Raw genomic sequence first — 121,896 nt, forward strand, 5'->3', positions numbered from 1 at the left:
GGATTTGTAAAAGGTAGGTCGTGCCTGACAAACCTGATTGAATTTTTTGAAGAGATGACTAAAGTAGTGGACAGGGGAATGTCAAGGATGTTATTTATATGGACTTCCAGAAGGCATTTGATAAGGTCCCACAGAAGAGACTGTTAGCTAAGATAGAAGCCCATGGAATCGAGGGAAAAGTACGGACTTGGTTAGGAAGTTGGCTGAGCGAAAGGCGACAGAGAGTAGGGATAATGGGTAGGTACTCATATTGGCAGGATGTGACAAGTGGAGTCCCGCAGGGATCTGTCTTGGGGCCTCAATTATTCACAATATTTATTAATGACTTAGATATGAGACTTTCTATGCCTTCATCTAAGTTTGCCGATGACACAAAGATTGGTGGCATTGTAAGCAGTGTAAATGAAAACATAAAATTACAAAGCGATATTGATAGATTAGGTGAATGGGCAAAACTGTGGCAAATGGAATTCAATGTAGACAAATGTGAGGTCATCCACTTTGGATCAAAAAAGGATAGAACAGGGTACTTTCTAAATGGTAAAAAGTTAAAAACAGTGGATGTCCAAAGGGACTTAGGGGTTCAGGTACATAGATCATTGAAGTATCATGAACAGGTGCAGAAAATAATCAAGAAGTCTAATGGAATGCTGACCTTTATATCTAGAGGACTAGAGTACAAGGGGGCAGAAGTTATGCTGCAGCTATACAAAACCCTGGTTAGACCGCACCTGGAGTACTGTGAGCATTTCTGGGCACCGCACCTTTGGAAGGACATATTGGCCTTGGAGGGAGTGCAGCATAGGTTTACTAGAATGATACCCGGATTTCAAGGGTTAAGTTACGAGGAGAGATTACACAAATTGGGGTTGTATTCTCTAGAGTTTTGAAGGTTAAGGGGTGATCTGATCGATGTTTATAAGATATTAAGGGGAACAGATAGGGTGGATAGAGAGAAACTATTTCCGCTGGTCGGGAATTTTAGGAGTAGGGGGCACAGTTTAAAAATTAGAGCCAGACCTTTCAGGAGCGAGATTAGAAAACATTTCTACACACAAAGGGTGGTAGAAGTTTGGAACTCTCTTCCGCAAACGACAATTGATACTAGCTCAATTGCTAAATTTAAATGTGAGATAGATAGCTTTTTGGCAACCAAAGGTATTAAGGGATATGGGCCAAAGGCAGGTATATGGAGTTAGATCACGGATCAGCCATGATCTTATCAAATGGCGGAGCAGGCATGAGGGGCTGAATGGCCTACTCCTGTTCATATTTTCCTATGTTCCTATAAGTCATTCTCTTATTCTACAAGTTTTTCCATTCTACTGGCTAGGTTGCAGTAAATTTACACAAAATTCTCTTTTCAGCTGTAAGGAAATATAGTTTTCACACAAATGTATGAGGAATTCAAAAGGTTAGACTTAACGGGATTATGGGTGAGAAACAACAGAAAGCAGCCTTAGTGCAGTAATACTCATGGTTAAAAACACACAACCATGCTATCTGAGGCAAAAACAGTGCAACAAAGGATGGGCCTGTATGTCCGAACGTGTCGCTAAGCAACTACATTCCAGAATCAAGGAAGAACGATTGATGGGCCCCTAAAAGTGCTGATAAGGGAACCATCTATAAATGGCTTAAATTTGATACAGTGAAAAGGGGGGCTAAAGGTTAACTCGGTGTGTAAGTAGCCAGCCCTACTCGGGCTCAGGGTAGAGGACAGAAAAGAAAGTACCAGGTGGGTAAACGAGAACAAGAGTTTGTGAATGAAGGAACGAGGAACGAGTGGCTTCTACCCAAAGGACAACGGGGTAATATAATTCTCAATTGTTCTTTGTAAACTACTGCTTAAATACTGCTAAATAAAGTCATACGGCTATTAACCATTATGGTGTCAGTCTTGAACAATTGAACAGAGTCAAATTGACTACACAGCAAACAGGTAATAGCTGAGATCTTCTACCTCTGTGCTCCCCAACCTGTGATTTCCCATCCATTCATTTTCATGGATGGTCAATTGCTGGATGGGGAATGCAGAAGTGGAAAAATTGTCCCCTATACTATAAAATGTAGGCAAATGTACTGTTTGACTCAACCTCTTTCAGACATTGTGCCACCTTGCTGGCTGAAGGTAGCAATAACTGGACTGTGCCACTAACCTGGCCGAAGGAAATGCCATGGTCAGTCTGTGCCTTCTTTTCTATTCATTCCCATTGTATAGAATCTGAATGAAGCAAGTCCATTCTATTTCTCTCCCAGTCCTTGATGGAGGTATATCAATCATTGTACTTTCGTGGTCTTGGCAGAAACATTCCCTAGTTACATATTATCAATCCAGTATATAATTATACCCAAAATGGCCACATAATGGAGAGCTAGTTGTAAAATGGCTGTAAAAAAGATCATTTCTACACAGCCTGTGGAAACATTCGTCCAAACATAACATTTCTTGGTAAATGAGGTGTGCATTAATCAGGAGCTGTCTGTGTTTTCATAGTGCAATTAGCCAGCTCTTCTGACAGCTGAAGGATTTGCCAGACAGTAAAATGTGAACTTGTGCGCAGTCTATCTCTGGAGTGACACACTTTATACAGCTGTATGTCTCCCAGCAATTGTCTGACATTGTGCAATATATGGGAGGGTGTTGTAATCGCTGTGTCTATACTGTCACATTTCTTGTCTAGCATTTTCAACAGATTTAACGGAGGTCTGTTAGAATCAAAGAATCATACAGCACGAAAGGAGACCATTCAGCCCATCATGCCTGTGCCGTCTCTTTGAAAAAGTTATCCAATTAGTTCCACTCTCCTGCTCTTTCCCCACAGCCCTGCAAATTTCTCCTTTTCAAGTATTCCGTATTGAAAGTTATTATTGAATCTGCTTCCACCACCAGTGAATTCCAGATCATAACAACTCGCTGAGTAAAAAAAATTCTCCTCATCTTGCCTCTGGTTCTTTTACTGTTCTCCACCCAGCCCTATATAAACAGTAGAATGTGCAACACTTCACATAAAACACATTAAAAGATTGCACTACAGCACATTTAAAGCATCATTTAGCAAGGCGAGGCTCCCAGCATGGAGCCTTGCTTACAGCAGGCGAGATTGGCCTATGATGCTGCAGCCCCAAGTCCCCAACTACCCCCATCAGTTTACTGTATGCAGGTAAATCTTTATCTCGCACACTATAGTGGATGAGCAGATCAGACTCCCAGATGAAGCAGTTAACGCTGTGTTGATTAACACATTTTAAAGGAGACTAGATGAATACCTGGATGCATAGGGTGGTGATGTCCAAACCTGCCCGCTTCCTGATCTCAAATGGCCCACCAAGTGACTCCTGATTAAAGGAGTCTTGCTCTAACCCTTGACCTGATCACTTCTGCTCCCATCATTGTGAGGAGAGTGCTATTAATGACCATCATCTCAGAAAAAGCCACCTGCATACCGTGAATTGTGAAGCAGATCCTAGCTAGAGAGGGAGTGCAGTGATACTGGCAGAGGGAGGTGTGTGACAGACCCTTGCAATCCTACTGAGAGAGCTGTAGCCCTCATCTGAGTATTTTATTCACCGATGGCAGATCAGTTGTTTCTGCCAACAGTTGTTTTTTGGAGGTGAGCACTTTTCATTAAAAGTACTTACCTCACCTCAACAGTGGCTCTGTGCTGGGAGAGGGATGATGGCTGCCCGATGAGCATGGCCATCACACATTGGAGCAATTGACACCCAACCCTTAAAGCTCAAACAGGGCAACACCTCCCTCAAAATTGTGCCCCTGTCTGAAGGTCACAACCTGAAGACACTGGGATCCTCCTCCCCAGTAAAATAAAAGGGCAGACAATCATGCAGAACTTTCCTAACCCTGTGGAAGGCACAGAGTACCTTTCTATTTCTTACACTATTGGTGTTTATGGTCTCTGAGTGAGGCTGACAAGTGCCAGTTTTCCATATCTGGTAGGGAGACTTTGAGTGTCCTCAGAGTTTCTTCTAAATTCTGCCAGTTTCAAATCCACGCAAATAGGGGAAGAGATTGAAACACTATAGTGGCAGTGAGTGGTTTTGCACGGTTCAAGTGAGTGTGCTGGGGAATCGAGAAGAGGAACAGAGCCCGAGCACAGTGCAGCACACTCTGAAAGTAATGTTCGCCGCGTCATTTCAGAAGCTGCTGTGTGTAAATCACCTTGATGGGAACGGAGCCATCTGGGGCCAGAGAGAGAGAGACAGAGTACAGAAAGGCTCTGAGCATGGAAACGTGTTGAAAAACAAGAGAGGCACAAGGAAAGCTGAGAGAGTTAAAGAAAACACAGAACATGGAAAAGGTAAGCGAGGGAAAAGTAGGGGCAGGAAGGATGAATAAAAGCTGCGGAAGGAGTGAGTTGGGAGGGGGCAGAACGGCAATGGAAGTTAGGGAAGTAAGTGCTGAGAAATAACTTAAGGAAGTAAAGGAGTAACTAAGAGAACACAGGAGTGAATTAGGAAAGAAGAATACAAACAAGAAACATTGACTACGAAAGCTTACTGTAAGAACCGAGTTGAGGAACCACAGAGTTATGACAAGAGGTGTAGTGTGATGATAGAGTGGGCAAGCCCCAGGACCTGCATTGGGATGTCAGCAGAGGCTAAAAGAGTGAGACAGCGAGAGTAAGTGTGCAAAAACAGTCACGGTTGAGATGCAGAACCGGATATCGACATACCTGGGAAGAGTGTCTGCAGAGAACCTTTGGTGCGGGATTGAGAGTGACTGTGGAGAACCTTGGGTGCAGGATGGAGAGTGACTGTGGAGAACCTTGGGTCCAGGATGGAGAGTGACTGTGGAGAACCTTGGGTGCAGGATTGAGAGCACAACAGAGATCCCTGAGTGTTGGAGAGCCTGACCCTTGTGCAGAGAAGCTTGGAGCTGTATGTGAGCAGAGTAGCTGAGCCCAGAGAGTTACCAAGATAGGGAAAGGCACTGAGAAAGATCCTGACAAACCAACCTGGTCACCATATCTTTTAACAGTAGAGACTGTCTCTGCATGTGAGCCTGTGGATATCAAGTGGGCTAGTTCAGATATGGAACATCATCCATAGCTTAAACATCCACTCCTCCCACCACCAGCGCATGGTGGCTGCACTGTCTACTATCTACAGGATGCAATGCAGCAAGTCACCACGGCTTCTTCGGCGGCACCTTCCAAATCCACGACCTCCACCACCTAGATGGACAAATTCCCCGCCAAGTCACACACCATCCTGACTTGGACATATATTGCTGCTTCTTCATCATCGCTGGGTCAAAATCCTGGAACTTGGATATGAAAGCAATCTGTAATATAGCATGTACTGTGCATCAGATCAATTTGTCAAATAGCATGTACTCTGTATCAAACTAATTTGTATTTTAACATATTCTGTGTATCAAATGATTGTGTAATATAGCAAATATATCAAACCAACCTGTAATATATCACATTATTTATTATAGTATGTATTCTGTTTGTAACACAATATGTACCCAATATAGAATCAGTCATAGAGAAAAGGTACTGGTTTGAAAAGTCTGTACTAGCACAGTAACAGGGAAAATGTGGCGTCCTTTGTTGTTTTATATGCTACGGGTAGCTTTGCAGAATAAGTTACATTTCAAGGTTTACGACTGTGTTCAGTCAATCTGTGAAATAAACCAACTTCTTGATGTTTTGTTGACCTTGTCTCACTGAAGTGTTAATCACTTCACCTTTCAGAAAACAGGAGAAGTGCACAAGATGGGGGCACATGCGAAATTACAGTATCCAGTTCATTTAATACTGAGCTTTATTGTTATGGCCCCGGGTCATGCTATCCTATGAGAAAAGATTGGGCAGTAAAGGTAAACTCCTGATTGCAAGTGACATGGAATTGATTTACAGGAGAGACCAGTGATGCTGAAACTGAGAATATCTATGGCAGACCTGAAATTTGTAACACTTGTATAAAAGAACTGGAACTAGTTCACAAGGGGTTAGTCTATCCTCTAGAAGGATTAGGTGTTCCATAGAGCAAGTCAAAACGGCAGATGCTGCTTTCAATCTTTCTGAGTCTTTCTTCGAGTGTAACTTTCTTTGGATTAATCAAATAGTCTCCTGTCCCATGGTAAACAGAATGCAGTTTTGAGGTGTATTTTTCCGCATGAAATGTGTGTGGAATTGATGAGCCCCAAATACCCATGGAGTTCAATGTGCCAATGCCACAACTATTGGTTTATACCATTATATATTATACCATTTAATTTATTTGAAGACTGTGCTGTCAAACAAACGGAATCAGAGGAACAATCACTGAGATACGTGCACCATCAAATCATATCATGAAGATGATCCTATGAGAAGTTAATCACACAAGCATCCAACACCTGCTATAACCCTATAGATTACAGTTCAATTCAGACCTAGATCAAAGTACTTTCATCTGAACAAATGCCTGATCAAGAGGAAGCTACCCTTTTGCTGCAGTCTAACCAATTCTGGCCTTCCACTTTGAAACTGGGTTACTTTAGCTTTTAAATTATGTTTAGATATTTAAGTGTACCGATTCAAACATTTTGTTACAGACATCCTCCATTCTAGTTTCTTTGGGGATCCCAAAGGTCTCATCCCTTTTTGTCTCAGTTCTGATTAACTTCATCTTATGCCAGATACTAACACAGCCTTAATAACCAAGTCAACATAAACTTGAATATTCTCATGAGCGTTTTTATTTGCTTTTACATCCTGGTCCACAGCTCTTGATAGTGTATCAAAGATGTACATAAATTTGAAAGAAAGAAAGACTTGCATTTATATAACACTTTTCACGACCTCCCAAAGTGCTTTACGGCCAATTAAGTACTTTTTTTGAAGTGTAATCACTATTGTAATGTAGGAATCGCGGCAGCCAATTTGGGTACAGCAAGGTTCCACAAACAGCAATGTGATAATGACCAGACATCCTGTTTTTAGATGTTGGTTGAGGGATAAATATTGGCCAGGACACTGGGGAGAACTCCCCTGCCCTTCTTCAAAATAGTGCCATGGTATCTTTACGTCCACCTTAGAGGGCAAATGGGGCCTCAGTTTAATGCCTCATCCGAAAGACTGCACCTCCAACAGTGCAGCATTCCCGTAGTACAAATTTGCCAGCATCTGACACTTTCAGGTCATACCTCAGTAGTATGATCATCATTTTTTGTAATCATTGTGATTACATACCCTGATTGCTAGTTTCCTTTTACTTATATGTTCAGTATGGGTAGTGTATTTATTTTGATGTCTTTGCTCTTATTCAGTTTACATTCCTATTTAATTCTGCATCACTCCCAAGTCAGTCTTGAACTCTTTCTATAGCCTCCCATCTAATCGACTCCATCTGTGTGTAAAGTCCAGCTCTGATAACACAATCTACACTGCCAAGGAAGGTTGCACTAGGACAGCATTGCAGTAAAGTGCTGACAGAAACAGCCAATTGGCAAATCTTTTAAAAGAAAACAGCCCAATTAATCACGCCATCACAGAAAACACAAACTATAGAAAGCACTCAAAAAACATATAATACTAGCAAAACAATTTCATTTCTGCCCTGTGCAGTCTCAGGTTAAGTGTATTTAAGCACCCAACCTTATTAACTTCGGAACTTGGGGAATGGAATTTCGTTGGAACAGAATTTTGTATTTCAGCGTTCTGCTCTCATCAAGAATTCCATTAAATCTGCTGTGAGTGGAAAACTCAGTGATGATCTTAAGACTCCAGATTTCCATAAAACGGTCCAGTTGTTAACCCTGGTGTCTGGATTGAAAAAAAACCACAAAGGGGATGAAATCCACCTTCAGCAGGGGCGCAAAATGGGCCGTAACAGATTGGCCTCCCGTTTTACACCCCGCGCGATTTTTCTTTTCATTGAAGTCAATGGACTTAGTAATGAGGGAGCAGAATGTGAATTTGCCGATGACGCTAAATTGAGGATATGATGGTAAATTGCGGTAAGCATTGTGAAAGGCTGCAGGAGGATGTAGATAGGACCAGCAGGATGGTCAGATAGGTGGCAAATGCAGCTCTGCGTAGGACAAAGTGAAGTGCAAAGTGAACATTTTGAAAAGAACAAGGGAAAGAAACACAACATGAATGGTAAGATTTTAAAGAGAATAGAGGAGCAGAGGGACCTTGGCCATTAAAGGATTTGATTTTATACCCAGAGGCACACAATACAAATGTAAGGAGGTATTGTGGAATTTGCACAAGACTTTAGTTTGGCTGAAGTCAGAGTGCTGTGCACAGTTTTGGGGACCCAATTCTAGGAAGAATATAAAAGTAATGTGAAAAGTGCAGCATAGATTTAATAGAATGTTATTAGGGATCAGGAGTTACAGTTATGAAGAGAGACTTGAGAAGTAGGAATTTTTCACTAGAGCTGAGAAGATTAGCGGTGACATGTCCCCACAAAGAAAAAGGGTGGGACTGCCAAATCAAGAGCCCCCTGGATGACTAGGAGCATACTGGGTAGGATACAACAAAAAAAGGAAGCTTATGTCAGATACCAAGAGCTCAGTACTGCAGAAAGCCTAGAGGAGTATAGAAAGTGCAGGGGTGAAATTAAAAAGGAAATTAGGAAAGCAAAGTGAGGGCATGAAAAAATACTATCAAGTGAAATCAAGGAAAACCCAAAGATATTTTATATATACATAAAGAGCAAGAGGATAACTAAGGAAAGAGTAGGATGTATTAGAAACTAAAGAGGTAACCTATATGTGGAGGCGGAAGATGTGGATACGGTTCTAAATGAATACTTTGCGTCTGTCTTCACAAAAGAGGGGGACGATGCAGACATTCTAGTTAAGGAAGAGGAGTGTGAAATATTGGATGGGATAAACATAGTGAGAGAGGAAGTATTAAGGGATTTAGCATCTTTGAAAGTAGACAAATCGCTAGGCCCAAATGAAATGTATCCCAGGCTGTTAAGAGAAGCAAGAGAGGAAATAACAGAGGCTCTGACCATCATTTTCCAATCCTCCCTGGCTAAAGGCGTGGTGCTGGAGGATTGGAGGACTGCTAATGTTGTACTGTTGTTTAAAAAAGGAGAAAGAGATGGACCGAGTAATTATAGGTCAGTCAGTCTAACCTTGGTGGTGGGCAAATTATTGGAATCGATTCTGAGGGACAGCATAAATTGTCATTTAGAAAGGCATGGGTTAATCAAGGACATTCAGCATGGATTTGTTAAGGGAAGGTCGTGTCTAACTAACTTGATTGAGTTTTTTGAGGAGGTAAAGAAGGGTCGATGAGGTTAACGCATTTGATGTAGTGTACATGGATTTTGGAGAGGCTTTTGACAAGGTCCCACATGGCAGACTGGTCAAAAAAGTAAAAGCCCATGGGATCCAAAATTGGCTCAGTCGCCGGAAGCAAAGGGTAATGGTTGACGGGTGTTTTTGCGACTGGAAGGCTGTTTCCAGTGGTGTCCCACAAGGCTCAGTACTAGGCCCCTTCATTTTTGTGGTACATATTAAAAATTTGGACTTGAATGAGGGGGGCTTGATCAAGAAGTTTGCAGATGATACAAAAATTGGCCGTGTGGTTGATAGTGAGGAGGAAAGCTGTAGACTGCAGGAAGGTATCAATGGACTGGTCAGGTGGGCAGAAAAGTGGCAAGTGGAATTCAATCCAGAGAAGTGTGAGGTAATACATTTGGGGAGTGTAAACTAAGCAAGGTAGTACACAATAAATGGGAGGATACTGAGAGGTGTGGAGGAACAAAGGGACCTTGGAGTGCATGTCCACGAATCCCTGAAGGTAGTAGAACAGGTAGATATGGAGGTTAAAAGGCATGCGGAATACTTTCCTTCATTGGCCGAGGCACAGAATACAAGATCAGGGAGGTTATGCTAGAACTGTATAAAATATTGGTTAGGCCTCAGCTTGAATATTGTGTGCAGTTCTGGTCACCACATTACAGGAAAGATGTAATTGCACTAGAGAGAGTTCAAAGGAGATTTACGAGGATGCTGCCAGGGCTGGAGAATTTTAGCTATGAGAAAAGATTGGATAGGCTGGGATTGTTTTCTTTGGAACAAAGAAGGCTGAGGAAGAATTAATTGAGGAATATAAAATTATGACTGGACTAGATAGAGTGGCTAGGGAGGACCTATTTCCCTTAGCAGAAGGGTCAGCAGAAGGGAGCATAGATTTAAAATAATTGGTAGAAGGATTAGAGGGGAGCTGAGGAGAATTATTTTCACCCAGAGGGTGGTGGAGGTCTGGAACTTACTGCCTGAAAGGGTGGACGAGGCAGAAACCCTCAACTCATTAAAAAAGTACTTGGATGGGCACTTGAAGTGCCTTAAGCTACAGGGTTACGGACCAAGTGCTGGAAAGTGGGATTAAGCTGGATAGCTCTTTTTCGGCCAGCATGGATACGATGGGCTGAATGGCCTCCTTCTGTGCAGTAACTATCTACGATTCTATAATTCTATGTGACTAACGGAAATCTTCAAGATTTTGAAGAATTATAATAAGGGAATAGTGATAGATTGTTTCCATCGGTCAGCAGATGTATCACAATAAGAATTAAAAGCAAGGTTAGAAAAAAGTCTTTGTACAGAAGGTAGTTAGAATGTGTAATTCTGTGCCACAAACTACTGTTGAAGCAGAATCCATAAATTCCTTTAAAAATTAATTAGTTGCTTTAAAAAGAGGAATATTAAAGGTTACAGGGAACAAGCAGGAGAGTGTGATTAGATTGGGTGGATCATGTGGAGTTAACAGGAACAGATTTAATAGGCAACGTGGCCTATTTCTGTGATGTAACATTCTCAGATTTGTGCAATGTGTGGTGACACTCTAAATGCGTTCTGAAGATTTCCCCTGTGTAGCACTTTCAGCAAAATTGTGAATCTGTTCTAAAACAGTGTTGTCCAAAAAAAAATTGCTGATCCGTCACAGGAGTGGCTACGGTGACACCGTTTTAGCCACATGCACTAATTTAGTAGAAAACGCCTTACACACAATACAAGTCAATGGACTTCACAAATGTATATTTATTTAACAAACATCTACCACCATTCAGTAACCAAGTAAGTAAAACACTCACAACAATCAACAAACACTCACACACTCTGCTTTTCGTAACTATTCTACCAACAAATGTACAAAAGGTTAAAGCACCCATGCGTACACCATGTGACTATGCGCATTGAGATCACATTCCCAATGACAGTGATATTACTAATTTTTTATTCACTATTCAGAAATGCAATTAGCCATATCTGGATTCCCAATTATTCACATGTGGTTAGTGACTAACGCATTGGATAAAACTATTCTAAAAGAATGTGCTTACAGTATTGAACAGAGGAAATCTTTACAAACACGTTTGCAAAAGGGCCAGATGAGGAGAAGGGTGAGATGAGGAGAACGTTTTTTATGCAGCGAGTTGTTACAATCTGGAATGCACTGCCTGAAATGGTGGTGGAAGCAGATTCAATGGTAACTTTCAAAAGGGAATTGGATAAATACTTGAAGGGGAGAAAATTGCTGGACAATGGGGTAAGGGCAGTGGAGTGGGACTAATTGGATAGCTCTTTCAAAGAGCTGGCACAGGCACGATGGGAGAATGGTCTCCTTCTGTGCTGTAAGATTCTATGATATCACTATATGTAGTGACTGGAGGAATCCTTGCCATATGGTGTCAGAAAGGCTGAATGAGAAAGGGAAAGTGAAGAATCATAGTCAATAATTGAAAAAAGAGCCTTGTGGAGTGAAGTAAAGGGAATATTAAAATGGATGTAAATGGCAATCACTACCTGTCTTCAGGTGATTGAAAAATTTGCAGATACTTGGAAAAGGTTTAAAAACTGTGCAAAGTATATTTAACAGCAGATAAAATGAGAAGCTGAAGGTATCCATTTTCCTACATCTTATAGGTGAAGAAGAATTAGATGCTACATTTCTTTGTGATGGTCTAATAGGGTTTCCAATATCAATCTGATCATTGACCTGTAGCTTTCTCTGTAACACTGCAAATCATTGAAAATGCTTTGAGTCTTCAGCAGCAGTTGCAGGCCTTCCATCACAGGTGGTGCTTTACTGCTTCCATTTCCAACAGAGTATTCTTCACCACCATCACCTTCCCACAACCACTCCCCGGGCTGCAGCCACCTTCCTGCTGCCCAAAAACCTTTGGGATCTCCCCTACCTCTTCTGTACCATTCCCGAAACTCGTGCACAGCCGCTCACTTTGCCTATAGCTTTCTCACCCCCAGCCAATTTTGGGCCTTTTCCCACCCAGTAACTTTTTGGATCTCCCTTATCCATTCTGCATTGCTCCCTGACTCGTTCTTGGCTACTCACTGCCTTCTTCCTCCAACTGACTTTGGGCTGCTTCACTGTCCATGTCTTCATCCACTGTTTGCTCACTGGCTTGCAGCTTCTCACCCCACATTGCACATTGATACATTGGCTGCATCTGCAGTAACCCCCACCACCCCCTCCACCCCGGCTCCAGGCTGCTCTGTGTCTGTGCCACCTGACAGTCTATGGGTCCTAATCCTCAGCACTATGATATCGCTGAGGGTCTCCCCCTTTCAAGAAGCCAGCAATTGTTTGCTATAGCATAATAAACACTTTAACAAACAAAGTGCTGGTTTCTCATCTCCCTCCTTCAAATGTCCGGATCAGGCTTGCAGGGGCTGCACTAGCAATGGATTTAAGGAGTGAATATTAGGGGGAGTTGGAAGGGCAGAGTGTATGACTTTAAAATGGGGATTTAATTGTATCTGTGCCCTGGTTCAATTATCTTCCCACCCTCTTACCCCGCTTCACCTGAAGACTACACTTGGTCTTCACTCCCCACAAGAACGCCACAGGAGATATTAGTTAAATTTCCGGTGGGTAGATTTTAAACCTGCTGCCCAGGTATAAAACTTGTGTTGAAACAGAGTTTATGATGGGTGTCATTCTTGACATTATAGTTTAAAAGCATAAAGAGGAGGAAGAGGAGCAACTGCCTGCTTGACAATGATAAGGAGTAGGAGTTGGGCCTCTCTTGAGATCATACGTGTGAGTGGTGGGGTGGGGGGGGGGGAGGGGGGGGGTTGAGGGCTGCCTGGCCCTCACTTTCCTGGAATAATCTGAGGAGCAATGCAGGAGGAGGCTGCGCTTGTCCAGACAGGTTGTCATGGACCAATGCAGCCTCCTCCAGCAAGGCCCATAGCCCACTGGGCAAGGTGGCCTGTTGTAGTGAAAGTCATCACTGCCCTTAACTTCTTTGCCTCGGGCTCCTTCCAGGCTGCAACAGGTGACATATCTCGCACCAGTCAGTCTGCAGTCCATAAATACATAAAACCATATGCATAAAAAAATGCATAATGCCCTCTTTGCCAGGACCCAAAGGCTACATCAGTTTCCCAATGGACCCCGGCAGCCAGAATGAAAGAGCTATGGGATTTGTTGCAGTAGCTGGCTTCCCACGGGTACAGGGTGTCACAGACTGCACACATGTAACCATCAGAGCACCCGACAATCAGCCTTCATCACCAGGAAAGGCTATCACTCAATCAATGTGCAGCTGCCACAGAATCATGTAGGTCTGTGACCAGTTTCCAAGCAGCTGTCATAATGCCTTCAGTCAACAATCCCCCCACTATTCCATCTGTCTCAGAACATCGCAGGATGGCTGTTGGGGGATAAGGGCTACCCCCTCCACACATGACTCATCACACCTTTCTGTAACCGAGCACCCCTGCAGAGATGAGCTACAAACAGAGCCATGGGACCACCAGAATGATTACTGAGCACACAGTTGAGCTCCTCAAGCAACGCCTTCAGTGCCTGGATAGTGCAGTATAGCCAATGTGGTTTTGTATAGTGCATTGAGGTTTTGTGCTGCATCTCGCACAGCCTCGCTGGGCAAAGAGGAATGCACATGGAGGAAGAACAGCAAGAGGACCTCCCTCGTCCGATGAGGATGATTCAGACACAATCAAGGAAGGAGCAGAAGAGGGCGGTGGAAGGCACCAGCTAGCAGCCAGAGATGGTCAGGATCATTGATTGCCCAGCACTTTGCTTGATCAAACTCATTCCAAGCCAATTATCAGATACATGACAATCCTGACAGTGCTGGCTCAGTATCTGCTATGAAACCACACTGCAGACAAATGTGGAAAGTTAAGTAAAGGTGACTGTCTTAATGGCTCACACAATAATAGCCTCGATATTATTTTTCACCTGTGCTTTTCTTAACTTTAAAAAAATTATCCTACCACTCCAACGAGGTCCTCTGCAATGGCTTCAGCTTGCCTGGTGGAAGGCTGACATTGCTCAGTCGAGGTTGTTCCTAATGCTAAGTCCACCTAACTTTATTACATATTTATACCTTTTTAAAACATACCTACTTGTACAGTTTCCTTGTCTGCAACTGTCACTCATACTGATTCAGCAGATGTCACATGACTTGTTTTGGCCCAAAACCGTGAGAACGAAGCGCTCCAATTCTTATCTGTATTTCTCAGTGCTGCTGATTCCTGCCTTTCTCACTGTGTCTTGCCGAGCTTATCTCTTCTCCTCAGTATCTTTCCATTTCCCTCAAACTTTGGCCCCAATTTTAACTGCCCCCACCTGGTGGAAATCAGGTGACGGGGGCAGTTAGAATGAGGGCAGCGACTTACCCCCTCTGATCTTGCTGCCTTCCCGCCGTGTCCCAATCTTAACCTACTCTTTTGACCAGGCGAGCGGGACAGCCGCAGAAAGGCAATGGGGTGCTTCTTTAAATATGCAAATTGGGTCCGATGATGTCAGCTTCCCTGTCAGGCCAGACCTGGTAGGAGGTGGATTGAGGGCCAGAAAAGACCCAGCAGATAAATAAGAACGTTTTTATTTTAGGTTTCCTCGTGAGGCCTGGAGTGGGCCTCCAATACCCCGGCCTCCCTCCCCCCCGCCAACTGACTGCCGTGGACTGTTCCCACGGAATAAAATTTACTCAAATGAGGCCCGGCCTTTAAGATCAGCCAGGCCGCCCCAGGTTTGCCACCTACTTCGGGGCTTGCACACACCATACACCCCCCTCCCTTTAAAATTGGGGCCTTTAATTATGTTAGCTTGTTATAACTATGCTCTCTTGGCTTAATTAGGTTCCTATCATTGTTTGTACTAAGTTCAGTTTATGTGATGGTCAATCATGGACTGACACATCTGTTCCTGCTCCTGCTTTCCACCTCCTCACGCTAGCTTTACCGTGACGTTCCCACACTGGGTAATTGTTGTGCCAAGTCAATAAACAGACTTGTTTATATCTTTCTAACCTTATCTCTTCACTTGGGTGAGAATGCTATTTGTTCTAAATGTTTCCCCTTCACATACAGTTGTAATAGTGTCCTATTGTTCTAATATACTTTGGTTTGGAGGTTACACTGTCATGTCAACACACAAGAGCTGAGGATTACTACACTATCGCAACTGGTTGCTACGGACTTTTCACAGACCTACCTTAATTCAGTTACAGGATCCCTCCTGCTGTTGCCCTGGTGAATGCTTTTTGTACCAGTATGTCACTTTCATCTAATTTTATTTTATTGCCCAACAATAAACAGAATCAAAGACTGTGCACCAAACCTACAATGACAGCGGCCAGGCAGGAGGATGTCCCTTTAAGCTGCTGCAGCTCTTTAAGGCCTTTCTGCAACACACCAACTTGCTCTGAAGACTGGGTGTCTGCAGGGTGTCAAATTCACAAGGCACATGCGCTACATGCAAATGAGGCAAAACAGGAAATATGTGCACTAGGGGGAGTGGCCTGATGGAGTGTAGTTCTGGGGTGTTCCACTTGCCGTGTGCTTGGGTGCAGGCCAGAAGGGAAAATTTGCCCTTGTGTCTATTTTCACTTGCTTTGCATTCCTTTTAAGTATCAGTTTTAAACTAAAGCCTGCACTGATGGGTTTTGTAACACTACCTGTTCTCGTTGTGCATGGATTAGTGATGGTGTACTCTTCAAATGCATTCCAGTCTTCATCAGCACTCACCTACTTTATCTGTGGTAATTTTATTAATTTTTCTTTTCACAATTTCCACTAATTATCACACTGCAACTTTTACTTGACATGAAGATCGTATTTATCTAGTATTTAGAAAGTGAAAATGTAAACTGCCGTTGATTTTCAAAGAAATTGTAAGAAGCAGACAAGGGTGTGCAGTGCTGATTTGCAACCAGACTTGCTACTTGTGCGAAGAGACACTAATTTCCAACAGATGCTCGACAGTGGATTGGAATACAATACTGTGAATACAATACTGTGACTACAGGATGTAATAGCTTGGCAGCAAAAGGGATAGCATGAATAATGAAACACCTCATCAAGTAGGAACCACTCCATACACAGCACCCAATCTAATAGTATTCTAATATTAACGGGAGATCAGACAAAGGAACAACTTGACCTGCACTTAGGTATGATGTGGAGATGCCGGTGATGGACTGGGGTTGACAAATGTAAGGAATCTTACAACACCAGGTTATAGTCCAACTGTTTTATTTGAAAAATTTTATTTTTCAAATAAAACAGTTGGACAATAACCTGGTGTTGTAAGATTCCTTACATTTGCACTTAGGTACACACACACACACACCCACACCCACACACACACACACAGTCTAATAGGAACATTCCCCAATACCCTCCCTAATGCGTAGACACACACACACTGTCTAATAGGAATATTTCCCCATTACCCTCTCTAATAAAAACACACACACACACACACACACACACTATCTAATAGGAAGATTCCCCAATACCCTCTCTAATACATACACACACACGCACTGTCTAACAGGAAGATTCCCCAATGCCCTCCCTAATGCATAGACACACACACACTGTCTAACAGGAAGATTCCTCAATACTCTCTCTAATACGCACGCACACACACACACTGTCTAATAGGAACATTTCCCCAACACCCTCTCTAATAAATAGACACACACATACTATTCAACAGGAAGATTCCCCAATACCCTCTCTAATTCATAGACACACACACTGTCTAACAGGAAGATTCCCCAATACCCTCTCTAGTGCATAGACACACACACACACTAACAGGAAGATCCACCAATAACCCCCTCTAATACATAGACTAACACACACTGCCTAACAGGAAGATTCCCCAATATCCCCTCTGATACAACACACACTTTCTAACAGGAACATCCCCAATACCTTCTCTAATGCGCACGCACACACACACACACTCTAACAGAAAAGTTCCCCCAATACCCTCCCCTCTGTAATTTTCTCAAGGCTCTCCCGACCTCCCACCGTAATTTCAGCAGAAACCCCACTTACGACATTTCTCTGGGGTTCCTGCCAATCTTCTGCCAAAGTTATAGCAAAACATCAGGGAACCCCCGCAGAAGTTCTACCCCACACACCACCATGTCGGGCAGGAGCACTCGCCATAACCCTCTCTCATGCACATACAGTCACAAACACATACCATCATGTCCAACAACAACAATAACAACTTGCATTTATATAGCACCTTTAACGTAGTAAAATGTCTCGAGGCACTTCATTGGAGTGTTATCAAACAAGATTTGACGCAGAGCCATATAAGGAGATATTAGGGCAGGTGACCAAAAGCTTGGTCAAAGAGGTAGGTTTTAAGGAGCATCTTAAAGGAGGAGAGAGAGGCAGAGAGGTTCAGGAAAGGAATTCCAGAATTAGGCAGCTGAAGGCACAACTGGTATTGGTGGGGTGATTAAAATCGGGGATGCGCAAGAGGCCAGAATTGGACGATCGCAGAGATTTCGGAGGGTTGTAGAGCTGGAGGAGGTTACAGAGATAGGGAGGGGCAAGCCCATGGAGGGATTTGAACACGAGGATGAGAATTTTAAAATAAATCTTTCCTTACCCTCTCCAACCTGCGCCCCCACATACACACAAACAAATACAGCAGTCTATCCAACAGGAACTTCCCCAACACGCGCACGCACACACACACACACAGAGCACATGGCCCTGTACCTAACAAACACCATACAGTTGTTGGAAACAACAAGGCAGAATTCTGGCAAAATGCAACGAGAGTTAAGAGAGGATAATGAGGAAGATTTTTAAGAAATGATATGGACTCAATTACTAGGCACCTTGTACAAGATATGTATAAGGAGGGTGGTAATGGGACAGGTTAAGAAATAAAAGATTGACCAGGAGTAGCTGTAAATGGCAGCAACAGAACCATTACCAGCACTAGCTGGGGGCAATGGTTATGGTCTGAAGTTATTGAAATCAATGTTGAGTCCAGAAGGTTGTAAAGTGCCTAAACGAAAGATGAGGTGCTGTTCCTCGAGCTTCATTGAAACAGCGTAAGAGGCCGAGGACAGAGAGGTCAGAGTAGGAGTGGGAAAGGGAATTAAAATGGCAAGCGACCGGCAGGTCAGGGTCACACATGCTGACAGAGCGGAGGTATTCAGCAAAGCGATCACCCAGCAAAGCGATCCCCTCCCCTCCCCTCCCTCCCCCCCTTTCCCTGGCTCTGTACTTGCTCAAAAATGTTAACTCTTTAACATCTTCCAGTTCTGACGAAAGGTCTTTGACCTGAAATGTTGGGGGTGATTTTAAACCCCAAGAACGGGTGGGTTGGGGGCGGGTGGGAGTTGAAAATAGTTGTTTTTTGGGTTGCGACTGCAACCCGGCTTTATTTCCGGGTTTAACGTCGGCGCGTAAAAGTACAGGCTTCCCGCTGGGAATGCAAAGTCCGAAAATGTTGCGGTTGCGACCCAAAAAAACCAACTATTTTCAACTCCGACCCACCCCCAACCCACCCATTTATGGGGTTTAAAATCACCCCTGTTAATTCTGTTTCTTTCTCCACAGGTGCTCCCTCACTTGCTGAGTTTCTCCAACATTTTCTGTTTTTATTTCAGATTTCCAGCATCCGCAGTATTTTGCTTTTGTATATTTATTCAAACTTCACAGAGCTGGGCGAGCATGCAGGCAGCGTTCTGTGTATTTGGTTTTGAGCCTTTGAAAGAAAGGGGACCTTGAATCCTGAACAACAAACAGATGTTCAAGCTAAAAAGCTGAGGGACTGGAGCCGTTCCCCTCCCATGAGTTGGGAATGGGTGCAGGCTGTGGAACTGGACGTGTCCAAATACTTCTAGGGTCTGTGCATACAAAGGCATTATAAATCACGAAGAGAGCTCAGCCTGGAACGTGCATCAATCTGCATTTCGGGGCATGTTGTTATCCTTGTACATGTGTCGTTCACATTGATCTACAAAGGTGGACATTAACAGTTGGTGGCCTAAAGTTGTATCATTACAAAAACACAAGGAAAAATAATGTTTCTAATGAATTTATCCAAACTGCAACATGAGAAGGGCTACGTAGCTGTGCTCATTGGAGTATATATGTTTGACAACATAATAAAAGTAAACAATAGCTGCTCTCTGGTTACACTCTGATTGCAGAACACTGGTTTCCTCCGGTTGTTCTGGGTGCGTTGCTCCCAGGAATGTTGGATGTGGACAGAGTAAAGAGAAATGGAAGTTTAAAGATGTTTGGAAGCATTTTCAAACAGAGTGAAAGTATCAGGCCGAACAAAAAGAAATTAGAATCATAGAAAGTTACGGCACAAAAGGAGGCCATTCGGCCCATCGTGTCCGTGCCGGCCGAGAGAGAGCTATCCAGCTTAATCCCATTTTCCAGCACTTGGTCCATAGCCCTGTAGGTTATGGCATTTCAAGTGCACATCCAAGTACTTTGTAAATGAGTTGAGGGTTTCTGCCTCTACCACCCTTTCAGGCAGTGAGTTCCAGACCCCCCACCACCCTCTGGGTGAAAACATTTCTCCTCAGCTTCCCTCTAATACTTCTACCAATTACTTTAAATCTATGCCCCCTGGTCACTGACCCTTCTGCTAATGGAAATAGGTCCTCCCTATCCACACTATCTAGTCCCATCATTATTTTATACACCTCAATTAAATCTCCCTCAGCCTCCTTTGTTCCAAAGAAAACAACTCCAGCCTATCCAATCTTTTCTCATAGCTAAAATTCTCCAATCCTGGCAACATACTCGTAAATCTCCTCTGTACCCTCTGTAGTGCAATCACATCTTTCCTGTAATGTGATGTGGAGATGCCGGTGATGGACTGGGGTTGACAAATGTAAACAATCTTACAACACCAAGTTATAGTCCAACAATTTTATTTGAAAATCACAAGCTTTCGGCTTGTGATTTTCCGAAAGCTTGTGATTTTCAAATAAAATTGTTGGACTATAACTTAGTGTTGTAAGATTGTTTACATTCCTGTAATGTGGTGGTGACCAGAACTGTACGCAGTACTCAAGCTGTGGCCTAACCAATGTTTTATACAGTTCTAGCATAACCTCCCTGATCTTATATTCTGTGCCTCAGCTAGTAAAGGAAAGTATCCCGTATACTTTTTTAACCACCTTATCTACCTGTCCTGCTACCTTCAGGATTTGTGGACATGGTCCCTTTGTTCCTCTACACCTCTCAATATCCTCCCATTTATTGTGTACTCCCTTGCTTTGTTTACCCTCCCCAAATGTATTACCTCACACTTTTCTGGATTGAATTCCATTTGCCACTTTTCTGCCCACCTGACCAGTCCATTGATATCTTCCTGCAGTCTGCAGCTTTCCTCCTCACTATCAACCCGATGGCCAATTTTTGTATCATCTGCAAACTTCTTGATCAAGCCCCCCTCATTCAAGTCCAAATCATTAATATATACCACAAAAAGCAAGGGACTTGGTACTGAGCCTTGCGGGACACCACTGGAAACAGCCTTCCAGTCGCAAAAACACCCGTCAACCATTACCCTTTGCTTCCGGCGACTGAGCCAATTTTGGATTCAACTAGCCACTTTCCCTTGGATACCCATGGGCTTTTACTTTTTTGACCAGTCTGCCATGTGGGACCTTGTCAAAAGCCTTGCTAAAATCCATGTACACTACATCAAATGCGTTACCCTCATCGACCCTTGTTAGCTCCTCAAAAAATACAATCAAGTTAGTCAGACACGACCTACCCTTAACAAATCCATGCTGACTGTCCTTGATTAACCCATGCCTTTCTAAATGATGATTTATGCTGTCCCTCAGAATTGATTCCAATAATTTGCCCACCACCGAGGTTAGACTGACTGGCCTATAATTACTCGGTCTATCTCTTTCTCCCTTTTTAGACAACGGTACAACATTAGCAGTCCTCCAATCCTCCAGCACCATGCCTAGAGCCAGACTTCTGGCTTAATATTGAGGTTCAGAAATGCAAATTCAATCCCATTGGAGATGGGATATGTAGAAATCTTGGGTATGGTCTGAGAGCTGAAATGGTATAATATTGGACTAGCAAACTAGAGATCGCCAGTTCAAATCTCACCAGTTATGAAACTGAATTCAATAAATCAGGTAATCTGTGGGCTGGCACCTGAAAAAATGATCATGAAAACTTATGGACTGAAATATCTTTAGTTGTCCAGAAGTTATTAAGTGTCAACAACATAGTGTGGGACTGGAGTCACGTGTAGGCCAGACCAGGTAGGAGTGGCAGGGTCCCTTCCATGTGGAACATTAATAAGCTTGTTGGATTTTTCTGTCAATCCAACAGTTGAAATGAATTCCTTAACTTGCCATTGTGGGATTTGAACTCACGAACTCTAGGTTGCTGGTCCAATACTATCATTCTTTTTTTTGGTGTGGATGCAAAGAATGGGTCTTGGCATTTGTATCAGATTAAGAATCAAATCGCTAGAGGATTTTCCAACACCATTTGGAAGATACAGATGGCTGCACATGCCTTTTGAAATCTCTCCAACAATTTTCAAAAAGATTTTATGAGACACTTGAAGCTCTGGAAGTAGTCGCTGTTGTGGTGGATTAAATTTTAGACTACGGTGTAGAGGAACAAGACCATAATCAGATACTGGAAGCCCTGTTGAAGCAATGCCAATGAAAAACTATTAAACTGAACAAGGATAAAATTAAGTGCAAGGAACGAGAAATGAAATACTTGGGCCATAAAATTTTTGAAGATGGACTAAAACCAGATCCTGCTAAAGTCAAAGCGGTACTTAAAATAGTTTTGTTTACAAGCAAACAAGGTATCTAAGGAACAATTTTAACCCTACCCACCCGTCAAAAATCGGGCGGGTGGGCAGTTACAATTGACTTTCTCAGAGTGTTCTCCCCCACACCCTGAGAAAGCCCTTCACTATCCAAGTTGCTGATTAAGACAGAAGTCTACACTACCCCTGCCATCATCCGAATCCCAAAAAGTTGAAAGCATACGCAAAAAATGAACTCTATGTGAACAAGCCGTGTTTACTTTATAGAACAACATTCACCCAAAAGTGCCAAGAATTCCATTCTCCCTACATCTTAACGCTGTTTCTACCCTTTGTGCTTAACTAATTTACTTGCTTGAACTCCTAATTTAGTACTCATAGAATAGAATAATAGAATCTTACGGCACAGGAGGAGGCCAATCGGCCCATTGTGCCTGTGCTGGCTCTTTGAAAGAGCAGTCCAATTTAGCCCCACACCCCAGTTTATTCCCCATAACCCTGCAAATTAATCCTCTTCAAGTACATGTCCAATTGCCTTTTGGACGTTCCTATGGAATCTGATTCCACCACTGTTTCAGGTAGTGTGTTCCAGATCTTAACAACCCACTGTGTGAAAAAAGTTCTCCCCATTTCCCTCTAGTTCGTTTGCCAATTATTTTTAATCTATGACCCCTGGTTACCGACCCACTTGCCAGAGGAAACAGTTTCTCCCTACTTGCTCTATCAAAACCCTTCATTATTTTGAATACCTCTATCAGGTCTCCCCTTAACCTTCTCTGCTCTAATGAGAACAATCCCAGCTTCTCCAATCTCTCCACATAATGAAGTCCCTCATCTCTGATGTCATCCTGGTAAACTTCCACTGTACCCTCTCCAAGGTCTTGACATCCTAAAGTGTACTGCCCAGAATTGTACACAATACTCCAGCTGAGACCTAACCAGTGATTTGTAAAGGTCTAGCATGGCTTCCTTGTTTTTGTATTCAATGCCCCTATTTACAAAGCCAAGTATCTCATACGCTTTCTTAACCGCCTTATCAACTTGCCCTGCCACCTTCAAGGATTTGTGAATATTGCACCCCCAAGTCCCTCGGCTCTCTCACCCCCTCATTTAGTTTTTACTGCCTCTCCATGTTGTTCCTCCCAAAGTTCATCACTTCACACTTACCCATATTAAATTGCATCTGCCACGTGTTTGCCCATTTCACCAGTCTGTTTATGTCCTCCTGAAATCTGCTACTATCCTGCTCACTATTTACTACATTGCCAAGTTTTGTATCATCTGCAAACTTCAAAACTCTACTCCCTATACCCAAGTCCAAGTCATTTATATATAACAAGAAAAGCAATGGTCCTAACACCGACCCCTGGGGGACTCCACTGCATACTTCTCTCCAGTCAGAAAAACATCCGTTCGCCACCACTCTCTGCCTCCTATTCCTTAGCCAATTACGCACCCAAGTTACCGCCGTCCCTTTAATACCATGTGCTTCTATTTTCTGAATAAGTCTGTTCAGTGGTACTTTATCAAATGCTTTTTTGAAAGTCCATAGATACACCATCTACTACACTGCCTTCATCAACCCTCTCTGTTACTTCATCAAAGAATTTAATCAGGCTAGTCAGACACAGGTCATACTCCTATGAGGTGCTCCCTGTGTGAGATGAGATTAAGCAGTAGGTGGCTGATTATCCTAGCACTTAAAGACCTGAAGTGACTCACCTCATGGAACCTGCTGCTACAGCCTATTTGTTACTGTGACAAGGGGTGCTGGGCCATGTCTGAAGCTCCCTAGTGTGTAGGTATTGGCGGGGGCCTTAACGAAGCAGGCTCAATGCCACTCTCCAGAGATACATCGAATATGCGCCTACTCCACACAGCCTACTGATGTTGGACACAGGCATAGAGATGTTATTGTTTAGTGTCAGACCGTATAGTCCCAACAAGGTCCTGCAACCGCTGTACAAGTGTAGCATTCAGGATAACCCTCAAGGCATCTGTTGAAGCAGTGGTAGCTGCCATTCCAGAAGCCACCAATGTCCTTAGAAGCTGTTCCTGCTGTTCCAGTGCCACAGAAATCTCCCAGACTATCACTGTCTGCAGTGTGATCTGCAGGTCATGGGAAACATCCTGCAATGAGTTGTGGAATTCTCCCAATTGTCCATCATCGGAACTATATGCATGGAAACCATTAAAATAAAAGCAAAATACTGCGGATGCTGGATATCTGAAATAAGAACAGAAAATGATGGAAATACTTATCAGGTCACGCAGCATCTGTGGAGGGAGAAACAGAGTTAACGTTTCAGGTCGATGACCTTTCGTCAGAACTATTTCCAGCATTTTCTGCTTTTATTACATGGAAACCATCTTCACTGCCTCCTGGGAATCTGCTCTGTTGACGAAAGTGTGGTGGAGTGGAGCTTCCATTTGCCCATGCCTGATATTGTTGACATCATCCAAAATTTCAGAGACGGGGCCATTTGCATGGCCAGGACCGGCACATCACATCTGGCAGGGGACTACAGTGGTTCCCACCCCAACCACCATTTGGAATGTTGGAGTGGTGCCCGACCACTCCAACATCGGAGAAGAGTTGCCCTGAAATTTTATAAGGGTGGAGTGGACAGGATTTCCTGGGGGAGCTCAGGATCTCCCCTAGACATACCACCTTGCATTGGGGGCATGAGCAGAAGATCCATCCGTAGCCTTCTTAACCTGAACAATCTCTCAGTGGTCCTAAATAACTTGAACAGACTCTCAGTGCTCCTGTACTTGTGTAACGTGAAGTGTCTCAGTGGTTCTGTATAAGCTGAATGTTCTCTCAGTACTCCTGTGCCTGTGTAACCTGAATAGTCTCTCAGTACTCCTGTACCTGTGTAACCTGAACAGTCTCTCAGTACTCCTGTACTTGTATAACCTGAACAGTCTCTCAGTACTCCTGTACCTGTGTAACCTGAAGTGTCTCGATGGTTCTGTATAACCTGAAGTCTCTCAATGCTTCTGTACTCCTGTCATTGATCAACAGACTTCACTAACCAATTATGTCAGTATATTTACATGAATTTGAATGAATGCTTCTAAATGTTTCTGGCACACAAAACGTATTTCTCTGCAGTGTGTTGTTTTCAGTTAAAGGAGACAAGTGAATCAAGCCTAGCTTTTAGTGTAAATCCAATCTTTGTAAGTATTTTGCTCATTGTATTTGATTGAAACAGTGTGGTTGTACTGTAGTTGGGGCCCAACTGACTAGAATCATTAAAAGATTTGTTTAGTTCTGTCTCTTTTGAATTTCAGATAATTAAAGCAAGCTTTGGAGTGATTTCCAAAGTAAACTTAATTTTCATCCTGTCTGGATTGCTCTTATTGCCCAGCCTCGTCACAGCCCTGATAGTGGAGTGCTGATGGCTGCTTCCACACTATTCAAATATTTCTACGTGCTTGATTAATGCAAAAGTGAACAGCTTCCCTGGAGTTATGGAATAAAGTCCATGTGTACCTCAATACTCCCTACTAGCCCCCTCAACATCTGTGCCTCCCTCATTCCCAGCATGCCCTGCGAGTTGAATCACAGCTTGGTCACAAATCTTTGTATTTTTAATTGACAAAATAAAGTTCCTTCCAGAGGAATTGATGGAGCTGCTATGTTCTCAGGTCAGGACAGAATGCATATTCTCACACAGTCACACAAATTCCCCAACACACACACACATATATACTCACAACCAGCAGAAGACATAAAACATACACTGCTAGGCAGCATGAGTATAGCTTATACATAACTGATATCATTGCAAGTCAGAACTATACAGAGATAGGCATCATTCACTGCGAAACTCCTGAGTGTGGGAAGAGGTTACTGAGCAGTTGAGTATGATCTCCGTGAACATAACTACTTGCATTTAAATAATGCCTTCAATGTAAAAAATGCCCCAGAGGAGAGGAGAAATGGATGCTGAAGAGTAGAAGAGTTAGGAGAGATGACAAAAAGCATGGATGAAGTAAGGGAAGAAAAATAGACCCTGAAAATCCGTCAGCGTAACTGCCAGGGACATCCTGTTTGTGACCACCCACTCCTGACCCGGCTGCCAGTATGCTTCATTAATCCTGGTGTACTGGACACTTGAAGGAAAACAGTCTGGGCATGAGGGAATTCCCAGAATGGGATTTTACTCCACCTGGCCCACCCCCTTTGACAGCGTATACCAAGTTTGGGACAGTCAGTGGTTCTTCCCCAAACACCCTCCTCTGGAAACTGGCAGACCAGGCTGGGGCCAATATATCTGGATCCCGGCTAATTTTCTGCCCTCTCTGTAAAGTCCTGTCAGACTTAAACTGGGAGTGTGTTGCTAGTAGGAACATAGGAACAGGAGTCGGCCATTCAGCCCCTCGTGCCTGCTCCGCCATTTGATAAGATCATGGCTGATCTGTGATCTAACTCCATATACCTGCCTTTGGCCCATATCCCTTAATACCTTTGATTGCCAAAAAGTTATCTATCTCAGATTTAAATTTAGCAATTGAGCTAGTATCAATTGTCGTTTGCGGAAGAGAGTTCCAAACTTCTACAACCCTTTGTGTGTAGAAATGTTTTCTAATATCGCTCCTGAAAGGTCTGGCTCTAATTTTTAGACTGTGCCCCTACTCCTAAAATCCCCAACCAGCGGAAATAGTTTCTCTCTATTCACCCTATCTGTTCCCCTTACTGTCTTATAACCTTCGATCAGATCACCCCTTAACCTTCGAAACTCGAGAGAATACAACCCCAATTTGTGTAATCTCTCCTCGTAACTTAATCCTTGAAGTCCGGGTATCATTCTAGTAAACCTACTTGCACTCCCTCCAAGGCCAATATGTCCTTCCGAAGGTGCGGTGCCCAGAACTGCTCACAGTACTCCAGGTGCAGTCTAACCAGGGTTTTGTATAGCTGCAGCATAACTTCTGCCCCCTTGTACTCTAGTCCTCTAGATATAAAGGCCAACATTCTATTTGCCTTCTTGATTATTTTCTGCACCTGTTCATGACACTTCAATGATCTATGTACCTGAACCCCTAAGTCCCTTTGGACATCCACTGTTTTTAACTTTTTACCATTTAGAAAGTACCCTGTTCTATCCTTTTTTGATCCAAAGTGGATGACCTCACATTTGTCTACATTGAATTCCATTTGCCACAGTTTTGCCCATTCACCTAATCTATCAATATCGCTTTGTAATTTTATGTTTTCATCTACACTGCTTACAATGCCACCAATCTTTGTGTCATCGGCAAAATTAGATATGAGACTTTCTATGCCTTCATCTAAGTCGTTAATAAATATAGCGGTGTCGAATTTTGGGGCCATAGGGATGTGGAAGGTTTTAGGGAAGAAGTTCCAGAGAGTAGGGTCAAAAAGGCTCAAGACTTTCCCATCATCAGTGGAACAAAGGGAGAAGGGGATGCACAGGAGACCAGAGTTGGAGGAGCAAATGACACAACTGGGATGTGGGGCTTGGGAGGTAGGTGGAGTAAACCATGGAAGAATTTGTAAATGAGGACAAGGATTTTGATATTGATGCTTTGAGGGACAGGGTCAGCATCAATTGGAGTGATGTGCAATTAAGACTTGGATCATGGAGTTTTGCTGAGTTGAAGCTTGTGTAGAGTGGAGCTCAGGTCCCCAGGGTGGAAGAACCCTAGAGATTCTCCTAGAGATAACAAAATTGTGATGGAAGACAAATCAGTTGGCTTCAGTCTTCAAATTGTTTACTTTGTGTAAGTTCATCTGGGAATATTAGGGGGTATTTTAACCCCCACCCCCAGCAAGATGGGTGGGATTGTTAAATTGGTAAATATGCCAAAACCAATCCCAATCTGCTGCAAACATGCCTCCTTCCGGCTTAACCGCAGCGGGATTGAGGGTGTCCGAGTAACCCGCTCTGGAGAGGCGGGTCAGTGATTATAACATGTAAATGAGGCTCCGTTCCTCAGATTTTGATTGCCATTTGAACTTAATGGCTGCAGGCCAGGTTTCCCAAAAAACCCAGCAGATGAAGAGAGTCAGAAGCTGCCAGATCCAGCAGGTAAGTGCTTTTCCAGCACTGCTTCTGGGCCAGGACGAGCAGGAGAGCTTCCCCCCGGTCCCTCAAGCAAATTTTCTGCCGCAATCTCTTCCTCCCCGCAATCTGCCAACCCCCACGCAATCAGCCTACCCCTCACCGATCTCTCCCTACCCGCGATCGGCTGACCCCCTCCCCTTGATCAGCCTCCCCGCTGCGATCTCTCCCTCTCTCCCCTCCTCCTCACTGCCGTGCTCTGACCGTCCAACCACTCCCCCCACCCCACCAACCCTTGATCTTCTCTGATAGCCAGGGACCGTCACCAGTGGTCCCCGGCTGCTGCCTTCTACCATAGCCTTTCCCACCCGGCAGCCGGGCAGCCTTTAATCTGGCCGGCTGCCAGTAAAAAAAATGCTAATGAGGTCCTGCTGTTAAATTTGGCAGGACCTCCGCCTTCCTGGGATTTCCGGATTTCCCAGTCGCTGACTATGTGCACACCTGTATATAACACACCCCAGCCCTCTCCTTGCCTCCCCGTAAGTATCGGAGTTGTCACGTCTGACAATATAGAGGTAGCCATGGAGTCGATGATAGTGGCGGAGATATTGAACCAGGTCAATTCAGCATACATATGAAAACTGATACATCTATGGATAATGTCACCACAGGAGTCACAGGTAAATAAGAAAATGGATATAAAACGAGGTGGCCAAGGATGGAATCTTGGGAAGCTCCACAGGTGACTGTGAGGAGGTGGGAAGAATCATTGCTAGAGAGGTGCAAACTAATTTGGGATTAGTTGGGGTGCAACCATGCAAGGGCAGTTCCATGGAGGTGGACCATAGAGTAGAGTAGTTTTTTATATATAATAATGGCTCTAGCATGGCCTAGTTTCCCTGAGAATGTGGTGATGATACTCTGCGTGAACCACTGCAGTCCCTGTGGTGATGGTAGGGAATTAGCACCTGCTGGGCCATTCAGAAGACATTCAGAGTCAACCACATATTAAGAGTGTGTTGGATACAGAGGCACACACTGTAAACATCTTACCTACAGGAGAGACAGACTGTGAGCATGTTACATACAGGAGCGCATACAGTCTGCGAGAGTGTTACATACAGGTGTGCACACAGACTGCAATTGTGTTACATACAGATGTGCATATGGCCTGCGAGCATGTTACATACAGGTGTGCACACAGACTGCAATTGTGTTACATACAGATGTGCATATGGCCTGCAAGCGTGTTACATACAGGTGTGCACACAGACTGTGGTCATGTTACATACAGGTGTGCACAGTCTGCGATTGTGTTACATGCAGGTGTGCACACAGACTGCGAGCATGTGACACACAGGAATGCACACAGTCTGCGATTGTGTTACATGCAGTTGTGCACACAGACTATGAGCACATTACAACAGGGATGCACACAATGTGTATTATACAGAATAGCACACAGGGAATGATGCATTGAAGAGTTGACATGAAATCATAAATTACAAAAACTGAGCTGAATTATTTTCTCAATATCATCTTGACATTACTTGAGTGGTTTATAGTGGTAAAGTTTTAATTTAGTTTATTACCTGGGCTTGTAATGAGGACTGACAATGGATGGGCATCGATGGATAGCAGGGTCCCAAAGTTGTCTCATCTGATTTATACAGAAGTGGGATTGTACTATGTAATTTGAACAGTGATGAGAACAGAATTTATTTCACTGCAAATTATAGGGGAACGTCACAGCTAGCATATGTGATAAGCTACATCAATACAAAATATTGCTAAACTATTGTAATAAATAATGTTAAAATAACATGTTAACAATGCCGTAGGAATAATAATTATAACACTAGATGATTGTAGCAATCCTGAAATAATTAATCTCCTGCTCTACAAACCTGTGTATTACAATTCGGATTTCTAACCATTCCAATGGGAAGATGAGCTGCAGTTTTTTTTTTACCTGGACTCACTGTAAGGTGACAGAGCGAAGGGAATGTGTTTACATCTGCAGTAAATGACAGAGTAATTGCCATCAGAACGACTGGCTGAGCACAGCAGGGCCAGCTTGTGCTATCATCTGGATCAGATAGGGAGACGCTGCCGGAGGAGATTAAAGGGAATCTGACAGTAATGAGTTCGGAGCTGACTGGGTCGGGCTGTTTACATCCATTACTCGTCAATTCTCCCCCGTGACAGATTCAGCCGTATCAGTACATAAGCAGACTGCAAGAGATGTTAATGCTGGAATCAGGCTTTCTGCAGCCTCCTTCTTTAAATATCTATTTGTAACCCAGTTGCATTCTCCATTCCCCTTGCCCATTTAATTATCTGTGCAAATCAATTAAAATAAAAAGTGGCAGGTCCCAGTGATAAATTGTTGCAAGCATTATCTTTGTGAGAAGCTGTATCTTTTATTTTGCCGTGAAAGGATTAAATGAAAAACTCTCAACACGGGCAACAAATTTAAAATTATAAAGTCGCCTTGCAATGACATCCCCCCTCTGTCACTACCTTCATGCTACACACTAATAGACAATCCTTAAGGTCATAGGCACACTCCCCAACACCACAGGAAATTTTCAATGTCATATCAAAACTTGTACATTCTGGTTAATTTTTGAACACTTTTCACACTGTAATCCACAAACCCCTATTTTATGTCGAATTATGTGAGGTTAATCACTGTTGTACTCAAATACATATCAAGGTTTCTAAGGGCAAAGGACATTTTTGGAAACAGACTGAAAATGGGCCTGAGAATTGTAGATACAATTGATATGAAATTTAAAAAATTATTGAAAATTTGCTTTTAGGATAAATTAGTGCAATAATGCTGGTGTTTGTGCTTGAATTCACAAAGGCAGGCTGGTTACTGAAAGTTACACGTTGATTTGCTTTATCACTGGTGCTTCTGTCATTATAAAACAGCCTGTGCTCCACTTACCATTAGCAATGCCACAGGAGGTGGGCTAGTCAGTAAAGAATTTAGATCATTCTTCTACATGTTGTTTCCAAGGGCTGTTCAACAGAACAACACTGCCTGTTGTACTTCTGAAAACAAAATCAGATAATAAATTCTAGTATTTATTGTTAGCACTCAGTTTAATAACGAGTTGCAGAAGGTAAGCCAAATGTTGAGGCAATGAACAAACAAGTCCATCACAACTCAGGCATCACTCAGGTTTCACACTTGAACTTGATCAGCTAAAATGTCATGTAGATAAAACTACAAGACATCACAACTGATACAATTAGTAAGTAGCAAGTGTGAACGAAAACCAGCAATGAAGAATTTGAAAAGCTACCAATCAAAAATTGGTAATCAGCAAACAGCAACAACAGCGACGACAAGAAAGGGCACCAATGAAATTGCTCCAAATATTTTTTGAGAAGTTGACTAGTTGTTCACAATGGTACAGTGGAGTTATGTGCTAACACTGCTACTCTTAATGATGAATAGTTGGCGGAAGTGCACCAAAGGAGGGTTGCCCTATTTGCCCAATGTCCAATGATGGCCAAGGTGCAAGCTGCATGGATGGAAGTAGCCAACCCAGCCAATGCAGTCGCCCAGCTCTGTCACACCTGGGTGAAAATGAGGAAGAAGTTTAATTGTATCAGGAAGAAGGCAAAGTTCTGTGTGCTCAATTTTGCAGATGCTTCTTCGGTGGGGGGGGGCTGGGGGTGCCCACGAAGCATGACACAAACTTAAGTTAGGAACTACCACACTCTCTGGGATGTACATTTAAAGAATTGGATACAAACTATTACCATTTTTCACACATCTTGCACTGTGCCAAAGCTGCACGGCACACTTCTTTCGCTGGTGGGGTTGGAGCTGAGAAACAGAAAAGAAGTGCCCAGCTTTCCAGCCCAAGATGCTCCTTTGCTGTTGGAAGAGTCGTCCTTTTAAATGTTGTCTGAAGATCATCGTGCACTACGGAGCATAATTCCATGACATCTCTTCTGAAGCAGCAGTGGCAAAGGCAGGTCTCCTCAGACATGTCCGGGTACATGTGGGGGGGGGGGTTCTATAGATGCGGGTCCTGGGATATTGATGGGTGTGGAAAGATTTCTCAGTGTGTCATTGTACCTGGATTTGCTGCCCCCTCATGAACTCATCTGCCTTATCTAAATCATGCAACAAGATAGAAATCTCCCAAGGAATTCCAATGCTGATCACTTTAGTAAAATGCCATTTAAATGGCAGCAACAACCAGGAATAAAGAAGGAAAATACTGGCAAGAAGAACCCCACCCCCCACAAAAATGCAAAAATGGTGGACCACCAGCAAAAACAACAATACAGCAAAACGCAACACGATCTAATTGTAATCATGAAAATAAAAGCTTTTACCGACAAGCTGAGAGGCAAATACATCTTTAAGAAGTCTACTTTGAGCAGGTCAGGATTAGGATTACCGATGCTCCCATTTTATATCAGCATCAGAGGCAGAGGCCCTTGGAAACTTATAAAACCTGACTACCCACTCATTAGAATCATTTTCAAGCTTCTAATGAGGCTTTACCGGACCAATCGTGCAATTTTCTTCACATCCATTAAATTGTTTGCCGCAAAATAGGACATGGCTTCGCTCCCAGCGCACAGGCCTCCTGCCCGATTTTACAAATTGTCCTGCCACTCAGCAAGGTTCTGCTCCCAGCCCAGAGACTCGGAAAATGGGGCTAATGTGTTGATGTGGTGAACGTGAGACAATTTCCCTCTAACCTTTTAAATGTTTTTTTATTTTTATAATCATGCATGACCTGATCTGGAATTATAACATTTTGACCATATGGGGTCCACTGAATGAAAAATAATGAATATTGTAAATGAAATGTAAATATTTAGCATTGTTTAGTTTTAGGAAGTGTTCTTAAAATAATATAATCTACACTTGAGAGAATAAAGGTTAAAAGCAAATAGTTCAGTTCCACATATTAAGTGTGCATTTATGTATTAACTTACATGGATGCCAAGTTTAATTATGCTGCTCAAAGTATCTCTTACTTCAAGTTGCATTCCTGTGACTCAGCTCCATGTGCTATTGTTTCAAATTTAGCCCTTCCCAATGTTCATGTCCAATGGAACAGCTGGCATCAGGTTACATGATTGCAGTGACCAATCAGTTCACTGCAAAAGAAAAAAAATGGCACCACAAGTAAACGTTGGTCCATCAAACCAGAACAACGACTGAATTCAAACATTCTCAACACTGAGCCCATCAAACCAAAACTAACTTCTGGATTCAAACATTCTCAACACTGAGCCCATCAAACCAAAACCAACTACTGAATTCAAACATTCTCAACACTGAGCCCATCAAACCAGAACAACTACTGAATTCAAACATTCTCAAAACTGAGCCCATCAAACCAAAACAACTACTGGACTCAAACATTCTCAACACTGAGCCCATCAAACCAAAACTAACTACTGGATTCAAACATTCTCAACACTGAGCCATCAAACCAAAACTAAGTACTGGACTCAAACATTCTCAACACTGAGCCCATCAAACCAAAACTAACGACTGGACTCAAACATTCTCAACACTGAGCCATCAAACCAGAACAACTACTGGATTCAAACATTCTCAACACTGAGCCATCAAACCAAAACCAACTACTGGACTCAAACATTCTCAACATTGAGCCATCAAACCAAAACTAACTACTGGACTCAAACATTCTCAACACTGAGCCATCAAACCAAAACTAACTACTGGACTCAAACATTCTCAACACTGAGCCCATCAAACCAAAACAACTACTGAATTCAAACATTCTCAACACTGAGCCATCAAACCAGAACAACTACTGGATTCAAACATTCTCAACACTGAGCCATCAAACCAAAACCAACTACTAGACTCAAACATTCTCAACATTGAGCCATCAAACCAAAACTAACTACTGGACTCAAACATTCTCAACACTGAGCCATCAAACCAAAACTAACTACTGGACTCAAACATTCTCAACACTGAGCCCATCAAACCAAAACAATTACTGGACTCAAACATTCTCAACATTGATCCCATCAAACCAAAACAACTACTGAATTCAAACATTCTCAACACTGAGCCATCAAACCAAAACCAACTACTGGACTCAAACATTCTCAACATTGAGCCCATCAAACCAAAACTAACTACTGGACTCAAACATTCTCAACATTGAGCCCATCAAACCAAAACAAACTACTGAATTCTAACATTCTCAACACTGAGCCCATCAAACCAAAACAACTACTGAATTCAAACATTCTCAACATTGAGCCCATCAAACCAAAACAAACTACTGAATTCTAACATTCTCAACACTGAGCCCATCAAACCAAAACAACTACTGAATTCAAACATTCTCAACATTGAGCCCATCAAACCAAAACTAACTACTGGATTCAAACATTCTCAACACTGAGCCCATCAAACCAAAACTAACTACTGGATTCAAACATTCTCAACATTGAGCCCATCAAACCAAAACAACTACTGGACTCAAACATTCTCAACACTGAGCCCATCAAACCAAAACAACTACTGAACTCAAACATTCTCAACACTGAGCCCATCAAACCAAAACAACTACTGAATTCAAACATTCTTAACACTGAGCCCATCAAACCAAAACAACGACTGACTCAAACATTCTTAACACTGAGCCCATCAAACCAAAACAATTACTGGACTCAAACATTCTCAACACTGAGCCATCAAACCAAAACCAACTACTGGACTCAAACATTCTCAACACTGAGCCATCAAACCAAAACTAACTACTGAATTCAAACATTCTCAACACTGAGCCATCAAACCAAAACTAACTACTGGACTCAAACATTCTCAACACTGAGCCCATCAAACCAGAACAACTACTGAATTCAAACATTCTCAACACTGAGCCATCAAACCAAAACAATTACTGGACTCAAACATTCTCAACATTGAGCCCATCAAACCAAAACAACTACTGAATTCAAACATTCTCAACACTGAGCCATCAAACCAAAACTAACTACTGGACTGAAACATTCTCAACACTGAGCCCATCAAACCAAAACAATTACTGGACTCAAACATTCTCAACATTGAGCCCATCAAACCAAAACAACTACTGAATTCAAACATTCTCAACACTGAGCCATCAAACCAAAACTAACTACTGGACTCAAACATTCTCAACACTGAGCCCATCAAACAAAAACAATTACTGGACTCAAACATTCTCAACATTGAGCCCATCAAACCAAAACCAACTACTGGAGTCAAACATTCTCAACACCAAGCCCATCAAACCAAAACAATTACTGGACTCAAACATTCTCAACACTGAGCCATCAAACCAAAACCAACTACTGGACTCAAACATTCTCAACACTGAGCCATCAAACCAAAACTAACTACTGAATTCAAACATTCTCAACACTGAGCCATCAAACCAAAACTAACTACTGGACTCAAACATTCTCAACACTGAGCCCATCAAACCAGAACAACTACTGAATTCAAACATTCTCAACACTGAGCCATCAAACCAAAACAATTACTGGACTCAAACGTTCTCAACATTGAGCCCATCAAACCAAAACAACTACTGAATTCAAACATTCTCAACACTGAGCCATCAAACCAAAACTAACTACTGGACTGAAACATTCTCAACACTGAGCCCATCAAACCAAAACAATTACTGGACTCAAACATTCTCAACATTGAGCCCATCAAACCAAAACAACTACTGAATTCAAACATTCTCAACACTGAGCCATCAAACCAAAACTAACTACTGGACTCAAACATTCTCAACACTGAGCCCATCAAACAAAAACAATTACTGGACTCAAACATTCTCAACATTGAGCCCATCAAACCAAAACCAACTACTGGAGTCAAACATTCTCAACACCGAGCCCATCAAACCAAAACAATTACTGGATTCAAACATTCTCAACACTGAGCCATCAAACCAAAACCAACTACTGGACTCAAACATTCTCAACATTGAGCCCATCAAACCAAAACTAACTACTGGACTCAAACATTCTCAACATTGAGCCCATCAAACCAAAACCAACTACTGAATTCAAACATTCTCAACGCTGAGCCCATCAAACCAAAACTAACTACTGGATTCAAACACTCTCAACATTGAGCCCATCAAACCAAAACAACTACTGAATTCAAACATTCTCAACACTGAGCCCATCAAACCAGAACAACTACTGGACTCAAACATTCTCAACACTGAGCCCATCAAACCAAAACAACTACTGAACTCAAACATTCTTAACACTGAGCCCATCAAACCAAAACAACTACTGAACTCAAACATTCTCAACACTGAGCCCATCAAACCAAAACAATTACTGAACTCAAACATTCTCAACATTGAGCCCATCAAACCAAAACAACTACTGAACTCAAACATTCTTAACACTGAGCCCATCATACCAAAACAACTACTGGATTCAAACATTCTCAACACTGAGCCCATCAAACCAAAACAACTGCTGGATTCAAACATTCTCAACACTGAGCAGCAGCTCCCTGAGAGTAATACACATGCACAGTACTCAGCAACAACTCCACGGGAACTGGGTGCATGCCCAGTATTCATTATCAGCATCTCCCACAGGAGATATACAGACACTTTAGTACTCATCTACACTGTGTAGATGTGTATTTAACAACACGTGGTATAGTTGCATTCCAAGTATCTGTCATGGATAAATTACATTCTGGTTTCAACTCTAATATTTCTCATCACTACATGTTACGGCTGGTACTATGTGTAGATTAGGACATGATTTGAGGTTACAATTACACATTTGAATGATTAGGATTATTTATTAAAATATGTTTGGTAATTTTTTTTGGTGCTGTGAAGATTAAAGATGTTAGCACTGAACAATGGAAAGCTTTTCTATTTTTTGCACCTGGTGTTAACATTCAACAGTCTCACATCAGATATAGCACAGTTTGATGTAGACTAAAATACTCTCTACACTCCCTCAAAACACTCCTGAGGCATGAGGCTTTGCTTAATATATTGGCATGGACCTACTGTCCAATGCATTTTTGGTGATTGTGAATGCATGACTGAATAGGTTGGAGACTAAAGAAAAAATAAGTGCGGTAAGAACATTGAGCTGGGGCTAGGCCTCCTACTTCCCAATCTCCTGTTTCCCATCAAAATCCCATGTCTGTATTTGAAGGACTAACTCCTCAAAATGAGAGAGAGGATACAGCTTAGCTGGTCCTCCTCCCAGTCTCATCCTTTCCCTCCTGTTATAGAATCATAGAATCATAGAAAGGTTACAGCACGGAAGGAGGCCATTCAGCCCATCAAGTCCATGCCGGTTCAATGTAAAAGCAATCCAGCTAGTCTCACTCCCTCACCCTAACTCCAAAGCCCTGCAATTTTTTTCCTTTCAAGTACTTATCCAATTCCCTTTTGAAGGCCATGATTGAATCTGCCTCCACCACCCCCTCTGGCAGTGCATTCCAGATCCTAACCACTCGCTGTGTAAATAAGTTTTTCCTCATGTCACCTTTGGTTCTTTTGCCAATCACCTTAAATCTTTGCCCTCTGATTCTTGACCCTTCCCCCAATGGGAACAGTTTCTCTCAATCTATTCTGTCTAGACCAATCATGATTTTGAATACCTCTATCAAATCTCCTTGCAGCCTTGTCTGTTCCAAGGAGAACAACCCCAGCTTCTCCAGTCTATCCACGTAACTAAAGTCCCTCATCCCTGGAATCATTCTAGTAAATCTCTTCTGCACTCTCTCTAAGGCCTTCACTTCTTTCCTAAAGTGCGGTGCCCAGAACTGGACACAATACTCCATGTGGCCGAACCTGTGTTTTATAACGGTTCAACATAACTTCCTTACTTTTATACTCTCTGCCTCTATTTGTAAAGCTCAGGATCCCGTATACTTTTTTAACCGCTTTCTCAACCTGCCCTGCCACCTTCAACGATTTGTGCACATATATCCCCAGATCTCTCTGTTCCTGTACTCCTTTTAGAACTGTGCCCTCTAGTTTATATTGCCTCTCCTAATTCTTCCGACCGAAGTGTATCACTTTGCATTTTTCTGCATTAAATTTCATCTGCCACTTGCTCTCTTCTATAAAGGCAGAGACATGCATTGTGTGGTTGACAGAAACATGCAGGTGCTGAACATGGAAGGAGTTGGCATGGGGTGTACCATTCAGGCTGCTTTTGCAGGAGGTGGCATTGGGAAAGGGAGATGCTCAGAAGTGCAGAGTGCGTCATAATAGGCAACCGTGGACAGCTAGAATAATCGTGAAACAATCTGTGTGTTGTGGAACGCCGTGCCAGCAATCGTTGCTGCATTAGTTAACTGAAGTCACAGTGCAGCCCTGTACTTTGTCAACCAAACTTTTTCTGGCATTGAATCCAGGTTCTCTGCACAGTATTGTTGGCATTGACTCATCAGCCACCTCCTGTCAAGCCCTTTGACCCACCTTTTGACTGATCCAGTGACTATCGGAGGTTTCTCAATTTTTATTTCCAAATTTCACTTCTTACCCAAAATATTATTCCATTCCAATAAACAAGGGTAAATGGGAAAAAGTTTGCATATTTGGAATTCTATGTTAGAGGATTGAATACAAATAGATTTAACGTACTGGAATTCTATACAAAGGGAGAGTTTGGGAAGTAGTTTAGCCCATCAAAATATGTTTTTATGTAATGGGAGTAAATATAGGGGCCTTAAAATTCCACACAGGCTGTTCCACTGGTGTAAGAGTGGTGGACCAGATGCTAAGTCCATCCCAGCAGAGACACCCAGACGATGTCCCAAATTCCGGAGATGGGGTCATTAGCGTAAATGGAGTGGATGCATTATGCCAGTAAGAGTGCTTCAGCAGTGCCTGCCCCAATGAGCCAGCTGGCAGCTTGGAGTGATGCCATGCCACTCCAACAGAGCAGAAGCAGCCTGGGATGGGTCCAACGAAAAAGGAGGCATAAGAGTATTCAGCTCCTTGGGGAGTGAAAAGAATTCATTACCTGTTGCAGCAACCGTTGTGGGGTGTTTCCTGGGGCCTCGGCTCCACAAATTTCCTCTGCATTTACCATATGACTGCAGGAGGGGCTGTGAGCAGAAAGGCACTCTCCCACATATATTCTGCTCATGTCTTCTCATTCAGCCTTGTGGATGTAGCCCAATAAACCACAAGAACCGTAACTGCTCTTGTACTTCCAGAGGGCCCATTTCAGTGCTTATTGGGCCTGCCCATTGCAGATCAAGTTCCTCCTGCGATGATCAGGCTAACACTTTTGCTATTGCCTACAAGAAGGTGTATCCCCCTGTGGAAAAGCGCAGCCCTCCCCATAAAAAACATGGCTTGAAGCACGTGTGGGGCATATGTCAATCAGAACAAGTGATGTTTGGCCTACACCTGGCACTGGAGAAATACAAAGCAGTCTGGGGCCTGTTCTTGGAAGCTCACTCAGCACAATCTGTCTGTCTCTCAGCACAGCAGCTCAACCAGGGACCATGATTGGCAATGATCAAAACCAACAGAACCTCTAGTAAGCAGGGCTTTCCATCCTGGCCCCAGAAATTAAGAACAAAGAAGTTGCCATCAACCCCATGAACTGCATTGCTCCCAGTGCAGCACAGTCACATCGAGAAGCCTGGATGTATGAATGCATTCTGCCCGCATGCCTTGTGCAATCAAAATGTGCAATGGCTATTTTCATAAAATATATACATGAATGTACATTTTTGAGAATTCAATTTAAAAAATGGATTGTAACTATAACCATCCCTTTCCAAAAAAACCTATAGAATACAGAGGGAATGGGAAGGGGTTTGGGGTTTTGGGATCATATACAATGGTCAGAATTGTATTCAGAATTGGAGGCACACTCAGCACAAACTATCACTCTCCCAGTGTAGCAGCCCACCCACTGAACAGCAACGACCACTGCTGCCAAGATCACTAATTAGCGGGGCCTTGCCCTATCCCCAGAACTAACTAAACCGCAGAAATCAAGATCAAGGAAGTTGCCTCAACCCCTTGGCCTGCATTGAATGTTAATAACAATTGAAGTTGACTGTCTTTTATTTATCCATCAGTATACTATGAGCTGACGAAAAGGCGATGAGTAATTGCAGACTACATTTTCACAGTTTAAACAGCTAACATGAGAATAAATCAATTACTCTTTCCATAAATGTTTTCACCTTTTATTTTCAATTCAACAAGTGTATCCCACAGGTAATATAGGAAGAGTCAGTAATGAAAGGAACTCTGCTTTGGCACATTATACTGTTTCAAATAAATAAACAGGTTGTTTGTTTGTAATAATACTAAATAAATAACATAATTTACTCTCCAATAAATAGACTGTTCACTGACACCGATGCATTGCATCAAATTGTTTCAGTCGGTCATGGTTGTCCAACACCAGAGGCAGGAAAGAAGATGAATTTGTACAAATTATGTCTTACAGAGGTAAATGTTTAAGTGCTTTTGGTTTAAAAATGAGAATATAAAGCAAGAGAACACAGCACTGCTCACACAATGCTCCATTACCAGTAAACGGCCGTCGAACAACATTTATTTTCCCTGCCTCCTTTGTAATGACCTGCATCAACTCTGCATAATTTGTTATTCCCTTTCCCACCTTTTTCTGCTTATGAGAATCTTATGTCAATGTTAAGCATCCATCTCGATTTAGGAATCCTAAGGGTTGACTCTTAATCTGTGACCAGATCCAGAACTCTACCTGGTAAAGGTGACAGCCTCACTTCAAAACTATTCTAACCTCAAAAATCCATCCGCATTGACCAGTGCCCTCTCGCTCTCTGCATTTCGTGCCCATAAGGGAGGATTACCTCAGGAACAGTTAGAGTTAGTGTTGTGTTTTCCCCTCCTCCCAGGATTTGACCTAGCCTCCTGGGGATGAAAAACTCTCTAATAGAAACAATCAGGATGCTTGCTTGCCTTTCCCAATAGCTGCAGGTTAAAGGTATTGCTTAGGAAGGGACAATGTGCAACCATGCCAACAAAACTTACAGAAATAGATATTTCTAACTACTGCACCATTATTAAAATGAAATCTGGAATTGCAACCAACCTAAGCTAGGGTAGAGCCCAAGAGACATTGGGATAGGAAACACTGCAACAGAATTCAAGGCATGGCTGCATGGAGGTTGGACACCAATATTTAAATGGCCTTTGCATTAAACTGATTGACTGGGAGGCAATGATTTGTCACCTGGCAACAATTATAAATGCGATGTTTCGGCTGAAGTGGATATGTTGCAGGTACGCTCAATGAAGAAGATTAATGCATGATGAATCTCATAAAGTAACAACGTCCGCAGGTTAGGCCCATGACTGGACAGTCCTGGCTATTTACATTGAAACATTCATTTAACACAAATTACACAGTTCCATCCCTTCCCATATTTATCTGCTCTGCTATTTTGAGAGTAACTGTGTTGGGAGAGAGGGGGGAGTTAGTTTGGCGACATCATCACATGCAACAAGGCCTGTTTACAAATAACAATATCGTTGGCTAGGATCATATGAAGAGCTCTGAGCACTTCCAGTTAGTCAGTGCAGGTATTGAAGATAAATTAAGAATATTAAATAATCAGTGGTGTGCTACACTCATTTTGTTAATTTTGTATTATGTTTAAATAAATTTTAAGAACCTTAGGACTCCTTCAATGGACTTTTTGACAGTTACGATGGAATCTGACTTTATAAAGGGGCTATTGGCACAGGCTCAGCCCCAGTCAAATAACATCTCTGGTAAACCTGGGCAACATTTAGGAGTCAGGATTTGTAGGTCAAGCTTCTGGGGTTTCATACTAATCCTCTGACCCTTGTCCTACTGGCAGAACAAGTCCACCCATGGAACTGGTGTAACATAGGAATTGCTAGATGAAAAAAGAACAAGGTCCATCTGGTTCGCCTTCTACCATCCTAGTAGTCATATGATACAATGATAATGGAGTATCTAAGAACATCTAGAGCAAGCCCACTCTATCCTGAGTCCATGTATGATTATTCTTCTGTGGGCCCTCTGCCCTTCCTTTGTAACAGTCTGTATTAGGAACTAGTGTTGCAACCAGAAGTGTTGGTAACACACTTGTAGCAGCAGTGGTACGGATAGTCCCAATACCACATCTATGGTGGCACCAGTGTCAGTTGTACAGGTACTAGTAAGCAATGTGTGGGGAGTATTGGTACCAGCATTGGTATAGGTGGGGACTAGGTGCTGGCACCGCAGACTGAAGCACATACAGTAAATCAAGAATAACAGTACTACACATGAACAATAGCACAAATAATCTTCATTGATATTAATGTGAGGAGGAATCTGTTACCATCTGACATAATATGCAATTTTAACCCAAATTGCAGACTGTTTGGATGCCGACTGTGAATCTCAGGATTTCTTGCAAAGATTCTGGAAACTATTCTCTTCCTCACTTTACCTGCTGGCTGCATAACTTATCCCTGCAGTGTGGGGAACAGATAGCTGCCAAATGCCCTCTTTACCAACAGATCAAAAAACAGTTAATTACTTTTGCATTAAATTGCTGGGTTAAATGATCCTGTGCGATATTAATAACAAACACGTTAACATGTTGGTATCAAATTCCTCTGCCTGTTGCTCTAATGTAACATTAACCCTTTAATGCCTTCATTAAAACAGAGGACAAAGAAATTTCATAAGAACATCTTCAAGGCATGGTGGTGATTGAGACAACCGAGGTAATGGGATGACAGGAATGTAGGGGGTACAGAGGGGATGGGGTAATGGAACTGACATGGATGGTGGGACAGAGAGGGGTGACATAGTGAATGAAAGACAAGGAAAATGAAGGTTACTGCTGTGTATCTACTGCTTTTGTCTCATATTGTGAATATGCAAATAATCTGACTCATTATCTGGTCAGGTCACGTTGCAGAATTCTGAATTTCAACCACACTTTCATGCCTGTGGAGAATGATATTTTGGTGGAATTTCACACCCTACATTCACTGAAAGTTAATAGACTTTGGTTTGATCATTATAAAAGGGACTTAGCTGACTAGCAATTCAACAGTGCCTCTGCAACCCAGTACAATCCTTTAATAATTTGTTTGATTTAATCCTCAAAACTTGATGGCATTAAGGTCATTATGATTTACAGGTGCCTGTTTATCAGCATCAGTCAGTCCCCTCTCTGGCACAGAGTAACCGAGAGCATTAAAATTGTTCCCAGCAAGTTCAGGGAAGCAGGCTGTCTCTGAGTTCTGCACCACTGGCCAGTTAAATGGGAATCGTGGTTGCACTTTTATATATATATATATATATATAAAGAGAGAGAGAGAGAGAGAGAGGGAGAGAGAGAGGGTGAAGTTATTCAAAGCATCTTCCTTATGCACAGACCGTGACCCTGGGATTACCATCCTGCATTGTAGAATCCATTGAGTCTGGTGAAAAGTACAGGAGAGCCAACTGCAAAACAGAAACCCAGATTCCCACTTGACACAAGTCTGGTCATAGAGCTGTACTTTATAGCACATTTGGAAACATAAAGGCCACATGGTATGGCAAACATAAATTTGCTGAAAAATTCTTTGATGAGCCTGATACTTCTTGATGCACTGTAACTCTTAACCTAAAAAGGGGTGGAGATTGATGATCCCTCCCTGTCTCCAAGATATCCGTCTCCTCCTGTTGATACCTTGCCAAGAAACCATACTCTGACCAGTGCTCAGAGCCTAGCAAGGTCTGAAGGCTCCTGCTTGTTGCAAAGAAGAGATTTAAGTATTCGCATTGTGTGGCCAGTCCCTCAAACACAGCCACATTCCTTTGCCGAGAGCTGTCGAAGTGTGTGATAACGAAAGTTAACATCCAGGAAAGAAACGTCATCGTCATAAAGCGTGGGCCGACAGCACGGCCGTGCTCTGACCTTCTCTTTTTTAATTCGCTTCGAATTTCTCAAGCTTTTCAGAGTCAGATCATAGTTTTTCTCTTCAGCGTCACAGGATCCAGTGCAGTATCTGAAGCGCACTACCTCCTCTGAGACATGGCCGAACCCCAGATCACTGACAGTCACATTGATCTCTTTTAAGGTACACCCTTTGGTCGCTCTTGATTTTGCTCTTTTACTTCTTAAAGGGGGTCGTGAATGAGTCCAAGCCTTGCGTCTCCAATCGGGTGATCTTCTATACCTTTGAATCAAGGCTCGAACCAGCTCCCTGGCTTCTTCATCTGTGTGGGTTTTAAATATGTTCTTATCTGGAACAAAGCAGTTAGATTATTACATAATAGTAAGATTAACCTCCATTACTAAGCGGTTCATTCTACCTCTTATTACAGAATAATATTAATTTCCATTACTAAGCAGTTCATTCTATCAATGCTGTATACCCTAGAATAGAGGGGTAGAACTTTGTCTTGGGCAAACCAGGTGGTACCACATCAGCGGCCCAGCTGAATATCTACCCTGAGATCTCATTTACTAACATATACAGGGGATCGGCAGTTCCTGTATTTCACTACACAGTGTAACCCAAGACACTGCAGACTTTGCATCACAGATTCAAAAGGCCTTCAGCTCTTACAATACAACCCTGGATTTCCAACACCAGTTAATATTTTCTGTCTGAGCTTTTCAACTCATGACAAGTTTTTAGAGTCTTTATTTTTGTGCTTGCTACACTATACTGTATTTTGTTTCTTTTATAAGTCTGGACACTTACAGCATCTGGAAGCATGTTGTTTCATAGAATTGGTGCTTGAGTTTTGTTTCTCTATTTTTGTGTTATATATACCCATCCTTCAGAGTTATGGCCATTTCAGAGTTATACTCTTCCAGCTGCTCGCTGGATGATTGAGGCGCTACTGTACTTCTGTCATCACAACAATATTAATATAAGGAATGAGTGAAGCACATTTGACCCTTTAATTGTGTTCCATCCACAGAGCATGTACAACGTGTTCTACCACAGACTCTACCCAACTCAATTAATCACCTGGAGAAGGGCTCTCTGGAGTGAACTCACTGATCTACAGAGGTAAATCAAGCAAAAATCTTCAATTCTGTAATTGTGTACTTCAGTTCTTTAACACAAACAAAATAAACTGCTTTCATCTACCACATTTTAATAACCCTAAATCATAAGAACAAGAATTTTTAGGAATAGGTAAAGAGCATGCTCAAGCTGATTGAACTTTTTACAAGCAAACATAATGCTTAACAGTTTCTTCTCAATCTGTCCACATCTCCACATCAGTCAATGGATGTAATGCATAAGCAATGGTCTATCATTGATCATTATACTTTGTCAGCAGCATGGCCCCTCCTCTTGTTGTGATGCATTACCAAAATTTTTGTTGGTCTTTCATAATCATAGAACTTTAGAAATGACTCTACATGAGACGCCTCCATATGTCCCCCATGATTGTTCCTGTTCCAATCTCAGCTCATTCAGCAATCTTGTCTAGCAGTTTGACTTTACTGGTGATGATTGTAACCAACAAATATCAGCTTCGTGACTCCAAACACACATTTGTCCTCAGCAAGTTTCAGGTTAACTCTTCGAGTAACTTCAAATACTTTCTGAAGTTTGTCATGATAGTCCTGTATGAACTAACCCTGTTCTATGTCATGCACTGATGTATCAACATCTTCAAAGTGCTCATTTATCACATAGAAGGCTTTATGATATTCTTCCAGAACTAAATGATACAAAAGAGAAAATGGAAGAATCTGTTCCCCCCCCCCCAACCTCCAGCAATGAGGAATCCTGGATGTGCAGAAGTTGGAACTTGCTTCATCTAATTTCAGGTCACAAAATCACAAGATAATTATGATGCGGAAGGACATTTGGCCCATCCATTCAGAATGATCCTAAAATCACCTCCATGCAGCATTCAATTGGTTTGGAAATGATCCCAGGATTCACCAGTCCATCTAGGGGTCTATCCTCTCTGAGTGAGGTAGATCGTGCTGATACCAGTCAGAAATATTTCTTTAATAAAAACAAAAAGTGCTGGAAACGCTCAGTAGGTCAGGCAGCATCTGTGGAGAGAGATGGAGTAATTGTTTCAGGTCGAGTTATCTGAATCGTTAACTCTGTTTCTCTCTCCACAGATGCTGCCTGATCTGCTGAGTGTTTCCAGCATTTTCTGTTTTTATTTCAGATTTCCAGCATCTGCAATATTTTGCCTAAATTTGTCTTTAACTAGTTTGAACCTGTGGCCCTTGTTCTACTCTTAAAATTTAAAGTAATTTTCCAGATTAACCTTTTCCATACCCTTTACAATCTTGTATACCTCGAAAAGATAGAATCATAGAATCATAGAATCATAGAAGTTACAACATGGAAACAGGCCCTTCGGCCCAACATGTCCATGTCGCCCAGTTTATACCACTAAGCTAGTCCCAATTGCCTGCATTTGGCCCATATCCCTCGATACCCATCTTCCCCATGTAACTGTCCAAATGCTTTTTAAAAGACAAAATTGTACCCGCCTCGACTACTGCCTCTGGCAGCTCGTTCCAGACACTCACCACCCTTTGAGTGAAAAAATTGCCCCTCTGGATCCTTTTGTATCTCTCCCCTCTCACCTTAAATCTGTGCCCCCTCGTTATAGACTCCCCTACCTTTGGGAAAAGATTTTGACTATCGACCTTATCTATGCCCCTCATTATTTTATAGACTTCTATAAGATCACCCCTTAACCTCCTACTCTCCAGGGAAAAAAGTCCCAGTCTGTCTAACCTCTCCCTGTAAGTCAAACCATCAAGTCCCGGTAGCATCCTAGTAAATCTTTTCTGCACTCTTTCTAGTTTAATAATATCCTTTCTATAATAGGGTGACCAGAACTGTACACAGTACTCCAAGTGTGGCCTCACCAATGCCCTGTACAACTTCAACAAGACATCCCAACTCCTGCATTCAATGTTCTGACCAATGAAACCAAGCATGCTGAATGCCTTCTTCACCACCCTATCCACCTGTGACTCCACTTTCAAGGAGCTATGAATCTGTACTCCTAGATCTCTTTGTTCTATAACTCTCCCCAACGCCCTACCATTAACGGAGTAGGTCCTGGCCCGATTCGATCTACCAAAATGCATCACCTCACATTTATCTAAATTAAACTCCATCTGCCATTCATCGGCCCACTGGCCCAATTTATCAAGATCCCGTTGCAATCCTAGATAACCTTCTTCACTGTCCACAATGCCACCAATCTTGGTGTCATCTGCAAACTTACTAACCATGCCTCCTAAATTCTCATCCAAATCATTAATATAAATAACAAATAACAGCGGACCCAGCACCGATCCCTGAGGCACACCGCTGGACACAGGCATCCAGTTTGAAAAACAACCCTCGACAACCACCCTCTGTCTTCTGTCGTCAAGCCAATTTTGTATCCAATTGGCTACCTCACCTTGGATCCCATGAGATTTAACCTTATGTAACAACCTACCATGCGGTACCTTGTCAAATGCTGCCTTTCAAGGCTGAAAAGCCCAAGTTTTGTAAGGAAAAGGGTTAACATTGCACGTTGGAGCACTGTGAATTTAAAACCTACTGGACCTTTGGAAAATACACCTGGATTAAGGAAAGGGTTAACCTAGCCCCTTTGGAACATTTGAACAGAACCAATTTAAATCAACATGCAGCAAAAGGCTTCCAGAGGTTTCTTTGGTTTGCCAAAACACGATTGAAGGGAGTCACATTCTCCAGAACTGATATCAGATAAAGTAGCTAGAAACCTACTGAAGCAGCCACTGCGCCATAAGAGACAGGTCGTCATGGCAACGCTGATAATGGGGGGCCTGCCACATTCCGTGGTGTCTGGAAAACACGTGAGACCATGCACCTGGTCTCATGCGAGATAACTGTCAATCATTGAAGCCTAGTCATGGTCAAGGCCTGGCAACAGTGTGTGATTGGACACAACGACATGACCCCGAATTCACAGATGCCCCAATAGGCAAAAACAATGTAAAAAGACATCAGGTCAGAATTGGTACTGCAGTCAGGTGGAAGTTTAACGAAACTGACCTACAGGAAGGACGTCCAACAACAAAACTTCAAAAGCTCCAAAAAACTAGATCAAGCTTAACCGGGCCTTGAAGCAGATACCTTGGTTTTAAGGTGATATGTATTACTTGGTTTGCTTGCTGCTCGTTTAAGTGTAGAGTACGGTTTCATGCATTGCTTGATTTTGGTTCATGCTTGCGTGAATTATAACATCATTAAATAATCACTTCTGATTAACGAAACTACAGTGAGTGGGGACTTTCTTTGTCTGACTATTCGTCCAGATTTAAGAACCACTGGAAAAGTAGGCATTTCCTACAGTTTCTCCAGCCTTTTCTTACAACTCAGACTAGCGATCAGCCATGTGGCTTCTCTCTGCACTGCATCCAGTACTTGAATGTCTCCTTTGTGTTTGGGTGACCAGAACTGGTAACAGTACTCAAGGGCTGATGCTAGAAACCTGAGAATGTATGTCATTTGCTAAAATGTTTTATATTAGCAAACAGTGGAACAATCTCTTCTTGAGTTGGAAGCTTGAAATGTTCCCTTTTAATCGCCCTGGTTAACTTTCTGGCCTCTGAGCAACTTTGCAATTAACCATTTTTTTGTCAACAATTAATAATGAGTTCACATATTGTGTTGGGTTCATCTATTTTCTTTATCACCTAAGATCTCCAACCTACTAAGTTCCATTTTTTATTTTTCTTGCAGTACCTGTGGTTCTTTTCTACAGGGATGTATTACTGGTGTTACTTGTGTATCAATCCTGATATGATGCTCCCCTAGCACCCATCCAACCCTTTAAAGAGAATCTTTCATTCTGAAGAGAAACATTTGCAATTGAGGATGACAGAGAGAAAGCCAACAGCGGTGTGAAATGGCCCTCCAGGCCTGCAGCAGTGCACAACTTCCCTCAGCCAGTATGGGACACCCACCAAGGAAGTATTCCTGTCTGGGTCAAGACCAGCCCTTACAAATTAACTGAATCCGTAAACTTAGCCAGGTTCTGGTACGTTAAAGTGGGTTTGGTGTCTAAGGCACACCACACAAGCTATGCTGGGATGTTGTGGGGGGGAGGGGTGGAGGTGGATGAAAATCAGCCTCGTAACTGTCTAGCTCCATCTCCGCTAATCCTGGAAACCTGATATTTGACTTAGGCAGCTTTGCCTTTTCTTCCAGTGTACAGACAGGTGTGAAGAGGCACCATGAGACTGGAATTCTTCTGCAAATTAGAGCTAGCGCATGCACTGAGTGCGTGTTAAGGTGTAATAATTTTGTGGATTAGCATTAGGCCATTTTTGCCCACACTACTAAAATTGCTCTTAGAAGTAGATGCATTTAGTGAAATTAATGCATGGACCTGAGGGCTGAAATTCCTCAATCCCATTCCACCACTGACCCACACTCCCGACCCCACCAGAATATTTGGGGTCAAGGTAGCATCACATAATTTAAATAAATCAAATGGGTGACTATGCCAGCGTGGGCACATCTTGGGCATGCACTGGGGAGGAGGCAGAGGAAGATGTGGTGCTGCATTGGTTCATGGCATTGCCAATTATTGCAGCTAATCGGCCCCCCTATATAAAAGAGACATTTACAAAAAACATTATGCAGAGCAATTCTGGGGTTTTCTAGGTCGGCCCTGCCCTGAAGACCCTTGTTGGCTCTACATCCATTGCTCCATGGGCCTGGATGTTGGCACGTTGTCTGTTGTGCAGCACAAAGGAAGATGGAGGAGCAGGCAAGTGATGCCCTTCCACTGGCCCCACTTCCTCAGCCCATTAATGGGGCAGATGGACATTCCACCTGGCCCTGCCCCCAGCGCAAAATCCCTGAGTTACATCTTTGGGACAGAGACCCAGGGGGTGATTTTAAACCCCAAAACAGGTGGGTTGGGGGCGGGTGGGAGTTGATATTAGCTGTTTTTTGGGTCGCGACCACAACCCGGCTTTATTTCTGGGTTTAACGTCAGCGCGTAAAAATACAGGCTTCCCACTGGGAATGCCGAGTCCAAAAATTTTGCGGTTGCGACCCAAAAAAACAACTATTTTCAACTCCCACCCGCTCCCAACCCACCCATTTTTGGGGGTTTAAAATCACCCCCCCAGTGTTTCCGGGTAGTATCTGATTTCCTGTCCCTATCTGTCCTCTTCCTCCTCTTTTTTGAAAGGACTACACCCCAGGTCCCGAGGAAATTCAGAGCCTTTGGTGATCACATATGGTTGCATTGTTAAGCAGCAATTAATGGGGATTTGCAAATTTACTCAAGCTTGGTTTCAATGATGCATCATATTAATGATACCCACATAAAAACTGCAACTCGCCAAGGCTTCTTCGACAGCACCTCCCAAACCCACGACCTCTACCACCTAGAAGGACAAGGACAGCAGGCACATGGGAACAACACCATCTGCACGTTCCCCTCCAAGTCACACAGCATCCCGACTTGGAAATATATCGCCGTTCCTTTATCGTCGCTGGGTCAAAATCCTGGAACTCCCTAACAGCACTGTGGGAGAACCTTCACCACACGGACTGCAGCGGTTCAAGAAGGCGGCTCACCACCACCTTCTCAAGGGCAATTAGGGATGGGCAATAAATGCCGGCCTTGCCAGCGACGCCCATATCCCATGAACGAATAATAATAAAAAAAATTAAAGCAGTGGTGGGGCTGACTGAGGCTCAGCACAGAGCACAGCAGGGTGTGCTGAACGGAGCAGCTCGGCTGTTTCAGCCCACAAAGCAGAATGGCTGCAGCAGAAGGTCTGACATTGCTGGAAGTGTTAGAGGAGGAGGGTCAAATAGATCAGAGACAATAGGAGGAGGTCCACCAGGACCCATCACTACCCTAGGCAGCATGTCCACTATATGTGATGGAGCCAACTCAACTTTACTGAGGGCTATCACATGAGGAGCCATTCTACAACCAGGAAGCCATTGATGAATTGTGTCATCTCCTGGAACCAGGTCTACAGGCAAGGTAAAACAACAGCACTGTATTTCCATTAGTCAAGTCAACGGAAATGAAAATCCGGAGAGATGTATAACAGGCGGCTGAATCAATATCGCCCGTTTTACACTATTGCCCAAAGTCAAAATTACCCCCAATCAGTTTGCAGTGTGGTCTATGAGGAGGTAAGCGCCTGGTGCCCTTTGCTTAGCTCATGAGAGCAGATTTTAACCCCGCCCGTCCGGCGGAAACCAGGCGAGCAGTTAAAATGGCCCGTGGGACTTAAGTGCACCGATCCCGCTGCCTTGATGCAGGTTCCGATCTTGATCAGCTCTTCTGAGCAGGTGAGAGGGACACCCACCCGAAGCCAGTGGGATCCTTCTTTAAATATGCAGATCGTGCTCCAATTGCATTATCGGGGCCCGACAGCAATTTTAACCAGAGGTCTGCATGTGTGACTGTTGTGCCTTCTAAAGGAGCTGGGACTAGAAGAGGCCCAGAAACGTAAGTGGATTAATTTTTTTTAGTTTCCTTGTGGGCCAGGAGCACAACCCCCATCCCTCCACCCCAACCGTTTACCTGAGTGCTGGGGACCGTTCCTTCGGGTACCCAGCGCCGATCTCCTCCCATCCAACATCCTGCTCCTACCCGCCATCTAGCTGCCATTTCCTGCCGGATTCAAGTAGGAGACTGATGGGGTCTATGCAGATGAGGCCAAGGAGTTAAAAACTCTCGGGCCTCATATTAGAGGTCCGGGCGGTTTGCCATCTGCCTAGGCCCCCGTCCACACAACTCCAACCCCCAGTTAAAGTCGGCCCTGTCAATTTTTTCCATATTGTAACAAGTTCCCCCATGAGGTCGGAATGGCCAAGTGGCTCAACAGTGCTGTGATCACATGACATCCTCCAGTCAGTGGCAATCAAGCCTTCTTCAGCTGCCACTTCTGCTCCTACCAGACCATGAGAAGCGGCCCATTCTGTGTTTCCTCTTCTAAATCACTAAAACCCTCCAGTGCACATATATCTGGGCTGGTGCCTGCTTAAAGTTGTGAAGATGATGCTGTAGTGAGACTTGCTGGTCAGAGGGACCAAGTGGTGCTTTGGGGATCAGGCATATCTGTAAAAGAAGAAAATGACACATGGTGAGCACATGCACATAGTTAAGCATGCTGTACCTGCCCAGACATTACATGATATGTTTCATAGTACACCACATGCATTGCTTTTCATCTGTTAAAACACATTTACACAGTTAGTGTATGCAATTTTTATTGAACAATTCTTATTGGGGTGGGGGGGTAGGGATGAACAAATGAACTGAGCAGAGACAGTGTACTATTTTGACTATCATTTAATATCATCTGTGCAGTGTTTATAGTAAGAGTGTGAACTCAACATTGCAACATTGCTACTAACACCGGGGCAGCTCTTCCTGCACACTCCCATCGTAAGTCCAACAGTAGTGTGGCAGAAGCGGCAGAAATTAGGCCAGGACCCAGATATTGACCTCGGTTTTCCCGGCGTCAACAGCGGAGGTTCCCAGCGGGCGCATCCTATCACTTATCCTGCAGATTTTTGGGACCCATATTTCTAATTGTCAAACAACCTGATCTTCTCCACCATCTGTGAAAAATTCCTGTGCATTTTTACATTTTTCACAACAAAATAAATAGCACCCGTGCATACATGCCAACCAGCTGCGTTATCAGTGTTTTGAGATCAGTGATCACTTTTCTGCGTTTGCTGATGAAAATCCAGTTGTGCTTTCAGCTCCTACCCAATGCTGCTGCTTTGGGGGATGGCCCACTGCGGTGGGCAGGAATTCCCACGACAGTTTCACATTGCATCCCCTGGAGCTATTGCAGCACCAGTTAGGAGCTGGCAGTAATGGTGATTCCACAAAAATGAGTTCCTGGTCGCAGCCTCCAGGAATCATCATGCACAGGCTAGAGATACTTCCTTAGGGAGATCGGTCTTTGAATGGAAAAATCAGCACGCAAGTCAATTTGCATCATTCTTATGCTCTTAATGGCTATGAGAGGGAGCAGAAACTGGGAGGAGGAGGGACTGAGAAGATTGCCAGGTTGAATTGGCAAGGAAGAAGAGTTCCAGTATAAACTAAGAGGGTTTTGGAGGCGAGTGTGGGTAATTTTGACTTTGGGCGATACTGTAAAACGGATTATGTTGTTTCAGCCGCCCATTATACATCTCTTCCAATTTTCACTTCCATGCAAATGAAAATCAGGAGAGATATATAACAAGCGGCTGATCCAATATTACTCTTTTTATCTTCCAAAGTCAAAATTACCTCCTTAATCTCTAAAATTGGGGCTTTGGATGGGGTGTAGTGTCTGTGTGAACTAAGTCTTGAGCTGGGGCAATAAGGGTGTGGATGTGGGAGAGTGACTGTTGAAAATCTTTAAAAGTGTACTTGAAATGTCAGTGTCATAATTTATTGACTATTTCTTATGTTTTTTCATCCTTAAGTTAAAGTACAATGAGACTTCTTCCTGCACTTGAGGATTGCTATATAAATATAAGTAATGACAAATTCACTGCACTCTTATTGCAACTATTTCTTTTTGTGTGTCATATGTGAGGCCACTGGATTTCGGTTATCACAGAAAAGCAAACTGAATTGTGGAATATGATCCCAAAACACTTAATAAACATCCAGAAATCTAATGTAATAAAAATGAATTTAACTTGGTTCAGGCATGGTTTTCAGTTGTATGTTTTTTGACTTGTTGGCTTTTTTGAAGATGTTTGGCAGTTTTTCCAAATTTTGTGGGTAGGTATGTATGACTATGTTTGGGGATGGAGGGAAATTTTGTACAACTTTCCCTTAAGAGGTAAAATAAGCAAGCTGGAATTCATGATAAAACAGAGTGCACCTGGTCTCTCACCTTTTCTTGTCCCAAGCTTTTTACATTCTTGTACAGAGATCAGTATCTAAAATGTAAACCTTCAGAAGATTTCTGCATCTGATTGAATGTTAAAAGTATTAAACCCATATTTCATAAAGTGGCATTGGTATGTAACTCAAGCAAAGGCTCATGGGAAAGAATGAACGGCTCTGTTGGAGCCGTCAAGCACTCGATATATACACTGTTTACTCTACGATACAACAATGACGTACATCTCACCTCGTAAAGGAGAGGGCGAGGGTGAGCACTAATCAGGCAAACTGACAAACAGCTCCTACGAGACTACACAAATAAACTCAAATGTTTTCGATTTTGTGATGTGAGCTGTGAGCTGGTCATAACTGTCACAGTAAAGATTGTCAAAACACTGGCTGATCCTTTCAGCACTGGTACTCCAGCTACTTTCGTCCCCAGCACTCTGACAATGCAAGCGCACAGAGCACTGAGCAAGAGTTGTGCCAGCTGAAATAAAGGGCTCAGGGGCTGGAAGCACAAGGAGCTGGTTCTGTTGCCGCTTAGGCGGTTAACTGTAAGGGCAAGAAGTCACTTGGCTTCCCTTGTACCTTGAATTGGGGAGCGGACTTTGCTGTGTGTGGCTGTACAGTTTTGTGCTAAATCCAAGTATTCTATTTAAAGCAAAATTAACTACAAAGTAGGAAAGAAACAACGACCTTGGGATATCCCAAAGCACATTACAGCCAATGAAGTACTTTTGAAGTGTAGTCGCTGTTGTTAAGGAGTTAAAGAGCAGGGGGACTTAGGGATTCTTACAAAAAACTTTAAACGGTGGGACGAAAAGTGGATAAAGCTGTAAAAATATGTATGGGATCCTAGATTTTATAAACAGGGGCAAAGGGTACAGAAGTAAAAAGGTAATGCTAAACCTATACAAATCATTGGTTAGAATATTGTCACCAATTTTGGGAATCCTACTTTAGGAAGGATGTCGAGGCCATGGGAAGGGTGCAGAAGAGATTAATTAAGAAGATATTGGGATGAAAGGCTTTAGTTATTAGAAACTGGGGCTGTTTTTATTGTATCAGAAAAGTGAAATAGACAAGCTTAAAATTATGAGATAAGATAAATTGAGGAAAACTTTCCACTGGTCGGTGAATCAGCAACTAGACAGCAAAATTTAAAGGTTGTCACCAAAAAAAGAGGTTAGGCAAAAATTATTTTCACACTGAGGGTCGTTAGAAACAGTGATGGAAACTAAATACATCGTAGCTTGTAATAGGGAAGTGGATAAATATCTGAAAAGGAAAAAATTAAAAGAGTTTGGGGAAAGGGCATTGGATAATTGTTTCAGAGAGCTGGCACAGGCACAATGGGCATAATGGCTTCCTTCTGTGCTGTAACATTCAATGACTCACTGGTGGAATACCATCTGTGTTTGTTTGTGTTTTGCACTGATCTGTAGATCCCAACCATTCCAAATTGTATCAGTGCAAGAATTGAGTTCATTGGTTTTCATAATTGGGGTCACCGTGCCCCACCACTCTCACCCTGTTTCTCCATTACTCTCATAACTACAGTGCTCACAGTCTGATTTTTTAAAATTTCAACCTTGCCATTGAGCCATTTCACATACCCCTCACCATTTATACTGGTTCAAATGGTATCATCTGCCTACTAGGTGTTAAAGTATCATTATTGCAGGTGTATTGGCTGATTTTTTTTTTGGTTCTGCAAACAAAATCATATTTCCAGGAATGGCAAGTCTCTAACTTCTCCCCCCTGCTGCCTAATGTTACTTCTCTCTTCTGTGTCAGGCATTGGTTGTCCTCTTTGCAATGCAAAATTGTGTGGCATGTAGGGTGGTTCTAAGATGTCTCCTGTGCAATATCATCATCCTGCTTTCTCTCTGCTCCTTAAGGAAACCAAATACAGTGGGACCCCTCAAGGGATTGGCCATAGTTGCCCGGGGTGCAAGTGGCAAAGGAACTATAATTTTCAATTCTGAGTCAGAAGGTTGTGAATTCAAGCCCACTCTAGGACTTGAGCACATAAACTAGGCTGGTGCTTCAGTGTAGTACTGAGGGAGTACTGCACTGAAGGAGGAGCTGTCTTTCTGATGAGACATTAAACCGAGGCCCCGTCTGCCCTCTCAAGTGGATGTAAAAGATCCCATGGCACTGCTTGAAAAAGAGCAGCGGAGTTCTCCTGGTGTCCGGGCCAATATTTTTCCATCAACAAACATCACTAAAACACATTATCTGGTCACTTATCTCATTACTGTTTGTGGGACCTTGCTGGGTGCAAATTGGCTGCCATGTTTCCCTATATTACAACAATGACTACACTTCAAACGTACTTAATTGGCTGTGAAACAGATTGGGACGTCCTGAGGTGGTGAATGATGCTATATAAATGCAAGTTTTTTCTTTCTCTTTACCTTTTTTTCTTTGCCCCTGCGATGAGCCCCAAGGTTCCTTTAGCAGAGCAGCTTTGGACCATTTTGCCTTCTAGCAGATGGTTTGAGGTGGGTGTTGCTGATGTACCCTTGCAGGCACGATGCACTCACCCCAGTCATGTAAATAATCCCATCAATGGGGTTTGGGACAGGGTCTCTGGCTCGGGGCTAGTGCAGGCAGGGGTTCTGCTCCACTGCACTTGCATTGGCAAAATGGGCTCCCAGAAATTTCCTGGCCCAGGACAATAAAGACATTTGGTAAGAAATTACTATTATCCCAGTTTCCGCCACCACTAAACCTTGTAACTGAGTGCTTGAAATTAGGATTAAATCAATTTGTATCATCTAACAGTCTTCTGTTAAACAATTTGCAGGTCATTTACCATTAACTCTCTCTATGATTGGTAATTCTATTGATTCTCTCCCCCACTCCTCTCCCTCTTTTTCCAACCTTACTAAAATGCCTGTTTATCTTTCAGTCTTCATTTCTGCTGAAAGCTACACACCCAAAATGCCATAACCTGTCATTTCTCTTTACAGGTACTGACTGACCTGCTATTTATTTCCATCATTGTCCATTTTTATTTCCCTCACTGTAGTCATCTGGACTTGATAACTTTATTAGGAGTGATTTCCTCCATATCACTTATGAATAATGTAAACAGCAGTAGATCCAAACAGAAGGCAGCAGAACTCCTTAGTGACAGCCTCCCAGACAGTGCTTGTCCAGTTATTATCACTGCCTGCTTTCTATTGCTAAGCAGTTTTTTAATCCAGCTACCCATGATGTTAAGTTCTCCTATCAGTAGTTCCTTCTGTAACCTGTAGTATGAAGCTCTATAGGACACGCTGTGAATCTGCTAGACTCACATTCTATAGAAGTTTATAAGCAACTGAAACAAGCACAGTGTTCAGATGCACAGCTATACATGTACACATGTGCCCAGAGAAGAGGTACATTGGTATATTAGTATACACAAAACAGATACACAGATATTCATATAAGTACACCAGTACCCATGTAATAGGTAGCCCTGTAACAGGTACACCGACACATGTGTAATTGATACATAGGTACAGTAGCATACAACAGATATTCATATAAGTACAACAATACCCATAGAATAGGTACCGGTGAGAAAGGTACGCTGACACACTAGTACACATGCAATAGATACCCATATAAAATATACTGGGGCAATGGTATACATGTAACAAGCACAGTAGTATTAAAATTGTTAGATGATGGTCATAACTTTGATGGCATTTAAATGAGTGGTATGGGGACATGATCCTTAGGATATTTGTTCAACCACTCCAGTGTCATGCTAAAGTCATTACAATTATCACTGTCTCAGTCATTAAAGAGATTCACCCTCCTTTATAAGATAATATGCAAAATGTTCTAAGTCTGAATTGTGCGACAATCTGATTAATATCAGCATTGGTGGTGATCGTACATGTGGGAATTAGTGAGGAAACAGAAACAGTCAGAGGTGTTCAAAAGTAGGTTTAGGCACCTTGCTTAGAGACTGATGTAAAAAGGAGGCAAAGTTATGTTTTCTGGGTTATTACCTTGGTTTTTGGTGAAGATAATGGAGGTGAATTTCCACGATGGCTCTTCTGATCATCTGCCATAACTTCGGCAGAAGAGCCGCGGAAACTTTGGAAAAAACATTGTCTACGTTGTTTTTTCCAGGGTTTTCACAACTCCCCATTGACCTACTCAGCTGGGAGCTCAGGTGGGAATCTGACTGTTTATCTTGCACAATGACACGAGGAAGTCTATAAACTAAGTAGCCCATCATGCCAGTGTAACTCATAATCTTCACATAAATACATTAGGACTGGTGGGATATTTTTGCCATTGTTGTGGCACAAAATTTAATTCTGAAGTAAAACCATTCCTAAACCCACGGTTAGCTTCAATACCCATTTTAGTGAAAAATAAATAATCTGTCAGAGATGAAGTTAGAGACTCCACCTATGTCAACCTAAGAGTAAGTCTGTAATAAAAATGCATTTTTATTGTATAATAGACCTCATTGCTGATACTACGAGCTGACCTATATGTACCTTTCCACATGTGTCAGGGAAAGGTACTGGTCCCTTACATTTCACTTTGTAAGACTGGGGGCTGGGTGGCAGTCTTGGGTCCTGGGGCTGATGCTCTTCTGATGAGGATGGAGTCATTGTTCTCCCTCTAATGGACATGTTTCTGTAAATAAGAGCTGAAAATATGGTACTGAGGAGCATTGAGGCGACCACCACTACCTTCCATACCTTCATCTTAGAGCATGTCACAGCAGCAAGGCCCTGCAAAACACAACAAGAAGCAGTGTTAGCTTTGGGCAGTACATCTACAACTGTATTGTATCATTTCGTCTCTTTTTGTGGAGTGGAATGGTGTAGCTCTCCTACAGAAAGGAAACATTTTCTTACTTGGCCTGCAGTGACTGGCCTCCAAGTGCATTCAAATTTGGTGAGGTAATGGGCAGATGAAACAAGTAATCGTATCTCCACTTTACCACGAACATGCTCTAAACCCTACCCTCAGACCGTCAGTCCCTAGTATATTTCTATTTCTCACTCTCGGATTGATACGAGAAACAAAACAAATACCTATTGCTGTTAAAATGGGCATTTTGGTGAACGGTGCTCTTGTATTCCTCTGGAAAAATGAGTCTGACCATTTGAATTTCATTTTAAGGCCAACAAATGACAACTGTTCCAACACAATCTGTATATTTATTCCACTCAGGCACAAAACGACATACTCTGGAACTGGACAAGTCATTTCTTCATGTAAAGTACCTTGGCACATTTTCCTACATTGAAGGCGCTATATAAATAAATGCAGGTTGTTTTTGTTATGTGCAACCAAATGCTAATCCTAAACATCTGGAGGTATTTCCTCTATAGACCCAGCATATATGCCAGGCATCAGTGTTTTAAAGGTTTAGTCAGCTTGTTAGCTTTTGTTGTCAGTAATGACCAGGGACCACTCGCCTCAGCATTACTTATTGAGTCCTCCTGCAAATGGAAGGGTTTTGGCTGCTGCTTACAATAGGTAGGAGTTTTCATGAGAACAGAACTTCCCAACTACATTAATCAGAATCCCTTCGAGTAGCAACAGATAGGAGCAGCATTGAGGGGAAACAAAAGCAAAGGAAGAAAACAGCTGGCAATGAAGGGGCAGGCCAAAATGGCATTGTGATCATGAATCCTGCTCAGGTGGGATTGTGTTAAAATGTTAAATTAGAATCATTTTAAGGGGCATCTGGTAAAATGGCCTTGTACTAAAGTGGCATCATAAAGCTCTGTTGTACTAAAGTGGTATTATGTCACATTGGAATTGTGTTAAAGTAGAATGGTGCTAAACTGACATTGTGGCATCTTGGTCATGTCATTTCGCTGAAGTCTAGATCCCTGCTCCCATCTTAAACACAATAACTACCCATAATCTTGTGTTCAGTCATAATGCAGCTTATCTGTAATCCTCAATCCATCTATAATCCTCAGTCCATCCATAACCTGCACCCGTCCATAATCATAAGCTACACCCGTCCATAACCTGCCCCTGTCTATAACCTGCGCCTGTCCACAACCTGCGCCTGTCCATAGCATGCACCTGTCCACAACCTGCACCTGTCCACAACCTGCGCCTGTCCATAACGTACACCGGTCCATAACCTGCAACCGTCCATAACCCGCACCCGTCCATAACCATAAGCAACACCCGTCCATAACCTCCACCCGTCCATAACCTGCACCAGTCCATAACCATAACCTCGACCCGTCCATAACCTCCACCCGTCCATAACCTCCACCCGTCCATAACAATAAGCTGCACCCGTCCATAACCTGCACCCGTCCATAAGCTGCACCCGTCCGTAACCTGCACCCGTCCGTAACCTGCACCCGTCCGTAATCTCCACCCGTCCATAACCTGCCCCTGTCCATAACCTGCCGCTGTCCATAACCTGCCGCTGTCCATAACCTGCGCCTGTCCATAACCTGCACCTGTCCATAACATGCACCCGTCCATAACCTCCACCCGTCCATAACCTGCACCAGTCCATAACCATAACCTCGACCCGTCCATAACCTCGACCCGTCCATAACCTCCACCCGTCCATAACAATAAGCTGCACCCGTCCATAACCTGCACCCGTCCATAAGCTGCACCCGTCCGTAACCTGCACCCGTCCGTAACCTGCACCCGTCCATAACCTGCCCCTGTCCATAACCTGCCGCTGTCCATAACCTGCACCCGTCCATAACCTGCCCCTGTCCATAACCTGCCGCTGTCCATAACCTGCACCCGTCCATAAGCTGCACCCGTCCGTAACCTGCACCCGTCCGTAACCTGCCGCTGTCCATAACATGCACCCGTCCATAACCTCCACCCGTCCATAACCTGCACCAGTCCATAACCATAACCTCGACCCGTCCATAACCTCCACCCGTCCATAACCTCCACCCGTCCATAACAATAAGCTGCACCCGTCCATAACCTGCACCCGTCCATAAGCTGCACCCGTCCGTAACCTGCACCCGTCCGTAACCTGCACCCGTCCGTAACCTGCCCCCGTCCGTAACCTGCCCCCGTCCATAACCTGCCCCCGTCCATAACCTGCCGCTGTCCATAACCTGCGCCTGTCCATAACCTACACCTGTCCATAACTTACACCTGTCCATAACCTACACCTGTTCATAACCTGCGCCTGTCCATAACCAGTACTTGTCCATAACCTACACCTGTCCAAAACATGCCCTTTCCATCACCTGCACCTGTCCATATCCCTCCACCTATCCATAATTATCCACCTGAACAAAACCTTCTACCTAATCATAACCCTCTGACTGAGTACAACTCTACCTGTCCATTACCTTCCTCTTGTCCATAATCCTGCCACTATACATGAGCTTATGCTAACCATAACCCTCTGTACCTGCCCACAGCCTTCTATGTGTTCATAAATCTGCGCCTGTCCACAACCTTGCACCTGTCCATCATCCTTTGCCCATCCATAACTCTGTTCACCTCCATAACCTGCTAACTGTCCATGCCACTGCAGTTATCCATGTCCCTCTACCCATCCACCACTGTGTCCATTCATAACTCTGCACCATTTATATCCTTGGCACCTGTTCCTACCCTTCTGCCCAAACATATTGATGCGCGCACAACCCTGTCTAAGTGCACATATCTGGATCGGTCCATTTTGAGGTTGAGCTAATTATATTTGAGAAAACAGGATCATGATTTCCTTTCCTTAGCACACTTGTTTGGAGTTGTCCGTGTGAATGGTTTTCGGATATAGATATTTGTCCAAACACGAACCATATTTTTAGCACTACAGTTTAGTGGTTTGACTGTTACTTCACACATTAGGTTTGAGTGGTAAACACTTACCACTGATGAAGTAATAATACCAATTAAGCCAATTATTGGAAGTAGATTCTATTAATTTTTATTGGTCTGCCACCTTCTGAAATGTTAACCAATTGTGCTACCAGTACGATAAATCACATTCAAACAAGGTTTCATTAGATCAACAGATTTGAATTAAGAAATCTTAGTTTATTCGTTTACAGTATAAAATGAATGCTTGATGCAGTGGATTACCATCCTGTCCTTTCATACTATCAGTCTAGGCTGGGTTCGACACCAATAGGATGAAATTCCACCTGTCTCACAGCCCGTAGTTACACACTAATTGACACTGAAGTGACAATCTCAGTCATTGAGGCTATGAGCATGGCTATTAAGGGAGATGGAAATGTCACACAGGGTTAATGCACATTAATATAACAGAGTAGAGGGAGCGTCGCTCGCCAACTGGCACTGCTATACATGGCCTGAGAGTGCTTGATGCTGACATTGTGTACCTGAAATGGAAAATGTTCTATTCACTAACATCCTTCACCTTGATGTGCACAGGAGCAGAATGATAAACTTCAGTACTGCAGCATCATTCATCATGAGTGTGTTTTTTTCTGCTAATTTTCTCCCCTCCTCTCCTAAAATGCAGACTTGTACTGGGATACATCTCTACACAGTCCAACAGCCTTCCAGTACCTCACTCAAGTAGCCTTTCTTCATACCTGAGCCTTGCAACGAGTGTTGGCAGTAGCTTGGCAGGCGCTGCTGCTAGCAGCCTGGGAGAACTTTGCCCTTTAAACTTTGGCCCCCTCCCCCTCGCCCGCTCTGTGACGTCAATGGCTGCCGCCACAGCGAAGTCTCTGGCTCAGTGATGTCATGCGCCCCCCCCCCCCCCCTGCCGACGCAGAGAGCCAGCCCCCACTTAGGAGTGACTGGAAACGGGAGTGACTGGTGCCGAAACAGCCGGGTGTCTGCGGGTGGAGAGAAAGAGAGACGGCGTGAGGACAGGTGTGGGGCTTGGTTGGAAGAGGGTGAATAGGGACTAAAGGGCAAGGGATTGGGGCATGGAGGGGGGAAGAGTGGGTGACTGGGGACCATGGAGGGATCAAGAGATTGGGACTCGGAGTAGGGTCAGAGAACGACAGCAGGTCTGGGGGTCGGGGCAGAGGGAGACAGGATACTGGGGTCAGGGGAGAGGAGGGAGAGAAGGAAATTAGAGAATGGGGAGTCGGGGACAAAGAGGAAGACTGAGGAATGAGAGTCGGGATGGGGGCTCGGGAAAAGAGAAGCAGACAGGGGATATTAAGGGAAACCGATCGGGTGGATAGAGAGAAACTATTTCCGCTGGCTGGGGATTCTAGGAGTAGGGGGCACAGTCTAAAAATTAGAGCCAGACCTTTCAGGAGCGAGATTAGAAAACATTTCTGCACACAAAGGGTGGTAGAACTCTCTTCCGCAAACGACAATTGATACTAGCTCAATTGCTAAATTTAAATCTGAGACAGATAGCTTTTTGGCAACCAAAGGTATTAAGGGATATGGGCCAAAGGCGGGTATATGGAGTTAGATCACAGATCAGCCATGATCTTATCAAATGGCGGAGCAGGCACGAGGGGCTGAATGGCCTACTCCTGTTCCTATGTTCCTATGAATGAGGGTTAGGCGAGAGAGGGAGACTGGGGAATGGGGTGGGGCAAGGGGCCAAGCATTTCCTGCAGTGCTGGGAGCAGCAGCAGCAACGTGGTGAGTGCAAGCAATGCCGAGAGAGGAGCAGCCAGTAAGGGGGTGAGTGAAACCTGGGGACTTAACTGTGGGTAAATAGTGAATGATTGTTTGCATTGGTGGGTGAATGGGGAACAAGACTGAGGATCTTACTGGAAGAACCAAGGGGAAGGGGAGAAGGGAGGTTTTTGCACTATGGTCTATTAGACCATGGGATGCTTCACCACAAGTGGCTATTGAGGCAGAGAGTAGGACATCATTTAAAAGGGAATGGGATAAGTACTTTAAAAGGAGGAACATAAAAGTATCTGGGGGGGGAATAAGGTTACAAGAGAGAGTACCAGCATCGGCACCGGCACAGGCTCCGGGGGGCGAATGGCCTCCTCCCCTGGTCTGTATGGCACCATATAGTTGCCTTTATCTACTGTCGAAAGAACATCATGATGGTTTCTGACATTGCTGCATGGTGTAATATGTGTAACAAGCCAACCAACACCACAGTATGGATTGTGTAACTCCAGGGAAACTTTGCAATTGCAACATTTTTGTGGAGAGAATAAATTATGTTTATCACGTAACAAATGTCAAGTCACTTTCAACACAAATTTACAATGAAATCAGACTTCAAAAGCTAAAAGAGCGTAACATGTGAGCGAACATTCCAGAAAATCCAAGAATTGGACACAGGAGGTTGAAGGGATGCGATGGGTTTTAATCTGCATGTGAAATGGGAATGTAAACAAGCATGGAAAGGGGAAAAGAGGTCAGTCACAGCTGTGATAAACAAAACTACTTACTGTAATAATCATACAAAATGTCAGAAGTAAATAAATCTTGTATTTCATCGATTGTTTAGAAGTAAAGTGGAGTTTTCTTTACTTCATCCATCTAGGGGGAATCAAGACTGCACTGGTGCTGGAGACCATCCAGTAGAAGAGGTCACCCTTGGATTTGGCAGCCCTGTGAAGGGGGTATATGGAGTTTGGCAAAAAACAGAGGGTGGAATGTGGTGTTTGCCTCACTGGGGGTTTCCTGATTCTGGCAGTACTTAGGATGAAGCCTGGCCCCAGCGATGGGGGTGGGGGGGTGCAGTGGAAGATAAAAGTAGGGCATGTATAAAGATTGCAATCACTGGCCTGGATTTGCAACTGAATTACTGTGCACCACTCCCAGTCCACTGTACCCTGCTCCCAGTTCATTCTGACCAATTTCCCTCCCATCGAGATACCAATGTATTCTTCCCCTGTCAAGTCTGGCCCCCAAACTATAATTCTGCCCCTAAATCGGCACCTACTGTTTACCCCCATCCCTGGGACCTCAGAGCCTGTTTTTGGCTTGAAGCTGATTTCCAGCATTATACGCACTTATACCGTATTTGCCAACTGTATAACAGCTTTAAGCCAACAACCGACCTGAAGGTGCCAAGAAGAGGAAGTGGGTCAGAAAACATAAAGGAACCCTTGGGAGCGAGGGGGCAGCACCACAAGCTGGGGTAGTTGTTCTTGTCACCCAGTGTATTAGTAAAGACTTTTAAAACTTATGTAACAATTTTCTTGGCCTTTCAAGGTCACTCTGTTATAGGTTTTGTGCTTTTGCTTCCCGGAAATTCATATGTCAGTTTCATTTACTGCTTCACCAAAACAAGGAATTCAATCACAAAGAAAGATGGTCTGTGCTATTCCTTTCTTTAGACATCATGTTCAAGCCACATTGGTTCCCAGATGTTAAGTGGCTCAGATTGAGTTCTTACACTGATATTTTTTTTTTAAATTGTTTTAATAATTTGTTGCATGGCTAAACTTATTGCTTGTTGTGAGCCATGAATCAATGAGTCTGAATATTATGCATTAATACACCAATGTGACAGGACACAATTATCGGCACAATTTAGAATATAGGTTCTTAGGTCATTTTAACTTTGGGCGATGGTGTGAAACAGGCAATATCAAATTAGCCACCCATTATACACCACGTCCGATTTTCCACTGAAGTCAATTCGATATTGCCCATTTTACATTGCCCATCGCCCTCCTTAGAGTTCTCGAAACGACTTACTCCAGCCATCAGACTGTAACAAACATACAGCAAGTCCAGGGCAACATTTACACAGTGACATTGACATAGGCAAGAGCTCTCCTAACTAATAGCTGTCAAAAAAAGTCAGCAAAGCAGAGATGAGAGAAAGGAGACGATATTGGAGAAACATACATATTTAAATTATGGCAGATTAATGTGTATCAGCCTGGATGTGATGCCTTATGGACATATTTTTTATATAAATAAATATTAGTGACAGTCCTGTGGTGTTGCTCACGTTGGAATAAAGGATATACAGGTTTACAATTATGGAACACGCAGTGTATAGTATCAGAAATGCCTTATGCAATCACAGCAGCTATTTTCTTAACATCCGTTCTAGGAATCATCAAAAACCTTTTTCTTTATTCAAAACTTTCAATGGTAAATGGAAGTTTTTACAGCTACCAAAGACTTGGCTGTTAACAAAAAGCAGAATAACCTAGGAATCTGGTAGACAAAAAGCTGTAGTTGAAAAGCCAGATGTAATGGCCCAGAAATTGCTGGAAAAATAATGACAAATTAACGATGCCTGCCACTATTAGTTCACAAAAAACCTAGCAATTTGTGGCAAAGAAGAGATACGCCTTGAGTTCTGATACTCCACAAATTGCTGGGCGATTTGCGCTGTTCCGCCGTTAGACTCGCCAAAACCGAAAAATTGCAACCTCACCGTGAGCCTCTCCATTGAAGTTCATTGCGTGTCATGAAATTGCTGGATTTATGCCATAAATGCAAATTAATCTTGCCACAGCCATTTAGGGCTGGTAAGGACCCTGTTAATGATATGATTTATGACCTGAAACTCAACCTTGGAGGCCCAGATAGGGAACAAATGAAGCTGTGGAGTCTCACTCCAGCAGGTAGTGAATTGTTCCTAGAGGTTTTTAAAACTTTTTTTTAATCTGTCTTGGCAGTATTTTTGTGTCAGTCTTACCAGCCACACTCCTGTTAGTGTCGCATGGTAATAATTTTCAGGATGCAAAGCTGTTTTGACACTCAGAAATGCAAATTAGATAGATTTCTTTCAGAAAATAATTTTGGGATACAGTATATGAGTAAGAATGTTTGTACATTTCACACACCTATCCTGTCGTTCATTCATCATCAACTTCTCAAGGACCAGTACAACAATTCCCAAACACAACTGGCTTACAATATCCTCTTCTTTCTTCTTGTTCTGCAATTTTTTTCTTACTTTTCCTTTCAGTCTCTTTTTTCTCTCTCTCTTAATCCACTCTATTTCTTTCCCTCTCTTTCTTTCTCTTTCTGTGTCTAATTTGACTCTAATTCACCCCATTTCCTTCTCCGTCTTTCGCTCTGTTTCTTTCTCTATCCTTTTCTTCCATTGGTTAAGGAGATAGCCCATTGAGAACGACGTTCATGAGGTCCCAGATGAGATGTTGACATTGCTGCGCTGTTATCAATTCGCATTTCCAGCAATTTGCAGCACAAATATAATGCGATCTGAAGAGTGAGGGAGAAAAGTCCAATTCACATCACAAGATGGACCATTCCGGCAATTTCTGGGCCAATATAATACAAACATTTCCAGGACACTATTGGTGAAACATGTTACAGCCAGCTGAAAGTTTATTAACAAAAATGTAAAGTCAAACCAATCTAAAAGCAATCAGTGGATAAAAAACTATGTTAAAAATATAGATAATATTTCATATTTAAAAACCCAGTACCCAAATGGTTAAACCTAATTGGGAAATTCCCAAAACTTGTATTGCTCAAAACCTTAAAATAACTGTATCACATTTGCCAAAAAAAACTTACAGGAAAAGATCTTTCCTTGTTTGAAGTACATATAAATACCATGGGAAAGCAAAGCAAGGTCGGGTCAAAGGTCACCTGTCACATTCATTAGTAGTGAAGAAAAAACCTCTAAAGTGCACAGAAACAAAAAACAGGCCTACCAGTGACAGACCAAAAATAATTGACAAATAATTAAAAGCCATCAAAAAAATTCCAAAAAAAATCAGAGGGAATATAAGGGAAAAACAAATAGCAAAGGCCTAGCTTCCCTGGAACAACAACTACCTCCATAGCCTCAAATCTTCTAGTCATAAGCTGCAGCATACCTGGCTATCCATCTCCAAATTTCACCTGTTCACCTCAAGGTCTATTATCACTCCCTTTCCATGGCCAAGTCCTCTTATTAAAAACTAGAAAACTACCCATTGGTGATATTATCCAGAAGTATGAGGTCAGTTTTCATGTCCATGTTGATGACACCCAACTCTATCTCGCTATTTCCTCCACTGATTATTTCTACCGTCTCTTATCCAATCTCTAGTTTAATGTCAGCAAAATCTAAGCCATCCTCTTCTACTCTCACAAACACCTAATTGTCCATAATTCAACATCATCCCTTTCCCCAGATGCTGCCTCAGGCTTAGCGCAAAGGTGCAGAACCCTGTCCCATTGCTTGACGCCAAGCTCAGCCTCTTCTCCACATCTGATCTATCACCAAAGCTTCTTTCAATCACCTCTACAATATTGCTGAAACCTTAATCAAAGCTTTTAGCACCTTACGACTAGACTTCTTTATTGCTCTGCTTCCTACCCTCCCATTCATAAACCACAAACCATCCAGAATGCCATGGTCCATGTCCTCATCTGCACTAAGGCCCATATCCCCAATACCCTTGTCCAAGCCATGCTCCACTGCCTTCCTGTGTCCCATTGAATCAATATTAGGATTCTCACTCTGACCTTCAAAGCCTTTGTGGCTTCAGATACTAACTGTGAGGAGATCTTCACTGCTGTCTCTGACTCCTCTGCTCTTCCTCTTCATCATTCATGTGCTACCCCTTGATGATGTTACTGAGAAGCTTCTCTTACTTCTGTGTCTCCTCTGACCCTAGATCCCTGCTTCCACCCTCTGGTCATCCAACACCAGCCAATTTCTTGTCCTCCAGTCTCTCCATTCCACCACTGGCGCCGATCCTTCAGCCATCTTGCCTTCGCCCTCTGGGATGCTCTCCTTCAGCATCTTTGCCTTGCTATCTAATTCCCTACCTTCAAAAAGCTCCTCTTTGACCATATTGTTGCATCCTCCCATTTCTCTTCCTTTTCCTCTCCCTCCCCCCCCCCCACCCTGCCCCACTTGATGTCCATTTGCTACCCGCTACCCTATAAAGTTCCCTGAGACATCTTTGTACATAATAAACACTGTAGAAGTGTAAGTTGGTGTGGAAACAATGGAAGGTCAGCGAAGAAGTGAAACTCAATTTCCAAACTCCTGGCACAGGAACAAGTGCTTGGAAGAAAACATTATTACAGATTTTGCAAACAGCAGAGACAACTGTATCATTTAGGTGTCATTTCTTTTGTGTGTGTATGTCTGTGTGTGTCTGTCTGCATGTGTGTTTATTATGTTAGAAGCATTTAATGAATCAGAAAGCAGACTTGCTCATAAATAAAATGGTGGTTCCAAACAACTTTGAAACATTTTTGATGTATAAGATTAACTGCTTTTCTGTTGCTAATTTGTAACTGTCCCTAGCTGTTTAGTAAAGTGGCACATTTCACCCAGTCAGCAGAGTACACCTAACAGTGTTTTCTGACTGTTAAGCCCTTGGCTCCAAATATCATTGATAAATCATGATCTTATTTTGCCTAAAATATGACTCCCACTCCAACTTTTGAAGTGAGATGCATCACAGAGACGTGCTACCCTCAAGGCTTTGACGAACGTTAAGTTAGCAGATCCTCCATGGTGTTGTCTGTGATGAATTGGAGAAGAGATGTTATGCTAGGTCGCATGTAATGTATTATCAGGGCCACTGATTTACAGCACTGCATGAGTCAAATTGTATTTTTATTACCTTGTATTCGTGGAGTTATTGCCAGTGCATTGGAGAATAAATTTTGTACGTCTGTCCATTATTCTGCGAAAACTGTAACTGAAATTAACTGTTTTTTAAAATTTAACCTAAGAAAATACATAGACACACCTTTAGCTATGTATTTAATTTGTATTCTTTGCTTTTTTTAAATAAAGGTGTCGATTCACTGTAAGATGGTTTGCAAATTGTACCAGATTAGAGGTAGGTCCTGAGGGCTGATTTTCCATTATATACTGCTGGTGAGGAGCTTGGCCTGCAAGCTACACATATTGGGAAATGGCAGATGCGCTGCCCTGATGTGTGGTCAGCAGGTGAGGTCCCCACTGGCAGCACATATTCTTAAAACCAGCCTACTGCTGTTTGATGGTACTGGGGTTTAACAATACTGAGGCAATGTTAAGCTTTGGCAGCACCGGGGCAATGGTCCTCTGGTTTGGCAGAAATAGTGTGGAGGGTCCTGGAGTTTGGCAGCATTCAGGTAGGGCTGCTAGGATTTGGTAGCATGGGATCTTCTGGTTTGGTCGCACTATGAGGGGTATTTGGGGTTCGGCAGAACTGGGGAGGGTGTTGAATGTGAGAGTTGGTTCATTAGTAGATTCTTAAGGTTGGTCAACAATAAAGGGAAGGGTGTTGGGAACAGGACTGACCAATGGTGGAGTGTGGTCGTCGGAGGTCTGGCAACACCGGGTTTAAAGTATCTAACAGACTCTGCAAACATTGAACTAAGTGTTTTGTGATTTATTCATCTGAAATATGTAATTACTGCTTCTCTTAGATTAGTGCTGTTCAATAGAAATTGATGAGCAGCCACAGGCGTGGCTATGGCGTCACTGAATTTAGCCACATGCACTAGTTTTAGTAGAAAACCACTTACACACCATACAGCTAACTGTACTTCACATATGTATATTTACTTAACAAACAACTACTACCATTCCTCCCATCTCCCAAACCCATACACTCCACCACCTAGAAGGACAAGGGCAGCAGGTGTATGGGAACACCATCACCTCCAAGTTCCCCTCCAAGTCACACACCATTCTTACTTGGAAATATATCGCCATTCCTTTATTGTTGCTGGGTCAAAATCCTGGAGCTCCCTATCTAACAGCATTGTGGAAGCACCTTCACTACATGGACTGCAGCGGTTCAAGGAGGCGGCTCACCACCACCTTCTCAGGGCAACTAGGGATCGACGATAAATGTCAGCCTTGCCGGCGATGCCCACATCCTGAGAATGAATTTTTAAAATTCAGTAACCAAGGAAGTAAAGCACTCACAACGATCAAAAAACACACACACTCTACTTTTCATCTTACTGTTTTACCAATAAATGCATACACTTTGCAAATATGAGTACAGAGATCACTTGCTCAATGATGGTGACTATTACTCATTTTTTATTTACTAATCAGAAATGCAATTGGACACATCTGGATTCCCAATTAGTCACATGTGGCCAATGGCTAACATATTGAACAACACTGCCTTAGACAAATAAATACCACAACTGTGTAAATTAATGTGCAGAATCCCTTTGTTCCCTTCGGCTCTTCAGAACTGTAAACATATAGATGATTTAATAAAATTTATCTTTTCTGTACTTTCAAACAACAAAATTCAGTCAGTAATGTTTTGCATGTCTTTTAATGTGGGTGGGAAGGTGGGACCTTGCAGCAGGTATCCTCTCTGATCGGCCAGTCTTTCCGTCATCCATAAACACTTCCTGAAATTACCTCAGAAAACAATATTTACTTAATATGTGAGTCCTAATAATTTCTTTGGATAAAACTCTAATGACAACAAAACGGTTTACATTGCTATCGGGTGAATACACAAAAAATAAAATCACCTCATACTCTTGGGATTTTCTATTCAACAGCAAATAACTAGTGCTTCACTCTCCCACTGCAGCTGGATAAATAAATCTTATGGAAACAGAATTGAAATGTGAACAATCAGGCAGCATCCCACCGACTCGTTCAGAGTGACATACTTTTTGAAGTAAATTCAAGTTCTTTCTCTCTACCTAAAAATTAAGCTAATAGCTTTTATTTAAAAACCTACCCAAATTCATCATCTGGTTTGTACTCAAATCATTTTCAAAAAACCACACATACTAAAATATTGTTAAACGCCTCGGAGTGAATTTCAACGGAAGTTCTCCCGCTCGTCCACCATAACTTGGGTGAAGAGCTGCAGCATTCCCGGGAAACTGGCATAAATGGCATTTATGCCCCGTTTGCAGGGATTTCCACCAAAGTAACGGTGAATGAGCAGGAGAACTCTTGAGGAAATTCACCGCCAAAGACACAAATGACTTTTCCACTGAGAAAAATAAATAATGGATCATTTGGAATTGAAAGATGTTTAATCAGTATTATCTGCCTCTACCTTTTTTTTGTCTATCTCTGTCCCTCTCACTCTCACACACACACATGCATATACATGCACACAAATATACAGACAGCTATTTTTTAAAAAAATATAAACTTACCCAAGTGAAGCTTCTGAAATGTGGCTTTTCTTCAAAATAATTTTTAAGAACAATCAAATAGATCCTGTGAGAGACTGAAGAAAACATTTTCCAGTTGGGTTCACAAAATGCTACTGATGTATCTTGGCAAAATTGTGCGCACTACATATGCTCAAACTTGTGGTCTTAATGAAGGTAGTCAAAGAAGATATTAAAAAGAAAATGTTATAGATAAGTTTAATCTGTTGTTGTGAAAGTAACTTTTAAATGTTTTAGTTACAAACTTTATTTTGACAGTAAAGTTTCAGTTATTAAAGAAGCTTAGATAACATTTTGTTCAAAGCCATTTTGAATGATTCAGTTGGGTAACCTTCCCCTTTAATTGATCAGTTCTCCTATTGATCATGCAGGATGGGGTATTTTCAGTAGTGGATAGTCATTGGCAGTTTTCTTGCTTAGGTTCTGATTTGTTGCTGTTTTGCTTTGTTTTTAAAGTGACAGTTGTTGATATTATAATATCCTACTTGCCTGAAATAAAGCTTTGAAAATTCAGTTTCCAATTTGTGTCAAGATCTTTTGGAAAAAGCAAAGAAAATCAAGTCTTCACAGGAGGAGGTGGCATACCCTTCCACATCAACTCAGAAACCTACTGATGCGCATCAGGAAATTCTGCAAACTACACAAGTTCAAAATGCTCTGGGGAAAAGTATCCAGTTCATTTAATTTATGGAGTTCAATGTGGTGGAAGTGTGAGGTCATCCTCTTTGGATCCAAGAAAGGCAAATCAGAATATTTTCTTAATGTTGAGAGACTAGGAGCTGTGGAGCAGCAGAGTGATTTCGGTGAACACAAATCACTAAAACCTGGTGTACAGGTACAGAAAGTAATCAAAAAGGCTAATGGAATGTTGGCCTTTATCTCAAGGAGACTGGAATTCAAAAGTGAGGAAGTGGTGCTTCAGTTATACAGGTCCTTGGTGAAACCAAGTACTGTGTTCAGTTTTGGGCACCAAACCTCAGCAAAGGTTTATTGGCCCTGGAAGAGGTACAGCACAGATTCACCAGAATGATACCAGGGCTTAAAGGGTTAAACTACGAGGATTGGTTGCACAAACTTGGCTTGTATTCCCCTGAGTTTAAACAGTTGAGGGGTGATCTAATCGAAGTATTTAAAATGATAAAGGGGTTCGATGGGGTAGATACAGAGAAACTGTTTCCTCTGGTGGGGGAATGCAGAACAAGAAAGCGTAATCTTAAAATTAGAGCTAGGCCATTTAGGAGTGAAATCAGGAACCACTTTATCACACAAAGAGCAGTGGAAATCTGGAACTCGCACTACCAAAAGGCTTTGTATGCTGGGTCAATTGAAATTTTCAAGACTGAGATTGATAGATTTTTGTTAGGTAAGGGTATCAAGAGATATGGAACAAAGGCAGGTAAATGGAGTTAAGGTAGCCAAAAATCTATTTAAATAGCAGAACAGGCTTGAGGGGCTGAATGGCCTATTCCTGTTCCTAGATGAATAATGTTCTCCGAAGTAATTTCTGGAAATGCTCATGATTGGTCACAAGCCTGGCCAATCACAGAGAAATGCTGGTTACAAGCCCCACCACCCCACCCATTCGCCAAGAAATGCAAAAATTGCTGACTGAATTTGTTAGTTGATAATAAAAGTAAATGTTATTAAAGTCGCCATCTAGAGAGGCAGAGACAGAGAGAATGGAATCTTATTTATTTATACAACTAAACAGTATTTATTTTCTAGGATCAAGTCCCAAAAACTTAATTCAACAATTCTGCACAAATCACTTACAAACCAAACAAAAACAGATCCTAGCGCTGTTAGGTCCATGCCCTTTCCCACATTGCTGGCAGACCAAAGGTGTCCAGCAGAGACAAATCCCACATTCCAGCCCCCTCTCCTGCCTAATACCAGGCTCCCCCTCCATAGCACCCCCACCATGGTCCTGCCAAACGTCAGGGCTCGCAGCCCCGTTCTGCCACATCGCCCAGTACTATCAAAGCTTAGGAGCACTGCTAAATCACTTGACCCTACTTCTCAGCAATGCTAAACACCAGTAGCTACTTTCAACCTGTACATTCTCTGTACCATCTTGCTGTGTATCCTGGGCTTTAAAAAAATGTAAGAGGTATAATTGAATACACAGTAAAAGAACATATAATAATCATCAAGGCCATTCATTTATAGTTTTAACAGAATATTGGACAGAATCACGGAATTCGATCCCCAGAAGCACCAATAAAGATCCCATAATAACGTAAGAAAACAGAATTTGACTTATTCACTCTGTGTAAATAAGTGGCCCTGACAATACATCGTGTGTTAAATGGCACCATACCACTATTCTTAGAAAACAGCAAATCCTCCAACTCACTATGAGCAGTGCCACAGGAGATCCACTAGGAAATTAAGTACACGCACACTGACACAGCGCTCTCACACGTGCTCACACACAGTCACGCTCACTCACGCTCACTTGGCATTGCTCATGGTAAGTCAGAGAATATGTTGTTATATGCTACGTAACGTACAATGTTATCAGGACCACTGATTTATTGATTGAATACGTCAGGCTGTGTTCGTATTACACAGGATTATGGGAGTGTTTTGGGATCGAATTCCATGATTACGTCCATATTTGTTTGGAAAGAAAATCAGTGGCCTTGATTATTATTATATGTTCATTTAACTATGTAGTTAACTTGATCTCTTACCTTTTTTAAAAGCCCAGGAAACAGAGGAAGATGCTGGGGAAGATGTTTCAGGTTGCAGATAGGAGGTAGCAGCAGATATTGGGGAATAGAGTAAGTTTTCTAGTGTTCGGAGGATAGTTCTGGGAATGGGAGCACTGGAACGGGGTGATGGATCTGGCAGGAGTAGACAGGAGTTCTTAGGCATAGGAGTAATGGAAGGGGGGTTGCTAGATCGATAGTGGGAGTGGTGTGTCGTGGTGTGGGAGTGCTGGTAGGATGCTGCTGGGATGTGATGTCAGGATTTGGGACAACTGGAGATGGGGATTTGGGTTTGGATGCGTTAGTACTCCAGAGGCCAGGGGTTGGGAGGGGCTTGCGAGGGTCTGGGACAACCAGGAATGGGTTGCAGAATCATGGACACCTGGGAAAGGGGTCCTGATCTTTGGAAGAAGTTGGAAGAGGGTACGAAGGTCTGGTAGAAATTGAAGGGTTGGTTTCAGGGTATGGGATCTTTGAGAGGCAAACCAGCATCTGACGTACCCAAATGAGAGGGAGGCAGGTCCCGTGGTTAAGGAATGCTGAGAGGAAGTTGTGGGATCTGGGAACACTGGGGCAGGTTTGGGGTGGGGGAGTACTGGTATGGTCCTAGGATGTTTGAGCAGTCGAAGTGGTCCCAGGGTTGGAGGAGTGTCACAGAACCTGAGAGTTTTTAAACAGTAGTCCTGGGTGAGGAAGTATTGGCGAGAGGATCCCGTGGTTAAGGAGTAGGGAGTTGGAGTACGGGGGCCCATCAACTGCTAGCAATGAGGGGGGCAGAGTCTAGCAGGATTAAGGAGGAGGGCCCGAGAGCTTCATGACTTTATCTCCCCCTAGTCCTTTTGGGGCCCTCAGTTGGCTTGGCTCAAGTGATATTTATTGAACTGTCTCAAACCATCGGCAAAGACCGTAATAGCGCATTTTGCACTTTAAACTAACCAAAATAGAAGAACTGCCTGCTGCTGGACACAGCATTATGGAAATCCTGGCCAAAGGGGGCAGAGACAGGTCCAGGGAACAGCAAAGAATGCAGCAGGAAAAGGGAGAAGGCAGCAGTTGGAGTTTGCTCAGGGACAGTAAGGGGAAAGACACTAGTGCTGGGTGGGGTGTGAGAGTGATGACAGGTGTCAGTGGGGAGGGTGAGAAGGCTAGAGGCAGCGTCAAGCAAGAAGTCCGATTTTCTCAGCCTTCAGATGGATGGCACTGTGGAGAAAGCATGATAGGGAAGTGTTACAGGAAGTGAGTGTGACACACACACACACACGCACATGCACACCCACACACACAGATCTCCCATGACCACTGCTCACGATAAGCCAGATGTTACACTGTTTCATATGGATAAGAGCATTAAACCATGTAATGTACAATGTATTATTTTGCTGAGGTGCAGCCGTGTTCCTTTATGGCCACAATGCTTAATTATTGTTCAGAAAACAAAGACTGAGGTCATTCAGAGTTTAATTGCTGTTTATTCAGGAAACTTTGGAATTGGGAAGTGCTCATCAGTTTTAGCTGAAGGGTGAAGTACAGGTCAGAAGCAACCAGCATTTTCAGATTGTTTTGAATACCCTTAGACTGCGGCATCTTGGGAATTACAGACACAGGTTTAGCTGTCAACTGAGTGATAGCTCTTGGTAGAATAGTAAAATAGTAAAATAGGCTTTTCAGAGAGGTTGAGATCTCCAAGTGAAAACATTAATGAAGGTACTTAAAGTCAAAAAATAAATTTTTGAAGAGAAGTTTAAACAGGTTATTCTGAACAATGTCATTTTTAATGTCTTTATTCTGTGTGCAACCCTGCTTTTTAGTATTTTTACATGTGTGTAGTTGGCTACCTAAAGAAAAAAGTAGACTGGGGTATTAACATAATCTGGGTGGGTTTGCCTGCTATTTTTGACATAACTGTGGCACCCTCCTCAGCAGGGGAAGGAAGAAGGCCGTTTTCACTATTGATTGATTGATTGTCGTAGGGAAACTGGCCTTTAAGATTGCACAAGATCCCAGTTCCGTCAGGACCAGATTCTGCAACATAAGTGCTTCATACAGGCATATGTTGAAGTCAATGGAAAGTAAAATTGGACAGGATGTAAAATGGATGACCAGTCTGATCCTGTCAGTTTCTGGCCAGGCGGGTTAGGTTGGGCCACCCAAGTCACTGTTGCTATGTAGGCAAATGCAGCAGCCAATTTCTGCGCAACGAGTTCCACAAACAGCAAATTAATAAATGATCAATCAGTCTGTTTTGGATTGAGGGAGAATTGTTTGCGAGCACATGGTTGGGGGGAGCCCGCTGCTCTAATTCAAATTGATTTGCACTTGAGCAGACAGACGGGGTCTCGGTTTAATATGTCATCTGAAAGCCAGCGCCCCCTCGATTGTGTGATCAAGTGCTAGAGTGAGGCTTTAGCCCATGGCCTCCTGAGAGGGAGAACAGTAGTGAGCAGAATTGTTCTTCTGCGTTCTAGAGCAGAACCCAATTCTATCTCTGCTGAGATCAAAAGCCTCGAGTACACGATCCATGAGTGCATATAATATAACAGGGAAGTTGGGAGTCCTGCTCTGGTAACCTGAAAGCAGAGATAAGGCCTCATTTTCCTGCCTACCATTACAAGCACTATTTAGGCATAGGTATCTCTGTGGGCTCCAGAGCTGTGATTTCTCCTGGAACTAGTGTAAATTACTCTGTTTATTTTGCGACTGCAGCCCTCTTTCAGTATTCAAAAGTAATAAACCAGCAGTGGCCTGGTGACACAGCACCACGGAGTGGTCGGACATGGACTTGCGCCTAGGATTCATCACGATAGAATGTGCAACAAATCCAAAGGAGGATTTGAACTCTGGGATACCCAATATTTATCTCAACAACAACTTGCATTTATATAGCGTCTTTAATGTAGTAAAACGTCCCAAAGCACTTCACAGGAGGGCACTCAAAACAAAAGTTGACACCAAGCCAAAGTAGAAGACATTACGAAAGGTGACTGAAAGCTTGGTCAAAAAGGTAAGTTTTAAGGAGCATCTTAAAGGAGGAGAGAGAGGTGGAGAGAATTCCACAGCTTAGGGCCTATATAGCTGAAGGCACCATCACCAAGGGCAAAGGAAGTCGGGGATGCACAAGATGTCAGAATTGGAGGATCGCAGAGTACTCGGAGTGCTGTAGGGCTGGAGGAGGTTACTGATATAGGAAGGGGCGAGGAGCAGCATGTAGTTGATAAATAGGAGGCGGCCGAGGATAGATCTTTCAATAAGATGAATCTGAACTTTAATGCTGCACATTCCTGGAACAATGGCATCACGATGGATAGAATGTGGTCTCCAGCACTGCAGTAAAACTAGATTATAAAACCCAGCCAGAATGCCTTAAAACTGCACGATAAAATCCAACAACAGCATTACGACAGCACTAGGACATGCAGCAGCATTGACATACAAATTTACTGCAACAGCCAACATCGATGCCAAAAAATAAGACTATTAAACCCTACAGTAATGCCATAAAACAGGACTATAAAACCCTACAGTAATGTCATGAAACATGACCATAAAACCCTACAGTAATGTCATAAAACAAGACTGTAAAAGCCGACAGTAATGTCATAAAACTGGACTGTAAAAGCCTACAGTAATGTCATAAAACCCTACAGTAATATCATAAAACATGACTAGAAAACCCTACAGTAATGTCATAAAACAAGACTGTAAAAGCCTACAGTAATGTCATAAAACCCTACAGTAATGTCATAAAACATGACTATAAAACCCTTCAGTAATGTCAAAAACAAGACTGCAAAAGCCTACAGTAATGTCATAAAAATGGACTATAAAAGCGTAAGTAATGTCATAAAACTGGACTATAAAAGCCTACAGTAATGTCATAAAACTGGACTATAAAAGCGTAAGTAATGTCATAAAACTGGACTATAAAAGCCTACAGTAATGTCATAAAACTGGACTATAAAAGCCTAAGTAATGACATAAAACTGGACTATAAAAGCCTACAGTAATATCATAAAACAAGACTGTAAAACCCCACAGTAATGTCATAAAACTGGACTGTAAAACCCCACAGTAATGTCATAAAACAAGACTGTAAAACTCTACAGTAATGTCATTAAGCTGGACTATAAAAGCCTACAGTAATGTCATAAAACTGGACTGTAAAACCCCACAGTAATGTCATAAAACAAGACTGTAAAACTCTACAGTAACGTCATTAAGCTGGACTATAAAAGCCTACAGTAATGTCATAAAACAAGACTGTAAAACTCTACGGTAATATCATTAAACTGGACTATAAAACTCTACAGGAATGTCATAAAATTGGACTATAAACTTAACCACAATTCCATAAAACGGGAGACTTAAATGCAAATAGCAATGCTATAAATCTGGACTATTAAACCAAACAGCAATGCCATAAATTTGGACTATAAAATCCAAACAATAACCTGTATTGGAAATCAAACAGCAGTGCCATAAAACTGCACTATAAAACCCAATATCAGTGCCACAAACCAGAAAATAAAACAAACTATCAGTGTCACAAAACTTCACTGTAAAACCCATTAATGCTGCTAAACTGTACTGTAAAACCCAAACAGCAATGCCACAAAATTGTAATATAAAATAAACCATCACAACAAAAATGTACTATAAACTCCCAACAGCAATCCCACAAAGCTGCTCTGACATAAGACTACATTATAAAACCCATCATCACCATAAAAGGGGACTTTGAAGCCCAACAGCGAAGATGTAAAACTTCTATAAACCCCACAGTAAAATCCAACAGCAATGCCGCAAACTGTAGTGTAAAATCCAACAACGCTTCTGTAAGACTGGACTGCAACACTAGATTGAATACTTGCCAACTGTAGGCTTGAAATGCTGACAGTGACCGTTTCTGCTTAGCTGTCCACTCCGGAGCACTTGCTGGCGAAAACCTATGCTTACTGCCTCCAGCTACTTCAGGCTGAGTTGCCCCAGAATGCTCCAAAAGTTTTTGTGTGGGTACCCATGGAGTTACGCGTGTGCGTGGAGTTTCAATCACTTGTGCATGAAAGCCGTAGGAGAGTCACCTCCAAAAAGGTTTTCAAGTGCACTTGTGCTTGAAGGGAATGGGGGTCACAAACTGGCTCTGCCCTGCATTTGGCAGTAGGTGGGATTTAGTTGCAATTTTGCTTCTGCGTTGAAATCTATTTTTGAAGGACCAGAGGAAATGGAAAAGCAGTAGAGCAGAGAAATCAGCAGCCACCCAAACAAAACAAAACTAAACTCCAGCACCCTCAGATTTCTGCAATTCATTAATTATTATTTTTTAAATGAGTCAGCCGCACTCTTGGTGAGAACAATCAACTTGTGCCTGTTTGTTGCTCCTACACTTCAAACAGCCAACACAGGCACCACCGACTGCCTCTTCAGTTCAAAACAGAGGGCTTTGTCCTTAGTGTAGAATCAGCCGCGGCATCTAGGAAAGTTAGGATTAATTCAGAATAGTGACTTTATTTTGCTTTTCTGTCATATAGTTCCTTATGGTCTGAGCATTCTCCAGGACCTCACCCATGTGGGCATTCTTCATACATGCCAAGCATCAGAGTTTTATGCTGATATTGTGGTCCCCCCTCCCCCAAGTATCCTGTCCACATGGTCATGGTTTGCTTGTGGAAATCAGGGCTTTTATTGCCTCTGAGACTTCTCGCAAAGGCACGCAAAAATTCCCCAAAATTTGTCTGTGTGTATGCTCTGTGTTTCATCGATATCAACTGCTGTTAAGTGGTTCATTGGGTTTTCGTGCAACGAGTATCAGCTCCAGACCTGCACGAACAGTCAGAAAGAAATAGGCAACATTTTGCTCTTGTGGGCAATGTGTACAACAGGTACTGGCTTTATAGAATATCACAAAGGTCTGGAATTTCTTTGTAACTTTTGGTGCAACAACAGTGTAAAAGCTGCTGCGTTGTGCCGGGTTTGTCCGAGGAGGTTCGCGCTTAAGTGATTTACGCTGGTTTTACACCAGAACCTTGCTACGTGGGAATTTCCTCGATTATTTGCATGGCTCCTGAGTTATGTCCACTGAAACCCCACTTAGCTTAATAACATGGCTCCGCCCCCATGCAAATGTCTAGGGAATGTGAGTTTTAGCCAGTTTTGAACAGGCGTAAATTTACGCCCAAAATTTTAAGTGCAGCAGGACCTAGTCACGATTTCCGGTGTTTTGTAGGGATTTTTAAAATTTTATTTTATTAGTTCAGTGTCAAAAGGAAGAGACATGTGCCTTTAAGATCCCAAGTTCAGGAGAGCAGGAAGTCAGTTTGGAAATGTGCCATTTGAGACAGGTGCATAGCGACCTCTACCACCTAGAAGGACAAGGGCAGCAGGCGCATGGGAACAACACCACCTGCACGTTCCCCTCCAAGTCACACACCATCCCGACTTGGAAATATATCGCCGTTCCTTCATTGTCACTGGGGCAAAATCCTGGAACTCCCTTCCTAACAGCACTGTGGGAGAACCGTCACCACACGGACTGCAGCGGTTCAAGAAGGCGGCTCACCACCACCTTCTCGAGGGCAATTAGGGATGGGCAATAAATGCCGGCCTTGCCAGCGACGCCCACATCCCGTGAACGAATAAAAAAAAAATGTAGAATTTCATGTGCAACCATCAAGGCAGGGAAGCTCTGCTTAAGTTCACATATTTTTGTGATCTTTAATGATCCTCATTGACTCCAGAAGTGTGAGCATCCTGTGCATTCAGAAAGGCAGTGCCCTCCCAGCGCAGTTTGAACCCTTCAGTTCCACCCACAATTTTCCATGCCCTCTCCCGCGAGCATGTACCACATCGGAACAGAAAATCTCCACTTCTATAACTAATGCAACCTCCTACAACATGCTGTAAACTCTACCACAACTCAAGAGAGGAAGAGTGGCAGCAGATTAAAAAGATTTGGCCAGGCTGCCAACTGTATGGGCAATGGTTTGGTATCCTATTTGTCCTGACTTCATGCAGGAGCAAAAGGCATTTGCTGTATCCTTTGAGTCTGCCACGGTCAGCCTGCAGCAGCCTGCAGCAGCCGGCAAGGAATTTGCAGCAATCCACCTTTGATATCACTGCAGTCTTACAAGAGGGGTTTACTCAAATGCAGTGTATCATGAAGCGAGCAACATCAATCATGACCATCTGCAAGGGAGCCCCTAAACAGGGAGGGAATAAGTGGCCGAGCAACGTTCCCTCATGAATGTTGCGTTTGACAGCATTGAGACTTTAGGCACACAGTTATACAAGTCTGTTGCGGTAATAATTTCTAGTATGAAACACAATGGTGCTATAAACTCTATGATACAGCTATAAACAACTTACTGTAATATAAAACTATACAGCTGTGACATAAAAATATGATCGTACAATTAAAACTGCAGAACAGCTGTGATATAAAAATCTATAACTGGTACTAAAAAAATCTAAAACTAGCATTAAAAATTTATAACTGCACTTAAATCTCTTCACCATTCAGTCCATATTAGTTCATCCCAACTCTCTTGTCATCCAATCTACCCCAATGTTTTTGCCTCCTATTATCTTGATTTTACCTCCAGTCGCTGCCTAGCAGATTATTCCAAATATCTTTGAGAACAGATTGGAAACAGATGATGCAGCTAAAACTTGACAATTGGACAAATAAATGGCAAATGGAATTCAACACAGATAAATGTAAAGTAATGATCACTGATATTGATCAATGTTAGAATAGGTAGAGGGAGACCTAGGAAAGGTCATATACTTAGATGTTTGGTAGTAGTGGTCAAATCTGTAATTGAGGGCACACTTGTTGAATAATTGATGAAGAGGTGGGGAGGACTGTTCATGCAAGTCCTCACTCTTTAGTGAGGACTTGACAAACAGTGCCAACATCTGGCAAACAAGGGCTCCCCCATCTTTTGTCTCCCTCCCGCATGTTTCTTTCGCACTGCACAGAATACAGCAAACCAGATACAAGATACCTTGGCTGGCTGTATTGTAGGAGCCCCCTAGATCATTCAAGGCACCTGAATCTTTGCTTCACCATGCCTATGCTGTGCTTGATGACAAGCTTCATTGACGTGGTCCCTTCATTATATCCATGTTTAGCAGGTGTACACGGATGGAGCACAGGTGTCATAAGCCAGGACTGCAGAGGATAGCCTCGGTCTCTAAGGAGCCATCCTTTTATTTCCTCCAGGGATAAATAATTGGGGCGGAGCGGATTGTTACAAAGTAAAAGCCTCATGACTAGTGGTCACGGACTAAATGCACATTGATAGATTGGAAGCCCTTGCATTTCATGAAGGCTCCATTACTGTGATCAGGAGCACCCAGGGCTGAGTCAGCAATCAATGGCACTCAGGTCTGTAGGATATCCTGCTATTTGGAAAGAAACCCAGGACCCTCTCCTGCTGCTGCCTGTAGTCCATGGGAAAAGAGAGAACGGTGCCTGCCCTGTCAAACAAGACATCAGTCCCCTGCTTCATACCTCTGTGGACTGCAAATTGGCTGATACTGCAGATGTCCATGTGGTAGCCCGGAACGAACACAAGATAAAAAAAGTTCAAGACTGCAGTAACCTTTACAGCAGGCAATGCCATGCCTACCCTGGATTTTGACTGCAGCTCAACTTTCAGCAAGTGCCAATTCTGTCACTGCCTCCTCAGTGAGGCACAGCCTCCAAATGCATTGCTCTTTAGACAAGTCCAGAAATATACACCTATGCCTGTATATTCGGTTGTGAGGGTAAAGGCAGGTGGGTATCGTCCTACGGTATTCTGCAGCTTGACCGACATCTCTGCACGCTTTCTCCTCCTCTTTGTCCATTGAAGGCAAATAGAGGAATTCCCATAGGGCACCTGCTGACTAACGGACTAGTTAGGATTCAAAAATGGTCCACCAAAATCCCTCCGACAAACCCCTGTCACACTCAGAGTGGAGAACAAGAGAAATTCTACTGAAGTCTGAAAATAGCAAATTCTAAACACAGATGCAAATTTCTAACGGCCCCTTTATAAGCCTGATCACACAAGCACAAAGTCTTGCAGCTTTGGACATCCAGGGGCTGAAAATCACAATCTCTGTGGTTATGCCGGATTGCACCAGTGGGAGGGCAGATTGTTACCATGGGGCAGGCGGTTGCGATTGCCACGTCAGGCGCATCTCTGGTGCCCAACTGCCCGTGGCCGCCAGAAGTTCTGCCCATAGGCCTGTTATCTTCCTCTGCTTCAAATGTTTATCCACATTATCCTTAAAAGTTGCAAAAGTCTCTGGTCCTGAAATTCCAGCAGTTCCGTTCTGCCGGCAGATGCACAAAATTGAACTCCTGTCTGCCCATGGAGCCTGCGGTAGACCCCATCCCAAACTGTGGGGATGGAGTCACTTACATGATTAGGGTACCTGTAACGCAGTGTCAGAGATACACACCCGGCCAGGAAGATCAGAGCAGTGCCATGCCACTCTGGGGGCGGAATGGGAGGCCCGGGAGGGGCTGAAGAGAACTTTTTTTAAAAATGCTCCTAAAGCTGTAAGTGGATTTTTTTTTGAATGCCCTACATTATGTGGGGGGGCGAGGGAGGCAAGTGGGCAAAATATGTGCCAGCTCCCCTTCTGACCAGAATTTCGTTGCACGGGGCAGAAACCCGTTCCACCCTAAATTTCAACCCCCACCTTCGCCTATGGATGGGTGATCCATCCTCTCTCTGTCCTCACTGGCCCATGGAATTTCAGGGTCTCTGCCTGTGGATAAGTATTTCATGCTCTAATAATCCACTGTGTACAAAGAATTCTCCTAACCTCTCTCCTCGCTTTCAGTGAAGATTTTGAATCGATGCCTCCCAAACCAGAGGAAATCGTCTTTTCCTATTCCAACCCTTCATAATTTTGAAATCCTGTATTAAATCTCTTCTTAGCCTTCCATTCCTAAACTCTATCCATACGCATTCTGTTTTAATGCAACCTCCTGGAATGTCTTTATGTTCCAGTCTTCTTAAAGGACCCTTTAAATCTGCCACCTGTCCCCATTTCCTCTCTGTCTCTCTCTCTCTCTCCCCTTAAAATGTTATATCCAGGAATGTGAAATTTCCAGTGTTGTCCAAATTTAAGTCACATGTCCATTATAGCTGCTGTGTCATACCTCCATCCCCCATAGTTATTAACACTTCTAACTCTATTTTGTTTAGAACACTTTGTGCACTCACATGCCTACCGCTGAATCCTGACACCAGTCTTTAGGAACACTAATCCATATTCTTTTTCCCAGTTTTCTCATTTACCTTTGATATTTCTTGCCTCTTTCCCCAACAGTATTTAAAAAATATAATTGCTCACTACCTCAATGCCTCTTTCTTTCCCCTTCTCCTCTGGTAATACTTTCTGACTATTTATTTCAGCTAAGCCTTTACGCTTCTATTCTGGCTCACTGTGGCTGAATACGTCCCATTTACAGGGGACACTGTAGCGACTCACCAAGCTGACGTCGGCTGCAACTCCCACCGTCATCACTTCTGCCGCTGAGAACAAGAGCAGCAACATCATGAAAACACCAATCACCTCCAAGTTCCCCTCCAAGTCACACAGCATCCTGATTTGGAAATAGATCGCTGTTCTTTTATCGTTGCTGCTTCAAAATCCTGGAATTTCCTAACACCATTGTGGGATCATCATCAGCACAAGAACAGCAGTGGTTCAAGGACAAAATTCACCACCACCTTCTCAGGGCAACAAGAATAGGCAATAAATGTGGCCTTCCCAGCATCACCCACAACCTATGAACAATTTTTCTTTAAAAAGTCACTAATCCTGGTCTGCTTCTCTAAGCCGAGACATTCCCATTCCCCTACCATACCATAAATCTTTCCCACTGCTCTATTGAGGTATTTAAAATGACAAAGGGATTCAACAGGATAGATACAGAGAAACTATTTCCTCTGGTGGGGGAATCCAGAACAAGGGGCACAATCTTAAATTTAGAGCTAGGCCATTTAGGAGTAAAATCAGAAAGCGGTTTTTCGCACAATGGGTAGTGGAAATCTGGAATTCTCTCCTCCAAAAGGCTGTGGATGCTGGGGCAATTGAAATTTTCAAGACTTGAGATTGACAGATTTTTATTAGGTAAGGGTATCAAGGGATATGAATCAAAGGTGGGTAAATGTAGTTGAAGTACATGTCAGCCATGTTCTGATTGAACGGCAGAGCAGGCTCAAGGGACTGAATGACCTACACCTATTCCTATGTTCCTATTCACACTCTCCACAAGGACATTGGTGCCATTTTAGCTAAAAATTGGAACTAATGAAATAGATAGAACCACATCTGAAATCTTGCAGAGAGAGTTTGAGGAGTTAATAACTAGATTGAAAAACAAGGCCTTTAGGGTAGTAATCTCTGGATTGCTTTCTGTGCTAAGGTTGAACAGGTTAAGGAGAGGGAGATTAAGCAGGTCAATTTGTGGCTGCCTGATTCACGAGAGAAGGGTTCACATTCTTGGAATATTGAAGTGTGTTCTGGAAAAAGGGCAGGCCATACTGAGGATAGCACATCCCTGATTTCCTTCGCTCCACCATTGGCAGCCGTGCCTTCAGTCGTCTAGGCCCTAAGCTCGGGAATTATCTCCCTAAACCTCTCCGCCTCTCTACCACTCTCTCCTCTTTTAAACTGCACTTTAAAACCTACCTACCTCTTTGATAGAGCTTTTGGTCACCTGTCCTAATATTTCTTTATGTGGCTTGATGTCAGATTTTGTCTGATAACGCTCCTGTGAAGCGCCTCGGGACGTTTTACTACATTAAAGGGTTATATAGATCCAAGTTGTTGTTGTTGGCCTTCAGCTGAACTAAAATTCCATTTACTCTGTAGCTTCCTCACTTTGTTGTTGCTTCATCTCTCACTGGGAACTGCCTCCTGTCATTTTAACTGACCTAGCCGTCACTTGATCCTATAAATTCATCGCTCCGGGCTGCTTCACTCCAACAATCTCCAATTAATGCCTTAATTTGTTTATCTGTACTAACCCAGCAAAGACATTGGCCTCAATTTTAACTCCCCCCACCCCCGAAGGGCGAAAGGGGGTCAGGGTTAAAATATCGGAATTGAGCAACACGACCCCATTCCCAGCCAGCATAATATTTACTTAATATACAAAAGTCACGGTGCTGATGACATCAACTTATTTTTAACCTCCCATGCTGTCTGTTGCCCGGCAGCAGCAACAAGGAAGGAGGAGCTGACTGGCCAGAAAGGCCCAGGTGCGTTTTAGAACTTTGCCTGGTTTTAAGCTCCTTGTGGGCCAGGAGGAGCAGGAGCGCTCTCCCCAGGCCTCCTCAGCCCCGACCTCCCCCGCTCCCGATCGCGGCCCGGATCTTTCCTCCTCCCCCCCCCCCTCCTGAGGCTTCCAGTCATCCACTGACTGCCAGGGACCGTTCCCACGGGCTCCTACCGCTGAATTTTCACTCTCGCCTGCCGGCTGGGTTGTCAGTCTGGCCTGCTGTCAGGCGGGAGTCTGCACAGAATTAAGATCAGCAGGGCCTCCACATCCCCGGCCATGCCGGGTTCTTTGCCCACTACAGAGCTCCCCTGCGCCCTTCCCCCCCTCCCCGTTAATATCGGGGCCATTGTTACAGGTGCAGAAATTTAAACTTAATGAAAAAGGCAAGTCTAAAACTTAACTACTACTTACCACTGAACCATTTAGCAAGAGCTAAACTTTACTCACTCACTCACTCACTCTGTAGCTGCCTCACTCCAGTGTTGCCTCATCTGCGAATTCAAGAAATATCTCACTAGGAACTGCCTTCTTTTAAATACTCTTTTTAAGTGACTTAAGAGTAATTTGTTCCTACAAGCCCATACCCCTAGGCTGGTTCACTCAATCTGTTTCACAATCTCCAATTAACAGCTTAACTTGTTTATCTTCACTAACCCAGCAATTATTTTGCCACAGGTGCAGAATTTAAACTTAACAGAAAAGGGTCTATTTCCAGTGGACTGTCTGTCACGCAGATTAGGCCGATTGAAAGAGTGTGTGTAAAAGAACAATGATTGTGCGCAGTGCTTGAAATGGTACCTCCCAGAGGTGGTGGAAGTTACCAATTTAGGTTTGTGCCATGGTTGATCGGGTCCCACAATGATACTAGCGAACTTCTTCCTCATTTGTAGCCAAGTATAAGGAGCCGGAGTGGCTCGATTGGTCACTTCCCTCCAGGTAGCTGGCACCTGTGCTTTTACTGGACAGTGGCTTTCGGCCCCATATAACACCGCCTTCCTTTGGTGCATGTTAGGGTTGTCAACCCTCCAATTGCCCTGGAGTCCTCAGGAATTAAAGTCTAATCTCCAGCAATCAATACTTATCCTGTGGGGGTAGGTTGCATTGTTGGGCTGCCCAATCTGTACAGACATGTGAGGAGCTGCTCCAATTATGTTTCATAATTCTGACTGCATAAGATGGGCTCGGTCTCCCTGGTACCATTCTTCCACAGATGAAGGCATGTGACAGCTTCCAGGGCAGCAACATTGACCTGCACGATTCTATTTTGGTGATTACATAATGTCTGTACCACACTATGTTACAGTATAAGTGCAAAGAGAGTACAATCTGTACCGCATTGCATTACAGTATCACTGCAAGGAGAGTACAGACAGCCTTTTTTTTTATTCGTTCATGGGATGTGGGCATCGCTGGCGAGGCCAGCATTTATTGCCCATCCCTAATTGCCCTCGAGAAGGTGGTGGTGAGCCGCCTTCTTGAACCGCTGCAGTCCGTGTGGTGACGGTTCTCCCACAGTGCTGTTAGGAAGGGAGTTCTAGGATTTTGACCCAGCGACAATGAAGGAACGGCGATATATTTCCAAGTCGGGATGGTGTGTGACTTGGAGGGGAACGTGCAGGTGGTGTTGTTCCCATGCGCCTGCTGCTCTTGTCCTTCTAGGTGGTAGAGGTCGCGGGTTTGGGAGGTGCTGTTGAAGAAGCCTTGGCGAGTTGCTGCAGTGCATCCTGTGGATGGTGCACACTGCAGCCACAGTGCACCGGTGGTGAAGGGAGTGAATGTTTAGGGTGGTGGATGGGGTGCCAATCAAGCGGGCTGCTTTATCTTGGATGGTGTCGAGCTTCTTGAGTGTTGTTGGAGCTGCACTCATCCAGGCAAGTGGAGAGTATTCCATCACACTCCTGACTTGTGCCTTGTAGATGGTGGAAAGGCTTTGAGGAGTCAGGAGGTGAGTCACTCGCCGCAGAATACCCAGCCTCTGACCTGCTCTCGTAGCCACAGTATTTATATGGCTGGTCCAGTTCAGTTTCTGGTCAATGGTGACCCCCAGGATGTTGATGGTGGGGGATTCGGCGATGGTAATGCCGTTGAATGTCAAGGGGAGGTGGTTAGACTCTCTCTTGTTGGAGATGGTCATTGCCTGGCACTTATCTGGCGCGAATGTTACTTGCCACTTATGAGCCCAAGCCTGGATGTTGTCCAGGTCTTGCTGCATGCGGGCTCGGACTGCTTCATTATCTGAGGGGTTGCGAATGGAACTGAACACTGTGCAGTCATCAGCGAACATCCCCATTTCTGACCTTATGATGGAGGGAAGGTCATTGATGAAGCAGCTGAAGATGGTTGGGCCTAGGACACTGCCCTGAGGAACTCCTGCAGCAATGCCCTGGGGCTGAGATGATTGGCCTCCAACAACCACTACCATCTTCCTTTGTGCTAGGTATGACTCCAGCCACTGGAGAGTTTTCCCCCTGATTCCCATGGACTTCAATTTTACTAGGGCTCCTTGGTGCCACACTCGGTCAAATGCTGCCTTGATGTCAAGGGCAGTCACTCTCACCTCACCTCTGGAATTCAGCTCTTTTGTCCATGTTTGGACCAAGGCTGTAATGAGGTCTGGAGCCGAGTGGTCCTGGCGGAACCCAAACTGAGCATCGGTGAGCAGGTTATTGGTGAGTAAGTGCCGCTTGATAGCACTGTCGACAACACCTTCCATCACTTTGCTGATGATTGAGAGTAGACTGATGGGGCGGTAATTGGCCGGATTGGATTTGTCCTTTACCACATTGTATTACAGTACCAGTGTGGACCACATTGTATTACAGTACCAGTGTGAAGGGAGTTCAGTCAGTCTGTACCACATTGTATTACAGTACCAGTGTGAACAGAGTTCAGATAGCCTGTACCACATTGTATTACAGTATCAGTGCAAAGAGAGTACAGACAGTCTGTACCACATTGTATTACAGTATCAGTGTGAACAGAGTTCAGACAGCCTGTACCACACTGTATTACAGTATCAGTGCAAAGAGAGTACAGACAGTCTGTACCACATTGTATTACAGTATCAGTGTGAACAGAGTTCAGACAGCCTGTACCACATTGTATTACAGTATCAGTGCAAAGAGAGTACAGACAGTCTGTACCACATTGTATTACAGTATCAGTGTGAACAGAGTTCAGATAGCCTGTACCACACTGTATTACAGTATCAGTGCAAAGAGAGTACAGACAGTCGGTACCACATTGTATTACAGTATCAGTGTGAACAGAGTTCAGACAGCCTGTACCACACTGTATTACAGTATCAGTGCAAAGAGAGTACAGACAGTCTGTACCACATTGTATTACAGTATCAGTGCAAGGAGAATACAGACAGCCTGTACCATATTGTATTACAGTATCAGTGTGAAGGGAGTACAGACAGTCTGTATTGTACAACAGTATTGGTATGCCCAGAGTACTGGCCGACTGTTTGTAATACACTGTCACGGTATCCTCAATTTTAGGGTAAAACTCATTCAAGTCAATGTGCACTTTGGTTTTTGCACACTGTCAGTCTTCTCTATGCTCTGGCTGCTCCTGTTTGTATTAGTTTATACTAGATGTGTCTTGGCCAACATTTATCCCTCACCAGCACCACTAAAAACAGGTTATCTGGTCATTTATCTCATTGCTGTTTGTGGGACCTTGATGTGCACAAATTGGCTGCCGCATTTCCCTATAATACAACAGTGACTATACTTCAAAAATTCATTGTGAGTGAAGTGCTTTGGGACACCCCGAGAATCATATAAATGCAAATTATTTCTTACTAAATGCTGTTAAACAGTAAAGGTGAGCAGCAAGACACGGTGGGAAATGGAATACATCCAGAAACCTGTGGGACAGTTTGCAAACCAGGGTCAGGCATCTGACTAACCGAAGTGTTGCTTTTGGATACGAACATAGCAGAGTGCTCACTGTCCTTTGGCGGGTTTATTTCTGAGTAATGCTGAGGTTCCTAAATGCCATGCCTTTGCACTGATTAAGTCCCGAGTCTGAAAACTCACCGCCTAAAATCTCTCTCTGGTTTCATTTGCGCCTCAACTCTTAGTTGCAGATATCCTGGGCATTTTACCCTTCACTCAACCCCACGGGCTCACAGAATTCACAGACCTTGACTCACTCCTGCCTGTGTCTCACTTTACATTCCAACACTGCCATGTTTAATTTCTTCAAGCTGCGGCACACAAGGGCTGGGGATTAAATAGTTTTGTCTGTGAACATTAACTTGTTGCTTCAATGGCTTCCAAATGGATTCTTGGATTTTCACCAAACATGATAAGTGGCTTCTGCTGATCAGGCCAGGCACCGGTTTGTAATATCTCCAGGTGCTGAACAGCCCATGTGGAGAATGTAAATGTTTATTCAGAATGTAGGTAACACTTCATTTCAGCTGTCTGCTGCCAGCCAATGCTGAGCGTTTAACATGGCTGCAATACTTCAATTATAACCTGCTCTTATTTAATAAGCAAGTAATCACACTGTTTTACAGAACGAATACATGTTATGTAAAAACTATTTTATCATTAACCAAGTCAGCAAACCATGGCAGAACCAGCATTGTATAAATGAACAAAAAACTCACAGCAGTACTTTTGCAGTATTGACAGTCATAAAACTTTATAAAAAGTGAGGCGGTTGTATCCAGCCCAGTGTTTAGAATGTCTTTCATTACTCACCCCATCCATATTGGACCCTAAATAAATTCCACAGACATTGCATCTAAAATTTTATGATCAATTAAGGGAAGCATGTGGGGCATTGAACCCAATTGTTATGGGGGAGACTTCAACTTATCAGGGGTAAAGTAATGATAATAGGAGTAACAAGAAATAAAACTGTGGCATTTAGTGTCAGGCTTACACCAGAGAAGAATGGGAGTACTAAAGAAGGCTTCAGTTTTTGGAAAGTGAATTTTGAGGGAATGAGTAGTGAAATGAGGGGTTTAACTGGACCAGACTTCTAGAAGGGAGCAGTACAGAGGAAAAGTGGAACACTTTCAGGAATACACTATTGTCAATACATCGCAACTATATACCATTTGGAAAGAAGTGCAGTAGAGAAAAATGGACTGCGTGGTACAGGCGGTCAGTACCTCGTGGTTCCACTTCCTTAAATATCCTGCCTTCCCGCAGTGCTGCTCTTGTGCAGTACATTTTCCCTATGTGAGGGGTGATAGGAAAATCATAACTCGTCCTTTTGGGCCCCATATGAGTGGCATTGAGTACTCTGCTTGGGCTCATTCTGTAGGGTCCTCAAGTCTGACCGAGCACTTTGTGCAATAGGTGATGAGGAGATGTCCATTAAAGACAGAACTTTGCACGTTATTTCCCTATGATTTTTCAAGCCCATTCATTTTAAACCGCACCTTTTTTTAACCAGTATATAATATTTCACATTTATCAGTATCAGATTTCATGTGGCGTTTATCTGTCCAATTCCATAACCAATCTAAATCCTTCCTCAAATCTTTTGTGACATCCACTGTCTCTGTTTTCTCCCTATTTTAGTGCTATCAGCAAATTTGATGAGTTCGAATCCCACACTCACCTGACGAAGGAGAAAGCCTCCGAAAGCTTGTGATTTTCAAATAAAACAGTTGGACTATAACCTGGTGTTGTAAGATTTCTTACATTTGTCAACCCCAGTCCATCACCGGCATCTCCACATCCTTGCAATAAAGACTGACATACCATTTGCCTTCCTAATTGCTTGCTATGCTTGCATGTTAACTTTCTGTGATTCATGTACAAGGACACCCAAACCCCTCTGACTACCAACATTTCAATATACTAATCCAATCTTTCAGCACCTTCTACTCAAGTGTGCTGTGTTCAACAGATGACGCATCTCTGAGCATTTTCTAACATTGGTGTTAACATATTTTAAATAAATGGGTTAACAGCAGCGTTAAAGTAGCGCCAATCAGTATAATCTATGCCATGAAGCATCATGTTCCATTCATGATTTGACCATCAGTATCTGTACCTTTACACCTTCAATCCCATTCCTAATTGAAACAGCATTAACTGTTTTGGCGAGGACTGTTCAAAATATCCACTGCTCTGGGAGATGGAAAATTATTCTCAATTTTAGTTTTAAGGTTCGTAATGTTGCAATCATTTCCTTAGTTCTGTAATTCCAACTGCAATTAAGCTCAATAAACTGCTTACATCCACATTATCCAGGCCTTTCATCAATTTAAAGACCTGGACAACATTTGCCTGAATTATTTTGCCAATGCAAAGTTCTACAAGAGTCTCTCTTCATCACTTAAGAGCATTTGAATTCCTGATACCATTCTTGTTTGCTCTATTCTGAAACCTCAATGTCCTTTTAAAGGTAAAGTGCAGAAAATGACACAAAATATTCTAAATGTGGCCTCACTGGTGAGTTATGCCACCTTAGAATAATCTGTTTGTCTTGTTACAATGCTCCTGAGTGCCATCGCAGCCTTTCTCTCCAAGGTGGCACGAGTGATTTCTGGCAGGTTTGCTGCCACAGATTCCTAGCAGTCTGTGTCTCCTGAGGTCAGTTTTCTTGAGGAGGGCTTCCAGGTCTGAGTCAATGAAAGTCTGAGTTCTTCTTCTGTCCCTGTATGCCAGGCCCTGCTGCCATGTGCCAGCTGTTCCTGTAGTAGACACTCTCACAGGGTATCACGAAACAATTGATGAGACAGGCAGTGAAGTTAGCTGAGAATCAATCAAGTGAGTAGCCAAGCACTGCTCCTTCCCTACCTGATGTCTCCCAGCCTGCTGCTGCTGCTGCAGTGTTCAGCCAGAAATGGCTTTTTAAAGGCTGCACTCCAACAGATTAACGACAACAACTTGCATTTATATAGCACCATTAACATTGTAAAATGTCTCAAGGTGCTTCACAGGAGCATAATTAGACAAACATCCATTTTACACGGGATTTACACTAATCACCATGCTTTTATCCCATTAGGGGAGCTAAACCTGATCCCTGTGAAACCCCGTTGGTAACTGTCCCACTGGTCAGGACATCCCCTTGTTCACCATCTTCTACTTTCAATTACCATGTGAGGTTTTGATCAGCTGGTTAATTTGCCATCAACTCCATAATCTATAATAGTCCTTAAAAGCATTACATGTGGAACTTTATCAAAAGCCTTCTGAAAATCCAAGTAACTGATCCCTTGTCTATTCATTTAATTACTTCGTCAAAGCATTCCAGTACTTTTGTGAGTCATGCGCTGTTCCTTCTAAATCCATGCCAGTTATTTCTCAATACATCTTCGACCGTATTTTCATTAGATGATTAATTTTAAGAAAAAGTAGACATGAATAAACAGGTGAAGAATTCTGGTAGAAAGCAATTAAGAACTTTTCATCTGTTATCCATAGGAACATAGGAAGAACATAACAACAGGAGTAGACCATTCAGCCCCTTGAGCCCGTTCTGCCATTCAATTAGATGATGGCTGATCTGTATCTTAACTCCATCTACCCACCTTGGTTCCGTAACCCTTAATACCCTTGCCTAACAAAAATCTATCATTCTCAGTTTTGAAATTTTCAATTGACCTAGCCTCACCAGCTTTTTGGGGGGGAAGGGTTCCAGATTTCCACACCTGAACGGCCTAGCTCTAATTTTAAGGTTATGCCCCCTTGTTCTGGACTCCACCACCAGAGCAAATCATATCATTCTACCTACCCATCAACTCCTTTAATCATCTTAAACACCTCAATTAGCCTTAATCTTCAATTCTGTGAGTCTTGCTTCCTTGTTATTAGCCTGGGAATCTGTTAAGACCTTATTACAGGCCAATCAAGAAAAGCTCATGCAGAATTGTGCAGACATGATAAAAAAAAATGGGGTGACAATTCACAGTCAGACTGTGAGTTAATTGTTGGAAGGGAGGGCAGGATTTCAAAGTTTCTCTACACCATTGACAAAAATGAATAGCGTAGCAGACTTCTCATCTCTTCATATTGCCAAATTCATGTTGGCAACACACGTACAAAGTTAATTTAATAAGATAATGTTACAAATCAATTTCACATAGACTCAGTACTCTTACTATTTCCATGTGACTTTATATCAGTTACGCTGTGCCAGCCAGTATGGCTCAGTTGGTGCCACTCTTACCTCTAATTCAACAACAACAACAACAACAACAACAACAACTTGCACTTATATAGCACCTTTAACATAGTAAAATGTCCCAAGGCACTTCACAGGAGTGTTATCAAACAAAATTTGACACCAAGCCACATAAGCAAGTATTAGGACAGGTGACCAAAAGCTTGGTCAAAGAGGTAGGTTTTAGGGAGGAGAGAGAAGTAGAGATGTAGGGAGAAAATTCCAGAGTTTAGCGCCTAGGCAGCTGAAGGCACGGTCACCAATGGTGGAGCGATTAAAATCGGGGATGCACAAGAGGCAAGAATTGGAGGAGCGGAGAGATCTCGGAGGGTTGTAGGGCTAGAGGAGGTTAAAAAATAGGGAGGGGCGAGGCCATGGAGGGATTTGAAAACAAGGATGAGAATTTTAAAATCGAGGCATTCCCGGACCGAGAGCTAATGTAGGTCAGCAAGCACAGGAGTGATGGGAGAACAGGACTTGGTGCGAGTTAGGATACGGGCAGCAGGGTTTTGGATGAGCTCAAGTTTATGGAGGGTGGAAAATGAAAGGCCAGCCAGGAGAGCGTTGGAATAGTCCAGTCTGGAGGTAAAAAAAGGCATGGCGGATGGTTTCAGCAGCAGATGAGCTGAGGCGGGGTAGAGACGGGCAATGTTACAGAGGTGGAAGTAGGCAGTCTTGGTGATGGAGCGGATATGTGGTCGGAAGCTCATCTCAGGGTCAAATAGGATGCCAAGGTTGCGAACAGTCTGGTTCAGCCTCAGGCAGTGGTCAGGGAGAGGGATGGAGTCGTTCGCTAGGGAACAGAGTTAGCAGTGGGGACCAAAGACAATGGCTTTGGTCTTCCCAATGTTTAGTTGGAGGAAATTTTTGCTCATCCAGTACTGGATGTTGGACAAGCAATGTGATAAATGAGAGACAGTGGAGGGGTCGAGGGAGGTGGTTGTGAGGTAGAGCTGGGTGTCGTCAGCGTACACGTGGAATCTGACATTGTATTTTCGGATGATGTAGCCAAGCAGCAGCATGTAGATGAGAAATAGGAGGGGTCCAAGGATAGCTCCTTGGGGGACTCCAGAGGTAACAGTGCAGGAGCGAGAAGAGATGCCATTGCAGGTGATTCTCTGGCTACGACTAGATAGATAAGAATGGAACCAGGAAAGCAGTGTCCCACCCAGCTGGATGACGGAGAAGAGACGTTGGAGGAGGATGGTGTGGTCAACCATGTCAAAGGCAGCAGACAGGTCGAGAAGGATGAGGAGGGATAGTTTACCATTGTCACAGGGTGTTATTTGTGATTTTGATAAGGGCTGTTTTAGTACTGTGGCAGGGGCAGAAACTGATTGGAGGGATTCAAACATGGAGCTGCGGGAAAGATTGGCACAGATTTGGGAGGCTACAATGGAGGCTGGAGATGGGGCGGTAGTTTGCAAGGACAGAAGGGTCAAGGGTGGGTTTTTTGAGGAGGGGTGTGATGACGGCAGATTTGAAGGGGAGGGGGACAGTACTTGAGGAGAGGGAACCATTAACAATATCAGCTATAATGGGGGCCAGGAAAGAAAGTTGGGTGGTCAGCAGTTTAGTAGGAATAGGGTCGAGGGAGCAGGAGGTGGGTCTCATGGTCAAGGTGAGCTCGGAGAGGGCATGAGGGGAGATAGGAGAGGAACTAGAGAAAGATGCGAGTTCAGGGCTGGGGCAGGGGGAACTGTAGGGAAAATTTGGCTTGGTGGGCTTGGGGAAGGAAGGGAAGCAGCAGAAGCAGCTGAACGGATGGTCTTAATCTTAGTGACAAAGAAGTCCATGAGCTCCTCGCATTTTTCGTTGGAGGTGAGGGTGGAGGGGGCAGGGGAGAGGGTTTAAGAAGATCCTGGAATAGTGAGCAGAAGGTTTTGGCTTTAAGCCCCACTCCAGGATTTGAGAACATAATCTAAGATGACACTGCGGTTCAGCACTGAGGGAGTACTGCACTGTCATTTGGCTAAGACTTAGAAACAAGGCTCTGTCTGTCTGGTCCAGTGAATATTACAGAGAGTCTGAGACTATTTAAAATAAGCACAGAGTTTTGCCCATTTCCTGCACAACATCACCAAAAACAATTTTACTGGTGAATCGCCTCACTGCTAATTGTGAACTCTGTGTTTAAAATGGCTGCTACACAAGAGCAGTCAGTGCGCATCAAAATAATTCATTTCATGTAAAATGCTTTAATGTGTTTCTGAGAGACATGATAAGGTGTTCTATAAATGCATTTTTACCTTACTTTCTGTCTGCTCTGACATGCCCCATTCAATCTGAATCCACTCTGTGCTTAACGTTGGAGAATTGATTCAGAAGAACTTAAGTAAATGTCTCTCAAAGTGAACAAACACACATTATTATACTATAGAAATGGTTCAGTTCCATGTTTGTGCACATTCCTCTATCCCTACGGGTCACATTTTCTACTGTGTAAAGTTTTACAAAAATGTAGACATGAATATATGGCAGAACAAAACCAGTGTTGTGTGGTGATGGACCTTACTACTCTCGTGCTAAAACGCCTGTAAAAAAATTAGCCTTAAACCACAAACTGCTTGTTAAGGACAGTTAAAGCCAAGCATGAGAAACTCTAGCTTAATTATGTGAGGATGGGTTAGAACGAGTTATTATTTCCCAGTAGACCTATGAGTTTGTTATACGAAGAATGTGATTACAATTAAAACAAAACATGCTGAAATAAATCACATTGAAAGCAAATTAAATATTTGAATAAAACATTTAAGGGGAAGCTGGATAAATACATGAAGGAGAAAGGAATAGAAGGATAAGTTGATAGGGTGAGATGGAGTAGGGAGGGAGGAGGCTCGTGCGGAGCATAAAGACCAGCATAGACTTGTTGGCCCAAATATTAATAACCGCAATGTGTTGACATTCATTAAAGAATCCACTGTATGAGCATAAGAACATACAGCTGAATTCAGGTGCAGGTAGCTGATGTCACAGCTTCAGTGTCTCTCAGGAAAGATACACTTTGATTTGCTGTGCCCAGTTACCTGAGAGAATTGTACTGATGTTGCTGAGAGGCTGCATGTGTTCATATTGCAGAATGATGGGAATTATAGTTGTTAAAGGGGAAATTTTAACTGCTGGGTGGAAAGCCGCTGGGACGGGCAGGCCTACCACCCAGGGGTTTCACTGATTCCCGACGCCAGGTCCATTTTATCGAGCGATACTTGAATTCCGCTGACCAGCTGCCCGGCCGATAAAGGCCGGCCAGAGGCAGCACGCTTTTCTTCCGGCCTGCGAAGATCAGGCAGACTGGAAGCCGCTGGGCTGGACTGGGGGCAAGGAGGGCGGTTGGGAGAGTTTCATGTGGCGAAAGTGGTGGAGTCCGGAGGAGCACCGGCCCAAACTTTCTTTGTGGGGCCCGGAGAAACACACCTGCTCTTCCTGGCCCCACAACAACAACAACTTACATTTATATAGTGCCTTTAATATAGTAAAATGTCCCAAGGTGCTTCACAAGAACGTTATCAAACAAAATTTTGACACCGAGCCACATAAGTAGATGTTAGGACAGGTGACTAAAAGCTTGGTCAAAGAGGTCGGTTTTAAGGAGCATCTTAAAGGAGGAGAGAGAGGTAGAGAGGCAGAGAGGTTTAGAGAGGGAATTCCAAAACATACAACCTAGGCAGCTGAAGGCACGTCCACCAATGGTGGAGTGATGAAAATCAGGGATGTGCAAGAGGCCAGAATTGGACGAGCGCAGAGATCTGCTCAACAGCCCAAGAAAACAGCGGCGTTAAAATGGCAGCAGTGCGTTAAAAGAGCGGTAAATTATTGCTTGGATTTTAACTCCCATTCGGCCCAGTTTCCACTGTCTCTAGCTTACAGTGATAGCTGTGGGTAGAATATCAACTGAAAACCTAGGCTTTTCAGAGAGGCTGCAGCCTTTGAGTAAAACGTTAATGAAGGTATTCAGATACAAGAGACAATTTAACAGGTAAGTTTAATCATGTCACTGTGAAGTGTGCAATTGTTTTGTTTTTGTTACAAACCTTATTTTCAACAGAGAAAACAAAAATGGTGGCTGAAAGGATTTTCAAAACAATTTCAGAGCAATTTCATTGGCTTGTCTTTCCCTTTCTCTTATTGATACATTGTGCAGACTGCTCATACTGATTCATTAGTTTCATACATGTTTAGTGCTTCCTAAATGAGTAGGTTTCTAGCTGCTTTGCTCACATTTGATTGATACATTCCTTACCTACCAAAATCTGAATTAGGAATATGAAATGTCAGCCAGTCAAAAACTGCGATGCTAAATGTGATTTGACAGATAGGATGTGCATGTGCATGCTATCATACCATTTTAATTATAATACTATAGATTCATTCAGATGGTCTCACAAAAGGTTATTTATTATTAATTTATTAGCATTTATCTTTAACAGTCTATTTTACATTGAAAACATTTTCTTACCATAACCTAATTTAATTTTGAATTGGAGAAATTTCTGATCACTTGGCTATATTTAATTTACTGCTGTAATCTATTTCCAGGTAACACCTGCTTTATATCAGCTCAACACCATTAATCATTTAATAGTGAACCCGATGGCATTTACTGCTGTACATATGAAATTGTGGAATTTGTTCACAACAAAATTGTGTACACCCGCCATTTTGATTTGGGCTTAGTTAAAATTGCTGAAATCTGGGATATTAAACATTTATTCACAAAAAGAGAATACTTACAGATCTCTTAAACCCATTTATACTGTCTGCTTTAATGATATTCCCCAATAGCTAATTCCACAATTTATTACTCTTTGGGTGTAAAAATTCCATCAGACATTCCTTCTTACTCCTAACTTCCCAATTTTTAACATGTGTCCCTCAGTACTTGAACCCTTCACCATAATGAACAATTTGCCTGGGTCAGCTTTATCAATTTCCCACATCCTCTTGAAAACTTGAAATCTTTTCTAAAGAATACATAACCAGCTTTGTTGACCTTAAGCATTATTTCCTGATGCTGAGAATCACCTTTGTTGCTCATCCTGTACCTTCTCAAGGGCAATAATATCCTCACTTACTGCCCAAACTGTAATGCAGAAAATTCCAAAATGCAGCAGCTTAATTTACCACTGGTTGGCAAATTAAAACATTCAACCAGTTAACATTATGCAAATCTACCACTTCAATGAATACGAATGCTAAAACACGCTAGCAAAATCTGATGAATGTGGCATGGTAAGATACTGATCGTAGAAGTGGTGAAGGCTTAAAACTGAGTCAAGAAGGAGACGGAAGTGTTTCATAACATTCATTTTTTAGTCAAGCAGATGATAAAATATAGTGTGCTTTTTTGGAACACAATCTACGTTAGATAGGAAAACATATCCATGGAGCATGATTGCAGACAAAGCAATCATTTACCTAAAATTTGAAAATTCCCGGAGTATTGCAGAAGATGCATCAACACACTCAAAAGAATTGGAAGAAAGGAAATCATATTCAGTGCAGAAAAATAAAAAATGCACTGAGGTGGTCAGAGGAAACATAGCGAAGATATTTCTAGTTAGTTCTAGAGGGACTAAACTCAACCCCACAGTTCCATTAAGTTCTGCTAGACATTTCCCTCCATACAGTTAAAGTAGCTGGAAAGCATTGTGCTTGAGAACCTTATGCACTACACTCAGAACAGTTTGTAAAATCTCCAATGCATACACAGAAAATCTTTGGTAAATGTTCCACAGCAACACTTATCTTAGATAGATACCTGCCTGCATGGCATTTGCAGTAGTCACCACATCCAATGCACGTCAATGTGGATGTGTTTTCTCATACCATAAATTGCAGAATGACCTTCTGGCCTCCTCAAAGATCTGCTCTGCTGCACCCATTCATGAAGTATAATCATTTTGAAGGATAGCAACAAGGCAGATGAGAGTGAGGAACCCAGTAACGAGGGGCTATCACACCAGAAGTGAGGGCAGGCATCTAATATCTATGCTGATGGGCAAATTAAAATGGATGAAGTGACAGGAATACGTCAAATTATATATTACCCACTACTCACACCATAGCAACACTGGATGCTAGGAACGTCAATGTATTCCTGGTGTACAGCATTGCTACAGTATTGTGGGAGGGAGGAGGATTCAAATTTTAATGGCCCGACAGGATTGTAATCGATCTTCAGCTGGCCCAGAGGCCACCATTCATGTCTTGCTGCAGCAGGCAGCCGAGGCCTACTGCAGCCATTTCCCCTCCTTCCCCAGACAAACTCCCCAATGGAGGCAGGAGCCCGAACACAATATTCAAATTACCCCGACCCTGAAAAATTAATCGGGGTCATTAGCACAGGCATGGAGCAGGCCAATGTCACAGCTGCTTTGTAATGGAGATTAGGAGGAAAAGTACAATATTCCAAATGTGGCCTCACCAGTGATTTATAAGCAGTTAGTATAACATCTTTTGACTTATTGTTAAATGCTCTTGAGATGGATCCTGGTACTTGATCAGTCTTTTTTTTTAACAGCAGCTTCATATTGACTGAAAAATTTCTAGTGAATGAATTTGTAAACAGTGCACAGAAATTTACTCATAAATATTACTAGAGTCTGTTTGGATTTTAAAGTGCAAGTGAAAGGTTATTTTATTGAGAATATTTTGTTGCTTCTTGAAATAAAGGGATATTTCTGCCTCTAGTGTCCTCTATCTCCCTCTGTGCTAGCTTTTCAATCCCATTTCAGGCACAAGTTCGAAGCTGTCAATGCTCTTTATCATCCTGGAAGTTCCAGCCTCTGGAATGTCCTGCCACATATAATGCTCTTTTATTGTGCAGGAATTGTATTAATATATCCCTGTATAAGGTGGACAAATGACGTCCTCCACATAAACACATGAGTTTAATGTGTTTGCAGACGCATTTTATATTGCACATTCTGTTTGGTTTTAGTCTGTCAGTGGGTCCACGTGTGACACAACTATGGAAAGTATGCCGTGTGTAACCTCAGCTGAGGAGATTCTCCTCCCCCAAGAATTGGGTCAATTCGAGTTTTTAAATTTACTGGTGTAAAACATTTACTACCTTGTTTACTAACCTATGTGTGAACTACCTAAACTAGCTTTAATAATCATTTTCCACATGGTGATAAACTGCTGCAAAAATTCCCAGCATTCCAAAAATTGCCCGGCACTTCTCATCAAGATAATCTTTTGTTTTTTCCTCACCAATTTTCTCCCCACTCTTCCCCTCCAGTGCACTTCCACTCCACTACTCAGCGTGTTGACTGCTTGCTGAAGTATGGGTGCCCTTTGGTACCTTGCCCAAGTGACACTTATTCATGTGTGAGCCCTGATAGCAAGCTATTCGACAGCAGGGGAGTATCATTGCTGTGTCGGATCCGGCTGTCACCCGATGTCCCCACGTACAGACTTCCAGCAAGGGTCACTGGATAACGATCAGGAACAAGAAACATAGAAATATAGAAACTAGGAGCAGGAGTAGGCCATTCGGCCCTTCGAGCCTACTCCGCCATTCAATATGATCATGGCTGATCCTCCATCTCAATACCATATTCCCGCTCTCTCTCCATACCACTTGATGCCTTTTGTGTCTAGAAATCTATCTATCTCCTTCTTAAATATATTCAGTGACTTGGCCTCCACTGCCTTCTTTGGTAGAGAATTCCACAGGTTCACCACCCTCTGAGTGAAGAAATTTCTCCTCATCTCGGTCCTAAATGTCTTACCCCGTATCCTGAGACTGTGACCCCTCATTCTGGACCCCCCCCCCCCACCAGCCAGGGGAAACATCCTCCCTGCATCCAGTCTGTCTAGTCCTGTCAGAATTTTATATGTTTCAATGAGATCCCCTCTCATTCTTCTAAACTCGAGTGAATACAGGCCGAGTCGACCCAATCAGCCATGATATTATCAAATGGCGGAGCAGGCACGAGGGGCTGAATGGCCTACTCCTGTTCTTATGTTCCTATGTAATCTCTCCTCATATGACATTCCTGCCATCCCAGGAATCAGTCTGGTGAACCTTCGCTGCACTCCCTCTTTGGCAAGTATATCCTTTATTAGGTAAGGAGACCAAAACTGCACACAATACTCCAGATGTGGTCTCACCAAGGCCCTGTATAACTGCAGTAAGACATCCCTGCTCCTCTACTCAAATCCTCTTGCAATGAAGGCCAACATACCATTTGCCTCCCTAACTGTTTGCTGCACCTGCATGTTTGCTTTCAGTGACTGGTGTACAAAGACACCCAGGTCCCTTTGTACATCAACATTTCCCAACCTAGCACCATTTAAATAATACTCTGCCTTTCTGTTTTCCGTTCCGAAGTGGATAACTTCCCATTTATCCACATTATACTGCATCTGCCATGTATTTGCCCACTCACTCAACTTGTCTAAATCGCCTTGAAGCCTCTTTGCATCCTCCTCACATCTCACGATCCCACCTAGTTTTGTGTCGTCAGCAAACTTGGAAATATTATATTTGGTTCCCTCATCCAAATCATTGATATATATTGTGAATATATATGGGGCCCAAGCACTGACCCCTGCGGTACCCCACTAGTCACCGCCTGCCACCCCGAAAAAGACCCATTTATTCCTACTCTCTGTTTCCTGTCTGTTAACCATTTTTCAATCCATGCCAGTATATTACCCCCAATCCCATGTGCTTTAATTTTTCACACAAACCTCTTATGTGGGACTTTATCAAAGGCCTTCTGAAAATCCAAAATAACCACATCCACTGGTTCTCCCTTATCTATTAATCCTCAAAAAACTCCAGTAGGTTTGTCAAACATGATTTCCCTTTCAGGTTAAAGGTGAGGCCTGGGTGATTTTCCCCTCACTAATCCAGGGATACCAATGCAAATTATAGCACCCATACCTAGTTGAGATTGGCTAACTCAGTACCAAATCCAGGTCTAGCATGTTCTGTAAGACTCAGAAACTCACTGAATAAACTTGTTGAACCACAGGGAGAGCTACAGTTTTTCATTTTGTACTCGTGCCTCTATTTCTTTTAAATATAATGAGATGTGAACTAAAAGATAATTTCTTTGAATGATTTGAACAAGTTGTCACAATCTTCAAGTATTCCAAGCCTGGATTTGCTTGGAGTCCTGCGTATCGTGTGTAAGTGCCGCAAAAATATAAAATCATGACTTTTTCAAAAATAATCTTCCAGCAAAATAATTTAATTTTCAATTCTCTTGTATTGTCTTTATTACAGTTAAACTTTCCACAGCACCCTGGACACTTTTAGACTGATACAGATTGGTACAAAAACATTTTCGAACCAACCTAAAGCATCTAGGCTCGAGAAAATGCTACAAAACCAATCACTGGTCTCCAGTTTCATCCCCAGGACTGAAGGCTCAAATCAAAGTCTTCGGATCAAAGTAAGGTATTTCCTAAGGTTCCACTTCTGACTCAACCAAAGATTTTCAGAGGGGTGGCCCATGACGTTGCAACATAGTGGGTAGAGTGAGCACTGATGGGCCTGCTGCCCATTACTTTTGTAGATTAATCTGAAGCTAATCCCATCCAAAAACCTTCAAACCTAATCTGCAGCATGTAGATCATTCCACAGTTTTCAAACCCAACCCAAGACCTTTAATCTCTTCCAAAAGCTCCAGATTCAACTAAATTCCTGTTAAAATTCTGGAATACCATGGAATTTAACTTATTCCCTCACTGTAAACCAGTGGCCCTGCCTCTGATGAATCACTGCAGTGATTGTTAAATGGTTAATGTAGAATAAATTAGTGTCAGCGTGGCAGTTCTTATTGTGAGACTCAATATAGCACAAACATTCTTCAGCGTCAAGTAAAAGATACAGCCTGTTTCTTATTTTATTTTTTGCAAGCAACAACATAGTTTAGAGATAAATTATTTGTAGGTAGATGCAATGAGTGATGTGGTACTAAGCTAACTGATTTTAGCTGAAGCAGCAGTTTAGGTAGGACAATTGGGCTGGAGGGAGGGGGAAATTAGGCAGGATTTTTGCTTTTGATTGCTACCTAGTAACCCTTACTGAAAAGGGAAAAGGGCAGGACAGAATTGGGCCCAGCTGCCCTCCCAGGGTCAAAAAGCCCGCCTCCACAATAGAATAATCGACCCCCACGATAGAATAACTGGCCCCCACGATAGAATAGCCAGCCCCCACTTACCATTTTCTCATGCATAAAGAATTACCACTTGGATGAGAAGATGGTTGCGGGGCAACTGTGGAACTGTACACAGCAACAGGCAGTGACTTTAAGGGAGAAGACAGAAATATTTACTGGTCTCTCTATAGAGACATTTCCTATTTAAAATACTACATGCCTGGTCTCTCAGTGACATGTAGAGTGAGCTACCAATCTCAGCAAAGCTGCCAACAAATGTTATGAATTGCCAGTTCCAGCAGGGTTGTTGGGAAAATGAGGAGGTGAGTCACCTTTGACTGGTGTCAATCATCACCTAGCAGTCAGCTGGAGAGCAATGTTGACATAGTCCTGATAACAGGACCCCACATCAAAGAATGATGCAAAGGGAGAAATAATATAACTGTCGAAATTATTAGTCAGTGACGTAGTGAGTAATTCACCATAGGAAAGCCTCAAGTTTGATTCCGGGCCTGTATTGAGTTAGGTTATCCCAGCTGAAATGTTGGTCAGCATCCTGAGACTGGGATCATAAGGATACTGCGATAGGATGATGTGGAGATGCCGGTGATGGACTGGGGTTGACAATTGTAAACAATTTTACAACACCAAGTTATAGTCCAGCAATTTTATTTTAAATTCACAAGCTTTCGGAGGCTACCTCCTTCCTCAGGTGAACGATGCGGAAATGAAGTCCTCGAAATGAAGTCGCATTTATAATTCACAGAACAATGCTGGTGATAACAGACAGTTTTTTCAACTGCCCGTTGCCAAGGCAATCAGTGTGCAGACAGACAGGTGTTACCTGCCAGGTCTCAGAATATACAAATCACCAAAAAAAACAACAAACAAAAAAAAACAGAGATAGAGAGGTAGAAACATAGAAAAGACAGCAACTGACCCGTTATATTAAAAACAGATAAAACAGAAGGCGGCCTTCGAGACACACGACAACGCAAAATCGTCGAGCAGAAATTGATAGCCAAGTTCCGCACCCATGAGGACGGCCTCAACCGGGATCTTGGGTTCATGTCACGCTACACGTTACCCCACCAGCGAACAAATGTTATCTGTTTTTAATATAACGGGTCAGTTGCTGTCTTTTCTATGTTTCTACCTCTCTATCTCTGTTTTTTTTTGTTTGTTGTTTTTTTTGGTGATTTGTATATTCTGAGACCTGGCAGGTAACACCTGTCTGTCTGCACACTGATTGCCTTGGCAACGGGCAGTTGAAAAAACTGTCTGTTATCACCAGCATTGTTCTGTGAATTATAAATGCGACTTCATTTCGAGGACTTCATTTCCGCATCGTTCACCTGAGGAAGGAGGTAGCCTCCGAAAGCTTGTGAATTTAAAATAAAATTGCTGGACTATAACTTGGTGTTGTAAAATTGTTTGCGATAGGATGAGGCAAAGCTGTGATAGCTCTCATAACTGAACAGCATGCTGATACTGAGTGCCCAGGTTCACACACTGAAGAATAGCTTTCTATGGAATCATATCCCAGGGTGTGTCAGGACCGGGGGGGGGGGGGAAGAGATAGGAAACTAAATTGTGCTGCTCTTGATAAATCCCTAGGCAGCTTCCTGCCCACTGCAGCCAATAAAAGAGCTTGTGCAGATCAACAAATCATCTATTATCTTCATTCTAAGTTATTGAAATTATATGAAATCATTACCAAATATACAATTTATTCCAAATCACATAACTATCTGCAGCTGTCAGTATGAGATGGGCGGGCTCTAGGGGATGTGGTGAGGAGTCCATAGACAAAATGGTATCTTGATATAAATGCACGTCCTTTCTTTCTTTTCTTTCGTGACAGATAGGAAATAAAATTCTAATTCTTCCCTTCCATTAGCCCTTCAAACAATTTTCAGAAGAGTTTAAAGTATCATGCACCCTCCTTGTAAATTCTTTTATTCACACACGCAGATTATCAGTTGAAGTAATGTGAGCACCTTGTGAGGACTTTGATGTCAAAGTGATTGTGACAAATTGTCTACAATGATAAAAAGCTGCCAGATGGGATTGCTGTAGACCCCAGAAAGCTTCCATCTTAGATGGCCTCAGGGGATTTGTGTGACAGTGAGTGAGAGAACCTGCCCCTTCACCTCTTGAGCCTGGTTTCAAATCCAGCCAGACTGATGGGATGAAAAGTTTCCTGTTTCCCACTGTTGTGAGGGTCGAACATCAAAAGAATTTTAGATCAATTCCTTGCGGGGTCCGCAGCAAAAAAGGTGCTCAGAACAACTCAACAATTTGTAACAGCCGGCAATCTCACACAGAGAGGCACCAAAGTAGCTTGAGTGGATAAATAGAATGTCGCACTGAAATAAAAACAGTAAATGCTGAAAACACTCAGCAGGTCAGGCAGCATCTGTGGAGAGAGAAACAGAGTTAGCGTTTCAGGCCGATGACCTTTCAGAAGAGTTCTGATGAAAGGTCATCGACCTGAAACGTTTTGACTCTGTTTCTCTCGCCTCAGATGCTTCCTGTCCTACTGATAGTTACCAGCATTTTCAGTTTTTATTTCAGATTTCCAGCATCCGCAGTATTTTGCTTTTGTTTTAGATTGTCGCGATGGTTGGGTTGGGGATGGGGGGAAGGTACATTGTAGAATAAATGAAAGTTTATCCAGTTTCTATCTTATGCTATATGTGGCATGGAAGTTCTTTACCCTGCAGCCGTATCATGCTCATGTTGCTAACCTGTAGGAAAGGTGATGAAATAGCTGGCTATGCTAACCAAGGCATCAGCCGCACCCCTGGTAGTAAGGTAACAATGACTTGTCAAACAGCATTTGGTATAGTTTCTGGTGAGTGGCGGTATTAACACCGTACTGAAATGGTATTAACATTGGTATTGTGAAAGACACTTTACAGATCTCAAAGGATCTTTCTGCTCTGCTGAACTCTTGGAAAGAATTTCTCTTCAGTGAGTCTCCCTGTGATATTAGTAACAATGATTCTGCTGCTTCTTTCATTACATAAACATTTTTTTCCATGATCTTATCCGAAAAATATTGGAAGGGCACAACAAGCAGCAGCTGAAGAATTAAGAATACTCCAAACATCAGCTGAGAACTCAAAATGTGAAATAAAATGTTCACAATTATTTTCCTTAAAACGCTTTAAATTGGGACTTTAACCAGCTATTTCCCTCGATTATAACGGATGGAATGGCCCCTTGGTGGGTCATCCACCCAATTATCATTAATTTTAAGGGGTCTGCTTGTGCCTTTATTAGCTGCTTTATTAGGCTTCCACTCAAAAGGAGCAGGAATGAATTAACAGGGCATAAATCTCCCAGAAGCATTGCACTGCAGATTAACCGGTGATTAAGGAGGAGTGCTAGCCATCAAAGTTCCCAGTCCTTGCTTGCTTGAATCCCCCTCAGAGGTAATGAGATCGCTATTCAGAAAATTCACCCTGCGTGGTCACAATCTCCCACCTCCCACCTCAGCAATGTGATCTGATGCAAATTAAGAGTCTGTGTAGACTATGTTGGTAATTCTCGGCCTTGCGTAAAAAGTTTATCTTGCTCTCCAGTGAAATTGAGGAAGAGAACACTTCGGATCAGGGATTATCCCAACATAGAATGTGTAATATTAAAACCATAGCAAAAGAAAAAATGGCAGCAGTACTTGGACATCCCACAGCCAGGTGGGTCATTAAGGGAAATTAATGAAAGAGAAAAGAGAAGGTCTGCCTGAACATACAGCTAGTTCAGCTAGCTGAGACATACAGACCAGGAAGGCTCCAAGTTTGATCAACAGTCAGTGTTCAGTTAACTGATCTCAGCCAGAGCAACAAATAGAGATAATACAATGATTTATTGCCCATCCCTAATTGCCCTTGAGAAGGTGGTGGTGAGCCACCTTCTTGAACCGCTGCAGTCTGTGTGGTGAAGGTTCTCCCACAGTGCTGTTAGGAAGGGAGTTTCAGGATTTTAACCCAGCGACAATGAAGGAACGGCGATATATTTCCAAGTCAGGATGGTGTGTGACTTGGAGGGGAACATGCAGGTGGTGTTGTTCCCATGTGCCTGCTGCCTTTGTCCTTCTAGGTGGTTGAGGTCGCAGGTTTTGGAGGTGCTGTCGAAGAAACCTTGGCAAGTTGCTGCAGTGCATCCTGTAGATGGTACACACTGCAGCTGCGGTGCGATGGTGGTGAAGGGAGTGAATGTTTAAGGTGATGGATGGGGTGCCAATCAAGAGGGCTGCTTTGTCCTGGATGATGTTGAGCTTCTTGAGTGTTGTTGGAGCTGCACTCATCCAGGCAAGTGGAGAGTATTCCATCACACTCCTGACTTGTGCCTTGTAGATAGGAGTCAGGAGGTGAGTCAATCGCCGCAGAATATCCAGCCTCAGACCTGCTCTTGTAGCCACAGTTTTTATATGGCTGGTCCAGTTAAGTTTCTGGTCAACGGTGACACCCAGGATGAAGAAAGCTCCATTTTCACAATGAGATATTTTCACCGTCCGCTCACATGGTTGTGAAGCTGGGGAAGGCGCAGATTCACGAGTGGTGCACAAAGCACCTCCCACCCGGCATGATAGTTAAAGAGTCATCTCTTTTCCATCATTAAGATGTGGATATATATTCGTTACACTTTTAAAAGCTTACCTATTATTTTAGACATTTGCATCAGCTGCTTTTACACTAAAACTAGTGCAAGAAAACCTTTTCCAAGTGATTTCTGTTAAGTGACTAGATGCAGCCGAAGGCTTTTGTTCCCATAGTTACCAGCAGACATGACTCGGCAACTCTAATGATAACTGAAAAAGTCAGCAACTTGAAGTAGCTGCAATAGCAGTAACAACAGGACTATGGGCTCGAATTAAACCATGGATCTGTGTGATGATGGAGCACATTGCTCTTAACCACGTTTATGTTTCTGTTAGAAGGCAAGACCTCGGGAAAGTGACTGATTGGCAGCTGAAAGTCTCACAACTAAGATCTGTTCAATGTGGCAAAAAAGTGCTCCTAAAACCTGCAAACTGAAGATGGAAATGAATAGTGTGACTTGATTAAGCTGGACATAGTGGAAAGGAAGTACTATCAAATATGTGGTGCAGGTATAGAGAGCAAGCAGAAGGATAGCTGCACGTTATTTAAGGTGTGTGTTATATATGCCGCATGCATTTTTTGTAGAGAAACCCAAGTGAAGGGCCAAGGTCCATAGTACAAGATACCAACAAGGTTGAGAAAAGTAGAATACAAGACAAGGTAAGTGAAGAAATGGTTAAATGGAAAAAGAGACCAGAGAGGTAAAAAAGTAAAGAATTCCATGGCTTCTGGGAAAGAATGAGTTAGAGCGGGTGTCAGCGCACAGAGTCTTAATTTCAACACAGTAAGAATGCAGGGAGGAGGAACTACATGTAGGGAAGTGTGTTTGGTGCATTGAAGGAACAACAGAAGACATTTCAGAGCAACATTGACCATAACAATATGATAAGATAGAGAAACAAATATGATTGTGATGTAAACAGAGAGAGGCCGGAGGTCAATCATATATCAGATGACAAGCTTTTTATTATATGCAAGAGTGTGAGTGAGCTCCCCAGACCTGAGAGCATAATTTCACAGAGTTAAGAGCTGATGAGGGGGAAAATTGTTTGGCACAAAAGAGGACACTAAGCTTTCTGATGACAGCTTTAGGAATGGAGCTCCAATTAAGATGAAGAGGCTAAGAAAGTCAATGGGGTAGATTTTGAACTTGCCGCCCTGACATAAGACTTGCTTTTCAGATTGGCCACCTATTGTAGACACTGCTTTATTTGTGAGACCTGTTGCTTTCAAGCCTTAACAAACACTGACTGTCAGCATTGATTGTCAACATGAAACACTGAAAGTTGGCATATATGGCGATGGGGTTTGATTTTTTTTTATTTGTTCATGGGATGTGGGCATCGCTGGCAAGGCTGGCATTTATTGCTCATCCCTAATTGCCCTTAAGAAGGTGGTAATGAGCCACCTTCTTGAACCGCTGCAGTCCATGTGGTGAAGGTTCTCCCACAGTACTGTCAGGTAGGGAGTTCCAGAATTTCGACCCAGCGACTATGAAGGAACGACGATATATTTCCAAGTCGGGATGGTGTGTGACTTGGAGGGGAACGTGCAGGTGGTGTTGTTCCCATGTGCCTGCTGCCCATGTCCTTCTAGGGGGTTGAGGTCGCAGGTTTGGAAGGTGCTGTCGAAGAAGCCTTGGTGAGTTGCTGCAGCGCATCCTGTGGATGGTACACACTGCAGCCACGGTGCGCCGGTGGTGAAGGGAGTGAATATTTAGGGTGGTGGATGGGGTGCCAATCAAGTGGGCTGCTTTGTCCTGGATGGTGTCGAGCTTCTTGAGTGTTGTTGGAGCTGCACTCATCCAGGCAAGTGGAGAGTATTCCATCACATTCCTGACTTGTGCCTTGTAGATGGTGGAAAGGCTTTGGGGAGTCAGGAGATGAGTCACTCGCCGCAGAATACCCAGCCTCTGACCTGCTCTTGTAGCCACAGTATTTATGTGGCTGGTCCAGTTAAGTTTCTGGTTAATGGTGACCCCGAGGATGTTGATGGTGGGGGATTCGCCAATGGTAATAGTGTTGAATGTCAAGGGGAGGTGATTAGACTCTCTCTTGTTGGAGATGGTCATTGCCTGGCACTTGTCTGGCGCAAATGTTACTTTCAACACAGTGAGGATGCAGGGAGAGGAAGAGTGTGTAAGAATGGACCTTTGCAGCTTAGAAGGAACTAAAGAAGAAAGTTCAGAGGAACACCAATCAGAGTACTATCATTAAAATAGAGGAAGAAGAAGGAGTTTGGAGGTTGGAGCTGTAAGAAGAGTTGCCCATTAAATGACAAGATTTTTATTTTATCGCATTTAGGAATTCAAGTTGGAAGAACCTCTTTAGATATCTGTGCAATACTGAAGGCTTGGAATGGCTTTGCCTTTATAGAGAGTTAGAGTTAAAGGTTTAATAGTATATATAGTTAATTATTTTGTGTTGCTCAGAAAACTCTGGGAAACCTTCAGATCTTGGACCACACCTGTGCACCAGAGCAGTATGGAACCCAACAAATAACCAATCAGACCCCCACAGAGCAGTTACACCAACTGGAATCCAATTAGACACTAATGGATTAATTTAAACCAGAGTAATTCGATCAGTATCCACAGACCAGCAGATATCCAGTCAAAAAGGCAGTGTTTATACCAGAAGAGATTCAATCAGTGCCCACAGACCAGCAGATATCCAGTTAAAAGTACAGTGTTCATATCAGCAGGGATACAATTACAAAGTTAGAATTATCCGGCTGGCTCCCAGAATGAGAAAAAATATTTTGTTGATTCTCAGTAAGTTGCAGCTTTACTAACTCAAGAGATTGAACTCAAACCCTCGCACACATATGTAAACAAGCTGTACTACATTGCTTATATATTTACTTCAAGGCCCATGTTTAGTAACCCAGCATAACCTCTTTTAAACAAAACTTGGATTTAGTAACAGAGGATTGAAATGCTACAGCTTCACTAAGTGTATGTTTACTTCTCTCTTTTGCCATTCCCAGGGAGAACAGTTTATACAGGCAGAGAACCAGAGAGGCACAAAATACTTGGAGCATAATAGAAGCAAAGCTTCAGTTAGGAGTCTATTCTTTTGAGAAACACTGCGCTGTGGCTGAACAGAGAAGCACTGTGTCCCCCAGGCCTCATATTAACAGACCACATTTTTCAAAACAGTTTCACAACCACAATCATGGGCAGCAATTTTGATCAGAGCAGCTTGAAGCCTGATTCTGATCAGCCTCGTCCCTTTGAAAAAAAACTGTCATCACACATGTGCAAAAAGTCACGTCCTGCTATATGTCCGTCTGGCTATCCCAAATACTGTGCCAAGTTGGTTCTAGGCAATTGGGAATGACTCTCGAAGATCCAGCTGTTTTTTTTTGCCATCTTTTATTTGTGGTGGGTGTCATGTTTTATAGTGACTCAGCGATAGGTACGGGCTGCCTGTCACCAGTGAATTAATAGTGGTCTATTAGCCAGGGTGGGGGTTCCTGGGGGGAGACAGGAAAGGGATTACCGAGTATATCAATGATTGCTAAAGGAAGCAAGTAGGAGAAGGTACAAGTCTGCTTCTTCCGTGGTCCGGATTTGCATATGTTGCATATACCCAGCCTGTTGTTTCATGAACCCGTACAATTTCTTATGCTCCAGTAAATCCCGCCCCCACCTCCACCATCCACCCTCTCCCCACCCCGTGCACTACTCTTGTTATTCAGAGTTTTGCATTCAGGATTTGTCACATTCAGCCTCAGAAAACTGAATGTCCAATTTGATTCTAGCACCAGTACAGTCACTGCGGAGATCACAATTGACATAATAATTTACTTTGTTTACAATAAAGCAATGTGGTGTGTAAGGGAAGTGATAATGCAATAACTGCAGTTCCTCAAACATTTTCCCATTCACTCAAGCAAAGGGTGGATTTAATTGAACAATATTTACCAGTTGCTGTAATTATACAGCTGACATTTGCACTGCTTCCTCCGCATGTTCCTAATTATTGTGTGATATAAAACTACTGATGCTTAATGGTTTTCACACCAGTGCTGACATCGGGTAGCAACTCTCCAGATATTGGCAGTCTCAGAACTGATAGTTGTGTGCCTCCTGCTGCTGCCTCTCCGGTTGCTGACACTACTGCCTCTCTGGGTGCTCCAAATACTGTCTATCCTGATGCCGATAGCAATGACTGTCATCGTGCTGGCTGTCTCGGTAATAATAATAACGTCTCTCCTGTGCTGGCTGTCTCAGTAATAACAGTAATGTCCCTCATGTGCTGGCTGTCTCAATAATAACAGTTATGTCCCTCATGTGCTGGCTGTCTCAATAATAAAAATGTCTCTCCTGTGCTGGCAGTCTCAGTAATGACAGTAATGTCCCTCATGTGCTGGCTGTCTCAGTAATAACAGTAATGTCCGCCATGTGCTGCCTGTCTCAGTAATAACAGTAATGTCTCTCATGTGCGAGCTGTCTCAATAATAACGGTAACATCTCTCCTGTGCTGGCTGTCTCAATAATAACAGGATGTCTCTTCTGTGCTGGCTGTCTCAGTAATAACAGTAATGCCTCTCATGTGCTGGCTGTCTCAGTAATAACTGTAATGTCTCTCCTGTGCTGACTGTCTCAATAATAACAGGATGTCTCTTCTGTGCTGGCTGTCTCAGTAATAACAGTAATGCCTCTCATGTGCTGGCTGTCTCAGTAATAACTGTAATGTCTCTCCTGTGCTGACTGTCTCAATAATAACAGGATGTCTCTCCTGTGCTGGCTGTCTCAGTAATAACAGTAATGCTTCTCATGTGCTGGCTGTCTCAGTAATAACTGTAATGTCTCTCCTGCACTGACTGTCTCAGTACTAACAGTAATGAAGGTTTTAGTGTCAGATGGTTGCATTTATTTGAAGAATTGTTTAAGGTGTTTTAAAGTGTAGTGTATTCATGTAAGTGAAAAAGTGGTCTGAGATGATAGGTTTTTAAGATGCTAATTAGCTAGCTTTAATTAGCATCACAGACTGTAAATAGCAAGCAATTTGTTAGTAATTGATAAACACTGCACACCCATTGTGTTGGGTACTTGACAGGAGTTCTGGCAGATCTTCTCTTTCTTAGCTGTGAACAGCAAGAGATAAAACACACAAGCAGTCAAGCAGAGGGTTTTTGAAATAAGAATGATGTGATGCAGTCAAGCAGCGAAAGACTAAGAAGGTTGGAGTGCAGGAGGGAATGGTCATAAATGGTCTTGTTTAAGTCAGTTAAGATGGCCCATTGATGTGGGGAAGTGTGGCATGTTTTTTATTATTACACAAATATAGGTCGTACTGTTTGAATTAAGTGAGTCTAGTCGTAACAGCCATTCTGCAAGTTCACCTTATTGTGAAATAAAGCAGCTTATCGATTTGTATCAGGCCTCATCTCACCAAGTGATTGCTCAATGAGCCTGCAGAGAGATTGAAGCAGTACAAGTGTGAAAAACATGGATATCCAGTTCAAATCATATGGGGTACTGTTGCCACATCTCCAGAAGTAGATATAGGATGTGAGTCAACTCCCAATAAAGTAAGACACTCAGAGTGCTTACAGGAACAATAACACCATTGAACCCGAGAAAGTACCTGTGGCAAACCCAAATTCATAACAGTTACCCTCCCTGAGGCGTACGTGACTAAAAGGTGGACTAACTGAAAGGTACGGTGAATGAAGAGTAATGGAACAGAAAGGTGTACAGGTGAACATTATAATCACTGAAGCATATACTTGTTAACTGAAATGTACAATAATTGAGGGATATACTATCTGAAGATATTATAACACATTGACTCACTGAAGAGCAAACTCACAGCATTTGTACTTTCCTTCTCCAGATCACCATACAACAAATATTAAAGTAAGTAATTTCAAACTGCCTTTAAAGCATCCAAAATTATAGAAACAGATTCCCTGGAGGGGTCTATCAGTCAGGAAAAGACATATACAGTGATGCTGTAGAGTATATACCATGGGCCTTTCACAATATCTTCGATGATATTATGGCTTTATGTTAAATGTTTCTGAAACCATAGCGACTCTTTATTTTCATTACAGTTGATACCGAGATCGCAACTCGTGCTTGCTGTGGCTGAAATAGGATCGGGGTCTTTCACTGATCAGAGCAGGTTGGTTTAATTTTTTTAAAGCTATTTCTATGTGGTGCATCAGTGACCACCTCCAAATAGAAAAGGAATTAGATAGAACAGAGTGGGCCTAACTGGTCTAGAATTTCCAATTCTCCAAAATTCTGCAGTGATCCTACCTGTACCAAACGGATAATCACTTTGTACAGCAAATCTAGAATGGCAACGTATTACATTTGTTTTGTATTTTGAAATATGCCTCAATTTTGCCCTCTTATCCTTTTATTTGTCTTGACTGGATGGGATGAAAATTGGGGAGGTTCTACAAAAGACAGACGATTCGCTCTGCCAGATTACTGCCTCGGTGGTGAAGGTGATAATTACTCCCTGCCGTACTATGTATAATTCTGGTTGTCATATTAGGGCAAGGGATATCCAGGCATTGGAGGCAATACAGAAAAGGACAGTCAAACTGGCACCAAGCGTAAGCTTAGCAACGAGGAGAGGTTGAAGAGACTGGGATTGTTTAAACTGGAGAAGAGAAACCTCAGGAGAGATGTTCAAGATTATTAAGGGAATAGATAAATTGAACCTCAATAATATGTTTGAGATTGCCACAAACTGGAGAACTGAGGACACGGGCTCAAGCTTAGAAGAGGGAAGGTGGGCAGATTTAACCACTTCATGCAGAGGATGGTGATTGTGTGAATGGACTGTCCAGGGAGCAGAGGAGACGGTCAGTGTTGAAACATTAAAGGGAGAATTGGATAGATATTTGTGAGAACGGGTGGTTGAGAGGTGATTGTTTGTGGGACCAGCCTTCTTTCTGTCCTTTATCCTGTACTTTCATATGTTTCTAACTTCAGCAAAATGGGAGATAGTAGGAATTAGCAAAAAAAAACACAAAAGATTTATACAAGCCTGCTAACCTGAGCTCAAAACTAGAAGTGGTTTGTCCACTGCTTGGAGTACCCACCATCGAAGAAAAGTTGCAGCTTGGTGTGGCCAGATTCTTGCAGATGTGAAATACTACACTGTATGTACTGATCCCATTCTGGCTCCATAAAAACAACATGACTGGCAATGCAATGTGGTGTTGGTGGTGTGACACAGGCAGGGAGAAGCTGGACCACTTACCTAGCTTTTTTTTTGTTGAATAAGCCTTTACATTTGTTGCATGCCTATTCCACAGATCCATGACAGCTTTTCCTCTAATCTCTAGCCTTGCCTGAGGTTTGTTAAATTTACACATATGCCCTCTAGTCTTGTGCTCGCAATTTAGGTAAAATAGCCTAATCTATATTATCCATGTCTTTTGACATTTAAAAAAAATCTAGATCATGTTCCTCCCAGCTATCTCATTTGCTGTTTTTTGTGACCTTGCTGTGTGTAAATGGTTACCATATTTGCCTACAACAGTGACTACACTTCAAAAGTAAACATTGGCTGTTAAGCACTTTGGAATGTTCTGAGGATGTGAAAGTCGCAATACAAATGCAAGTTCTTTCTTTCTGCAACATCAACAAATGTCTACTTATCCCTCAACCAACACCATCAAAACAGATTTCTGCAAATAAGGGTAGTTAATCATTGACCTACACAGCTCTGAAAAGGACAAATTATCTGTGAAAGCATAGGTTCCAGATCATAGCTTACACAAACTGTAATGTATGGTCATTTATTTCATTGCTGTTTGTGAGACCTGGCTGTGCACAAATTGTCTGCCATGTTTGCCTACAAAATAACCAAATATGATTCACTGGCTGTAAAGTGCTTTAGGAGGATGTGAAAGGTGCGACATAAATGTAAGTTCCTTCTTTTATATTGTAACAAGTACTGGTAACAGCAAGGGCCTCAAACCAGAACTCTACAAAACTGAACTCCTCACTGTCCCCAGATACAGTATTTTTCCCATTTGTCACCGCCTTTCCTTCCTGTTGCCAAGCAAGCTTTCAATCCAGCTGATTAATTTCAACATTTATTCCGTGAGTTCTTTGAAAATCTTCACACGTGGATCTATATCAAATGTCGTCTGGAAATTCAAATAAATTTTAACCATAGTTTAGTTAGCTCTTTGAGGAACTCTAGCAGATTAGTGAGGTATGAGCAATGTTACCTCTGTGATGATTGATGAGCATTGATAGCCTCCCACATAATGCTTACAAGTGTTTCCTATTACAGATATTAGGTTAACTGATCTTTGTCCCATGTTTTACTCCTTTTCTGATTATCAGAATTATAATTTCAGGTTCTCTCAATTGATTCTTAGCAGTTTGTGTAAGCTATGATCTGGAACCTAAGCTCTTAAGATAATTTGTCCTTTTCAGAGCTGTGTAAGTCAATGATTAACAACTACTCTTATTTGCAGAAATTGGCATCCTGAATTTACCATAATCTAGCAAGAGGATAACAATCTTGATGGAATATGAAACAGTCTAGAGTGTTACAAATTAAAGCAGCTAAAAAATGTATTAAAATTATAAATGGAAGCACAAAAAATGCAGCAATAAATTATTGAGTGTAAAATATTAATCAAAAATTCCCTTTGTAACTACTCCTAAGAAATGTAATGGTCTTTTCATTTTGGAAAAGAAAGTCCTTGCTAATACACTGCAACAGCAATCCACTCTCTGGTGCAAACTTTCTGTTACTGAGAACTTCTTCATCTGACCCCTAACGTTGGGAAGTTCCCCGTTCTTTCTCAACGTCCTCATTTTAATTTGTTCAGCACCAGCGCCATCTGTCCTGAGAATTTGCAATTGCTGTCTTTCCCAGGCAAAAAAGTGACTCACGATTATCCAACTAAGAGAGATTGCTTTAGGATGTTTGTGGATGGGTTCCCGAGCAAACAGACAAAGCTTAGTTATAATACAATACACTGGCGCCTGGAATTTCCACGGAGGTTCTCCCAATCTCCCGCCATAACTTGGCGCGAAGATGAACGGAAACCTCAGAGAAATGTTGTAAACAGGCATTTCCGCCATTTCTCCCGGGTTTTTGCTAATCTTCCACCAAAGTTACGGAAGGACCGGCTGATTTTAACTGGCTGAAATCGACATTGACTGAATGGTAACAGCCTCAAAATCCGGTTGGCGCTAATGCTCCGACTGCCACCATTTTGAAAGGGGCCTTGCGGAACGCCCGCCTGTTTCCGGCTGTAGGCTGCCGTGCTCTGCCAGCCTGTTTCCTCTAACCAGTCATCCCGTAAATATTTAAAGAGGATTTTCCGCTGCAACTCCAGTAGCGCCAATCGGGAAGTTGCACAACCCCAGTCGCGATTTTCCATCTGGTCATTTTAACAGCTGAAACGTCACAGGCTGTCACTGTGTTGGGCGTTCCTACCTTGTGGTGGGTGCACCAGAGCAGGAAACCTGTTTCTGTACAACACATTTTAGTGATGTGCACATGTGTTATTTCTCTCTGGGAGTATTTCATCCTGCAGGAATCTACAAATGTCTTCATCTAAAATTATTGATCAAACTTAGTCTGACACCCGTAATTGGGAATTCTGGGGAATTCAGCAGTTCTTGGCAAAGAATGTGAAGGTTCCATTACCCTGCTTTCTCAATATCGGATGTCCCCAAACCTACTCACAATAACAGGATGGAAAACTTTGATGGTCGATCTAACATCGGGAGGCCAAGTATAGGATGAGAGGTGAAAGGTTGGTACAAAGTAAGGGGTCGAATGGGAGTATTTCAGGATGCTATGTGCCCTTCCTTAGCCTATTTAACCAGATCCAATATAATGTCACTTTTCTTCTGGACTAACTACTGGATCAGTAGCATCTCTTGTTCTTTTGGATGGAATATGACCCACTCCAATGCATCTGTGTAAATTGTAAACATTGGGAAAAATATAACTTGTTTTGTTAAACTGCTGGACAAAATTAATAAAATTGGTTCAATCAAGAAAGAAAAATAAATAAATAAAATTGCCATGGCTTTGTAACTTAATCATTTGTCTTAACCAAAGGGTTATGGGCAAGAGTCCCAAGGCTATCTCTCACAGTGTAGCTAAGCTTCATTATTTTTCACCTGGCCCAGTTAGTGCCATGTCCCCTGACAGCAGAGCATGTTAACTTGTGAAAAGGAGACCAGGCATCTCCTATTTCATCCCACTACCAGCAAAGCTATCTTTAAATGTGAATATAGCGACAACCCTCTCACTGAATAAACTCATGTAAGGAATCTTACAACACCAGGTTATAGTCCAACAAATTTATTTTAAACTATAACCTGGTGTTGTAAGATTCCTTACATTTGTCCACCCCAGTCCATCACCGGCATCTCCACATCATGAATAAACTCAAGTAGAGGTAAAAGGAAAAATAATAGGGGAACAGTTCACAAAACCTGACAAGGAGACTACAGAGGCTTGCGAGAGCAGGTGTCAAATGTTTTACGGTGTAGGGGAAAAAAGGGAAAGTCATTGCAATAGAATTGTTTGACAGTAAATGTAAGTTTCCAAATTCAACCCCATCCAGGCACCCACTGCTGTGGTTGCAGTTCACCAACATGTTGTCTGTATTATTTGCTAACTACCCAAGTGGATTACTAAATATTTTTCCTGTCAATTTGTTGCCCAAACCCCTGTCATACATACCAGCATAATACATAAGTGACCTTCTGTAAATTAACACAGTGATTGCTAAATGTCGCTGCCATTTGTGGCGTGCTGGCTTTTCTTCCCAAGTTTTAATTCAATCAGTGCCACTGTAATCCCCAAAAGGGTGGAAACGTTACTTTAAATAAAAGTATTTGCATTGATATTGCGAGCGCCTTTCATGTCCTCAAGAATGTCCCAAAATGCTACACAACCACTAACTTACTTTTTGAAGTGCATTCGCTGTTGTCACGTAAGTAAATGCAGCAACCAATTTGCACCCAGCAAGGTCCGAAAACCAGTAACAAGATAAATTACCAGTTCACTTGTTTTGATGGTGTTGATTAAGGGATAAATGTTGATCAAGACTTCGGGTGAATTTCCCTGCTCTTCAAATAGTGCTATGTGAGCTTTTACACTCACGTAAATAGACAGATGGGGCCTCAGTTTAACATCACATCTGAAAGACGGCACCTCCAACAATCCAGCACTCCCTCAATACTGCACTAATTATGTATTCAGGTCTTGCCATGGACCCTGAACCCAAGACCTACTGACACAGAGGCCAGAAAGCAAACTTTAAACTTACCAATTGAGCCAAATGAGAGTAGCCTTCAAGAATGAACCAGTTCTTGGTGATGGATTTGGGAATGAAGCATCCCTCTGGTCCACCCATAATAAACAGTTAGTTCTCTACCGACACCATGGGTCAGATCCGGTGAGTCTGTATCAGAAATACTCGTCAGAATTGACAGCTGCTCACTTTGGTTCAAAAAAGTAACATTTAAAATATTTTTTGCTCTTTTTAAAAAGAATCAAGGAGTTTGTAATCTGTACCAGAATTACTGATCACGGTGCCGTTCCCTACATTTCTCTGATGCCCACGACTCTGACACTCGAACCACAAAACAGCCTAGGAACTAAATGGCCAAGCCGGCTGTTTGGAGCCACGAGGTTACGTTTGCAGTGCAGAAAAATAAGAAAACCCTTAGCACCTGGGATGAGCCCAACAAAAGCCTTCTTCAACTGAGGTACCAGCACAGAAATGTCTGGAGAAACCCAGCACCAATGGGTTAGGAAGCACATGGAAGAGAAAAGTGGGAGTCTCAAAGGGTGCAGGATGTATGGGGGGGGAGGGGTGTTGGGTGATTCTCCCAAAGGGTGCACAGCGAAGGATTCCCCCAAAGGGTGCAGAGAGTGGGGGATTTCCCCAAAGGGTGCAGGGAGTGGGGGATTTCCCCAAGTGGTGCAGAAAGTGGGGGTGTTTCCCCAAGGGGTAATGGGAG

At 42.9% G+C, this 121,896-nt stretch overlaps 1 protein-coding gene across 1 annotated transcript; it reads right to left on the minus strand.

The window, feature by feature from the left end:
- Positions 1 to 40,352: 40,352 nt before the first annotated feature.
- Positions 40,353 to 121,266, minus strand: nrtn (neurturin). Its single transcript, XM_067968690.1, has 3 exons — positions 121,200 to 121,266; positions 58,587 to 58,788; positions 40,353 to 44,413 (listed from the first exon to the last, which is right to left on the minus strand). The coding sequence occupies exons 2-3, from the start codon at positions 58,759 to 58,761 to the stop codon at positions 43,965 to 43,967; spliced, it is 624 nt and encodes a 207-aa protein (XP_067824791.1). The 5' UTR covers positions 58,762 to 58,788; positions 121,200 to 121,266; the 3' UTR covers positions 40,353 to 43,964.
- Between the last annotated feature and the right edge of the window lie 630 nt (positions 121,267 to 121,896).

This window comes from Heptranchias perlo, chromosome 29 (assembly GCF_035084215.1).
Source record: "Heptranchias perlo isolate sHepPer1 chromosome 29, sHepPer1.hap1, whole genome shotgun sequence".
Taxonomy (NCBI): domain Eukaryota; kingdom Metazoa; phylum Chordata; class Chondrichthyes; order Hexanchiformes; family Hexanchidae; genus Heptranchias; species Heptranchias perlo.

Excerpts from the sequence above, each read along its gene's own strand:
- nrtn (XM_067968690.1), bottom strand. The coding sequence starts at position 58,761 with ATGAAGGTATGGAAGGTAGTGGTGGTCGCCTCAATGCTCCTCAGTACC. Across the intron at positions 44,414-58,586 it reads CCAGTCTTACAAAGTGAAAT|ATAAGAACATATTTAAAACC; the intron begins GTAAGGGACCAG and ends GCTTTGTTCCAG.